Below are 144,179 nucleotides of genomic sequence, written 5' to 3'. Positions count from 1 at the left end.
ATCTTTTATTTATTTCAACAAAGTCAGCATAGTTCTTTTAATGTTGCCTCTGAAGCCTTATTGTTTCTGCTGGTTCTTACTCAAGTCTTCCTTATATTTCTGGTTTTCTTTGTGTGCCAGACATTGTGAAAATCATTCATGGAAATAATTTGAGATCCACAGATGAAACTATAACCCCCAGAGAGAATTTTTGTTTGCTTCTGCTATGTTTCTGAGCACTTTCACCTTAAACCAAGTTTATGTCTTAAAATAATAATTAAGTTACAGGCTTTCATTTTCTTCTGGACTGGTTCAGGCTTACCGTGAATGTGCAGCCTTTGGGGGGAGGCCTCCCAGCTTATTGAAAAGAGGGTCTTCTACTGGATTCTCCACTTTAGGCCATCTCCCTTATCCAACAAGGTCATCAAAACAAAGCTTCTGATTTACCCAGATTGGGTATAGCCTTTAAAGCAAAAACATTTCTATGCCCACTTCCCTTCCAGAATTTTGTTTTCTTTTCACTTTTGGCCTTTTAAAAAGCTGTCCTATTTCTTTGATGATTTGAAGAAGATGTGTCTTTTAAATATTTTGGTTATTTCTAGTAAGACAATTGATTCGAAGAGTATAGCCCACCATTACACAAGAAATTGCTTCACTTCAACTCCTAACTCTGTTACGTTATAGTTGTGTGACTTTATACAAGTTACTTAACCTCCACATGCCTCAGTTTCTTTGTCTGTAAAATGGGGATAATAATAGTATTTACATTACAGGATTATATACAAAGAACATAATGTGCCAGCCCATGGTAAGTATCCAGTACACCATAACTACTATTAGTATCTATTTGCATACCATCTTATTTATTCCTTTCAGGGCACTTGTCATTTTCAAAAATTGCTTTATTAATCTGTTGTGGTCATTTATCTTCCATTAGAATGTAGACCTCACATTTTCATGCTTACTGCTCTAAGTTGAACAATATCATTTTAGATGGATTAATGAATTTATTCAAGTTTTTCACTATAAAAACATCAACCTTGACTCAATCCCATTAACTCACAAATGAGAATAGGTCACTTTTTGTGAACAAATGTTATAGCAAATTCTGTTTTTAAAAGAGTACATTAAAAACTCATCTTGGGATGCCTGGGTGGCTCAGTCAGTTAAGTAGATGCCTTTGGCTCAGGTGATGATCCAGGGTCCTGGGATCAAGTCCTACATCGGGGTCCTTGCTCAGGGGAGAGACTATTTCTCCCTCTGCCTGCTCTGCCTGCTGCTCCCCCTGCTTGTGCTCTCTCTCTCTGACAAATTAATAAATAAAATCTTTAAAAAACAGACAAATGAACAATGAAAGAATAATCTTAACCCACAAACAATGAAAGAGTAATTAGACCAGATTTTGCAATTTAATTGCCCAAATAAGTTGGATATACAGCATATTATTTCTGTTTGGACAAACAATGCCTCTCTTCAAATGTTAAACAAAATACCTTAGTTCAAGTATCTTTTAAAATTTACATATGTGCTCATTTGTTGAATATCTCAATCTTTCACTATTTATTTTAATTCTAGGGACTCTTTTCTTCCATGAAGCCACGGAAGAAAAGGAGTTCAGGGATATTCAGCATGTAATTTCTTACATTACAATCTTTTGAGAAAGCCACTGCATTATCCACTCTAATCTATGCCAGTGAAAGGACAGGAATGAAGAATAAACATGTCTGATTATTTGAGGGCCTCTTTGTGGATGGAAATGCCATTTGGTTTGTAATTAGGTGGCTGCAAACTTCACTACCATATCTGTCTTCTTCCAATTCAGAGTCTCAGAAGGAGGTGGATCATATTAGACAGGGTACTGGGTTTGTCGTAAAAAATGCTCCTCACCATCTGGCTCAGACACAGTCATCTGTGCTCTATTGTCTGTGAGGAGATCTGGCACTGACTTCTGCACAGAGACCAGGAACCTCCTCTTCAAGGATGTCCTCCTCTAGCTCTCTTTAGCAGCTGTCCAATAGGCAAACACTTTATTGCCTTTAATTTTTTTTCAGTTAGGATAGAGGGTTAAACTTAACATAAAACTTTTATAATTTTTCTTCTTACAGAATATATAGGCTTTTGCAAAGAGAAATCTAAATATTAATACATATTTGTATAGTATACTCAACTTTATGTGAATATTCCTCCTGCCAAATTTATGTGCATGTTAGATTTTTATAAATTAAATAATGGTCACATACACTAAGAGGTCTTTGTATTAAAAAATATGAGGTGAATTATTTTAGAAAGCATTGAGTGGCAGGGAGGAATAGGAAGAGATAAAGTTCTACAGGCACTTACAAGGGCCTTCAGACACTCCCTTACTCACTCTACTCTGCTCTTCATGTTGTCGGAGGTAGGTTCTTGAACACTAAAGTTTAGGGGCGGGATATTCTCATCAAAGCAGAAAAAGAACTGTGTGTCTAGGGGAGGTAGTGGAGGGAAGGAAATCAGGTTATAGTCATTTAAGTAAGGCCAGATGTCACCCCCAATCTGGAAGGTGAGTTCCAAGGGCTTACAGACCAAAGGTGTGACACTGGGAAGATAGGGTTGGAAGAGAAGTTTTGACCCAAGGAGAGAAGCTGGGGACCTTGGAGAGCTCCAGTGGGGCTGTCCTCATTCTCATTTATGGTCTGGTGGTGGATGGGGCTGGCCAAAAGTAGGGCAGTAAAGTGATGAAATGGTGACTGTAAGTATAGAGCAAGTCCTTTGGAGGAATTTGTCTATCAACAAAATAGAAAAAAATGAGGGGTTTTATCCTGGATTTTAGTAAAGCAATTCAATTTATATATCTTAGTAATCAAAGAAATTATTACATAAAAGTAAGTTCTTACACAAAAACAAGAACAGAAAAAATAGACAGAAATGTAAATCGTGGGGCAGCACAGGAGGACAGGCTTCTCGAAGGCATTTTTCCCCATTGAAGAGGCCATCTCATACTGTCCATTCCCCCTCTCTCTTGTAAGATGGCAAAGCGTTTAGATTTCTAGTTTAAAAATAAGAAACAAAGTAACAAAACAAAGGAAATGCAAACCCAGACCTCAGAAATAGTTTGAATAATACAAACTTTGAATTTATAAAGATTTCCTGAGGATAACATGTGAATTAAAGCTACCAATCCAGAAGCAGAAATAAAAAATCCTTGAATGTGCTTTTTTGGGTCACCTTGGAAATTAAGTGACTTATATCTAGCTTCAAGAACTTACTTATTGGCAAAACAGAGATAAACTAAAGGGAAATCTTTTTTGAGATGCTGCCAAGTAAATATGTCCTGAAGCTATTTGTTATAGTCAGGACTCTGTCTATTGTAAGTAATAGGAAATCTAACTCAAGCTGACTTGAGCTTACATAATCAGGGATTCCAAAGTGGACTGGATTGTGGCCCAGCTGGATCCAGACTCAAATAATTAAGGTTCTTTCTTTCTCCCTCTCTTGGCTCTGCCCATCCTTGAGAGATACAGTGCTCTGACTGGGCAGGTCTCCTGACTTGCTCTGCACTGGTGCCAAAAGGAGGAGTTGGCCTACCTCAGTCATCTAGACTGACAGTGAAGGAGGGATGGTTTCTGAAGGAGAAAATGGGTTTCGTTTGAGAAGATGGGGGTAAGGGGGTGCCTGGGTGGCTCAGTCGGTTAAGCCTCTGCCCTTGGCTCAGGTCATGATCTCTGGGTCCTGGGATCAGGTCTTGGGATGGAGCGCTGCATTGAGCTCCCTGCTCGGTGGGGAGACTCCTTCTCCCTCTCCCTCTGCCTGTCACTCCCCCTGCTTGTTCTCTCTCTCTGTCTCTCAAATAAACAAATAAATAATCTTAACAAAAAAGAAGATGGGGAAAGGATTCTGGGTAGGAAAGCAAGTTTTTTTTTAACTGTTTTGCATTGAATTAGTGTTGGAATTTTAGTTTATCAATAGCAAGTTTTGCAGGGAAAGACAAATGTTATTCAGAAGTCAAAATAAAGAATTCAAACTCCAACACTCATGTATCTTGAACTTAAGATTTTTTTAATATACCAGTTAAGTTTTGAGAATTGGGTTACAATCTTAGTCTTCTTTTTTTTTTTTCCCCCAAGGATATTATTTATTTATTTGATAGAGAGAGGTGGGGGGTACGCAAGCATTAGGAGTGGCAGGCAGAGGGAGAAGGAGAAGCAGGCTCCCCAATAAGCAGGGAGCCCGATGCAGGGCTCGATCCCAGGACCCCGAGATCACGAGGTGAGTGGAAGGCAGACACTCAACTGGCTGAGCTACCCAGGTGCCCCAATATTTTAGTCTTCCGTTCAATCATTCCAAAAGTTAATTCTATTTCTAAATTGGAGGGGACTTGTGAATTCACATATGTCTAATCATCAAATGTAAATTGAAAAAGGAATGAAATTTAAACCAGAGACATTATGTATATTGTCAAATCAAAATGATGACAGAGTAAAGATAACAAAGCAAAATTCTTGAGTGAAACTCTCTATTGTGCTCCATCAAAATGGCAGTTCAAAAGTCCAGATGTAGAATACATGACTTAATTGGGTTCATACAACATTTCTAACTGCTTGTCAGAAAAGACAATTTAGTTATGGAATTGACTTCATGTATTAGAAAGCCATAGAGTGTTTTATTCCCTTTCCTTAAGACATTTGTATTGAAATCTTCTAGTCATAAGATAGTGCACTGAGTTACTGGAAAAATTTCAAGAAGGAGTTCCTATGAAGTAAAAGGCATACTTCTCATTTCTATTTCTAATCCCAGAACTTTTTATTTACTGTAAGTTCAGGGATTCACCTTTTTAAGATCTGCATGAATTTGAGATTGACTCATTTTCATTGGCACAAAGACAAAGACATTAGTTTCTCGTCCCAGAAAAACAAGACATCCATTATTTCAAATAGAGGTTACTTGAAAACATGGCAGTAATTTATGGATACTATGTAATTGTAAGACACTGTGTTATTCCAAAGGCTGAAGAAAAATTAGCTATTTAAGAGGTGGTTTATCTGAGTCAAAATTATGGCATTGCTTTGTGAGGAATTTTCTTGCATCTCATGAAAACCCAACTCCTTTTTAAGTTATCACCTGAGGAGCTGTGCAATGTTACAGTCAGTACAGATGGCAAATCCTAGGATGGGAGTGAAGGCATTGACAAAATGAAGAGATATTTTTTTAAAAACCCAATTCATTCAAGATCATCTATTAAGCAGGCAGCATTCATCACCACAATGCATAATAATAATATATTACTAAAAAATGCATCTAAAATGAAAACTGACTGTGGCTGGTTCTCTCTTATAAGGAAGAGGTGGCATAAATCATTTCAGTGGAGAAATCAGTCTCTCCGTGGCTGCTTTCTCCTCACAGATGATAGATGAGATGAGGTGGAGTGTGAGACATGGGGAACCCACCCTCAGTCTTTGGCCATTTGAGAGGGGCTTGATACTGAGTTGGGGAATAGAGGTTAGATAGCAGTTAGGTTAGATCCCATCAACAATAAGAAGAACCATTGTCATTGTGAATGTTTTCATTGTTTGTGGCAGCAGAAGAGGGAGGCAGAGCCAGAAGCAGACAATTCAGTGGGAAGCTAGAGTTGGTGAAATAGCCAAGGATCTTCAGAAAAACAAAGTCTAGCATTCCATTTTAAATCGTCTGTGGGATGTAACACTAACTGGTCTAGTACCTAACTCCTAACCTTGTGAGAGTTCTAATGAAGTTGAATAGATATGGTAAGTCTTAAAAAGAGACTTGACATTCCAAGCTAAAAAGCAAATGGCTCAGCTAATGTAAAATTGTGGAATGAGAAAGATTTTATGGGATTCCTGGGCCAGCTCTTCAGAAGCCATATAGGTTCGGACAAGTCACTTACCCTCCCTCAGTCACAACTGCCTGTGGCCATATGCGCCTGGTGGGAGCACTTGCTTTACCTACCAGAACACTGGTAGGAAGAAGGCTGTGGAGAGGTGGCCTGATTGCATCAAGTCTGGAAGGATGGGTGAAAAGAAAGATCATCAGAAAACAAGGAGGGAGGGGCAAATGCAAAGATGCGGCTTATGTGGGGAGCGCTGACTGTGGGGGCTCTGCTGAGACCAAACGCTACACTTTATCCAGGTATCAGGTGTCTTAAGTGAGATGACAAATGGAAAATTGCTTTGTAAACTACACAGAGTTACATCAATTCCAGTTATTATTCTAGAATTCTAGTGCAAACATGACTGTCCCCCGGATACTTAAAAACAGCCCATCTTCTGCATCAAAAGTCAAATGCCAGAAGGTGAGATTATAACTGGTGCATTCAAACAAGGCATCACTCCTGTCTTGTCACTGTCCCTTATCTACTCATGTGGGGAGAATTATTGGCAGGAGAGTAAGCAGCAATTGTAACAAGGAGTATGGGTGGCAGCAAGGAAAGAAAAAAGAGCAAACACAGTCCACCCAAACCCTGTCCTGGCTCTCACAGTGCTGGTTATGGAACCAGACTGTTTTGCACCCCGGGTATTTCTCACAAGTACCTTTTCTATTCCATCGCCTGCCTTCCTTCAGGTGCTTGTCGCCTCTTGACTGGGCATTGCACCCGCACATCGACCATTTCCCACACCACCACGGCCCCTTTGGTGCCTGAATGCAAACGTGATCATGTTGCTCCCCAGCTTAAATCCTAAGACTGCCTGATAGCTGGATCAAGTGTAGCGTTTGGTCTCAGCAGAACCCCCACAGTCAGCGCTCCCCACATAAGCCGCATCTTTGCACTTGCCCCTCCCTCCTTGTTTTCTGATGATCTTTCTTTTCACCCATCCTTCCAGACTTGATGCAATCAGGCCACCTCTCCACAGCCTTCTTCCTAATCTGCTCCCAGCCCGGTCATCGCACCCCACACACCCAGAGGTGGTTAGGGATTTTCTCTGACCCATTAGTGCATTATGCACACTCCTCTTGTGGCATTTTCCAGAGGGAGTATCGATACTTATTTTTCTGTCTCTTCCACTAGACTGTGAACTCCCTGAGGGTAGGGAATTCCTCAACTTTGAATCCCTAGCACGTAGCACATAACAAACAGCTCCTTAGTAGACAATGGGGAAAAAAAAAAAAGATGTATTAAGAATGACTTAAAAATTCCCCATATTAGCTCAGTTTTAAAAAATGACTGCATTAACAATATATTCCAGAATCACAGCTTGCTTGTAATTTTCTGTCTTATGTACTCAGCATGGAAATTTTTTTCAATCAGAAAAACTGAAGTTGTAATCATTTAAAAGAGGTGTCACTAGCTAAATGGATTCTTGTGCTTAGAAAAATGTAAGAGTGCAGTGATTAACAGAAAATTTCCAAGACATTTCTTTATACTCATTTTCATGTCAAATCTCCTTTTTTTGGAACCTGGAAGAAAAGTGTTGACTCCATTCATTATGACATTATTGGCTGCTGCTATCAGTCTAACAGCAATGTCAAGAATGCTGACCTGTGAAAACCAGCAAGGGTGAAGGAGCATGGAATTGGGAATATTTCAGTATGAGAAACTCTCTAAAGGAAGAAATCAGTGCCCAGAAACCATTCTCTGGTAAAGACATTTGTCTGATGGTGAGTATAAGCCAAAAACATTTCACTTGCAGTGGGTAGGGTAGAGGAGGTCGGTATGGGACATAACTACTTCAGCTGCTTTATCTGCATAATGGCAACTATCACAGAATTCTATAGAAAAAGTAAGTGAAATGCATTAACCAGTGACTCATCCTCTGGGAAACAACAATTGACACTAGACTAGGCGGTAGCACTGAGGGGCATGACCTTCAAATTGGTCAAATTGCTTTCTTAGTGGAAGTTTTTAAAGGGAAATTGGGAGCCTTTTCCCCTCTCTCCAGTTTTTTAGAGGCTTCCTTAAGTAGCACATATCCATTAGAGTCCCTAAATAAAACCTTGCTTTCATGGGAAGGCTGGGATCGCTGCTCTTTTGAAAGGACAGAGGAGACGTGCAGATAAAAGGTCAGGGCGGCAGGACTTCTTTGCCTTTTCATCCACTTTGTCCCTACTCTCGCCTGTGCCCTCATCATCCTGTGACTGGAACACCGCAGCTGCCTCCAACACTACCCATCACCCCAGTCTACCTTTAGCTCTGGCCTCTGCTGGGCCACGCAGCTCCATGTGGGGTCACCTTGCTGCTCGCAAGCACAAGGTTCTTGGTGCATCTCTCTATTCACGAGCTGGCCTTCCCCGATGCCTCAGCGTGCAATGCCTTTGGGGCCTGCTGGGCCCCTTACCTGCAGCCTGACAGTGTGTATGGACCGGAGCCACACTCCTCCATCCCTTGGGTGGACAGATCCGAGGCTCGCTTTATATGGTTCCCCAGAGGGTGTCATTGGTTTCAAGCCCCCTTTGCCCACAGGGATGGCTGAGTAGACGACGCACCATTGTATTGGCTCTCTTCCCTCCCTGTTTCGTGCTACCCAGTTCCCCATCCTTGTCACTTCTCAAAATGGCCTACCTGCCTGCATGCAACCCTTGTCTCAGGGCTCTGCTTCCTGGGGACATGCAGGCTCTCCTAATAGGTCTGTAACAGATGCACTTTTCCATTACTGACTGTAATGGATGGAAGTATGCTTTTTAGTATTCGCAATAATGATGTTTCCACTTCTACTTTGTAATGAGGTAGGGGGCATTTATTTAGACCAAGGTAACTCAGCACCTTTTGGTTAAAAAAAGTCTCTTGGGATTATTACAGTGTCAGTCCTTTAGCATTTAAGCTGGGCCAGTTGTAGATTCATTCCCTCCGCTTCTCCTGTACTTCTTCCCAGAGAGCATTTTAGTTCTTAGATACTTAAATATCATCCTGGCATCTCTTGCTTTTTCTGGTATTTGCCTTCCTCTTTCCTAGGGCAATAACCCAGAATCTCATGGTCTAGTAATAGTAAGAGTTTGTAGGGGGGAAAAAATTACAAATAAGAAAAATATTATTGGACACCTGGGTGGCTCAGTTGGCTGAGTGTCTCCTATTGGCTCAAGTCACGATCTTGGGGTCCTGGGATCAAGCTCCACGTTAGGCTCCCTGCTTAGTAGGGAATCTACTTCTCCCTCACACTCTCCCTCTGTGCTCCCCTTCTCTCTCTCTCTCTCTCTCAAATGGATATATAAATAATCTCCCCCCCCAAAAAAACAAAATATAATTAATAATATTATAAATATATTAATTTTTTTCAGGTCTCTCCCCTGTTTTTCATGTCATTTCATACTATTGTCGACTAGTGCCATTTTTTTCCATGTCAGTTATCTACAAAGGAACCAAGAATGGCATTCAATTCGCTCCCTCTGATATCTAGTTTAAACTTGTCTTCTCCTCCTGCAGTTGTGCTTATTAAGTTAGCACTCGTATCCCTTGAAGTGAAGGAGGTGCATGGGTAACAAAACTTGGGGTAGTATAAGGAAGAGAAAATGGGGACTAAGGAGGTGACCCGCAATAGCTATTAAGTTGCCACTGTGATATGCTCTTCTTACTGTCTTTCATGTAACCTCCTGCAACAAAAACAATGCATAAGTTTTACTCTTGAGTACGTAGATGAACTACACTTCCCAGTTTCCTTGCAGTTAGGTTGGAGCCATCCGACTGTGTTCTAGACGGTAGAATGCGAGCAGAAGTGACTTACACCACCGCAGGGCTTGGCCTCTGAAAATCTCCCATGCACAGTCCTCCATCTAATCGTCTCTCCTGCAGTAATCTTGGGAACCACACATGGAGGATGATAACATCAAGAGTTGGAATGCGTCTGGGGCTCTGCATGACTGAGAAGAGCTGAACCCCTTATTCTCTCCCCACTCTTGCCCCCACCACATTAGATTGGGATGTAAGTGAATAATTAAGGTTGACTGTGTTAAGTCACTGACATTTGGAGACTGTCTGGTATAGCAGTTAGTATTATTTAGCCAAGGGCAGCCCTCGGTATTGTGCGTAGGAGTTCTGTCTAAAATGGATACTGCCTGCCCTCTTTTTTTTCTAATCAAAATCCTACCAATGTGTAAAAACTCAGCTAAAGATCCTACATGATCTACAAACTTTTCGGTGATCACGATAGCTCACGGTGACAGTTCTCTTCTAATTTCTAGGGTCTTACTTAGAGCTGACATATGTCCTGCTTTGCTTTTTTTTTTTTAGCTTCTCATGTGTGTGTGTTTACTTGCCCAACTGGAGGATCAATTCCCAACTGGAAAAAACTATCATGATTTTATTACTGTTATTATTATTACTTGACCCCCAAAGCAATTATCACCAATCCCTGTACGTGGTACCTGAGGAATAAAAAGTCAGAAGTCATATATAAGACTTATAATGTCCTATAAATATCATCGTGCAATTCTAGCATGGGCTAAATATAAGAATACGACCCTAGTAATTCTGGCTTACAGGTACGACAACAAATTCTCTGAGGATAAAATTAATTCCCATATATAAATAAACTGTCCAGAAATACATTTAATTTGCTTTTTCCGCAAGGGCTAATTAATGTGAGCATTTCCTCTGCATCTCCCCACAACACATACTCAACAATATTCCAGATTGTGAAAGGAAGGATTAGAACGTGAGATCTCTTTGAAATCCCCCACACTACCGGTTTCCTGTCACCCGTATTTAGCTTCTCATTTAAAACGAAAGTCAGCAGGTTTAGTACAATCTGTGCTGGATTTTATGAGTCTACTCTTTCAACAACAACAATAATAAATACTTCTTTACATTCTCAAATCTCCTCTTTCTGACCCCAATGGCTACACAGTCATATTCATCTCTTTCCTAATTTTGACGGAAGAACGAACTGTTAATGTTTATCATTCAGGTGGCCGGAATTGATTCTGTAATTAAGCAAAAGGGGTTGGGGAACCACTGTCTTAAACATAAAGATTAAGAACTCAAACAAGCACATACTCAAAAATTTTATACAAGTTGCTGTTTGAAGATGCTGGAAACCGTTTTAAACTGGGGAATAAAAAGTTGCCTATAAATTCTGATGCTCTAGAAATGTGTCAGTTTCAATAGTGCAGATTTCTCTGAACTCCCCTATTCATTCAGCGGGGCTTGGTGCTAGCAACTTGCTTTTCTACCCACTCAGTGCACTTTCACTTTGAGCTAGAGAGAATACCTCAGCAATTGGAGAGTTCATGCCCTGCAGGTTTTGGTTTATTCTCCACTGAAGCTACTTGTACAGAGACCGGCTCTGCTGATAGCACCCGCGGCTCTAACAATCGCGCAGCATCTCGTCTCTTCCTTTTCACGTACCAGGTGCAACATATTAATGATGAAGAGTACGTTTTCTAGCCTTTTAAGGAATAACTTGAAATGGCACAGGAACCTGGAACAAATACCGAAAAAGCAAAGAAACTTTTTTTATGGGCAGTCTATCATTCTTGCATTTTAATTTCTTAGAAGCCATAATTGAACTTCCAGTTCACAGGAAGGAAGGACCAGAACTAGGATATAAATACATTGGTTCATACACTTTCTTCCTCTAAAAATTCTAATGTCGGTATTGCCTTTTAATACGTGGTCAAAGTTTTTTGTTTTTTTCTTTTTTTTCTTTTTAAGTAGCCGCCATTAATGACTTTAAGTAGAAGTTTTTGAAAACTGCGTTTCTCAAAGCTCCAGGTTTTCCATGGTGGGACCGCAGGACTGTCCAAAGTGGGGCTGAGTGTGGGGACTTTTCTTCCCCTTCCTACTGCAGTAGTTTTGCTTTTTATCTGCTTTACATTTGGATTTCTACATATCACCTACATTTACAAAAAACAGCTTTGGGGAAGAAAAAATTCTAAAATCCCTGAATGTTGGAACCATGGAAATGTTTGTTTTCCTTTCATCAGTGCAACTTATTTCTCCGTATTGAAATAACCAGAAGTGTCATGTTGCAGGGGTGTATAGAGTATATTTGGACCCCATCTCCTAGCAGCACCCTGATCTCCTTTGGGCAATTACCTGTCTTCCACTGACTGTGATGCTGGCGGATGCTGGATCCAGGGCCTTCCCTCCATAACAGCTGATGCGACCCGATCGCTTTCTCTCAAAGCCCCAGGCCAGCCAGGGGCTGTGCTTCCCAAATCAGAGGCTCTCTCCTGCTGTTGGAATCTGTCGTGAGGGACACAACAAGGCAACATAGGTACTTAACACATTTCTTGGTGGTACCCTTACCTATCAGGAGACCTTGCTAGGGTCCCTCCTTCTTGGTCTTCCAGAGCTGCTGTGGTGCCTGTTCCTTTCCAAGATGGACTGTCCAGCCTCCTGACAATTTAATGAGCCCCTGATAATCCTGCCGCCTGCACGTTTTTCACACTGTGTGTCTTCATTTCCCTTGCCTTGCTCTTTCTTATTTCCTTCTGGATCGGACCACAAACTGCCTTCTGGCTACCCTCCACTAAAACGTAGCTACGCACTGTCCTTTGGGATGTAGCTTTCTCTTCATATAAGGACTTTGGGCCACTTACATGCTATCTCCATGTACCCAGTACATACACTCATCCTCTCCCTGTTTTTTGTTTGTTCTTCCTGGGTTGGTGCTGCTATCCCCATATGTCCCTGATTCCCTGTTCAGTAAAACATTACTCCAGCAGTGGTACGGAAGTACGTGGGCCTCAGTTGTCTGCGAGGGCCAGAATGCCTGCCAGGAAGGTGAAGAAGGTGAAGAAAGTTGGGATCAAAAGCAGAGAGAATCAGGCGTGCAGAGTGTCAAAACACAGACGGTGAGTTAGGCAAGTATCCGAGAAGGGGCAGAGAAAAGGCATAAGATCCAGACACGCAAGGAATTTAGGACCAGATGCCACAATAAATTGAGAAAATTATTGAGGTAAATTCTAGTTTGTACAGAGGTTTCCGTGTATTTTGTGCCAAAACAGGAACGATTCTGGCAAAGATGCCTAAGCCTCCCTTCCCCCACCACCATCCAGATAAGGCAATATGGATTTTCTTCTGAATTATATTTGATCTTCATGAAAACAGTCCACCATTTTATTAACACAATGAGGATGATAAGATCTTCTCTGTATGTTTTTGGATAATGAGAGCTGTCATTAATTGAGTGCTTACTAGGCTCATTGGTGAAGTGCTTTGAGCATATGGAGAATTGAGGCTGAGAGAGGTTAAATAACCTGCCCAAGTAAATGGGAAAGCTAAGATTGAAACTCACATTTGTTAACTCACAGCCCAAGCTCTTAATCATTGAGCCCCCATGCCATTACATTGGACTGGACTCTGGAATACACCCATAACTGTGTCTTCCAGCTCCATGCTTCCTAGCTGGCGTAAGTTGGCGTTCAGTAAATACGCGTCGAACAAACACATACAAAGAAGCCTGTTAACTCTCATGTGGTGTGAGAAGGGGCATAGTGGCCCTTGTTCGCCCATAACCACACAGCTTTCTTCTGGAAATGCTCCTTCCTCTACTCTAACCATATGCAAGTAGGAGCTGCCCTTCCCTTAGATATCCCACTCTCGTGCCTCTCTGATTGGTACCAGTGGCCCTGCTTGGAGCTGATTCCAGGGGGTTTGGGCTCAGCTGGGAGAACACAAGGCAGGCCAGAGTCCTCCCCGCCAATCTTTTACGGGGACCAGAGTCTTAGTCTCCCTCTGGTGGTAAAGTTGGGAGATGTCTGGCCTAAGAGCAGCTGGTGGTTACATATCCATGAGGAAATAAGTCTAAGAATAAGAAGCTGACCTATAGACAGAGACCAAGGGATTGAAGGACAAAGATCATGAGGAGAGATGGAGAGAAAGTAAGAATGGCAGAAGTTGTTCTCAAGTCCCAACTTCCCCCTTGCCCTTACCCAACACTAGTTGCGTTTAATTCCATCCATGCAAAAATAGTTCTGACCAAAATGGTGGGTTTGTAAAGATTTCTAACATATTAAGCCCATGTTACACTGAGAGAAAGGGGGAAATATTTCCTTCTCTGTCTCTGCATATGGCATATGCTTCTCTGTCTCTTAACCTAGACTATGCAGTACTAGAAAGGAGGATAGTGGGGGGATTGACAGCAGAGAAACAAATTTCTGAAATAATTCACCAGAAACACTCCAGTTTTCTGGCTCCCTCACCAACTGCCAAATATTTACATTGCAAGGGAGCTTTTCTGACCATTAGGCAGTGAGAAATAAATTTGCTGTAGTGTCATGTATTTCTACCAAATAACTGGTAATAAAGTTTTTTTGTTTTGTTTTATTTTTGTTTTTACTCTGAAGAACTCTGGGGCATATAGATAAGGTTCTTTGCCACCTTGGGCATGAAGAAGTAAGCTGAGCTTAACTTAATTCACCATTAAATTATACTATAACAATTAAATTATTACTGTAATATTACTATTAACTATTGATTTGTATAATAGGTAAATTAGGAGATACTTCTGACAAAAAAACCATCATGGAATTGCTACAGAGTATAATATAAGATATTGCTCTTCTGATTTATAAGATCTCCTCTTACAGGAAAACCAAAGATTACAGTGAGTCCACACATATTTAATTTGCATATTTAATTTAATTCACTTACTAAAAATATATTAATTACATGAAGCTAGCCTACCAAATACAGCTGTGCAGGTTGTGCACTGCCCAATGACACCAGTTTGGGCACAAATGGGAGCCAAAATCCATCCCTCACTTCTCACCATTAGCCATGTGCTCCTGAGGTTGCCTCCACCCCTTCCAAAGCACCTATAGACCAGCTCTGGCCCCACCAAAAGCCAAGCAAACCTGTCTGGGACCTAGAACTCTGAAAGAGAGAGGCATTCTTCTGAAACAGAAAATGGGGAAAAAAATGATAGAAGTAATGCTTTCCCTATAAAAGTTAAGCACATAAAAGCCCAAAAAGTACTTAATGAACTAAATTCTTATAGAATAAGAAAGGTAAAAAATTTTCTCAATAAAGCCAAAGGAGAAGTGATCGCAAATGCCTTAAAGTACGTGCTTGTATTTCTTTTCGTGACTTATGTCTTCCTTATAGTTGGTTTTCGTCCACCTGACCTAACAGTGTTAGGATTGATGACAACCTTCTCATATCCCTTCTCTTGTCAAATAGGGACACCAGAAAAGTAAGATGCTTATTTTAACTTTAAAAAGTTTTCTTATTTACCATCAGTGCTTCCCTCCTCCATCTTTCTCCTCACAGCTGTCCTGATCCTCATGGAACACGTGACAGATGGGGAAATAGCACCAGTGAGTCACATAATCACATCCTCATCACTGGGGTTTCGATTTATCGACATTGACAATGTATTCCTCTCCGTGGCTCACCACGGTTTGCTTTTTTATATCACAGAAAGGTCCTGGACATGCTTACGGTGCTTTCTATAAATATCAGCCACACATTCCAGCTTTCGAAGGAGCACATTCTGCTAAACATAGACTGTGAGACAAGTAATCCCTGTTTTTCTTGCTGTATATTATGGATGCTAATTCAGGCTGAGTTTTCCTTATCCCATCTCAACTTGACCTTGGTTATTTTGGGTCTCTCCACAAAGGTCACCAGATTACTTCTAGTGCTTTACAGTTCATACGCAGGCTGGGAGTATCTGCAGGCCTGGGATTCTGGAGGCTCACAGCTGTAATCACCATTAACGGGACGGGTCACGGGGTTGTTAAATAGTCTCATGGATAGTCTAATCCCAAATCAGAGGCTTGGGAGTCTCTTGACAATTGCAAGAACCGTAAGCCATTTGGAAGTTAAGGTCTTGGTATTACTGCCCCAGGACTTCCCCAGCTGAGACAGAAAGACAATTTGGAGTGATTAGCTGGTTAGGCCAAGGGGTCTATGGAACATATGACTTATACAAGAGGCTTAAAGTATGACTTCTTGGTCCTTCCAGTCAATGCCAGCGTACAGGATAATTTGGAGTGTACAGGATGTGATTTGGTTAAATCTTTTCTTTTTGTTTGTTCCTTTTGTTTTGACTTCTTATCCTTTCAAAAATGCATGACATTCAGCACTCAAAATGTCAAATAGAAGACTTTTGGAGTTGCTCGTTATTGGCTCTTTATTTTGAATAAATGTTTTCTTTAAGACCCGTGCCCCTTTCTGTCCATATGCTTCTGCTTAGCTATAAAATGCCATTAGGCTCTTCAGTCACATCACATTTATCACTAGAGTGTCATGGTCTGTGCAGTGCTTTTCAGTTTCCAAAAATGTGACTATGCATCTATTCTATCACTGATCCCCAGAACAACCCTACGGACAGGAATTGTTACTTCCATTTTAGGCTTGAAGACACTGAGATCAGGCTGAGTATGTGACAGGTCCACAGAGGACAGCCTGACCCAAATCCTAGGCGAGTGATTTCTCCATTGTAACTGGTGTTTTTTTGTCTTTACAAGTAACTTGCATGCTGGACAGCATGCTGGATGGGAGGCCCAACCCGTCTAGCAAGTCACTCACCACCAGCCAGAGGAAATTGCAATGGTTGCTTAAGCTCTCTGAGCCTCAATTTCCTCTTCTATAAAATGAACCCACGTTTTGCTCACTCACTTTATTATTCAATGATAGGTGACAGGGGCATCAGGAATCTCTCTTCCCTCCATGTGCAATACAAGTGTGAGATGTGCATTACATGCAGAGGAAAATAGAAAAGTTGGATTTTTTTCCCTTCTTCTCTGCCTTCATTTTTCTTTTACCATTCCTTAGTTTGCTGCCTTTAGTGGATGATTTACTGCCATTCAATTCCCCAGATTGGCAGCTGCTAAGTAAAGAAAATAGTGCTCCTCTCACATGATTTTCTTGAACATTATTATCTTCTGTCTTCATCAAGTAAATCCTTGTACAGCATGTCCAGATAGCATACTAAAATCTTATGGAAAGTTAGATTGGTGTTTTTTTGCTTTGATTTGGGGTCCATCTTCTAGAATTTTGTTGGCTTCTATATTTGTGTTGGAAATAGAGATGCCAATTTTTTTTTTTTCATTTTTTAAACCTCGATTCTAACCTTGTGATGCATGTGAAGCTGGTTGTTGCTGGAAACATAAATGGAGAAAAGACAACTTTCCTGGTTGACTCTCATCTAAGGCAGCAGTTGTGCCCATATGGTTAAATCAGACATTATCAAAGTGTCCCTTCTAGACCAATAGTGTCAGCATCAGCTGGGGATGAGTTGGAGATGCAAATTCTTAGACCTTACGCAAGAAAGGCTGAGTCAGAAACTCTGGGGTTGGGGCCCTGAAATCTTTTTTTTTTTTTTTAATGCTCTCTTCCCATATGATTTGAAGCACTTTGAAGTTAAGGACTACAGAGTTGGATTTTCCTCCTATTAGGATATTTTTTTTCACTCCTGAAGTCCTCAGGATGGCTCTGTGGAATTGAAACCACTGAGAGTATCTATTAGTGGAATGGAAGAAACTCTGTCTAAGCTCACTGTTATTAGAGAATAACAATTAACTACATTGTTAACACTCCATTACCTTTTAAATTTTCTTATTGCTGCCTTAGATGGATGGACACTATTGATGTCCTTTCCTGTATTTTAAAGGGATATTAAACTTTAGTCTATCAATTAGCATAAGTACAGAACATAATGTTTATAAACCTAAATCTTAAGATACATGTAGCTAACAATGTTCAAACCCTAGGTCAATTCCACTAAACTAAGACTGGTCATTTTTCCAAGATGTTATTGGGATGTTAACTACGTGGTAAATCCAATTTGTCTCTTAGTTCTATAGGCTTTGTCGTGTCAAATATTCCTCTACATTGCCAATTGCTATTCTACGCAATATTATAAGAGACTAAGCCTGATTACCCTGAGGAAAAAGAACCCTCCTGAGGCACTCAATTTCATTTATTAATTCAATTAATAGCAGAGTCCTTTTCTGGGAAAGACATTTTCTGTTTTGATGAGCACTTTAATTTCTAAGATTAATACTCACGAGCTTCCCAAATGTGGAGGTTTAGCCTTAATTCATGAAAACATATTATTCATATTAAGAAAGCAAGAATTTGGGTTGGGTTGTGCTACTTGATACATGTGGGTCTTTTTTTTTTTTAAGGACTTTTTATTTATTTATTTGATGGACAGAGATCACAAGTAGGCAGAGAAACAGGCAGAGAGAGAGGAGGGTGGGGGGAAGCTGGCTCCCGCTGAACAAAGAACACAATGTGGGGCTCGATCCCAGGACCCTGAGATCATGACCCAAGTAGAAGGCAGAGGCTTTAACTGACTGAGCCACCCAGGTGCCCACATGTGGGTCTTTGAGCAAACTACTTTACCTCCAAACCTTGGCTCTTCATCTGCAAAATGGAGGTCTCACAGCCAGAGTTCAAAATCTGGAGTGGAATTCCTTTTTTTTTTTTTAAATAACTAACTTCTTTCTCCATCCCTTAATTTTTCAGCCTTTGAGAGAAGGAGACTCAAGGGCTTTCTTTTCCCATTCGTCCTGGGCAGACAATGGAGCTTTGGTGTCTATTAGATACTTGAATGTGATTCCTAAACTTAACACTCACCAGCTCTGTGACTTTCGGCAATTTGCTTAATCTTTTTAAGCTTTAGTTTCCTGATGTATAGAATGAGGTAATAATACTACCTATTCTATAGTGTTGGAGAGATATGTAATATGCTTAGTCTGGCACATGAGGAGTGGTGAGCGTTCAAATGTTCAAATGTAACTATAATGATAATTATAATTATTGGCTCTCTTTCTTACCATATGTCAAGCTTGGTACTGTCCCCTCCTTGCACACTGCAATGGTCCAAAGATCATTTGTCATTTTTTTTTTATCATAATGAGACAAATTACCTGGTGATTCACAGACCTGTACCCCTGGGGCTAATAATAAATTATATGTTAAAAAAATAAAAATTATATTAAAAATGAGAAAAATTATAAGATTTGACTTCCTTTTGTTTTTTGTTTTTGTTTTTGTTTTCGTCTTAATAAACTCAAAGACAACCTCTATCTGGCTATTGGCCATTCTGTTAGAAGCTCACTTTTTGAAGTTAAAGATGGGACTTCTCAACTGATGATTAGTTTTGACCCCTAGAACTAGATGGTTCATATATGGACAGATTATAAGGGCTTTTTCTTATCGCTGTAGCCTATACCCAAACCCATGCCAATAGACCATGGGTGGTTTTTCCCAGAGCAGAAATTATGGACCACGGTGACAGCCAATCACAAAATTCTTTTGCCTTCACTGAGAGATTAATTCCTCTCTTCTCTACTTTTTGTGGGAAGAAAATCCAACAAACATAGTTCTGCTGCAGAAATTCAGTCTGGCTCTGAGAGGCAGTACACAGACCTTGCTTAAGCATAGTAGGCAATAGGGGTGCCTGTGTGGTTCAGTTGGTTAAGCTTCTGCCTATGGCTCAGGTCATGATCCCAGCTAGGATCCTGGAATTGAGCCTTGCATCGGGCACCTTGTTCAGCAGGGAGCTTGCTTCTTCCTCTGCCTGCCACTCCCCCTGCTTGTGCCTCCCCACTGACCAACAAACAAATAAATAAAACCTATCTTGAAAGAAAGATAGAAAGAAAGAAATAGAAAGAAAAGGAAAGAAAGAAAATGAACAAACAGTACGCAATATATATCTGGATCTGGAAGAGTCTTTACATGCCCATAACTAAAATTTTAGTTCCTTCATAGAGAATTTTGCTGATGGCCTCTCATCATGACTCCCACAAACTTATTCTGAAACTATACTGTGTTTGTGTATGTATATATATCCTTCTTAGGCAATGCTAATTCTCTCCTTTATATAACTCAGGATCCACACAGAATCCTCAAACAGGGTAATTGAAAGGAGTTTAATGGGAGTCTAATTACAAAAGTATAGGCTGAGTAAAGGGAGAACTACCAGGGATGCCCAAGTACCCTGGGGCTAGCAACAACAGTCCATTACCACCCTGAGCCAGAGAGGTAGGACAACGGAACAGTGAAAGGACCTGAACCAAGAGCTATAGTTTTCCATAGAGAAACTCCGAAGCTGCCAGCATAGCCCAGCACACTTTCCACCTTCCAATCTGTGGTGCCTTCTACAGCTACCTCAAACTGGCCAAAATCTGGTACTTGGAAAGCCTGCTGATGCCATCCATAAAGGTCTTTAAAAGTCCATGTTTCATTTCCTAGAACTTTTATAACAAAGTACCCAAAATTTAATGGCTTAGAACAACAGAAATTTATTGTCTCTCAGTTCTGGAAGCTGGAAATCTAAAATCAAGGTATTGACAGAACTATGAACTCTCTAAAAACTTTAGGGAAATCCTCTCTTTCCTCCTCCTAGATCCTGGTTGTTTGCCAGCCATCTTTGGCATTTCTTGGCTTTTCAGTGTAACTCTCCAACCCTGTGTCTTCACCTGGTGTTCCTTCTCCCTGTGTCTCTGTCCTCACGTGATCTTCTTCTCAGGGCACCAGGCATACTGGTAGAGAGGCCCGTCCTATTCCAGTATGACCACATCCCAACTAGTTACATCTGTAATGACCGCATTTCCAAATAAGGTCACATTTTGAGGTACTGGGGATGAGGAGTTCAACACTGTCTTTTTGGAGGGGCCCAGTTCTACCCACAATAGTCATCCTTCCGGATGGGGGTGGCTGGAGAGCTGGCACAGAGGAGTGGAAGGGAAGAGCTGGCACACTCTTTCATCAGGTCCTTTGTGGGCCACATTCCACAGTATCCCAAACATTCTCTTCTTAGGCTTCAAATCCTTTTTTCCTCTTTTAAAAAATTAATTAATTAATTATTTTTATTGCCATGTAACATTTATACAGAACAATTCACAAGTAATTAGTGCATAGCTTGAAGAATTTCTACAAAGCCAACATATGTTGTAAACAGCAGAAACCACGTTAGGAATGCCACAGAAACTCCCCTCAGGGCCCCTTCCATCTCTGCCTTCTCCTGAGGGCAACCATCATTCTGGTTTCTTTTTTTTTTTTTTTTTAAAGACTTTTATTTATTTATTTGACAGATCACAAGTAAGCAGAGAGGCAGGCAGAGAGAGAGAAGAGGAAGCAGGCTCCCCACTGAGCAGAGAGTCAGATGCGGGGCTCCATCCCAGGACCCTGGGATCATGACCTTAGCCGAAGGCAGAGGCTTTAACCCATTGAGCCACCAAGGTGCCCTCATTCTGGTTTCTAACACCATAGAATCACGTTGCCTGTTTTTGAATTTAATCTAAGTAAAATTATACTCTTTTATGTCTGGCTGGCTTTTCCCACACATTATGTCATCTGTGTTGTTGTGTATAGTTGTAATTTGTTCATTCTCACTCCATTATATGAATAGGCCACTCTTGATCCATTCTGCTGTTGACGAATGCTCACATAGATTCTCATTAGGGGATCTGATGAATAATGTTATTATGAACATTCTCGTAGATATCTGTTGGTGAAAGCATTTGGTTCATGTGTATGACTTTCTTGACAAACATCCTTTGGAAATTCTTGCTCACTTCCTAGTCAGAATTATTTGTACTGTCCTTAGTGTTCTCAAAGTGAGCACTTAACCACAATGTATAGCTTGAATTAAGAGCATGTGTATATCCCACGCTACCCAATAACTTCTGTGTGTGTGTGTGAGATTTTCAAGGACAAAGATTCTAATTTTATATATCTTCATATCATAGCATGTACCTGCTACTTATTAAGTATCTAGTCAGTTTTTGAGTAAGGGAATGAATGAAAGAATGAATTAGGGAGGGTAGAGACACCATAAATCAGAATTTTAGGATGGAAAAGGGTAGGATGACAGATTCAGCTCATCCTCAAGAGTCTGACATACTGGCATCATCTTGTGTTGTCACCTTCTCTCTTCCTCCTGCTTTTCTCAGGGTCTTGTCACCACTCCCTCCCCACTGACTCCTTTGAGGATTAGGTATCTCTGAAGACTTCATTTTCCCCTGTTCAGTAGTGTCTTCACTACACAGATTCTCCTGACCATGGATTTCAGGCATTATGGGAATTTTTCTAATACTTTAATCTCTAATACTTTAAGTATTTTTTTCCATGTCTCCTCTTTTGATATTTAGACATGATTCAATTTTTCTTTACCATGCAACATAGTCTTCTTTCTGTGTCAGTGATTTACATACTCTGCTTTCATTTCATCTGCTCTTCAATTCAGCAGCTCTTTCAAAATTGTCCATGAATGCCAAGGCCTCCACACTCTCCTGGGACCCCAGGCTCTTAACATTGGAGTGCGTCTTAGTTACTCCCTCTCTGTCCTGTTATCCCCTTTCCTCCTCTCTCAATCAGCTGCCAGATCATTCAGTATTTTCCCCCATTAATGCCTTTTTGGCATTAACCAATATCTTACCCGCCTCACACGTGTTCATAACTGCCTCTTAGCTGGGCTCCTGGTCTGCATTTTCTCCTCTTCCAGTTTATCCTTCACATACAGAATAGTTTTTATCCTCCGCTTATGAGAAGAGAGAGGCTCCCAATTACTAATTAGATCCAGCTCAGTGTGTCCAATCATTATTTCTCCTTACCTTGCCTCATCACTGTGCCCACCTGACAGAACCTGCCTCTCACATCTTTCCAACTACCATCATGGTGGCCCTGATCACTCTTCCTTTGACAAGAGAGCTAAACTTCCAGCATGAAATGGAACTGGATTCTTTTTTTTTTTTTTTAAAGATTTTATTTATTTACTTGACAGACAGAGATCACAAGTAGGCAGAGAGGCAGGCAGAGAGAGAGGAGGAAGCAGGCTCCCTGCTGAGCAGAGAGCCCGATGTGGGGCTGGATCCCAGGACCCTGGGATCATGACCTGAGCTGAAAGCAGAGGCTTTAACTCACTGAGCCACCCAGGCGCCCCAGAACTGGATTTTTAACTGGTTTACCAATCACCAAGTGGAGATAACCTCCAAACACAAGACAGGAAGGGTGCTTTGATAGCGTTTGCTATTTTGATAGCATTATTATCCTTAATTTGAAAAACTTTCAAACCTAGGGTTCAGCTGGTCAACACTGCAACCTCTATTTCACCTATGGTAGGCATAGTCCCACAATTAGGTCACAAATTCAGTTTTAATTTCATCAATGATTTATAAATTACCTGGGCTAAAATGTGACTAATATCCCTTTTTACTAAGTGAAGAAGTATACAAGAAGTTAAGTCATTTCACAGTGCCTATGCAGGTCATCATTTGGTAGTAAGATCTTAGCTAGCTTTAATATATAAAATATCAATTCTTTTTTTTTTTGGCAAAATAACTTCATTAAAAATCAAAGGTTAAAACTTAGAGTCTTCTCTTTTGTTATGGACACATTTTAATTTTATAGCAGAAACAAGATACTTATTTTATTATACTATTTATGGTAGCCAATTATCTCTTCATAAAAGAGGTTTTATATAACCTATTTTAGGAAAAGCGGTTAAGAGGCTATTTGGGTTTTCAGTGTCCAGAGATTTTTCATCTTCATTTTATAACATAGTTATATATTGTAATCAAAGTGGGTTTTTGTGCATGGTTTTATTCAGAGAAAGTTACTGTTATTCAAAGAGAATATTAATCCCTGCCAGTCACCAACATGAATATAGCTCAACATTGGTCAATGATTCCTTGTACTATATCCAGGGAAACATTAGAATAAAGCCTGGTCAGGGAAGGACTGGCCTGGAGCATCTCAGAGATAGTAGCTTTACTTTATGACTACTAAGAGAAAAATTTGATGTACATACATTTGCTACTATTTGGTTTTGTAGTCAAACATTTTTTCTTGGTTTTTTCATCTTACCAATGAAGTCAAAGATGTCCAGTTTCAATTGGTGCTCTCAGTTTGATTCCTGACTTTATTGAAAAGCTATTCTAATAGTGCTAGTGTTAGCCTCAGCTTAATAAATTCTTCTTGAGGGGCGCCTGGGTGGCCCAGTGGGTTAAAGCCTCTGCCTTCGGCTCAGGTCATGCATGATCCCAGGGTCCTAGGATCGAGCCCTACATCGGGCTCTCTGCTCTGCGGGGAGCCTGCTACTCTCTTTCTCTCTCTCTCTGCCTGCCTCTCTGCCTGCTTGTGATCTCTATCTCTCAAATAAATAAATAAAATCTTTGGAAAATAAAATAAATTATTGAATTTGTCATCTTCTGCCTTAGGAGAAGTTACATTAGAGTTGAAGCATATTAGTGATAAAGGCCTAGGTCCATGCTAAAGCAGTTTTGGGAAAAAGGAGCTTGGCTTTCTGAGTATTAAGTTGATTATTCACAGGTTCTTAATTGAAATCTCTACATGAGAATGTGCAATACATTGAAATTTTAGCTGAAGAATTGAGATATTTTTCTACATTACCATACAAAATTCTCCTTCCTTATAAAAAAAAATCCACTGCAATGGAACTAGCTCATTGCCTTATTTTTTTCCCCAAGTTTTCTTTAAATTCCAGTTAGTTAACATGTAGTGTAATATTAGTTTCAGGAGTAGATTTAGTGATTCCTCACTTACATACAACACTCAGTGCTCATCACAAGTGCCTTCCTTAATACCCATCACCTGTCTAGCCCGTCTCCTACCCACCTACCCTCCAGCAACACACAGTTTTTTTTCTGAGGTTAAGAGTCTGTTTTATGGTTTGTCTCTGTCTTTTTTCCCCCATGTTCATTTGTTTCATTTCTTAAATTCCACATATGAGTGAAATCATAAGGTATTTGTCTTTCTCTGTCTGACTTATTTTGCTGTGCCTAATATACTCTAATTCCATGCACATTTGTTGCAAATGGCAAGATTTCATTCTTTTTTATGGCTGAAGTAATATCCCATTATGTATAATATAGATGTGCATAATGGAATATTACTCAGCCATAAAAAAGAATGAAATCTTTTTTATCCATTCATCACTGGGCATTTGGTTATCTCACAATTTGGTTATTGTTGATAATGCTGCTATAAATATCAAGGTGCATGGATCCTTCCAAATCACTTTTTCTGTATATTTTGGGTAAATACCTAGTAGCACAATTGCTGGGTTGTAGAGTAGTTCTATTTTTAACTTTCTCAGTAAACTCTTACGGTTTTCCAGAGTGGCTGCTCCAGTTTGCATTCCCACCAACCAGGTAACTGGGTTCCCCTTTCCCCTTATCCTTACCAACATCTGTTGTGTCCCATGTTGTTAATTTTAGCTATTCTGAGAGGGGTAGGGTGGTATGTATCATGGTTTTGATTTGTATTTCCATGATAATCGGTGATATTGAGCATTTTTTCATGTATCTTTTAGTCATCTGTATGTCTTTTTCTGAAAAATGTCTTCATGTCTTCTGCCTATTTCTTAACTGGATTATTTGGTTTGGGGTGTTGAATTTGGCAAGTTCTTTATAGATTTTGGATACTAAGATATGTCATTTGCAAATATCTTCTCTAATTCCATAGGTTGCCTTTTAGTTCTACTGACTGTTTCCTTCACTGTGCAGAAGTTTTTATCTTGATGAGGTCCCAATAGTTCATTTTTGCTTTTATTTCCTCCAGAGACATGTCTGGTAAGAAGTTGCTGTGGCCCATGTCAAAAAGGGAGCTGCCTGTGTTCTCCTCTAGGAGGATTTTGATGGTTTCACATCTCACATTTAGATCTTTCATCCATTTTGAATTTACTTTTGTATATGGTATAAGAAAGTGGTCCAGTTTCATTCTTTTGCATATAGCTGTCCAGTTTTCCCAACATCATTTGTTGAAGAGACTGTCTTTTCCCCATTGGATAGTCTTCCTGCTTTGTCAAAGATTAGTTGACCATATAGTTTTGGGTTCATTTACAGGTTTTTTATTCTGTTTCTTTGATCTATGTTCATTGCCTTATTTTTTTTTTAAAGATTTTATTTACTTATTTGACAGAGAGAAAGATCACAAGCAGGCCGAGAGGCAGGCAGAGAGAGAGGGGGAAGCAGACTTCCTACTAAGCAGAGAGCCCAATGTGGGGCTTGATTCCAGGACCCTGAGACCATGACCAGAGCCTAAGGCAGAGGCTTAACCCACTGAGACACCCAGGCACCCCTGTTCATTGTCTTATTAATAGAAAGAGTGATATACACAATTTTTATAAGCAATATATTGCTATGCAAACAATGATTATTATTATAACTTCTAACATGTGGGACCCTCATGGTGAAGACAGTGAAACAAAAGTTCCTATAAGGTATCATGAATAGGTAAACAATCAAAAGACCCAGCAGTGTTTAGCAATGTTCCTAGATGAAGGACATGATATAACACCTTTAAACAGAATCCTGATCCTCTAGGTTATTTATAAACTCTTTTTGGGTTTGTAATAAAGACACTTCTCAACTTCTGGAGCCTAAATCTTTCAAGGGTTTGTCCTTTTATTAATCATTTACATCAAAGGCGGTGTGTTCTAATGTGTATGCTTTTCATCTAAGATACTATTGTAGCCAAAATACTTCAAAAATGTCAGTGTTTATTTATATTCTATAGAAGCTGTTCAGTGTAAGCATGGACATAGTTTAGTGCCTCCAGCTTTCAGGAGATCAAGTCACCAAAAGAGCAATACTTTGAAAAACAAGATTCAATGCATTGAGTGACCAATTGGCCAAAATTTATTCACTTATCAAAAATGGTTTTAATATTTGAATAAGAATGTTCAGCTTTAGTTACTGGTGATAAAACATACAAAAATTAATGATGATACATCATTTGAAGAATCAGCAAAAAGAAAAAAAAATAAAAAATACTCCGTTTGAAGAAATAGAAACTGTCACCCCCAAAAGTACTCAAAACAGTTCTTCCATACAGTCACCTGGGTGGCTCAGTCATTAAGTGTCTGCCTTCGGCTCAGGTCATGATCCCAGGGTACTGGGATCGAGTCCTGCCTCGTGTTCCTCAGTCAGTGGGGAGCCTGCTCTCCATCTCCCTCTGCCCTCCCTCACCACTCATGCTCTCTCTCTCTCTCTGCTCACTCTCTCAAATAAATAAATGAGATCTTCAAAAAAAAAGAATCCTTCCACGTATAAAATGTTTTAAAAATTGGTTTCAAATAAGGAACAATTGGCAGTTGTAGCCTTGGTGGCAATTTGTTGAAAAGTTTGATGTGAACACCCTTCAAAGCATGAGATTAGCCAGGAGGGTACCAGAGGCAGTATTACAGGTACCTGTATGGGTAGGGAAACAAATGAGCCAGAATGTGACAGGAGAAACCACATCACCTTTAATATTGTTACCAGTTATTAAAACAAGAAACAAAAACAAACAAACAAACAAAAAACATTTAAAGGTTGATATGCTACCCAAGAAACAGATAAAACATCCTTAAAATGTTCTATTAGGGAATTGTAAAATGACGGTAAATAAGATCCCTGATTACTTAATAGCTTTCCCAAGACTTTAAAAAGTTTTGCTCTGTATTGTAAACTATAGTGGGGATTTTTTTGTTATTCTTTCTCCTGTGCTTTGCTACAGGGTGACTCAATCTCAAGATACCTCATCCTTTGGCATCCTGTGTTGTGAGCTGCTGTACTCAGTAATCAGTGAAATACGTATAGACTGCTACTCCTTTGGAGGAAACTGGGAGTTGGAAGGATAGTGGTTTCTCATTGGCTCAGTTCTTGCTGTCTTTCACTGGCTGGACTATGGCAGGGGGAGGAGAACACCTTTCCTTCCACATATTGGGGTAGTAATGGTGGTATAGCCACCAATAATGTCTGTCTCTTTCTTTTGGATCTGCAATAGATAAGTGGGAGGGTGTGAGAGCTTCCTTTGCTGAACCTCCTAATTCCCTTCTAATGAGGTTTCCCTTGATTAATTTTCATAGTTCTAATGTGGATACTTCTGTCACAGTGGTGGCTATCTTCAGACCTCCACTGCTCACGTCTCTGGCTTCTTGTGGCTGTCCTTTAATTCCTGTAGGCTTGTGTGACTGGGTGATGCCAGCAGCCAGGATGGCCATTGCTACTTTTCTTAGTTATTAGTAGTAATATTTGTTATTGTTATGTAGTATTGTTGCTAGCAGTTCTTTGTGTCGTAGGCAAACAATAGTGGAAACATTGGCAGTATTCTGGAAGCCAGGCCACTTAGCCTAGAAATAGTTCAGAGGCAGTCAGGCTTTGTCTAGCAGGATGTGACTGTCCCAGGGAGCAGCAGAAGTTGCTATGACCTAAGCACCAAAATGGATGCCAGCCCTGGAGGCATGTATCACAGCCTCAGGAAAGAGGCCTGGACATATTTTCAGATGCAGGAAAGTGGGAATTGGTGAGTAGTTTTGAAGTTTCCATCCTTGCACTAGTGCCCCAGAATCTGCTAAGTTTCTCTAATGCATTGAACTCTGGCTACAAAGACTAAATTCTCTCATGTTTATGCCCAGAATCTTATAAAAGGAAATTCCTGTCTTCAGCCAGTTTGTTTGTCTCATCAAAAATTAGGACAGTAAACACAGCAATGAATAAGTTTAGCTATGTGTAAGTATTTTTTTTTCAGCTTTACTGATGTATAGTTGGCATATAGAATTTAAGATACGTATTGTTCATCATTGTGATTTAGTATACATACAGATTGTGAGAGGATTCCTCCCAGCTAGTTAATAAATACATTCCTCACTTTGTATATTTATTTTTCCTTCTTTTTTTAAAAATGTTGTGAGAACATTTAAGTTCTGCTGTTAGCAAATTTCAGTTATAAATATAGTGTTATTAACTATAGTCACCATGTTTTACATTAGGTCCTCAGACCTTATCTTATAGCTGAAAGATTTTATAGGTCTTCTTTATATCTGTGGTTTTTTTTACGTGGTTCTTTACATATTCACCATCCTAGAAATTTTTAAGCATCATATCAATATGCTCCTAAAGCCCCACAGAGATCCAATGTCCAGCTGTTACCTGGTTTCTTGATAGTTTCCATTTTATGCCTTCATTTAACATTAGCAATATAGCTTGAGTGGTCTGTGCTTACCACTGCTCTTACAGTTTTGCCCTCTGGGACCACAGGTACCTGGAGATGCTAACCCGGCATTACTCAGTTCTCTTTATATCTCTTTTCCATCATACAATATTCCTGTGGTGAAAGACCCCAGAAGTGGAAACTGACATAGATGAATTCCAATGACATAGCTTTGCAATCTTACCAGCATCACAGTAACTGCCACATCGTTTTAGGGTTTATCCTGACAGTCGAAGTCATATGGGTCAAATTTTAGGTAGGGCAAAAACTTAAGGTTCATGAGTTCTCACTTAACTTCAAACCCATCAGTGTTTTCATTCTACATTCAGAGTGTTTGGGTCCTCGGTTAGGGATATAATGGCAAATGGATGGGCTAGCACAGTTATACACAACACATAGGATTATAAAGAATATGATAATTTGTTTAATGCCTTCAGGGATTTGGCACATCTAATCAAGCATCCCCAAAACGATGGGAAGTTATCACTGTCAGGTAATCATAACAAATGGAATACCACATTTTTGTTGAAGTAATAGCATTTTATATGAGAATTATTAGGTTACATTGACAATTTTTCTTTTGAAATATGTTAATATATTTAGGATTTTATACCATTATCTTGGGTAGCATCAATTAATATTTAAAAAGTAACCCAACTTGAATATATTAGTAATCAAAATTAGTAATTTCTCTAAAGGTGCTCAGGCTATTAAAATCGTAATTGTAAAATTGTCCTGACTGCATAGGGCCCGTCTTCTTATTTTCTGTACCCACACAGATGACAAAGCACACAAAATTAAGGTTGACGCTTAGTGCAGGCTCTGGTATATAGTAGGCATCCCATAAAGACTTACTGAATTAAGTATTGAAATAAATGTTGTTTGGGTCCTGAAGATGGGTCTAGCTTATCTTGCAAATCTCTTTTCTCCCTTATTGGGAGTTTTCATGAATCTGGTTTCCATTGTTCTCATCTTTCAGACATGTCCAGATTCCAGCTCTAGAAAAGCGTCAGGTTTTTTCCTAAGAGGCTCCTCAGACCTTGTGTAAATCAGTGGTTCAATAAGATGAATACTGCTTACTTTCTCTGTTCCAGAACAACCAGAAAGCTTGTTACAGGCTGATCAGTGAGGTGATGATAAAATTTAGTCACTCTGTAACTGATAAGAAACGTGTAAGGCCTGCCAAGGATTGTGATTTATGGAGTCAGGAGATCAGCATGGAAATGTGGTGGCAGGAGATTGAGATGTGGTCTAATGTCCTGTCATCACAGAAGCCGAGGTTGGAAAGTGATTGGACCCTCCAGCTGGTGAAGCTGACGATAGGCACCGTGGTCACAGTAGGTAGGTGTGGAGTGGGAGGGATGTGTTTCCTTATCTGCCCTTAACACAGAGAAAGAAGTGACCTCTGCAAAGCCTTTTCTTTTCCAAGTGAGAATTTTAAAGCTTTTGACAAAGGATGTCTAGGTGGCTCAGTCAGTTAAGTGTGTGCCTTGGGCTCAGGTCATGATCCCAGGGTCCTGGGATCAAGTCCCTCATCCGGCTCCCTGCTCAGCAGGGAGTCTGCTCTCCCTCAGCCTGCCTCTCCCCCTGCTTATGCTCTCATTCTCTGTAAAAAATAAAATAAAAAAAAAGAAAAAAGAAAAAAAAGCATTTGAGAGCAAAATAGGAAAACCAGTCAATTGCCTTTGCTTCCTCCTCCAGGATTAAGGATTTATTAAAGGCTGCTGGAAAGGGGAGGAGATTGGGACAATGAGTTTGAAGGAGGCTCTTCAGCTTGAAAGTCAGCCAGATAGTCTGTATGTTGGGAATTCTGGCAAGGTGGGAAAAGGAAGAGGGTGCTGTTTCATTTACTCACAGAAAACACACCTGGGTAAACAGTCCTATCACTAAGCATAAAGCATTCTCTATCTCTTGTCCACCTACTGCCATAAATATGATTGAAGGAAAAGGCCAATATGTAACTTTCTTTACATTCTCAAGGTACAGGATATAACCATAATCTACTCTCTTAATCTTGCTAGAATTAGGGAAATAACATTTTCCCAAAATGAACAAAGTGATTGAACACTAGGGTGGTTTTACTGAAGAAGAAGTCCAGACAAAAAAATTCAGGTATGTTTGGTCTCTTAAAGGACCTGTGAAGTAGGAAAGACAGTAGATTCTCTGCAGACATACCCCAGGTCTGTGAGAATCTCTATCTTTGTGTAAGAATTATAAGGAGCACTGATTGCGGTCTGCAAATCTGAGAACCGCAGAGCATCAGTCTCTCTGGCGAGCTTCGCCATCTCACTAGAGGGATAAGAAATGAAGACATAAAAAGGTCAGGACTCAGAAACTTGAAAGTGACTGTCAATGCTTGCATCTGACTTCATTTCACGCTGATATATCCTGTGGTCCCTGCTAAGGACCCCTTGCCCATCCAGAAGCACATGCCTCACACCTTCCCCTCCCTTTCTCAAGATTTTTAATAACTGACTAGCATCAAGCCAGGCCTCTGAAAGAGACCCGCTGGGTGAGACGGAACATGCAGAATACAACTGAGCCACAGACGGAGCGGGTGGCTTGTGTCCTAGAGCACAGCCTTGCCACAGGGTACTTGGGACCAGAGAGACTATCATTTACTGGAATCTATCTTTCTGGGCGGCAAGTACTTGATATTTTGATGTTTATGAAATTACCTCACAGGGAGAGGGAAAGCAATTAGCTATCAGAGTAATTTCAAATAACAGCATCTTAAAATTCACTGTAACAAAAACAGGGCAAAGTGGGTGTCATTATGAATCACTATGGCAAGATGAGAACTGAACACACTCTTTTAAAATGCTCACAAAATGATAAGAAAATGCCTCCTGTTTGCCCAGCTCTTTGGAGATGAAGGATGTCCTATAAAATGTGATCCCATCTTCAAAGAGATTATAGGACTCATAGTTAAGACTTCTTTACAAAAACATTGCAAGTGTACAAGACAGATATGTTATACGTGTGTACACACAGTGTGTGCTGGTAAATGAGCTCTCCTGAAAACAAAAAACTCTGATTTGTCGTGTTTGCTCATTTCTACCCTCACTGAATGCAGAGCCGGAAAGAGATGGCCGCAATGGTCTCTCATGATCAAGTACAAGCCAGCTCCAGCACACACCACTCATCTGTCTACATGCACAATATCTTAAATGCTGTTTTTAGATCCTAGATGTCCTAGATGTCTGGAGAAGGAAGATCAGCCAGTCAGACTCCTATTAGGAAGACCTTAATGGGGGAAGGGAGGATTTAAACGGGGGAAGGTGTTTGTATGGTGAACTCTTTTCTTTTTTTTTAAAAGATTTATTTATTTCAGTGATAGAGAGAGAGAAGTGGAGAGAGGCAGAGAGAGAGAGAGAGAAACTCAAGAAGACTCTGCGCTGAGCAGGGAGCCCCACGTGGGGCTCAATCTCGTGACCCTGAGATCATACCTGAGTCAGACACTTAACCAACAGCATTGCCCAGGCTCTCCTGTAGAGTGAACTCAAAAGACTTGGTTCCTTCTCCCTACCTCTCTACACCAGACACCTCTAGATGTACTCAACGTTTGTTTGTTTGTTTGTTTGTTGAATAACAAAAACAAACGGTTAAACTGAAAGGAATGAAAAAGCTTTTCTGAACAGATTTTTTTTCTTAAAAAAAAAAAAACCAGCAAAAAACAAAGCTAGTAAGATCAAAGCAGATATGACCAACAAATGTCTTTTAAAGCTGTTAGTAGATGCATACATATGGTCGTTCTGTACTTTATTTTCTGCTTTCTTCTGTATATTGGAACTACATCATAATAAAAAATTACTAACATTTTTTGAAAAGCTCAGAGGAAAGGGAAATTATGTGTCAAAAGCACAGAAGTGGATGCCGAGTAGACACTTTCATCAGAGTACGGCAGGGAACAGCAGACATTGAGGTCGAGGACATGGAATAATGGGAATTTCACCTCACACTTCTTAAAGGATGCAAAAGAACTCAGTCCTTTCTTTCTCCTTAGAATTATAGTTCATTTGTTAAATTTTGAATTCCTGTATTGGTGGGGAAAATTATTAACATTAATCAAAATTAGGTGGGGAGGGAAAGATTTATATTTATTTCTTCGGAAAATAAGAACACATAAATAAAAACATTTGTTACTGTGAAATGAAATCGGTGGTATCAGGTGGTGTTTATTAAGGCAGCTGCCTCCATATTGAATAAAATCCAAGTGTCTAATCCCCTTTCCTTGCCCTAAACACACTCTGAAGCAAACCTAAAATGGTGTCCAGCTGGACAAATGTATAGAATGGTATTGGGTCATCTGAATTAGAGTTCAGTATTTGTATAAAACAAAGAATAAATCTTACGTAAATTTACACTCTGTTGGAAGTCCATTGCTGATCAAATGAAAGGAACGAAAGTAATAATCACAGCAAGCTGGCATTCAAGGCCCTGGAAAAAGTGTAGAGGAGGGCATTCTCCACTTGGCTTTATAAATTTCACAGCACTGTATTAGCATCTGGTAGTATTAAATAGCACCTTAGAAAATAACTCAGAGCACAAAAGCTTTCGGAAAACATTTGCTGTTCTCTTCAATGCACTCTGCATAATGCACTCAGCACCCTGCAGACATGCCGTCAAATTGCAGCCATAGGAAAACAACAAATGCTTGCCTGCGACACAAGGTTTCTGGAACTGAGGGTGGGGCTTACTTTCTTCATTCAGATCCTTATTGTATAAAGCTTGCTTAGACTGGCTCTATTAGAATTGTGCTAAACGGAAGTCCGCAATGGTGGCTGGCTATCTATGGGCAAATGGGGTTCCAAACCAGTCAGCAGAAACAAACTTCAAAAAGTGGGATTCATAGTAAGTTTAGCAAATGACACACAGACAGTATGCCTCTGCTACACATTTTACTGACATGTGGTCATTTGGAGCACGCTGTGGCATTCTGTGTTTTCCTTACAGACCTCTGAATCCAAGCCGAGCCCCATTAAAATGTTCTCACATTCTCATGTTTTTTCATACACAGTCATTCTCCTCTTTGTTAGACTTGAACTTGTCTTCGTGAAGTCTTCAGAAAATCTCAAGGAATAAAACTGCTACCAGTGACCATGGAGTTTCCAGGTCAGATAGTTTTCCTCCTACCAAAACTTAAATAATGAAAATACACACAAAAAATTTCTATCCTCTTATTCTATTCTACCGTGCATACCAGATCCTGATATTTTCCACCCACTACTTACTTTCTTTCTTCTTTACTTTCAGAGAGATTTATGAATCCCTAATAAGCCCCCAGTAATTGGGTCCCTAAGAAGTTTTTCTCAGCTGATGGGTTTAGTTCTTTACATTTCATCACATTATTTACACCTAAAATCCTTTGTACTTTGCCTATGTTTTTCTCTGAACTTTTTTTTTCTTTCTAACATTCTGGCACCTGTGTTTAATATTGTGACAAAAAAACAATAGAACATATATTTAAGAAGAGTTTGGGGTTGAATGCTTAAATGTAGCTTCCAGAAGTATAGATTTAAGTGCGGTATTCCAGAGGTGGTCTAATAGGTCATATGGCATGACAAGACTGCTTTCCTGAATGCTGATGTGATATTCTGATATTCAACAAAGTAGAGCACCAAAATTTTCCCAGTTATCTTTCCTTCTTCCACCCCAGGCTCTCTTTGACCTGGTCTGTGGCCACATTTCCGCACATTAAGCTCTCATTTCTTAAACATACAGTCTGCATTTTCAATGCTTGCCTTTCATTGATACTTTTCTACTGTTCATGCACATTTTATTCAGCTCTCTTTATTAGGTCCCTAAGACCTTTTTTTTTTTTTAATTAAAAATACTGTATTTCTTAAGGTTTAATCAGATATTTTATTTATATTGTCATTGCTAAGATTCAGATTTTGATGCATTCTCTGAGCTTCAGATAGCATATAATCTAGAAATTACATGTACATTTAAACAAAAATAACATACCTAAATTAAGATGTAGTATTTGGAATTTCGTATTAGAACATGCTTTCCAGTCTGTCTTCAGCTCAGATCATGATCCCAGGGTCCTAGGTTTGAGCCCCTCCTCACCAGGGATTGTGCTTCTTCCTCTCCCTCTGCCCCTCTGCCTGCTCATGCTCTCTCTGTCTCTGTCTCTCTCTCAAATAAGTAAAATAAAAATCTTAAAGAAAAAAGGACATGCTTTCCATCTTTGTATCTTTGCTTCTTGATGTTCCCATCTTTCAAACAAAGGGATTATATCTGAGTTTTGTGGTTTTCAGGTGTGAAAATAATCAATCTCTTTTCAAAAAGACAGAAGCCCCTAAATTTGGGCTCCTCAGAAATCTGGCATATTTGCCATCCAATTAAAAAATATGTTATCTTTAAATTAAATGATGCTGTAATAAATGTATTTTGCATAAGGTAGGTGGAGAAGCATCCATTAAGCCATCTAGTTATGAGTCTGTATTATGCCAAATTAGAAAATCTAGTTTCCTGGGTGGCTCAGTCAGTTAAGGGTCTGACTTCAGCTCAGGTCATGAATCCAGGGTTCGGGGTTGAAGTCCCACATTGGGCTCCCTGCTCAGTGAGGAACCTACTTCTCCCTCTTTCTCTGCCTGCAGCTCCCCCAGCTTGTGCTCTCACTCTGTCAAATAAAGAAATAAAATCTTTAAAAAAAGAGAGAGGGGCTTGAGATGGTACATTTTTGATATTAAAGAAATTAAGAATAATTTTAATATTGCCATATAAAGTGACATGTTCATGATAAAATTTTGTTCTTGTTCTTATACTCAAGTTGTATGACTTACATAGTACAAAAATCACAGGAAAAACACTCAGAAAAGCCAGTTAAGGAACTTCCATTAAAGTTCTGTAGTGAGATCCCTCTGACTTCATTGTGGTCTATGTCCTCAATAACCTACCAGAGTATTTGCCTAATTCCCTAATTTATATTTCTGGCCCAGAGTCGTCCTCAGGGCTGCAGGCTGTATGTGTATTTGACAATGCCAAGTGGATGTCTCAAGAATACATCACATTCCACGTGTTTAAAATTGAACTTAAGATCATCCTCCCTAGATCTGGTCCTCCAGTGCTCTCCATCCCAGTGGATGCACCACTAGTCACTCAGTTGTAGAGTCAGAAGCCTGGGAGTTCTTGTCATCTTCCTTCTCTCCCCACATCTATTTACTCCATCACTTAGTTCTGTTGAGTTGTATCTCCTAAATATCTTTCAAATCTTTCCACATCTCTTCATTGTCACTGTCATCCACTCAAGCCAAACCACCATCATTCCTCCATTATTCGTAGAGTACCTAACTATCCAGGTTTGCTCAGCACTAAGAGCATTCCCAGAAAGTGGGTTTTTCTTTTTTCTTTTTTTCTTTCTTTTTTTTTTTAAGAGGCAGACAGAGAGAGAGAGAGAGAGAGAGGGAAACAGGCTCCCTGCCGAGCAAAGAGCCCGATGTGGGGCTCAATCCCAGGACCATGAGATCATGACCTGAGCTGAAGGCAGAGGTTTAACCCACTGAGCCACCTAGGTGCCCCGAAAGTGGGTTTTTCAATTTTAAATTGGGATAGTCTATGCCAGGCTGCCATGAGTTGATCATCCTAATTATTGCTCTCTCTCTGCTTCCACTTTTGGCTCCTTCCAGTCCTTCTCTACCCTGAGGTCAGTATGATTTATTTCAAATGAGAATTTAAAACATGAGCTATCAGTTTATACCTGTTAGAAGGTTTAAGTGACCATCCTAAGGGTCAGTTAGGATATGGAGGAACTAGAACTCTCATACACTGTTTATAGGAATGTAAAATGTACTTTGAAGTAAAAAAAAAAAAAAAAAATTGTTTTGGACCATAAAACCACTTTGGGGAAGCATTGGGCAGCTTCTTACAAAGTTAAACATCTACTTGACACCTGCTCTTACATTTATCCAAGGAAACACAGGTCCACAAAAAAGATTTTTATAGGGGCACCTGGCACCTGGCAGAAGCCTCTACCTTCAGCTCAGGTCATGATCCCAGGGTCCTGGGACTGGGATCAAGCCCCACATCAGGTTCTCCGCTCAGTGCGGGGCCTGCTTCCTCCTCTCTCTCTGCCTGCCTCTGCCTACTTGTGATCTCTGTCTGTCAAATAAATAACTAAAATATTTTTTAAAAAGATTTTTATATTCATGGAAGCTTTATTCACGATAGCTCAAAAGTGAAATCAACACAAATGTCCATCAGCAGATTAATGGATAAACGAATTGAGACAGATCCAAAGAATGGAGTACTACTCGGTGAGAAAAAGCATTACAGATACATGCAACAATAAGGGTGAATCTCAAAAACATGCTGAGTGAAGGAACCCAGACATATAAGAGTCCATGTTGTAAAATTGCATTCACATGAAACAGTAGGAGAGGCCAAAGTAATACATAGGGTGACAGAGAACAGATCAGTGGCTCTCTAGGGCTAGGGAGTTATCACGGAGACTGGAAAGGGGTATGAGAGAACTTTCTGGGGCAAAAGAAATATTTATATCTCAATTTTTATGGTGATTATAAGCATGCATTTATTTATCAGAGCTCATTGACTGTATAGTTAAAGTGGAAACATTTTGTTGTATGTAAAGTATACTTAGGAATTTTTTAAAAAAGTAATTTTTAAAAACCTGCAAATCTAATCATGTCACCTTTCTATTTAAAATACTTTGCATTATTTTTACCAATAAACACCCCAATCCTGACATCTGGTCCTGTCTGCTTCTCTGATCCCATCTTGGGCCATTTCCCCACACTTTTTGTGATCCAAGCCCACAGGCAGGCCTTTTCTTTCTTTTTTCAGCTACTCAATACTTCCTACTACAGGGCCCTTGAATATGCTTCTCTTGCTTCCTGGACTGCTCCTCCCATTCTCTTCATGGTTATTTAACACTTATTCATCCTTCAAATAGAAATTCAAATGCCACTTCCTCTGGAAAACCTTCCCTGACACGTATTACATCTGGTCTACCTATGATACACTCTCATTGTATCTTCTATGCAATGGAAGTGCCTTTTAGACATGTATTGCTGTTTGTAATTATGTATTTGTGGAATATGTTCATTAATGTCTCCCTTCCCGATAGACTTCAAGCACCACAAGTTTAAGACTGTTTTACTCGTTATTATGTCCCCACACATTACACAGTGCCGGCCTTAGAGTAGGACTCAATAAATATTTGTTAAATGAATGAATACTGAATTACAAAGGGTGACTAACTATTACTCCTACATTACAATAGAACAGAATCTCATTAAATAGGTCTGTGCAGTCTTATTTTTTACATTCGGATTAATTAGTAAAGAATTTAAATTTCCAAACCTTTTTATACCTATGAAGACTCACATAAACACTTTTTTCACCAAAGCCAAACAAATCATTTGACTAGCCAATTGTTCTATAGGTCTCTAGAAAATTGAAAATTTATGAAAATAGCCATAGACTAGAATTCACAAAATTACATTACTATTACATTATGAATTATTTTTGGATCTTGGATTGTTAAATAAAACATCTGTTTCTACTAGCATAATCCACTGATGTTTGTCTTTGCCAATATAATTTAAGTTTACTTGATAGCAATTGAAATGTGTTCTTAAAAATACATAGCACACTTTAGAATAAAAAGGAAATATCAAAGACATTGTTTAACTGCCTCAACAGAACCATTATATCCTACTAGGAAATTATCTGATAAAAGCTTTTAAAGACACCAAACCTGGATAACCTTTTGCGTACATTAGACTTAATAGTCATAAAGCATTTCCTCATGAATCTTTCTTTATGTTTTACTGTTAGCTATTATTTTCAGAAGAATGGACTACTTTACTTTTTGGATGTGTACACTACTGGGATAATGAAAACTAAGATATATTGAGCTGATAAACAAAAATATGTTTTCGTTATATTTTTTGGACACGTCTTTTGAACAGGTGAATGACCCTGCTATTCATTCTTACAGAATAAAAATCACCATTTCTGCTGCATATGATGTGGAAACTTTTGTCAACTATATGGGGAAAGTGGAACCTGTCTTTGCTGTGTTAAGTTATTCATGATTTGTAGGATTCACTTCCAGGAAAAATGTTGCCATTGCAGAGAAACAAAATGCCACCTTCTTCTTAGAAAACACAACAAACATAACAAAAAATGATCCATGTTTCCCTTTTCATCTTAGCTGCCAGAAAACTAGAGCCAAATTCAAGTGCCAACTTTTCTGTTCTTTCCAGGGCCCCAGGAGCTTTTATTCTTCTGGGTCACTTTTATTTTCTTATGCTATAGCCCAGGTTAAAAATCTATTTGTCAATTCTTAGATAGATAAGATAAGCTTTTATAAAAGATCTAATCCGTTATTGCCTTAGCAAAAATATTAAACTATTATATATACTTTTGAATATTTGCAAGTCATTAATGGACTGATCTCCTAAGGTCACATGGAAGCCAGGACTGCCTTCCTGGCTATTGTATCTGTACACAGCAGAAGGCCAACCAAGCACATCCTTTGCTTGGGCTTAATAACTGTTGGCCCCAATATGATTGAAATTATATTAAACAATTCTGAATTAATTTTATAATCTTTCTGTCTTCTAGTTGGAGCCCAAATAAGCCATCATCTGTATTATAGTCACACTTTCTGATTTAGCTAATAAATCTTTGTGGAACCTGAATTTTATAAACAACAAGGTAATTGATCTCAACAGAAGGAAAACAAAAATGATTTTCAGAACCTGCAAATTAACTGCTTTCCTATGATTGAGTTTGGAATCAAGATCTTGAAGAGACCAGTTGTAGTGAATGGAAATGTGTTATACATTTTGAAATCTAAACTACATTATCCTACTAGCTGAACTTCAAAATCAAACAACCACAACAAAGCAACAACATTTACCTGAGTTTTATTCAGTGACCTGTTTGAAGTGCCTTTAATACAAATTGTAGATAATCCCCACAAAATCAGCATACAGAATCTTTACTTGATGTCTCTTGAAACTCTGTAACTTGGGACCATATTAAAATGGATTCTAACTAGGTAGGAGTCATAACTGGTCAAACTTATCTTTCTCAGTTTTACTGGAAATTGTCAATAATTGCCTGCTTTTACTAATTTCTTATAATTACTTTTAATTTCATGTCACTGTAGTTTATGGAATCATTAATACATGTACTTGACCCACCCATCAGCCATAGATTCCCACTCCCCACTACCACGCTACCCCCATTTTTAGTTCTGAACTAAGAACCAAGACCTTTCTTCCAATTATACACACAGAACAAAACCCTTTCCATCAAACCTGGAAAATCTTAGATGTTAGACATGGATTTTGACCTTGGTACTTACAGACAGTTTAGTCATATGGATTAGTAGCCAGGCATGAGTTACAGAAAGCAAGAACATGTTCTTTCATTTTTTAGACATTTCCAGGGAGAGATGAATTTTCAGGTTCCAAATTTATATGACAGCGAAGTCAAGATGACGACTCTCTCTCCCTGTGTGAGTGTTAATTATTCATTGAAAAGCTTTTTAGAGATATGTTCAGTATTTCCTTACTGATGCACTGTTAATAAAATTACAAGTAGTAAGTAGAATCCTATATTCTTTAAATGGCACTTAACATTTGTTGTATTTCTAAATTACTTTTAAAGTGATATAAGCAATTTTCTGGAAATGTGAAATGCACTATTCCTCGTGCATTAAGCTACCATCACCACCACCAACCATTAGCAGGACTAGGCCAGTCATTATCCTATACTTGTACCCAGTTGATGTTGTTCTACCCACTTTTTCTTTTTCTCTTTTTATTGTGGTAAGAGCACTTAACATGAGATGTATCCTTAACAGTTTAAGTGTACAATGCAATACTGTAAACTACAGACACTGTGCTGTGCAACAGATCTCTGGAACTCACTTATTTTGTACAACTGAAACTTGATGCCCTTTGATTAGCCACTCCTCATTATCCCCTTCCTATCAGCATCTGGCAACCATCATTCTATTTACTTCTACACATTTGACTATTGTAGATACTTCCTTACTTCAAAATCCACATGGGTTTAGGCCAAGGATAGCTCAGAGAATTACTTTTAAAAACAGGGAATATCTTGTCTGGAATTCGAAGCTGATATGTGTCCTGTATTGCCCTGGTTTTCCCACGTGTTGAGCTAGTTTACCTGAGAGAAACTGTATAGAGAAGAGCCAAGTTTGATGACAGAGGAGCCCTCACGTATAGCAAGTCTAAAATTTCATTAAGTGTTGTTTGGGATGCTGTTAATGCTATTACTGTAATACAAACATCAAAGAAAATCAGATCACACACTCAGGGCAATCATTCCCTGCTGGAAATCCTGTTAGCTGACTTCAATTATGCTGTACTTTTCCTAGTTCAGAAGGCTGTGTCAGCCCCATTATCTGCTCTCTAAATCACCTGCTTAATCAAAGTGCACACATTTGAAACTCATCAAATTAAGTAAAATAAAATTTGGATCTTCTGCTTGTCGGGGTCCAGATTGTAACAACACTAAAATTATTGATTGCTGGAAGTGTGTCTATGGACAGTCGTTAGGAAGATAGATCTTCTCGCCTATTGAATTCTGAATCAGAATTAGAGAGAAAACCTTTCTGATAGGAAGTATATATACTCTAAAGTAGACCTTTCTTTGAGGATTATAATCTGTTTTTTAAAGTACAATTTAAGATTTATTGAATTCTTTCTATCACGTTCCCTGAAAGGAAAATGCAACCATATGATACATTTATCCTTTTTCTTCATATTTATTATGAAAAACATATCAACAAGTAGAGAGACTAGCATAATAAATACTTCATCATCATCTCTAAAAAGTAATTGTAACCATAAATTTAGAATATTTTAAAACAAACTATGGACATCATGACATTTTACCCTTTTAAATGCTTCAATGTACATCCCTGAAAAATCTGAGTATTTCCTAAAATCCACAATTTCTTGATCACACTTTAAAAAAGTAATAGTCTTTCCTTAAAAACATTTAATTTTCAGATAATATTCAAATTCCCTCAATTGTCCCAAACAAGTCCTTCAGAGCTGGTCTATTCAAACCAGGAGATGCACTTACTCTCCTCATATGTCACAGCCCAATTTTAATATAAATGTATTTGTGGATATCCTTGCAAATTTTAAGGTTACATTTATAACTTACAAATATACTTAAAATGGGCCAAAGAAAGAAATTTACTTCATCATATTTTAGGCCTTCTTAGGTTGGCTTTACCAAAATATCCCTTAGCATTTAACTGAAAATGTTTTTGCCTTGTTTTACTTTCTATAAAATTACTACAAGAAGCCAGAGATGAGCAAAGTGTTTTCCACTGCCAAACAGGGGAGAAATTTTTCTATTTCAAAAATTATGACATGTTCAGGAAAAAATGTGAGGAGTAAAATGGCTTGAATGATAAAACATAATCAATCCATATCACTCTGGTATATGTTAGTTGGTCATGAAAATAACTTGAATAATCTGTAAGTTTTATGTAGAGGCCCTACTAATTCCATTGGAAGATATAGAAAGGAGCTGTTTATGATGCATTTCTGTATAGTTCTCTGAGCACTTATCAGTGATGCCCAGAGACTGGATGGCGCCTCAGACCCATAGCACCCATATATGTGCCCCTTGCCAGCCAGGGTTGGGCAGTGAGAAATTAGATGTGTCACCCAACAGGCCCTATCCTAGCAGGGATGACCTCTTTGGGAGAAGAATCTAGAAGACAGTTTGTTCTCCAGCTCACTGAAGCATGCCTGTCACTGGTGTGGAACATTTCAAGGCAAGCCAAAGACCTTATTATGCAAGTGAGAATGTTTCCCACCCTCAGCAATACTCCATTTTTGATCCATGAATTGCGTCCATTGTTGTGTATCCCCTAAGTATGTGGAGAACTGAATTTTGCAGATGACATCAACAAGAATATCCAAATTGTGGTTTTTGATAGTGAGAACTTTTATCTATTTGTGATATTCATTAATAATACAGACTACAATTCAGAAAAGGAAGGGCTTGCTGTTAGTTTATTCAGGATAAATCTTTCTTAAGAAAAGTTATTCAAATCTTAAAAATAAGGATATCTTATTTTGGAACTGTCCTAGGAAATGGTAGAGCAGTGATTTCCAAGTATGACTTCTTTTTTTTTTTTTTTTTTTTTTAAGATTTTATTTTATTTGACAGAGAGAGAGATCACAAGAAGTAGGCAGAGAGGCAGGCAGAGAGAGGAGGAAGCAGGCTCCCTGCTGAGCAGAGAGCCCGACGTGGGACTCGATCCCAGGACCCTGAGATCATGACCCGAGCCGAGGGCAGCGGCTTAATCCACTGAGTCACCCAGGGGCCCCAAGTATGACTTCTTAATGATATTTCAGTAAGTACAATAAAAAAATGAGAAAGCTAAGGGAATACTGTGAATTTTTTATGAAGTTAAAGTTGCTAAATTTAAAGAGCTAGCCTCTAGTCTGCGATTATTTTCTCTCTGTGTTTGTGTGTGTGTTAAAGTTTTGTGTTCAAGTTTTTTGGTCTTGTGAGATGATAATAATCATGAGTTGGGAATACCATTTTCATGCTCCAAATTTAAAGTTCATAACCCTGTGTAATTTTCATATTAAAAAAGTATATGTTTATGTTTTGGTTATCTGTCACTGTATAAAAAACCACCCCGGGGCACCTGGGTGTCTCAGTGGGTTAAAGCCTCTGCCTTCAGCTTGGGTCATGATCCCAGGGTCCTGGGTCCCAGCTCCGTGTGTCTGGTTCTTTGCTCAGTGGAGAACCTGCTTCCCCCTCTCTCTCTGCCTGCCTCTCTGCCTACTTGTGATCTCTGTCTGTCAGATAAATCTTAAAAAAGAAAAAGTAAAAGAAGAGAAAAATAAAAATAAAACCCACCCCAAGATTCAGAGTCCTTAAACATCAACAATCATTTATTTGCTCATAATTTTGTGATTTGGGTAGAGCTTGGTGGGAAGAGAATGTCTTTGCTTCACATAGCAGCTAAGTGGCTTACCTGGGCCAGGAGAATTCACTCCAATGACACTATTTGTTGGAATCTCTCTCATATTTCATTCCAAATGAATTTTCCAAGCTAGATTAGCTCTGAATATGACATTCCAATGTAACAACTGCACTTCCACATCTGTAACCTTATTATGGTTCTTACTGTATCATTCCCTCTCTGGACTTTGATGCTTCTACAACGAACAATTGGAGTGTCACGCTCTTGCTTGGACGTTTTTTTTTTTTTTTTTTAATCAGCTCTGAGGTTTTTCCCTTGCCCCATACTTCCATTCTTCACCCAGTTCAAACATTTATGAATTCGAGAACTTTATTTATTCTGATCCCTTAAAAGAAAAGTGTCTCTCTGCTCTCTCTAACTCTCCCCACCAAAAGTACTGTCCATTCTTCAAAGACCAGCTCAGAAGTCAGTTTCTCCATGAAGACTTCCCAAATCTTATAGCAGTAAAAATTAATCTCTTCTACCATACCATTCCATACCATGCTAATAAAAGCATGTTTCAAGAAGCTCCTTAAGAATGAGTTTGTCTCAATTATCTTTATCTTATCAGTAAGTAGCTAAAATTATTTGTTAAATTGCATTTAACCAGAATCAAATTATACTTTAAATTAGTCTGAAATAATCTGGTAATAATTTTTATTTTAAAATGCTATTTTGTCATTTTTGCAACAATGTCTACTCCTCTATATGTTTCATTTTCTCCAAAACTGGGTGAAAGAATCTCAGTTGTGAAAGAATCTTGATGCATTATATCACAATAACAGGACATTATTGTAAATATCCAAGGGTGAACTTATTCCATTTTTAGGAGACATTCAGAATATGTTATCTATCTTCTTTAAAAATCCAATCCAATTTTTTCCATCCTTTATTCACAGGAATTTTTTCCTGACATTGAACCTAAACCACTCCAAGCTTCAGTTTAATTTGTTTCTTATCTTTCTAGCCTCACAGACTCCATAAGAAACAGCTGGTCACCATCCATTTCATATGCTCCCATCACAATAAAAAATCAGCAGGTCTAAATATCCTTTGGAAAGTGTACACAGATTTTCCTTTTTAGTCAGTAGGCATGTCATACTAGCAGAATATGTTATGTTTTGTTTTTGTTTGTTTGTCCATTTGTTTTTAATGATGAACTCCTTTAAACAGAGAGTTCCTAAAATTACCATTGAGAGGGTAGGATTTCTCAGAGGAGAAATTTGAAAAAAGACTCTATTGTACTGTATTTGAAGAAGAAAATGATCAGCTTGTGGGAAAAAAAATGTGCCAAATGAATGAGTTCAAAGGAATAGTCACAGGTCACCAATATGATGTGGAAAGAACAGATGTTGAAGGAGAAATTGCAAAAAGTTTATATTCTCGTGACCCCAGAAGTGAGGTGACCCACGTACTCAGCTGAAGTCTGGCCAAAGGAGAAAAGGGTCCAATGAATCTTAACTGAGAGCATGCATCATTTCTGGTCACCCTGCCCTCAGTAATGACATTACGGTGAGGAAAAAAAAAATGCATGTAAATTTATAAATAGTTATAGAGATGGAGCCATACATAGTTTGCTTTGGAGAAAGATTTAGGGAGGAGTTGGGAGGGAGTGAGAGGAAGTGAAGTATGAGGTAAATAGAGAAGGAATCCGAGTTGTATACAAGATGATTGAATTGCAGATACGCTCTGAGAAGCTGGGAAAACACATCTCTTATTGCACTAATTGGTTGAAACCAGTGTAGATAATAAAGGATATGGTTGCATATCCATCTTCTCTTTTTTTTTAAATTTTTTATTTTTTATACACATATATTTTTATCCCCAGGGGTACAGGTCTGTGAATCGCCAGGTTTACACACTTCACAGCACTCACCATAGCACATACCCTGCCAAATGTCCATAACCCCACCCCCCTCTCCTGACCCCCCTCCCCCCAGCAACCCTCAGTTTGTTTTGTGAGATTAAGAGTCACTTATGGTTTGTCTCCCTCCCAATCCCATCTAGTTTCATTTATTCTTCTCCTACCCCCTTAACCCCCCATGTTGCATCTCCACTTCCTCATATCAGGGAGATCATATGATAGTTGTCTTTCTCTGATTGACTTATTTCGCTAAGCATGATACCCTCTAGTTCCATCCACGTCATCTCTTTTTTTTTTTTCTAAAGAATTTTTATTTATTTATTTGACAGACAGAGATCACAAGTAGGCAGAAAGGCAGGCAGAGAGAGGAAGGGAAGCAGGCTCCCCGCTGAGGAGAGAGCCGGATGCGGGGCTCTATCCCAGGACCCTGAGATCATGACCTGAGCCTAAGGCAGCTGCTTAACCCACTGAGCTACCCAGGCGCCCCCACGTCATTTCTTTTAACCACAGTCGTCACGAGTAGTCTGAATTTAGAAAGTAGGGAAGCCCAGTCTACTGGTGACCCTTGTAATCTTATTTGGGTTTAATGCAATTGAAACAGCTTGAAGTTTAGATCCCTGCCTGCCCAGGAAATTTGGTACCTTCCAGAGAGTGCAGAGAGGATAGGAATGAAAGTCAAAACATTCTTTTTATTCTTTATTGAAATTCAATTTAGTTAATATATAGTGTATTATTAGCTTCAAGGGTAGAATTCAGTGATTCATCATTTGCATATAACATCCAGTGCTCATTACATCAAGTGTCTTCCTTAATGGTTATCACCCAATTATACCTATTGCTGCCCTCCAGCAACCCTCAGTTTGTTTCCTAGAGTTCAGCATCTCTTATGGTTTGCCTCCCTCTCAATTTTCATCTTATTGCATTTTTCCTTCCCTTCCCCTATGTTCATCTGTTTTAGAGTCAAAATATATTACCAATAAAAAAGTACATTGATAATGATGCAGGCTGGTTGAATTTGAGAGCCCAGGGGAAGGTCCCATAGGACCAGCCAAGGGGGTCCTTGGTTTCACACAGGACAGAAATCAAATGTGAGCCAAAGAAAGTGAAAATCGAGTTTACTGAATAGTGAAAATGACAGGTAGAGATTAGCATACAGGGTGTTTGGGAGACTGGAAAGGAGAATGAGTTTTGTTGCTTGAGGCTACAGGTTTATATTAGGAAAGGGTCTAGGGTACTTGTTCCTCTAAGAGTCCAAGGCAGGGTTCAATCAAAGGTGAGTGTCAAGTGAACAATAGGTGTTATTCTATAAATTACCAAAGGTAGGGGTACTTGATGCCTGCATCAGCTAAAGTTCATTTGAAGGTAATATCCTGGAACATGTTTGGGATCTGGTTCTCCTTAGGTGTTATCAGGTGTCTGGGGCCTAGGACAAATCTCAGAATGATTAACTTTCTTGCTTCCCCACTGAAGTGGGAACGTGGAGCTTCTTTGGCTTATTCAGAGGCAAAATACGGGGAGTAAATGGGGCCTAATGGAAAAATAGCAGAGATGGAGACTTTCTAAAATAGAGTCCCTTCAGCTTTCCAGAGAGGAAATAAGAATGTGATCTAGCATTTGTTGCTTGACAAATTTATTTATAGAGTTGCACAGGCTTCAAAAATTCATTGAACTGATTTTTCTCTCTTGCTTCAGATTTTACCTAAACATTGTAGATAAACACTATTCTATATTTATTCAGTATCCTAAGATATTTATCAAGTACCTCTTATTAGAAGAATCAGTAGATTAAAGTTCTTAGAATAGTGCCTAGCACACAGATTTGGATAAGGTTAGACATTAGTCTTTCTGGCTCTCACTAGATATAATGCATTGGGCTAGTTACTGAGAGATATAGATAGAGGGCAAAGACATGGACTCCTGGAGATTTAAATCTAAGGGCTCCATGGAGGGCAATTCTATAACTTCTCTAGTCAGACACTGTGGTAATAAGCGTTGAGTCTGACATATGCCCATTTTGTCTCCATTATCCATCCCCCTGAAGGTTCAAAGTCTTTCCTAAGAGGGAGGAGATCTTGAGCTGCAACTATTCTCTTCTTCTTCCTCAACAATTTTATATCCACCTTCTCCCAACACACAGGATTTTTTGTCTAGAATAGTATAAGTTTTTAGTACAATACTCAAATGGTATGTTAGGGGAAAAAAATACTTAAATTTGTTAGGCAGGGCTTTAAAGACAGCCTGATTTTCACATACACTTTTTTTTAATTAACATATAATGTATTATTAACCCCAGGGGTACAGGTATGTGAATCGCCAGGTTTACACACTTCACAGCACTCACCATAGCACAACTCTCCCCAATGTCCATAACCCAACCACCCTCTCCCTACCGCCACCACCCCCATCCCCCGCAACCCTCAGTTTGTTTGTGAGATTAAGAGTCTCTTGTGGTTTGTGTCCCTCCAATCCCATCTTCACATATACTTTTATTCTCAAGGGATATCATGGAAGTCACTTTCCTCACTAGGTGGACACCAGTTTTTGCAGAATGATTAACAGTAATAATCTGAGAGGCCATTCCAAACAATACACCTTAATAAAAGTACTAAAATTCTCAACTTCTCTGGGTTAAAGGATTTAGGAATGGACTTAGTTTATCCTTAAAGCTTATTGAATATCAAGAGATTACTTTTGAATGTGTAGCATACCCAGACAGAAATTTTGTTAGTTACAGTCTTGACTAGATACTGTGCACTAACCCATAACAATATCTTTAATTGAGGCATACGTAGAGTAACAAAATGACTATTATAAATGAATGAACCCAAACTCAGGGATGAGAATGAAATGCCTTCCATTTAGTTCATTAGGATTCAAATACTTGCAATGAATATGAATACCATACAGTGGGCTCTGTAGTTTGGGTTTCTTGGGAAGCAGAACTGAGACAAGAGCTCCGGTTTGGGTGTTTTATTTGGAAGGTGATGCCAGGAAACAGGAGTGAGGAGCAAGGGTAAAAGGAAAACCCAATATAAATAGAACATTGTAGAGGTCACTGCTGTGAACAGTTAGAGCCTTGATTTCACTGGGAAGCCCACAGAATGTTTTCAGGAATTTTCCACTTGGAGACAGGAGGCTGGAATATTGATCCATTGCCTGTGTTTCCTATTCTTTGAGGATTGCCTCTAGAGTCTAGTGCCCCAACCCTCCTGGGGCTTATACTTGGATGAGGGGAGAGGAAATCATTTCTTATAGGCAAAGCCCCATGAGAGAATGCGGCAGGGAGAGTGAGCTGTCCACCGAAGCTGTCACTTAACATCAAAAGTGAGCCAAAGGAATGTGACTTGATCACCAGAAAAGTCTGCTACAGGGGTTCTGCTAGCAATTGGGGGCACCTCTTTACCAAGCCAGTAGAATGGGGGATAGCCATAAGTCACCATAGCTAAGAGTAAAGTCTTCTCATCTGATATTTTCTTCTTCAGACATTCTACAGTATCTGCAATGTGGTATTTGCTATTTACTTCAGGCCACTGCTCTCAATCTCCGCTTACGTTCTTCTCAAAATGAAGTCTTTGAATTCTAATGTCAACAGAAATGAACTAATGTCAACAGAAGTCTTCAGTTTCCTTCAGAGTACTCTGTGAAATGCTTGTTTCCTACTTCAATAATGGCTAAGTCATGTGCAGGACTTTAATATCTAGCTCTCTAATCTGAGACTATCCCCTTACAGTGTTCTAGCTGGTTTCTTTCTGCTGCAACCAACACACTCCATGCCCTAAAAGGACAGCTATATAGAGATGGACTTCAAAATCCTGTTAGGCTACAAGCTTCCTTTCTTGTGGGGAATCCAAACTGAGAATGGATTTACTTCCTTGGGAAGCACCAGAACAATGCTTTATGCCCTAATAAGATACTAAGATCACTGCTTCATGTCCGTCACTGTAGACTTCAGTTGGGTAAAAGCTACTATGAACAAGTTTTCAATAGTGAAGAATTCTGTGACCATTATAAAACTTACATAATTAACAGTGGCCTTAGCCTCCTAAGATATCTTGGAGTAAGGCCCAGAATTTTCCTTTTTAGACAATGAGAAATCCAGTGGTTCTTACTGGGGACAATTTTGTATCCCACCTCCAAGGGTATTTGACACTATCTGGGGACACTTTTGATTGTCACAACTTTGATATGAGGCTACCAGCATCTAGTGGGTATAGCCAGGGATGCTGCTCAAGAGGAGGAAAAAACCATTTTCCTTTTATCTTTCTAGGTCATCTCTCGGGCTTCTATAACAAAAGATGAATTAACAAGAGAAAAACTTTATTAAAATGAAAGGTGAGTAAGTCATGAGGTAGCTTCATTTCAGGCTCGAATGTCATCTTCAGTTAAAAATAAGAGAGGGGGAGGCTGGCGGTAGAGAAATGAAAAGCACAGTAAGTAAGAGGAGGGTCATTATGTAGATTTAAGTCTGTGCCTTCATTGATGAGTTTCTTGTGATTTAGTCAATGGTCTCCCCTGTTAGGGAGGGGGAGACACCCTCAGAAAAGGAGATTTCTTCACAATGGATACATTTTCTTTACAAAAGAGTAACTTCTACTCTGTTCTCAACATCTCTTCTGGATCCATTGTTTCTCAAAATAATCCGCTCAAACCACTCCTTATGCCAAAGAGGCATATTTGAGAGTGACCTATTCTGTTAACTTCTGCTGCTAAACATTTTATAATTCACAGGACAACACCCACAACAGAGAATTATCAGGTTTCCAATGTCAATATTGCCAAGGCCGAGAAACCTCAGTCTAGAAACATTGAAGTTTTCCTTCCATTGATTTTTGGAAGATTAACACAAACATCCTTTGTGACCTTCATAAGTCACTTCACCTTTTCTGGCCTCAACTTTGTGTGTTGATGAGGACGTTGTACCAGAAGGTCTCTCAGGTCATGTCCATATTATATGATTTTATGACATTCTGTATTATGTGATTCTATGATTCTGCGATTCTGCTCCTTCCGTTGCTACCTTATTCTCCTTAAGTTTTGGCATTTTCAGATTTTTCTGCTATTGGAAAAGTTGAATGTAAGTAAGAATTGATTCTTTAGGGGCGCTTGTATGTGATCTCAGTCTGTCAAATAAATAAATAAAATCTTAAAAAAGAAAGAAAGAAAGAAAGAAAGAATTGATTCTTTAGCATTTACTCTCAGCTGTAGAAAATCAATTATTGAGTTGCTGTTGAGATAGCAGTATTACTGATTTAGCTCTGCTATTTGGTGAATTTTAATATATGTAAAAGATTAAAGTCACGGCACATTTAAGATGAAAAAGAGACCACTTTTCCCTTCATTACTCTTCCGCTATGAGCATCAGTGGGTGGCAGCGTGGAGAGAAACAGATTTGGGAGAGCAAGCCTCCTGGAGTCTCAGTGTTACAGGATTTCTTCTCTGTTTGTGCGCACGGTTCTCCTCACACCACTTTGTGAAGAACTAAGAGGTAGACAGGACAAAGAGTGGTGGGCAGCAAAGCAAAGTTTATTGAGCAATAAAAAACTTGATTGAATGATAGAGTACAAAGCTCCCAAAGAAAGAGGCAACCTGAGAGGGTTGCCCCAGGAGCTTCTAACTCTAGGGGCTTTTTACTAGCTTGATGGTGAGCTGTTTAATCTGATTACCCCCCCCCCCCCCCCAGCGCCTGTCATCTGTCATCTGGTCAGGTTTTTGTCATCTATCTCTCACGTGGAAAAGGGTACAGGGCTCCTTTCTGGGTGGTGTAAAATCCTATTAAGGGTGGTTTCCTCTTAGGGTGGGGCCGTTGTCCCTGCCTGCCTTTCTTCCAACTGTCCTTCATCGTCAGCATTGGTGTTTTCACAATCTGTGTACACATGTTGTGGGGCATTCATGAGAAGGGACTCTGATAGAGCCAAGCAGATCCTTTTCTGTCCGTTTCAAGATAAGGCAGGTTCCTCAAAAGGAAAAAGAAAACCTGCCCCCAGGAAGTGCCATTCAATTACTGTAACTTCACACTACCAATAGAAATACAGAGATCAATCATTTCCTTCTGTCAGAAGGAAGGATGAAAAGATGGTCTCAGAGGGGTCTTTGTTTTAATTGAGAAGATCTAAAACAGAAGACCCAGAAATAAGCCTCTCTACCAATAGAAATACAGAGATCAATCATTTCCTTCTGTCAGAAGGAAGGATGAAAAGATGGTCTCAGAGGGGTCTTTGTTTTAATTGAGAAGATCTAAAACAGAAGACCCAGAAATAAGCCTCTCTAAATTTGGAAATGAGTCCAATATAAGAAAGAAGTAAGAAGTATGATAAATGGCAAATTGTTTAATAACCAGTGTCTGCAAGCAAGAATTCCTGTCGCCGTTGCGGGTCCTGCTAGCTGGACTAATAATCAAGAAAACAAGATTTAATAGCATATATAGAGAGAGTCTACACAGACATGAAAATCCCAAAGACAGGCAAAATGAGGTATATAAGTCATCCTGAACTAAGGAGAAGGGGATGGGGTCTGGGAGTTCAGAGGAAAGGATTGCACTTTACAGGGTGATAAGAGCTGGTGTTTGGCGATTAGATGTTTGCCCGGCAGTACAGATGGGTCACTCGGATAAAATTTATCTATGCTAATAGCTCTTGTTCTGGGAAAGACCTCCAATTTAGATTATTCTCTGTAGTTAAGAGAGGGGCAAAAGTTTCTCTTGAGCGGGTAGGGTCTTGATTGCCTTGAGCTCAGAATAATGGGCTTGCTGAAGTGGTTCATTTTGGGGCAGCCTGCCCATGGGCCATCAATAGACATGTTTGGAAGAAAAACAGTACTTTCTATTCTCCAAGACATCACTGTCCCTGTTTCCATTAGGGCTCTTGGAAGTAATGAATACTCTTGCATTTGCAGTTACAATCTAGACTCTTCCCACAGTCCCAGCTTGCACCCTTACAAAAGAAAATACCTCTACTGGATTAACCCTCCCCCTGGAGACACTTCATCTTTGCTAACCCCTCCCTGACCATAAGGCTCATAAATAAACCTTAAAATTTTAATTCTGCAGTGGTAAGAAATTCCATTGAAGTTCTAAAACTCAAAAAAGTTTTTTTTTTCTTTTTTAAAGATTTATTTATTTGACAGAGAGAAAGAGATCACAAGAGATCTCTCACAGAGAGGCTGAGCAGAGAGTCCAAATATGGGACTCAATCCCAGGATGCTGAGATCATGACCTGAGCGAAAGGCAGAGGCTTAACCCACTGAGCCACACAGGAGCCCCTCAAAAAAGTTTTGACAAGCTTAATGCCAAGCCAAAACCTTAAGATAAATTTTAACATTTTGCATTTGTGACTAAAAAATAAAATTCTGACCACATAGAAATCAGTTTCATGGTAATTAGTATGAGAAAGGCCTGGAGGTATTAGCTGACTTAAATTTTAATGTGACCAAAAAATACGACAAAACTGATTAAAATCCATGATTAGTTTGTGTAAATAGAGAAGTAGTACCCAGCTGAATGGAGATCATGGTCCTCCTGGTCAGATTCACATTCTGTTCAAGGATTCTCATTTTAAGAGGGAGACTATAAAGGGGCAAAAGTTCTTAATATGCATAAAGAAGAATTGTGAGGACACTGGGGATATTTGCCCTATGACGTAGGGGACCACAGGGAGATATGACAACTATGCCCCATTAGTAGATCCTTCCAGGCTGATACTGGGAAGGGGAGCAGCCTATTTGGTTTTGTTTCAGATAACAAAACTCTGGACATTAGAAAGATTTAGGGAGGTAGAAGACTTTTGTCTTAAAGAATTTTCCAATTTAAAACTTCCTGATTATATAATTAATTACTACATGGCATAGAAATTCCATTAGTAGAACAGAATAAACGGAGGCTATTTAATTACAAGTCAAGGATCATATACACAAGGTTTATATGGACTAGATTAATCCTAAAGTCCATTCCAATGCTAAGAAGTGCAGTTATTATTAATGCTACCTGTAATTAGGACTGCTTGGCTCTGAGAGCTAGTCATAGAAGGAGATAGACAGACTGTGGAGCCAAACTATGTGGGTTCCACTTCTACCAGCCCCCCTCCCTGTTTAACAACTGGATGACCCTGAGAAAGTTACTTTACCTCTCTAAACTTCAGTTTCCTCGTAAGTAAAATGAAGACACTCAAAGTACTTATCTCGTTGGGTGGCTTGAAGATTGATTTAGTTAATATCTGTTAAGTGCATAGAGCCATGCCTGGTGCATAAGAATGCTATATAAGAGTAATTACTGGAAGGAACATATGACTAAATGCTCTAAGACAAGAAGACAGATGGGTTAACTACTTGGAGTGTCCCTCACCAGTTTTCAGACTGATTGAAGGCACTCCACCTGCATCTTTATCTGTTTTTCCACAAAATGACAGATGGCATTCAGATGAATTCCATTTTCTCTGGGCCAAACTGTAGAGAGCGTACTCGCTGTTTTCTTGTCCAGCTGAGTTAAACACAAAGTTACTACTATCTTGACAGTCAAATCCCTGAGGAGTAAGAGAGTTACTTGAAGGCATGTATGTTTTTAGTTTGATTACCACCAGGTCACGGGACCCTTGGGCACTTGTCAGCAGTTCCTTCTGTTCTGAAGGCTAATTCAGTCCAGAATACTGTCCCTGACTTGGCAGATCTACGTGTTCTTTCAAAAGTAGCTAAAACCGTATGAACCACATAAGGATAGAGCCCCAGTTTTGCTGTTTGTTAATTAAAAGTGATTGAGATACGTCACCTGTGTGGCTTGGTTGGGCAGCTGCCTTTGACTCAGGTCATAATCCTGGAGTCCCAGGATCAAGTCCCACATCAGGCTCCCTGCTCGGCAAGGAGACTGCTTCTCCCTCTGATCTTATCCCCGTTTCATGTTCTCTTTCTCTCTCACTCTCATTCTGTCTCTCAAATAAACAAAATCTTTAAAAAAAAATTTTTAAAAAGTGATTGAGATCATAAAATAGTTAGATACGGCTAAAGATAACCTTGTAACTCCTGTAAGAGCCAGTGAAGCTGTGTTTTTAACTTTTAGGGACCCTAGTGACATTTCTATTCACTTAAGTCTTCTATGTGTTGGGCAGCTGTTATCTTCTTAGGTATGGATTTTCTTTTTATTTATTTATTTATTTATTTGCCAGAGAGAGAGCACAAACAGAGGAAATGACAGGCAGAGGGAGAGAAAGAAGCAGGCTCCCGTTGAGCAGAGAGCCTGATGTGGGACTCGATCCCAGGACCCTGGGACCATGACCTGAGCTAAAGGCAGAGGCTTAACCCTCTGAGCCACCCAGGTGCCCCAGGTATGGATTTTCATGGGAGTTATTCTACTCCGTTATTCCACTAAATCAGTAATATCTAAAAGCTTCATATGTCCCACAGTATCTACCTCCTCTATTCTAAGGTATCAAAGCACAAAGACTCTGATGTAGCTCTTTCATCATCTCTCCAAAGGAGGCTATGATACTGACACTTCATTTGGGCCTTGTTAGCAAATGTCCCCACAGCACGACCGGATGAATAGAAGCTGCCGAATCAAGAGGCTGCTACAGGCCAAGCTGCCAGGAGTGTCAGATCTTATTGGCAGTTGGTACTAATAGAAGCAAGAGGGAAGGTGGTGAAGGTGAACGGGACCAGGTGTAAGCTTTCTAACACTATTCGTGAACACACTAATCAGTGTAATCTCCTGAACCTCCTTAAAACTTTATGAGTTCAAAGTGATCCTGAAGCCAAAAAAACAGAAAAACAAAGAAAACCACCAGAGGGTATACACTGGCACAATACTTTCTCAATATTAACCATTAACTTCTTCACTTGGGATTTTAGGATCATTTTTACAAAAGAAGAATACATATTAAATTGAGACAAAAATGGGTGTAGATCTAGTAGTGTGCTACTGAATGTTTAACAGCTAGCTCTCTGAGGAGAAAAAAAAAAAAACAACTTTTTTTTTTTTTTTTTTTTTTTGAGAAACCTTAGTTTCTAGCATTTGCTGATCGCTGGTGTAAATACTCCCACCATAGCAGATTTCAAACTACTGCCATGATTCCACTGTATACAGAGCTGGGAAGACATATGTACAATCAGCCCCCAGTTTGTTATATTGCCATAAAAAGTGAAACCTCTATATTTAAGCATGTGTCTCATCAAGAAAATCCAATGCCGAGAATTAAATTAAATAAATCTGAGACTGATTTTTTTTATAAATTGTATTTATTTTAATGAAACTGTCTCTTCAAGCAATGACTTCATTCATTGTTATCAACTGTTGAACACTGTTCTATATCAGACACTATTCTTGTGCTAGGAAAAGTGTAGAATGAAAAAAGAAAACGTTTCCTGCCATCATGGAATATACAATCTAAACTTTATGTGCATTTATTTTTTAAAAAGATTTTATTTATTTGACAGAGAGAGAGATCACAAGTAGGCAGAGAGGCAGGCGGGGAGTGGGGGGAAGCAGACTCCCCCTGAGCGGAGAGCCCGATGCGGGGCTCGATCCCAGGACCCTGACATCATGACCTGAGCTGAAGGCAGAGGCTTAACACACTGAGCCACCCAGGCACTCCCTTTATGTGCATTTAAAATAGAACTCACTTAAAAAGAAATTGTCTCAAGGATATATTTATTGAAAAAATAAAAAAAATACATAACACAGTGAGTATAAACCTCAAGCCACAAATTTAATTTTCAGAATTTTAACTATATTCAGTTTAAGTTATTCAACTAACTTTCTATTTTAACTTCTAATTCACAGTTGGATAGCAACTCCCCAACACTGTCAATTCATTGTTCCCTACCCCCAAACCCTCATGGCAGGGAGGGGCGGGTGGGGGGACAGGGGTGATCTCAGTTTGGGGACCTTCCAAATGCCAAGACATGGAAGATGGCACAATCTAGGACATACAGGTCACCACTGAAATGCTTTCTTCATGTCTGCATTTCTCTATTTTTTGTACCCCCAGGAAAAAAAGTACAGCAATATTTTTAGGACCACCAGAAGCAAGGTCACAGTCTGACGATACAGAAATATTTCTACTGCTATGTTACCATGTAAATTATGGTAATTTCTGTAAAGCTGTCCATGGGCCATCTACCTAGAAGCTCATATATTCATTTCCTGTCTGGGTCTTACTGCTGCCATCGTGGGACTCTCCCCTAAAAGAAAAAATATGTATATATGGGCCAGTGTTCTATCCTATTCTACGGTACTTCTCTCTCTCTCCTTACACTTCTTCTGGAACATACACATAGTCACACACTTAGCAATGCAGATTTGATCTTCATGAAAAGGAGGAAATATATCACAGGGACAAAAATTCAGCTAATATCATAAAACTATCTCAAACATATCATCCATACATATACGGTGCCCACGATAAACTTTTTGTGAAGCAAATGCTTCTATTACATGACTTTGAAAAATGAGCTGCGTAAGCTGAATTGCATAAAAAGAAATGTGCAGTAAGTAAACATTTCTATAACTCTTCTTTACTGCCTTTCTGCTTTCCTAATAATACCATAATATGTCATCATGAAGAACTACATTCTTAAAGAACTAGTATAAGGTATACTTCAAACAAGCAAGACATCAAAACAAAATGAAATAGTCCCTCCTCTCCTCTAATAAAAAGGTAGAAAACAACATATAAAAATATAAGTATTAAAAACAAAGCACAAAAGGAAAAAAAAGACAAAACCATTTAAAATACTGCTTTATGCGAGTGTGAATTATCAATGCCATCTTTTCCCATGGGCTGGCACCAGTGATTTTTTTTTTTAATGCAACTAGAGGATCTGTGTAAGGCCTTCATGTGATTCTAAATATATTCAAAACTCAGAAGCAAAATCTTTCTAAAAATGGTTTCAACCCCAGAAAAAAGGTACAGCGGAGTTTTTTTTAAAGCTCTCTAGCCTTATTGCAATAATAGACTGTGATCCCGGCCAGTGTCTGCACAGAGGATCAGAGGACCAGAGTCTAAGGCCAGAGGCCACTCTCAGCGGTCTCGAGCGCTCTGTGTGAGATCAGAGTCTGACCCATTTTATCTTGGACCCTGAGTTCTCAGTCACTGCCTCTTACATTTCTCATCGCTCACGCTGTCACCACCAGACTACTCCAATCCAGCAATTTACAATTAACTACACATTCTCTTCAGGACCAGATTTAATAAGCCAAGAGTAAATACGACACTATTGCTACAGGTGGTAGACAGCTCCACGGCCTTCCTGGGACTGGGTGAACCCTGATCACTGATGCCAGCTTCAAACTAGACACTGTTGCTTTTTGTCTAATGAAATGAAAAATTAAACATCATATGTAAATATCCACTTTGTAATCATTAAGGAACTCTTAATGATTTTACATCTGCTCCTTGCTTATTCTGACCTCTTGGCAAACAGACTCTGGGACAAAATGGCTGGAAAATTGCCTCCTCAAGCGCCCTGGGTTTAAGTAAGACCTGGGTTAAAGCAAAACCAAGGGACTCCTTGGTTTGAGGAAGGAGTTCTTTGGGGGATGTGATCCTCCATCACTTTTGGGGTAGTCATGACAGGGGTAATCTGTGGGCAAATACCTTCACACCAGGCTCACAGGTTCTAAGTATCTAATTAATAATAGGGGGCACCTGGGTGGCTTAATCCATTAAGTGTCTGCCAGCTCAGGTCATGATCCCAGGGTACTGGAATCTACTCCCTCACTGGGCTCCCTACTCATCAGGAAGCCTGCTTCTCCCTTTCCCTGCTGCGCCTCCCTGCTTGTGTGTGCTTTCTGTCAAATAAATAAATAAAATCTTTAAAAAAATAAATAATAATATGAAAGGCTGTGGTTGGGATGGGGAAGTAAGCATGCGTTGGTGACATTTATTCATCTCCTTCCTTTTGTCTTTTATTATTTAAGTTCACTGAGCTCTGTGTGAGACTCTATGAGAGACTGTTGAAGTAAACAAATGATAATATCTGTATATGAATATGAAAAGCTTTAGTGTTCCCTTTTAACAATTTGCTGAAATGACATGTAAAAAGATTAGTATAGAGTAATAAGCCATTAAATAATAGAAACTTAGGACCTAATTACAGACTAAAAAAGCCAAAAAAATCAAAATTATTTCCTTAGGACCATCATTACTCTAATTTTTAAAATTTGATTTATTGAAGAATGACATATATAAAGTCAATTACACAAATATTAATTGCAACTTTGATGCATTTTAACAAATTGCTATATCTACCACGAGTGTTTTTTAATATAAAATAAAATGTAAAAGGCATATAATTTAGAATGCCCTCATTAAAGAATTCTTCCATCTAATAAATATTTGTTGAGTGCCTACTGTGTGCCAGGCACTCAAGGGGAGAAAACAGGAATAAGATTGATAGCCATTGCCATTATAGCACTGACATCTTAATTGCATTTTAAGTAATAAAAAAAAAATAGGCAAAGTCAAAATATGTCAAGAGCTGGTAAGCACAGCAAAGAAAAATGAAGGGAATAGAGTGTGATAGGGTCAGGGGAAGGTTGTGCTATTTTTGATAGGCTACTCAGGAAAGGCCTCCTGACAAGGAGATAATCTGAGCAAAGGCTTTGAAGCCAGGAGGCATGCAGATGGCTGGGGGGTGAGAGTGTCAGCAGAGAAAAGAGCCAGTACAAAGGGTCTGCATTTCATGCTTGGTATGTGTAAGGTCCTGCAAAAAGGCCCTGTGGCTTACAGAGAGTATAAGAGCTAAGGGGCAGTTCACAGCTGGATCCTATACCGCCTTGTAAGCCCAAACAAGGGAAGTGGAGTTTGATTCCAAATGAGATAGGAAGGTCTGAAAGGTATTGAGGAGACATGTGATATAATCCGACTTAATTTTTTAAAAGATTTTTAAAAGATTTTTTAAAATTTTTATTTATTTATTTATTTGATAGAGAAAGCGAGAGAGCACAAGCAGAGGAAATAGAAGAGGGAGAGGGAGATGCAGGCTCCCTGCTGAGCAGGGAGCCCAGTGCTAGGCTCCATCCCAAGACCCTGGGATCATGACCTGAGCTGAAGGGAGACGCTTAACTGACTGAGCCACCGAGGTGTCCCTAATCTGATTTATTTTTTACAAGGATCACTCATTCTATTTTGTGGTGAACTGACTGAAGGGGATGAGGGAAGAATGCAGGAGGAAACTATTGAAATAATCTTTGCAAGAGAGGATGGTTGCTGGGACCAGAATGGCACAAAGTGATGAGAGTAGTTGGATTTGGGGTATTTTTTTTTTTTTTTTGGCTTTTCCCAGCTTTATTGACAAAGAAATTTGCATATACTTAAGACATATAGAGTGATGATTTGAGATACGTATACATTGTGAAATGATGACCACAATCACGTTAATGAATATATCCATCACCTCACTTAGTTACAATTTTTTGTGTTAGGAAGACATTTAAGATCTACTGTCTTAGCAAATTTCAAGTATATAATAAAGTATTACTAACTGTCATTACCATATCGTACATTACATCCCCAGAATTTATCATCTTATAATGGAAACTTTGTACCCTTTGACCAACATCTCCTTATTCCTCCACCTTTCAGCCCCCGGTGACCACCATTCTACTCTCTTTGAGTTAGACTTCTTTAGATTCCACATATAAGTGAGACCGTGCACTGTTTGTCTTTCTGAGTCTGGCTTATTTCACTTAGCATAACGTCCTCAGCTTCATCCATGTTGCACACTTGGCAGGATTTCTTTCTTTCTAATATTCCATTGTGTGTTTGTGTATTTATGCTTGATATCTAAAGTATAGGTACCTAGGTATATCTGGTACATATGTAGATATCTGTATTTTTATATATTTATGTATAGATCTATATTTATATATCAATATCTAGGTAGATAGATACCACATTTGCTTTATCCATTCACCTGTTGATGGACACTGAGGTCATTTCCATACCTTGACTATTGTGACTAATGCTGCAACACACACAGGCATACAGATATTTCTTTGAGATACTGGTTTCATTTCCTTTGGGTATATGCCCAGGGATTGTTGGGCCATATGGTAATTCCATATTTAACTTTTTGTGGAAGCTCCATACTGTTTTTCATAATGGCTGTGCCAATTTACATTCTTTTTTTTTTTTAATTTTTTATTTTTTATAAACATATATTTTTATCCCCAGGGGTACAGGTCTGTGAATCACCAGGTTTACACACTTCACAGCACTCACCAAAGCACATACCCTCCCCAATGTCCATAATCCCACCCCCTTCTCCCAAACCCCCTCCCCCCAGCAACCCTCAGTTTGTTTTGTGAGATTAAGAGTCACTTATGGTTTGTCTCCCTCCCAATCCCATCTTGTTTCATTGATTCTTCTCCTACCCACTTAAGCCCCCATGTTGCATCACCACTTCCTCATATCAGGGAGATCATATGATAGTTGTCTTTCTCTGCTTGACTTATTTCGCTAAGCATGATACGCTTTAGTTCCATCCATATTGTCGCAAATGGCAAGATTTCATTTCTTTTGATGGCTGCATAGTATTCCATTGTGTATATATACCACATCTTCTTGATCCATTCATCTGTTGATGGACATTTAGGTTCTTTCCATAGTTTGGCTATTGTGGACATTGCTGCTATAAACATTCGGGTGCACGTGCCCCTCTGGATCACTACGTTTGGGGTATATTTTTTAAAGACTCTGTCAATATGATTTGTTAATAACTGAGATGTGGCATAAGAAAGAGGGCCTCGGTCACAAAATGGGCAGAAGACATGAACAGACATGAACAGACATTTGTATGTCTTCTTTCTCCAAAGAAGACATACAAATGGCCAACAGACACATAAAAAGAAAAAACACTCAACCTCATTTGGGATCAGGGAAGTACAAATGAAAACCATAATGAGATACCACCTCATTCCAGTCAGAATGGGTAGTAAAATGAACAACTCAAGAAAAAACAGATTTTGGTGAGAATGCAGAGAAAGGCAAACCCTCCTACACTGTTGGTGGGAATGGAAACACGTGCAGCCATTCTGGAAAACAGTATGGGGGTTCCTCAGAAAGTTGAAAATAGATACCCTTTTGCAATTGTACTACTTGGTATTTATCCAAAGGATACAAACATAGTGGTTGGAAGTGGCAGCTGCACCCCAGTGTTTGCAGCAGCAATGCTCACAGTAGCCAAAATATGAGAAGAGCTCGGATGTCCATCAGAAGATGAAAGATAAGAAGATGTGGTATACATGTAATGGCATATTATTCAATATATAATATTTTATATATAATGGAAAAGAATGAAATCTTGCCATTTGCAACAACAGGGATGGAACTATAGTGTATTATGCTAAGCAAAATAGTCAGAGAAAGACAAATACCATATGATTTCACTCTTTTTTGGAATTTAAGAAATAAAACAGATGAACATTGGGGAAGGGAAGGGAAAATAAAGTAAGATGAAAACTGAGAGGGAGGCAAACCATAAGAGATTCTGAACTCTAGGAAGCAAACTGAGGGTTGCTGGAGGGGAGGTGGAGGAAGGCGTACTTGGGCAATGGCATTAAGGAGGGCACTTGATATAAACAGCACAGGGTGTTATATGCAACTGGTGAATCACTAAATTCTACCTCTGAAACTAATAAAAAATGGCTTAAACTATTAGACTATTCATTACCTTAGTTAAGGTAGTAGAGCCCTTTCTTTTCATTTTTCTTCTCAGCTGTCCTCATGTCTACTCACTTCTTTTATGATCAGAGAGGGACAAATAGGTCTAGGTACTCTATCTTCACCCACCGGAGGCACAAGGAAAAAAAAAAAAAAAAAAGCCTTCTTCACCCCTATGACATCAATCGGTAAAGAAGCCTTTCCCAAAAGGAATCTGCATTAGATTATTTTCACATTTCATTTGCCAGAACTGGGTCACATTCCACCTTAAATCAATCATTGGCAAAGGAATAGAACCCATGATAATTGGCTTAATCTTAAGTATTATTTACGCAAACCATATGGGAAAGACATCACCAGAAAAAAGTTCTGTCAATATGAAGGAAGGAAGAAATGGCTGTTGTTTAGAAACCCAACAGAATCTAATACAGAATAGTAATAATTCTACTCATACCTGCACTTGTGGTGACCACAGCATAGTGTACAAACTTATCAAATCACTAGGTCGTACAATTAAACTCATGTAAGTGTGTAAACTATACTCAAATAATTTTTAAGATAATCATAATAATTCTAATCAATCCAGTACTTAACTCCATTTGCAGTCCGTCGTAACCGTAAAGGAAAGAGCACTAGATGGCCGGAGGTCTGTTTACCACCGACTAGTGGAGATGGAGAAATCACTGATGTTTCCTGTTTTCATGTCCTCAACTGTAAAATGAGGGGGTTATAGCCAGAAAGCTCTTCAAAACCCCATTCTACGCATTTAGCCTGCCTCTCTAGATCATGACAAACAGCGAACAGAGTGGTTTACAAATGCAGAAGCATTTAGAGAAGGGAAAAGTAGCAGGAGCTGGTGAAAGTGCAGGGAGAAGGTGCACGTTTACAGGGCAGGTGTGGGAGGGGTGGAAGATGAGCTGAAACCAAACGCAGCGATCACAGGAGATGACTGCTGGGGAAGAGCGCCAAATAATAGCGGGTGTGGTGGCAGTTTTTGAAGGCTTTTGAAAAGCAGGCTGCTGTGGTATGAGATGCTGAGAGAGGTGGCATAATATGTTTAAAAAGATTAATCCAACAGTGAGCATTAGATACACCAGGTGCTTTATAAAGAAGAAAAACTAGAGACTGGAAAAGCAACAGAAGGAAGAGTGCGTAATACAAGTATGAGGTAATGAATTGATGGTATCTCAGAAGGGAAGAGACTAGAATACCTCAAGTCTGATTTTTAGTTGAAAGTTAAAATGACACATAGTAAAGGGTTAAAAATCCGAGCTTGGGAATCAAACAGTCCAGGATTAGAGCCCTTGCCTATCACTTCCTAGCTGTGTGAACGTCAGAGAATAATTTGAACTCGGTGCTCTGGTTTCTCATCTGAGAAATAGTAATACTAATATAATCTAGCCCATGGGCTTATTGGAAGTGTTAACTTAAAAAAAAAAAAAAGACTACATACCTATATACCCCTATTTATGACAATGTCTCACAACAATATATGCTCAGTAAATAACTATTATATTCAGCAATAACATTATATTGGTGTTATTATTTTTGTTCAGCAGCAAAATTCTGCATGTATCCATCCAGACGGATTGTAGCTCTTAGAAAAAGATCTCTGTAAGCCAGTGTGGGTTTCCCATTCCTGCCTTTTGTCAGACTGCATTTCCTTTGTTTTGTTTTTTTTTTTTTTCCCCCTCTAGTAGCTTAAAACGTTGTAGGTCCTGTTCTATTCATTGTATTTTCCACCTTAAGTTTTCAACACACATGGAATTAACACTGACATTGACATCTTCTCTCACCCATCCCCCAAAAAACCCAAGCTCAGGATTGACATATTTTGTTCCCTCACTCCTCATCTATTATATTGATCACATCTGAAATTTTTTTCCAGATCATTAACTTTCTGTATCCCTTTTATTTACACTTTGATAATGGCCTTTTTCTAATGTCTTTGTTCACATTGCTTATAGTATCTCAATTATTCTTTCTCCTCATTTCACTTTTCTTCTTCCCGGAGAACATATTCCGGCAATTCTCCCAGGGAGATTCCGTGAATATTTACGTGATTGTTTTGGGTATAGAAGTCCGTGTTCAATGTCAGTTGCCCTCAGAACCATTAAAAAGTATTTTTATTTATGCTCCATGTATTTACATATTTTTTGTACATATGTATTTTATATAGCAATTGTAGTAAAATGATGACGAGTGTGAAGAGCAAAGTATGAAATTCTTAACAAAGCAAACACTCCTAAACCAGCAGGCAACCTAAGACTGAAGAAGCTTTGCATGTGTGGACCTTCGCATCACCCCATCTCATTCCCTCCCATTTTCCTCTGCGGTTTTACCATAGATGTATACATCTCTAAGCAACACATTATTTAATTTTGCTAGTTTATGGACTTTATAAAATTAAGGCTGTGCCATAAGTAGTTTTCTGTGACTTATTGTTTTTTTATAGTTATGTTTCTGCAAAGACTTGCAGTCTATTAATTTTTTCCCTCTACAATATACCCTATTCTGTGGATATGCCTTGCTTTATTTATATATTTTTCTATTGATGGATATTTGGGTTTGGTTGTCCCTCCCCCACCTTCCCTCCTCCTCCTCCTCCTCCTCCTCCTCCTCCTCCTCCTCCTCCTCCTCCTCTTCTTCTTCTTCTTCTTCTTCTTCTTCTTCTTCTTCTTCTTCTTCTTTGCTATAAGTAACAGTGGTGCTATGAACATTTTTGTATATATCTACTTGGGCTTATGTACAAGAGATTCCCCTTAAGGTAAATACCTGCTCCTGGCATTCTTGGCTCATGACCTATACATATCTGCAACCTTAGATAATGCTAATTTCTTCCTCAGGGATTGTACCAATTCAAACTCCTATAGCAGTATATAAAAGTTTTCATTATTCCACATTTTCTCCAACCTTGGTGTTACCAGACCCTAATTTTTCCCTAGTCTATGGGTTATAAAATATATTTCTTTTGTTATAAATTTGCATTTTTCTTTATTACTCAAGAAATTAAACATCTTTTCATATACAAGTAGTTTTCATGTTTTTTTTCCTCTTTTGAAATTCCTCTTTGAAATGCCTGTTCATTCTTACCCCCATTCTACTTGTGTGGTTTTTTTCATAGTGATTTGTAAACAAGTGTTCGGATATCAGTCCCTTGTTGGTTATATGTGTTACAAATACCATTTAGGGCTTCTAAAAAACTTCACGATTTTTATTTGAGAGAGACAAATTCTTAATGTTACTGTAGTCAAATTTATCAATCTCACCTTTTATAATTAATGCTTTTCTTGGTTTTATTTTTTAAAAAATCCACTCTAAAGAACATAATGATATCTTGTTATATTTTCTTCTAAAATTCTCTTTTGTATCTTTGATCTCATGTTGATTGTGTGTAATACAGAAAATTCTATTTCACTTTTTCCATATGGATTACTCATTGTCTCAGGATTTATTAAATAGCCCTTCCTTTTCTCAATGGCATGCAATGTTACCTCTATCACATTATCAATTCTGTGTCAGTGTGACTCTATTTCTGGGTTTTCTCTGCTGACTCAATGGTCAAAGGGCTCCCCCTGCACCTACCCACACATTCTGTTATTATTGCTCCATAATATATCTGGGTATCCAGTATCCCTCTACTTTTCTTATTCAGGAGTTTCTTGGCTATTTTTTTAGGCCTGTGTGGTTTCCCTCTAAGATTATTTGGTTCCTCAAAAACCAAACCAAACCACACCAAAATACAACAACAAAAAAACAACTTATTGGGGTCTTGAATGAAATATCATTGTAATTATGGATTTAACTGGAATCAATCAACAATTTTGCAATATTATGTTTCCTTTCCAAATTCTTCCCTAATATATTTCAACAAAGTTTAAATTTTTTCTCTATAAAAGAAATTGCATATCTTTTTTTTTTTTAAGATTTTATCCATTTATTTGACAGAGTAAGAGAGAGAGCAAGCACAAGCAGAGGGAGAGGGATGGAGGGAAAAGCAGACTCCCACTGAGCAGGGAGTCCGATGGAGGACTCAATCCCAAGACCCTGAGACCATGACCTGAGCTGAAGGCTGACACTTAACCAACTGGGCCATCCAGGAATTCCATCTATTCTTATATATATTTTTAGAGACCTTATTTTTGTTGATGCTATTATAAATTATGTGTTTTTATAAATTATTATTATATTTTCTGTATATTAGTGGTACCTAGAAATCGAATTAATTTTTGTATATTTGATCTTATATTCAGCTGCTATTTATTTATTTATTTATTTTTAAAAATTTTATTTATTTATTAGACAGAGATCACAAGCAGACAGTGAGACAGGCAGAGAGAGGAGGAAGCAGGCTCCCTGCTCAGCAGAGAGCCCAGTGTGGGGCTCAATCCCAGGACCCTGAGATCATGACCTGAGCTGAAGGCAGAGGCTTAACACACTGAGCCACCCAGGTATCCTCAGCTGCCTTTTTAAACTCTATTAGTAGGGATGCCTGGGTGGCTCAGTGGGTTAAAGCCTCTGCCTTCCACTCAGGTCATGATCCCAGGGTCCCGGGAGTGAGTCCCACATCTGCCTCTCTGCTCAGCAGGGAGCCTGCTTCTCCGTCTCTCTCTGCCTGCCTCTCTGCCTACTTGTGATCTGTCTGTCAAATAAATAAATAAAAATCTTTAAAAAAAATAAATAAACTCTATTAATAATTTGAAGACATAAATTTCTCCCTATTCTTACTCCTTTCTAGTATCTTCCACTTTTCTTTCTTTTTTCTTTTTTTGTCCTTCTAACCGAAAATACAATGTTGAGAAGAAGCAGGTCATGATGGTCTTGTTTCTTATTTTAGAAGGGATAGGCCTAACATTTTATAATTCAGTTTAATATTTCTGAGAAGTTTTTGTTTTATACTTTTTTCTGATTAAAGAAATTCCTTTTTAGGGTCACCTGGGTGATGCATTCAGTTAAGTGTCTGCCTTAGGCTAAGGTCCTGATCCCAGGGTCCTGGGATGGAGTCTGTGTTACTTCATGCTTAGCAGGTAGCCTGCTCCTTCCTCTGCCTGCTGCTCCCCCTGGTGTGTGCTCTCTCTCTCTTTCTCTGACAAATGATTAAATAGAATCTTAAAAAAAAAAAAAAGTTCCCTTTTATTGCTATTTTTTTTTTATTTTTTTTATTTTTTATAAACATATATTTTTATCCCCAGGGGTACAGGTCTGTGAATCACCAGGTTTACACACTTCATAGCACTCACCAAATCACATACCCTCCCCAATGTCCATAATCCCACCCCCTTCTCCCAAACCCCCTCCCCCCGGCAACCCTCAGTTTGTTTTGTGAGATTAAGAGTCACTTATGGTTTGTCTCCCTCATTGCTATTTTGATAACAATTTCAAACATTAATTATTTTTAATTTGTTAAGAATGTTTCTTATCTAGTAAACCAATTAAGGAAAATTTCCTTTACTACTCTGGTGAATTACATTTGATTTTTTAAAAAAATATTTTATTTATTTGACAGAGTTCACAAGTAGGTAGAGAGGCAGGCAGAGAGAGAGAGAGGAGGAAGCAGGCTCCCCACTGAGCAGAGAGAGCCCAATAAGGGGCTCCATCCCAGGATGCTGAGATCATGACCTGAGTCGAAGGCAGAGACTTTAACCCACTGAGCCACCCAGGCGCTCCTACATTTGATTTTTTGAATGCCAAATAATTCCTGCATTCCTGGGATAAATTCAACTTGGCTGTGATGTATTATTTTAATTTGATTTGGGGATATTTTGCTTGCAGATTTTTGCATCTGTGTTCAAATGTAATTTGTCTTTGTCTTTTTCATGCTGTTTTTATCTGGTTTTTATATCAAGACTATAATAGTCTCACAATATATTTCATTGTCATATTCCATTTAATGTTGCTGATGGGAAATCTGATACCAGTCTTCTTCTACTCCCTCTTTAAGACATCCTCTCAAAGTTGTTAGGATTTTCTTTCATCTGTTGATGCTCTAAAATTTCAATATAGCATGTCTAGATATAAAGATTTTGTTTTTGGTGGTGGTGATGTTTTGTGTTATTTTTGGAATTAAAAAATATTTATTTGGCACTTCATGGACTCGTAGCAGAAGGAATAGAAATTTTCTCCTGCTGATTCTTTGACTATTGCCTCCCTCTTCTGTCCTAGAATGCCAACTGGACCAAAACTTGGAATATTTGGATCTTGACTATAATATACAAGGTGCCCTTCCCTGTGCACCCTCACACATAACTGTATCAGAGAGATCTCAACTTTCTCTTTTTGTTCAGATTTACCATTTTTTTTAGCCTTTTGCTGCATTCTGGGAGCATTGTTTGTCTTGATCATTAATTTGTTATGAATTAATTCTCATTAATTTGTTCTTCAGTTATATTTATTCTGATACACAAGTCATCTATTCTTTTCTATTAATAATCAGACTTTAAAAATATGTGATCTCTGAGACGCCTGGGTGACTCAGTTGGTTGGACGACTGCCTTCAGCTCAGGTCATGATCCTGGAGTCCCGGGATCGAGTCCTGTATCGGGCTCCCAGCTCCACAGGGAGTCTGCTTCTCTCTCTGACCTTCTCCTCGCTCATGCTCTCTCTCACTGTCTCTCTCTCAAATAAATAAATAAAATCTTAAAAAATATATGTGATCTCTATTTGTGAGTATAATATAGTTTCAGATCATTTTGACAATTTCAAACACATGGAAAAAGAGTTGGAAATTAAATCAATGCAATGAGAGGCAAGAAGGTGGGGAGGGTAGGAAAGAACCAACTAGAAATTGTGGCAAGTAGAAAGCACAGAAAAAATTGGCAAAATAATTTTCAACATAATCAGCCAATCACAATATGAATGTTAATAACTTATTAGAAGAGTCTCTAAGACTGTATGAAATAGATCCAACTATAAGCTGTTTATAAGAGAGATAAAAATAATTCAGGAAGTTTGAAAATAAAGGTATAAAATAGGTATCACAAGCTGTGGAAGTAGACAATGGTAATTACCATTTATTTTTATTTCTTTCTTGATTAAATGGCAATTTAGTGAAGAACCTTGAAAGTCAAGGAGATGCTATGAAAATGAATGCAAATTGCTGAACTAGCCATTACCTCCTATAATAAGAGTAAGTGTAAAAATTGAAAATAATTTCAAAACATTTACCTTAAGGGCATTAAAACAAACATTAGTCAAGTTAAGGTGAGGATCCTTTCCTGTCAGATTTATGCTTATTGTATATCTTGCCAACATTAAACTGAGTTTCTGTTTCAGTCTACTTACAACAAGGGTCAGGGAACTTTTTGATAATATTGAACAGTTTGTTTTAACCATCCCAGAGATAGTTGAGCCATGACCTAGAGACCATGAGAACCAGTGTAGTTTGCTATAGAACAGACTTGTTAGAATGCTTGTCATAGAAAACCATACTTGCTCACTAAATACTATAATACTAATACTGTATCTCTGGTTTAGGAATAAATTTTATTTAGTTACTAATCTTGTGATAAATAGCCTACTACTGGTGTGTCACTGTTGCTTTTAGGGCTAACTCAGTCATTATATTATAGACTGTACAGATATTTTCAGGATTGAGAATATAGATTAAAGGCAATACTTTTTTTTTTTTACAGGTAAAGTAATAAGTCACTTTTAAAAAAAAACAAGTGAAAATATTTTCTCAATTTAAAAACATTTGATAGGTAATACACAAAGTTTCACTTTTATTAGTTTATATGAGGATGTGCCAGGGTTTAGTTCAGGCCCAGTATTTAGCCAAGTTTTACCTTTTGGCTTTTGCTTGGACCTCAGTATTGTGGTGGCAGAGAAACCAAATATCTATTTCAATGCCCTTTATCATTCTACCCCAGAGAGGTTTCTGAAACTGATGTGCATAAAGTAAAGAAGATGAAATGAACACTCAGAGGCAATTTTATGATCTTGAAAGCCAACTTTGTTGTTCTAATGCTACATTTCTAAATTGAACATTTAATGATTATTTTTTCTCAAGAGAATACATTAAGAATAAAAAATGTTAATAAGGATAACAACCTGAAGTCTGTATATGGACTTTGTGGGACTGCTTTATTAAGGGCGCACAATTATCACTGGCCAAATCTCCAAGTCCAGGAGCTGAAGAGAGGATATCTTCATTTTAGTTGCTATCAAGGAAGAAAGCAGAATTAATAGTACAGTGCCAATAGCACCATTAGCAGACCTTATATTGCCAGAGCTGGCCAAAAAGGTCTCTTGCTCCTACTCTAGCTTCAATTGGAAGAATGAAACTATTCTAGGCTAAAATATTAACTATATATTACTATATATTATATATTACTACATATATACACTATATGTAAGCTATAACTAAGACTCTTCTAGACTATTAAAAATGTCTACTATTAAAAATGTCTAGTATAATTTCCCATATTATGACAGAGCTAAAAAAGAATTACTGTCTCTGTAATATAATGTCAAATATGTAAAATGTAACTAATAAATTTTAGTAATAAAATATTAATTATAACAATATTCAAATACATTTTCATATACATATATTCCCAAAGGGCATTTTGTAATAGTGATATTTGGCTTCAGCATTGAGCCCAGACACCTATTGTTCAGAATTTGGCCAAAATGTGTAGTCAGTAAGTACATCCTGAGTTTCTGGTGTACTCTTCTAATATCTTTTAAAGCAAATTCTTGTGTATATTCTTAGTTTTTCTCTTTCTAACATGCACACCACTCTGCACTTAATATATATCAGCTTCAAAATATAATCCAGATTCTTAATTTTCTGTGATGAAAATTAACCAATAAGAAAATAACCATGAATTTTTTTATTAACATATAATGTATTATTAGCCCCAGGGGTACTGGTCTATGAATCGCCAGGTTTACACACTTCACAGCATTCACCATAGCACATACCCTCCCCAATGTCCATAACCCCACCACCCTCTGCCTACCCCCCCCACAACTCTGTTTTGTGAAATTAAGAGTCTCTTATTGTTTGTCTCCCTCCCAATCCCATCTTGTTTCATTTATTCTTCTCCAACCTCTCAAACCCCCCACGTTGTGTCTCCACTTCCTCATATCAGGGAGATCATATGATAGTTGTCTTTCTCCGATTGACTTATTTCACTAAGCATAATACTCTCTAGTTCAACCATCCATGTCGTCGCAAATATAGCCATGAATTTTTATTCTTCTCTAACAACATGGCTTCAAATATGTTAAGTAAAAGTTGACAAAGCCACAAATCCACAATTCTACCATGAGATGCTCATGAATCCTTCTCAGAAAAGAACAGATAATGTAAACAAAATATAAATAAGAGCATAGAGAATTTGGATGAACCAATTACCAAAATTACTCCAATAGAGTATGAGAAAGCACTGTACCCAACAAAGAAAGAATACACGTTCTTTTCAAACCTCTTGAAGCTTTCCCTAAATTGCTTGTGTACTGACAAAGGAAATACTGCAGATCCCAAGGTTTATACTACACAGACTACATCATTTACTGACCACAATGCAATAAAATTAGAAATCAGTAACAAAATATATTCAGAAAATCCACATCTGTCATTTCTAAATAAGAATTAGCTGAGAAAAAGGAAATCAAAATGAAAAATTCAAATAACTCAGAACGAATAAAACTAGAAGCTCAAAATATAAAAAGTAATACATAAAATAAATGAACTAAGCTTTCAGCTCAAGACACAAATACATGCAAAAGGTAAGATGAATTTGAGTGATAGAAATCAGAATGATAGTTTCCTTCCCCCTGCCCTCCCAACGATGGCTCCAGGCCCAGGCAATTTTGTAGGTCGTCCCTAGCAGGCCTCTAAGGACTAGACAGTTCTTTTCTTATACAACTGTTTTAGAGCATAGGAAAATGTGGTAAGCCACATAATTCATTTCATGAGGTAAAGCCCTCAGTAAACAAACAAAGAAACAAACAAAAACACCCTCAAAGAAACAGAAGCAAATATCCTATATGGATATAAATATAAAAGTAAGTAAAAATGTTAATAAACTAAATCATATAAGGTACAAAAAAATGGGACAGTGTCTCTTAAAAATAGGACAAGTAGAGTTTTCTCAGGAATGGTAGTAAGGTTCAGTATAAGACAAGATTTGAAACAGTGTAAGTCATTTCAGAATAGATTAGAAAAGCCAAAAAAGCTTTTGATTAAATCCAATGCCCATTTATAAAATAAACTCATAAAAGTACCTAGTTGGTGCAGTCAGTTAAGCATCTGCCTTTGACTCAGGTCATGATCCCGGGGTCCTGGGAGAGAGCCTTGTGTCAAAAAAAGTAGGAAACACCCATAACTTGATAACATTTAGCTGCTAAAACCCAAGAGTAAATTAATCAAAAATTAATTTTAAATTGAACTATATTTAAAATAAGTTTCAGTAAGTTAACTGAAGCTGGGCCTGGATTAGGGTGAAGCAGGTAAGGCAGCCATCTCAGGCCCAGGATTTAGGGGGACACCAAAAAACTCAGTAACCAAAATAAATAATATTTGAATGCAATATTTTAAAAAATCAGTATGAATAAAAAAAAAACCATGATGGTTTTAGAATATCAAAACTTTTAAATTTATTTTAATTTTTATTTATTTATTGTTTTAGAGAGAGGGCGGGCACACACACAAGTGGGGGGTGGCGAGGAAGAGAGAGAGAGAAAGAATCTAACACATGTTCCATGCTCAGTAGGAGCTGGCCTGGGGCTTGAGCTCAAGACTCTGAGATCATGACCTGTACTGAAATCAGGAGTTGGCAGCATAATTGACTGAGCCACCCAGATGCCCAGAATATCAAACCTTTTTTAAAAGACCAGGGCAGTAGCAAGCCATATTGGAGCCTGAAGCAAGAGGAAAATTATGTACCTCAATATGATTTTTTTACATGTTTTTTAAAAATGGTTATTTTCCCAGAAGTAGTTGAAAAATTATTGAAAATTGTGTTTAAAAATATTGTGAGTGCCTGTATACCCTTCCAGAAATGTTCTAAGCATGTAAACCTGTATATTATATTTTTAAAACTTGGGATCCCATTATATATTTCCCACTTATTCTATTTTGTATACTTTTCCATATCCATAGAGATCACCCACATTCTTTTTCATGTACATTATAAGTATCATTTTTCATGCTGTGTATGTAGTCACAGAGTCCTAAGGGCAGAGACCATAAAAACCATATTCCCAAAGCAAGAATCCCTTCCTGGATATACCTTGAGAAATAAACCTTGCTGTTCCATTTGAAAATTCAGTCTCATAATCTCATTCCAAAACAAAATACAAAACAGAACAAAATAACTTCACATTATTATTAACTTTAAATATCTTTTTGAGATAAAATTGATGTATAACGTTGTATTAGTTTCAGGTATAGGAGATGATTTAATAATTATGTATATTGTGAAATTATGACCACAATTAAGTCTAGTTAACATCCATCACCACACATAGTTACAGTTTTTTTCTTGTGATGAGAACTTTTAAGATCTACTCTTTTAGCAATATTCTTTTTTTATTTTAAGATTTTATTTATTTATTTATTTGTCAGAGAGAGAGAGAGAGCACAAGAAGACAGAGTGGCAGGCAGAGGCATAGAGAGAAGCAGGCTCCCCACTGAGCAAGGAGCCGAATGCGGGACTGGATCCCAGGACACTGGGACCATGACCTGAGCCAAAGGCAGCCGCTTAACTGACTGAGCCACTCAGGGGTCCCACTTATAGCAATTTTCAAATATGCAATAGAGTATTATTATGTGTAATCACTTGCTGTACATCACATCCCTGTGATTTATTTATTTTATAACTAGATATCTGTAACTTTTGACAATCTTTACCTATGTCATGTTCCCTCTACCTCCACTAAATATTTTATTCACATCAAAAATAGGATTTTACAGGGTTGCCTGGGTGGCTCAGTCATTAAGTATCTGCCTTCAGCTCAGGTCATGATTCCAGGGTACTGGGATCTAACCCCACACTGGGCTCCCTGCTTAGTGGGAAGGCTGCTTCTCCCTCTCCCATTCCCCCTGCTTGTGTTCCCTCTCTGCTGTCTCTCTCTCTGTCAAATAAATAAATAAAACCTCTAAAAAAAAATAGGATTTTACATTTTCCTAGGTTTAATGGAAACAAATTTATCAATAACACTTCCAAACCCCATTCCTTTGCTTCTCTCATTTTCAATTGAGAGTATTGCCATTTTGACAATTTTTTTGGCCAAGCAATGATCTTAAATAACCACTGTTAGAATAAAAAATAAGATCCAGAGTTTCTTTTAAAAAGAAAGAAAGAAAGAAAGAAAGAAAGAAAGAAAGAAAGAAAGAAAGAAAAAAGATGCAGAATTTCTAAATTAATGGAAAGTTTAAAAAAATACCAAGAAAAAAATTCAGTCATTAAATAAATTCAGAAAGGATGGAAAAAAACAGAAAATGCATAGAAAGTCATCAAAGAAGATGACAAAAGTCAGATGAAACATGTTAATTATATAACTGTAAAATGGCTAATTTATTTAATTTTTAAATATTTTATTTATTTATTTGAGAAAGAGAGTGAGTGAGGAAAAGAGAATGAGAGCACAAGTTCTGGGAGAGGCAGAGGGAGAGGAACTCCCCACAGAGCAGGGAGCCCACTGCAGGACTCCCTCCCAGGATCCTGGAATCATGACCTGAGTGGAAGAGAGATGCTTAACTGACTGAGCCACCCAGGCATCACAATGGCCAATTTCTTGATTAACAGCAATCATCAGATTGAATAAAAAAGACAACCTGTATGTATGCTTATAACCAAAAGACCCCAAAACATTGTCAATTGATTGACAAAGAATATTAATAAATGTAAACAAAAAGAGAGCAGAATGACAATATTAAAATTAGACATGTAGAATTCAAAGGAAGATGCATTAAATGGGACAAAGGTATGAAATCTAAAAGGAAACTGCAGTAGCAATTAGCTTTTATTCAGTTAACATAGGAATAAAACATAAAGCAAAAACTTTTTAAAATGGAGCCAAAGAGAATTCACACAAATTGCAATTATAGTGGGAGACTGACACTTCTTTCAGAATTTGATAGATCAAGTAAACCAAAAATTTTTAAATACAGAAGTATTGAATAATATTATTAAGAAGCTTGATTAACTAATATATTTAAGCTCTACAGAAAAGAAATATTCTTAATATTTATACAAGCTGAATTCACTTTACGAAGCTAACGTAACCCTACCACTAAACCTGACCGGGGTAAGCAGACACACACACTTATACATTCACAATTAGAGCTCATTCTCACCTATGAATAGAAATAATCACACACATACACAGTACTTACTATGTGCAGACTACTCTAAGCAATTTGCATGTATTAATCATCTAAACTTCACAACAACCCTATTATTGTCCTTTTATAAAAGAGGAAACACAGAATGGTTAAGTAAATTACTTGCCCAAAGTCACACTGTGAGTTAGTAGTAGGTAGTTTATAGGAAAGCTGGAATATGAACCTGGGAAAACAGAGCTGATTCAACCCTAGGAAACATACTAATTCTACTCATTACATTAATAGAATAAAGGAGAAAAACCATACCATCATATTCATTAATTCTGAAAAGACACTTGACAAAATTCAAAGTTTCTAGTTAACAAACAAAGAAAACATTCATGATGAACTAGAAATAGAAGAACTTTTTTTGTTTGTTAGTGAATACATCAAACCAAACTAACAGCAAAAACACAAGATGACTTCCCACTAAAATAAGGAACATTACTAACAAATACTTTAGTAAATAAAATGGCAAGCTATACATTTATGGAGAGATAAAAAGAGCTTTGTAAACAATTCACACATATCACCTACTTATGTTTTGAAAATGAGCAATTAGATTCCTGAGTTATTAATCTCTCTATTTTGTGGGGCTACAGTTCTGCTAATGGTTTAGCTATTACTTCTTTTTGGGAAAGTTTTGATATTTTTTAGGCCTTTTTGTCTATTCAGATAAGGGAAGCAAGCAAAAGCATGTAATAGTCCAAATTAAAACTTCCAGGATTTCATATTTCACTCCTCATACTAACCAACCTGCATCTTCTCCCGCCCTCCTTCAGCGCCAGCTCCAACTCAGATAGCAGTGTTTGGGGCAGGGAATGATTAGGGTTTCCAGATAAGAAGTTACTATCTAAAATATATAATGAACTTACCCAACTCAACACCAAACCCCACAAATAATGAAATCAAAAAATGGGCAGAGGAACTGAGTAGACATTTTTCCAAAGAAGACATACAAATGGCCAACAGACATATGAAAAGATGCTCAACATCACTAAGAAAATCAAAATCAAAATCATGATGCGATATCACCCTATACTTGTCAGAGTGGCTATTACATAAAAGACAAGTAATAGCAAGCACTGGTGAGAATATGGAGAGAAAGAAATCCTTGTGCACTGTTGGTAGGAATGTAAATTGATACACTTACTATGGAAAATAGTAGATTCCTCAAAAAATTTTAAGTAGAATTACCATATGACTCAGTAATTCTAGTGTGTTTTTTTAAATATTTTTATTTATTTGAGAGAGAAAGAAAGAGAGGGAGAGCATGAGAAGGGGGAGGGTCAGAGAGAGAAGCAGAATTCCTAATGAGCAGAGAGCCCAACACAGGACTCAATGCTGGGACTCCCGGATCATGACCTGAGCTGAAGGCAGTCACATAACCAGCTGAGCCACCCAGATGCCTCGACTCAGTAATTCTAATACTGGGCTTTTACCAAGAGAAAACTAAAACAATAATTCAAAAAGATATATGCATTCCTATATTTATAGCAGCATTATTTACAATAGCCAAGATATAGAAGTGTCAGATAAGTAAATAGATAAAGAAGAGGGGATTATCCCCATATTTTCTCTCCCCCCCCTCTCTCCCTGCCCCACACAGACAGACAGACAGACACACACACACACACACACATGGGAATATTACTCAGTCATTAAAAAGGATGAGATCTTGACATTTGAGATAACATGGATGAACCTAGAGGGTATTATGCTGAGTGAAAGAAGTCAGACAGAAAAAGACCAATACCATATGATTTTGCTTATATGTGGGATTTTAAAAACAAATGAATAAACTGACAAAAAGCAAATTCAGACACATAAATGCAGAGAACAAACTGATGGTTAGCAGAGAGGGGGGGTAAGAGGATGGGCAAAATGAGTGAAGGGGTAGGTGGGAGATGCAATATCCTAGCTGTGGAATGACTGGGTCTCAGGGATGGGGGGTACAGCGTGGGGAGTGTGATTAGTTCCATTGTGATAGCATTGCATGGTGACAGACAGCAGCTACACATGGTGAACATAGCATAATATATAGACTTGTTGAATCACTATGTTGTAACTAATGTAACATCATGAATCAACTATACCCAAATAAAAAAATAGCACAAGATTATCTTATTATTATTTTCCACTCACCATGTTCCCCATGCTATGCCTTTCATCCCTATGACTTGTTCATTCCATGGTTAGAAGCCCATATCTCCCACTCCCCCTAGGAAATGGAGACACAACATTAACCACAAGAATTGTGTGTGTGTGTGTGTATGTGAAATATATATATAGTGAATTCCCGATTAGATTTGTATTTCAGAAAAACAACAAGTTTTTTTAGTGTAAGCAATATCTGGGACATACTTATGTTAAAAAGTATTCCCTATCAGAAAGTCCAATTCTGGGCATCCATTCTATATTTTATCTGGTAGACCTAAGTCTGATTGTACATTTTGATTTTGTACTATGTCTGTCTGAAGCCGTTACTAGCAACTAGACTGAAGACTTTTCGGTGCCATTTTTTCCTATCTTACTCAAATTTCATTTATAAATTCCATTTCCATGGTGAATCTAAGATACTTCTTTTTCAGCACTCTTTATGTATCGATATATTTTTAAATATGGATATGGATATAACTAAATTTTATTTTATTCCTATCCATCAACCAGTGGACAAATCTGTGTGTGTTTAGCTGGAACAAGTAGACCAATGGGTGTTTTCTAGCTAATAAGAAAGACAGAATTGCTGCAGATACATTCTCAGTACATACCCAAATAACAGGGCCCCAAAGAGCGGTTAGTGCTTTTTTAAAAAGCACCTATTAAATATAAAATTAGGAAATGTATCCTTAGGTGGCAAAAAAGGTTTACTTCCTAACAATCTTATTTTAAAGGCTTGAGCTTCCTAGGGCTCATATTTAGAAATTCCAATAATCACTAACTTAAAAAAAAATACCTTTATTTGTCAAGCAGAGAAAGACAACTATCATATGATCTCCCTGATATGAGGAAGTGGTGATGCAACATGGAGGCTTAAGTGGGTAGAAGAATAAATGAAACAAGATGGGATTGGGAGGGAGACAAACCATAAGTGACTCTTAATCTCACAAAACAAACTGAGGGTTGCCGGGGGGAGGGGGTTGGGGAGAAGGGGGTGGGATTATGGACATTGGGAAGGGTATGTGATTTGGTGAGTGCTGTGAAGTGTGTAAACCTGGTGATTCACAGACCTGGGGATAAAAATATATGTATATAAAAAATATATGTTTATAAAAAATAAAAAAAAAAAAAAAAAAAAAAAAAAAAACAACTAGAATTTCTCACTTCCAGTATTAGGCTTTTCCATTGTACCACAGGGCTCTCTTCTCTCCTTCCCCCTCCTGTCTCTGTCTCTCTCTCACTCTCTTTCTCTCTCACACACACACAAACACACACACACACACAGACTCACACCCTTAGGTGTTTGGTTTTTTTGGAGGTTTTTATGTAGTTTTTATATAAATTAGCCCTCTTTTACTGCAAGAATACACCAAACTAATAGTGTGTATGGACTTCACATTTGTAAATCTGCCATGATCTGGTTCATAGGCTGGCGATGACTGTGGTGTTAAGCAGTGGGAAATCAGCTTGCACAGGAGTGATCCTTCCGCATTGGTACAGCAAGACCGCTGGTGATTCAAGTTCCTGGTCCTGGAAATGAGATGAGCTGTGGTGCCAATGAAGAGGAAATGGTGGAAAATGAAAAGAGTAAACAGCTTCTCTGATGGATGAAACTGATTATGACAGGCATCTTTCAGTCCACTGAATCATTGATTCTGTTGTTCATTTTTACTTTTCCAAAGTGTGAGGTCTGTTTGTAAGCAGAGGCGGTAAGCCAGCATTCACTGTGTGAAGAGCAATATGGGGGTTGGGGGGGAGTAAAGGTTTCCATGAAGAACAGTCCAGCTGCAGAGGGAGAAAGTGAAAAACAAAATAACAAGCATTTCTACAAAGCAATACAGCAAGTGCAAATAATACACAGTTATGTCCTATCAAGCCATTACTTATCTAATGATCTTAACTCTGGGATACAGCCTTAAATCCTGAACAGGTAAAACAGTTTCTGGATAAATGAAAACACAAGTTAGACAATGCATGCCCTTCATCAGAACCATCTTACATAGCCACAGTTCAGAATACTGTCAGGACTTTGGCTTTTATTCTTGAGAGCGAGGAAGGCTTTGCAAGGCTTTGAGAAGGGGAGTGATATGAACTAACCAACTCCCTGTGTTCCTTTTTTTTTTTTTTAATTGAAATAGTTGACATATAATATTAGGTTAGTTTCAGGTATACAACATAGTGAATCAACATTTATATACATTATGAAGTGATCCCCAACAGTAAGTATAGCTACCATCTGACCATGAACTCACTCCTTTTGACAAAATCACTTTGCCTGCCATATTGAGAGCTGACTGTGAATAGGAAGGGTCTAGGGTAGAATCATGGAAGTTATTGCAACCATCCAGGTAAGAGATGAGATGATGGAGACTTGGACCTGGATAGAAAGAGTAGGGTCTGTAAGAAGAGTTCAGATTCTGGTTTTATGTTGGAGGTGGTGCCAAAAGAATTTACTATTAGGATGGATGTGGGATGTGAGAGACGGAGCAGTGAAGGATGACTTCACATTTTTTATTGGGCAACTCTAAGTACAGGATTGCCAATAAATGAAATGGGAAAGACTATGGGAGGAGCAGGTTAGACAGAAAGATTAATGCTTTTTAATGACAGTGTCTTGGCATCAAGAACAAGTTAACTTACATTCAGTAGAATTGGTGACAAAGGGCAGAACAAATAGGTAATATATCAGTATACAAAATTTACCTTTGAAAAACAATTTGGAGGAAAAAAGCAATTTAGGTGATTAACCATTGGCAGTTAAAGAAATGAGTTTAGGTCTTCAAAATTGTTCCTGGTATAGAACAGATCATTTCCTTGAAAAGCCAGAAAAATGAAAATACTTTCATTATGAAGAACTGAGAGGACACGAAATACAGGAATAATCAGATTTAATCGGGCTTATTCAGGGAAGTCTTCTGGAGTAGGGATGATTTAACTCAGAAGAAAGGTTTTCCAGAAGAAAACAAGGCAGAAGGAATCCTAGAGAAGAGTGACACTCCAGCCTGGAGGAATTCAAAGGTCCTCCAGCTGAAAGCCAAGGCCATTGATTCAGGGAAATGGGAGAGAAAATGGACCTGGGAGAGACTCTGAGAGGAGGTGGTTTGAGCCACTCAAGTCCCAAAGTAAGAAAAAGAACAAATGTTTAGGCACTAGGATTTCTGGGGCCACCACTGACTAGATGGGCAAGTGCCCACTTCCTCTCCAGAGGGGTTGACTAAATTATGGCACCTTTATGCCTCAGTTCATATTCTATAATTTTAAATGAAACTGCCTCTTCAAGCCTGGGAAGGGGTTATTTTCAGAAGGTATTAACCAACTGCTCATCACCTCCAATAAGGACCGGATGTGAGGAAAAAGAAGGATAGGTTAATTCTAACAGAATCTCTTGCCTGTTATTAAATCTCAGAATGAGGTCTTGAAACAATCTGCCACAAGATTAATCTTCTTAAGCACCACTTTGTGTTACTGGCCTTTGCCAAACTCCCATGGTTTCTCATTGCTACCAACTCCAGTCTCACCTGCTCAGACTTCTGTGATCTGGCTCCAAAGTGTTTGGGCAGACGATGCCCACCCCTCTTGTCCACATGCCTAAAGGTCTAGTCATTCTGGCTGCCCATCATTCTTCCCATAGACATAATGTCAGGACCCTTTGTTCATGGTGGTACTGCCTCTCCCGAAATGTTTCCATCCCTGCTTCCCTTTCTCCCAGCTACTTTCAAGAGTTAGTAATGCCTTTCTGGGCAGCAGTGACCTATCTCTATACATACACAAGTTTCCAGTCTAGTATATATGTTCATGCTTCTTGTTGACTATCCAAGGACAGGTTTTACAGTGTGATATGTGCTGGTTAACTCCAGATATTGACTTCGATAAAGTAAGTTTTTGTTAGAGTATACAAAATCAACAAAATGAAAAAAAAAAGTCAGAAGTACAAACACACATTCTTTCATGTTATCAAATGGTACATTTGATATATACCAAACAGGGATGCCTGCATGGTTCAGTCCGTTAAGCATCTAACTTTGGCTCAGGTCATGATCTCAGGGTCACGGGATTGAGCCCCAAGTCAGGCTCTACACTCAGCATGGAGTCTGTTTCTCCCTTTCCCTTTCTCTTTGCCCTTCCTCCCACCCATATTCTCTCAAACAAATAAATAAAATCTTTAAACCAAACAAAAAACACAATATACTAAACAAATGGGAATCAGATGTCTTAATAAACCAGTTGAAATTAGGAATTGAGGAGGATAGGAGGGTTGAGTAGAGGAAGGAGGAGAGAGCAATCGGAAGCCCGTGGAACACTTACGAGAAATGACCTAGTGCCAGATGATGAACTGAATTAGAGATTTCCTATTCTATTTTTGAAGATTTTATTTATTTATTTGAGAGAGTGAGTGAGTGACCAAGAGAGAGAATATAAGCCAGGGGAGGGGCAGTGGGAGAGGGAGTAGCAAACTTCCTGCTGAGCAGGGAGCCCGATGCGGGAATCCATCCCAGGACCCTGATATCGTGACCTGAGCTGAAGACAGATGCTTAACCAACTGAGCCACCCACTTGCCCCTAGAAATTTCCTATTTTATAAACAGGGATTTCAAACATAAATATATTTCTCAAACTGCGAGAAATGTTTGATTAAAATTTGAGAAATGCCCTTATTTCACTCTGGGGAGTAAAAAAGAAAGAAAGAGATGATCTCAGTCGTGATGGCAACAAAGCTGTTTCTCATTAGTGAATGTAACATAATATGAAGACACCGACTTTCAAGCCTGTCCCTCAGGCAACACTTTGCAGTTTATTGATTGTAGCAATATATGCTTAACTCTGCATGGCAGTAAAGTATATTAAATTAAATTCCATTAGCCTATGGCTTGAGATGCCTACATCAAAAGATTGCCAGTCTAACCACTTGAGCATTTCGCATTTCCCCAGCATTGGATGTTTTATGGGTGTCTGTGTTTATAGCAGTCATTTGCACCTATGTTTTATTTATGATAACTCACTCAGGATGGATGGTCACTTGGTAAGCTTATCTCATTGAAAAAAACACTGATATTAATAACCTGATGCAATGCAGAGGGAAACAGTGTCATTGTAAACAAATATTGGCATTCCTTTTTGTCACTGAGTTTTGAATTCCTAACTCTCTATATGGCTCGGACCCCAGATTTAAAAAGGAGAAAAACTCTCACGTATGACAGTTTTTTTCAAAAACTGAATTTCCAGCATTTCTTTCTTCAAATCAGCCTAAAATATTTTCATCATTTTGAAGAAGATTTAAATTCCCACTTACATAGAAAATTCTATACTCTGTTCTTCTTCTTCCCAGAGGTTTGACCTCTTATATTAACAAAATGACAAAATGCAATATTTTGTCATAGGAAAATAATGATAGCAGTAGTAATGGAATAAGGGAAAAATCTGAAATGTTCAATTTCAAATAACTGACTCTAATATTCTCTATGACAGTTTTTCTTACAAGAATTTCGTTACCCCTAAGACAGAGAGAGTGTGTGTGTGTGTGTCTGTGTATGTTTAGATTAATTTTGAGTTTTTGATGTTTAATCTGCAGCTTTGATCTTTTTTTTTTAATCTGACAGGGTAATAATAGAACTGTTTGATGTCCACAGTATAAATTCAGACCATAAACATTATGCTAATCTATGAATGATTAAATAAACATACTGTTTGTATTAGATTTTACCCTAATTAAAATAATTGAGTGTTAGATCAAAATTAACTTTTCCCTTGTTTAAATTCCTGCAGCATTTAGATGTCCGTCTAGAATATATGACAGATGGTATCATTTCCTGGTAACCTGGAGAGTCATGGGAAAGGTGGGGAACTTCGCTGGTAAGTAAGCCAACTTGAACAACCTCTCAGACCAGACAGAGCTATGCTGGATGGAGGTTTGATGAGAACTAGGTTAAAATCTGTTTTAATAAAGAAAAGGAGAAGACATAGTGGAGAGAAATTTTAACCCAGCCCCAGTAGCTGACAGGGACTGTGCCAACCAGATCATGTAAGTAAAGGGAAAGACCAGAGGAGGGGCGCCAATGCTCACCAGAAAGTTCAGTGAAGATATTACGAAGAGAATGGGTAGAAGACAGACAATGAGAAGAGGACCCAGAGAAGGCTGTTCTTTGCACTTATGTGCAAAGGGTGTGCATTAACTTAGCCAGGGCCAAATGATACATGAATCAACTCATGTCAGTTTTATCAATAAGATGCAAATGATTAAAGAATGAAAAAAGAATTCCTGGGCAGTTATGAGTACCTTTTATGAGTACATTTAGATCTTTTTAATTTTGTGTGATTTTAAACTTCCATGTAGGCATACATTTGTAGTCTTAGGAGAACCAAATAAGAAAACTCCTGTGTTTAACCCATGTAAAACCTGATCTTTATGGTCCTGGTTGAGTGCAGCTGAGAACCCTTAATTCATAAGATTGTTATTTGATGTCCTCAGTGGAAAGTATTGTTGTGGAAGTATTCACTACAGTCTGGGGTGAATCTGCTGTTAAGTATCAAGGTTTTCGATCTTCTAAATTACTATGCCTGGGTTTCATCTATTTTGTCTACTTAGGGAGAGTCCCACAGGGCCCCCATTACTGATCTTTGTTCTCCCCACCTAAACTTAATTAATAGAGCGAACATCTTCTGCCTAGTAAACTCTATATTCCTCATAGTAAAAACCTAATTCAGTTTCTCCTAATGAAAGTTTCATGTATATTCTGCTACATCCTGTGACCCAATGGGGACAGAAAAACTAAGAGTAGCAGATGGGATAGAATGAGAGATACTACAAGATGGAAATTCAGGAGTCAAGCTGCAAAAAGGGAAGCAGATCCAACTTCAAGTGGCAGGAAACTCAGCCATGTGCCAGGGCACTGTAGCCAGAGAATAGAGTCCTGGCAGGCACTAGTTATCATCAGGAAAAAGAAGAAATGGGGAAGAAAGAGGGGGAGGTCATCAACTGAATCTAGAACATTTCATTTCTTACTAAAAAAAGGAGAGAGAGGGAGATCTAAAGCAAACACAGCAAAATAAGAACATTTGTTAAATCTGGGTGTTGGATGCCTGTGTATATAATAAACCAGTGGTTCTTAAAGTATGGTCCCCAGACCAGCAGCTTTGACATCACCTGGAAATGTATTAGAAATGCAAATTCTTAGGCTCCACCCAAGACCTACTGAACCAGAACCTCTAGAAACAAAACTCAACAATATATGTTTCAATAAGTCCTCAGGTGATCCTGGGTGATCACTAAGGTCTGAGAACCATTGTGTTAAGAGTATTCTCTGTGCTTGTCTGTATGTTGTTTTAAAATGTCACAGAGGTGACAGGGAAGCCCTGACAAGAGCATTGGTGGAGGGCAGCTCTGGGGAAAGGTCGAATTATTCTGGTCTTACAACAGAGTTTTAGGACTAGGCCCCTAGGGCCCTGCAGGGTAAGGGATGGGGTAGGCACGGGCTTGTTTAGAGCAGAAGTGAACGGAAAATTAAGCAAGACAAAGTCCTAGGTGCAGGACAAAAAGACTAGAACCATTGTTAGCAGAGAACATGAATGGAGACTTAGACTAAGAACACGGCAGGCCTGCCGTGGCTAAGCAAGGCTCACTTCAGTACTGGACTGCTTAGCTACAACGGGGCTGACTTGGGACTGAAATGCCTGGGTTACTGAATGCCCTTTCCTCTCACCCCTCCTTTGTTGCTGCTCACCTTCCTACCAAGGGCAGACCACAGGCAGTCCTGCTGGGCGAGGCTGGCTAAGAGTAGGGCCGGTTGATGCCTTTGGACCCAACTTCTCCCTGGTAACGAAACTCCTTGCCTGTTCCAGATCTGAGCAAAAGGAGCAAAGTTCATTGAAAACAATTTTTAAACTATATTCTCAACTCTATAAAAGGTAACACATTTTAAAATATACAAAATACAAGTCCGCCAACAATCATGACCCGGAATGAAATATTCACAAGGCTCCAAGTCTTCAGATTTGGCCTGAATTGACCTAGATGTTTTTCTCATCTTTTTCGTTTCTCTTATGTTGCTCCACTCCTACGTACTTTCTCTTTCATCTCAGAAAGTTCTTAAGGCCCCTGGAGTTTAAATGTGCTGACCCGAAGCTCCCTGCCAAGATATTAGTACTAATGGGCCAGTCTGAAGAGGCTGCTGTATTAAGACATCAGTGCTTCACGCTTTGGTCACACTTAACCTTGGTGAAGGACCCCTCATCATTTTACCTCATACAGTGGATGCTGAGAAGGAAAAAAATGCAAGGAGCCTCAATTCTAAACTTTTTTTTTTTTAATATAATTTTTTATTTTTTATAAACATATATTTTTATCCCCAGGGGTACAGGTCTGTGAATTCTAAACTTTTTAATATTGCTTTTGAATTTAGTATAAATGGCACATCATAGATAACCCATTATTTCAGTACCCACACATACACACTGGAGTTTATAGAAATATGTGTTGAATTCCTTTGCAGAGTTTTATTTAGCACACTTTGGAAATGTTTGTGTTGAGTTCTGTCACTTATCAAAGGGGGTGAATAACATCCTGTTTCCTCACAGGGATATCTAAAGCTACAAGATCTCCTACAGGCAAACTGCTATCATTATCCTGTTTCAGTTAGAATCAAGAACTGGTATTCATTTCAGCGTCTTTCCTTCCATTCAGTAGTAAAAATTTCCAGGAAGCATGTCACATGAGCTTAGAAGATCCAAAGGAAGTAAAAACTTTCCAAAATGAAAATTCCGATTTTGTAGTAATAAAAGTTTTTCTGAACATGAAATAAATGTTCATAGGTGTAGCAGGCAGAATGCCCGGTAAAGACGTCCACATTCTAAATCCCTAGAACTTATGAATATGTTAGTTTGCATGAAAGGGGGAATGAAGGGTCGCCTGGATGGCTCTGTTGTTAAGTGTCTGCCTTCAGCTCGGGTCAAGATCTCAGGGTTCTGGGATTGAGCCAGGCATTGGTCTCCCTGCTCTGCTCCCACTCCCCCTGCTGGTGTTCCTGCTCTCACTGTGTCTCTCTCTGTCAAATAAATAATAAATAATAAAATCTTAAAAAAAAAAAAAAAGAAAGAAAGAAAGAAAGAGAAAGGGGAAATGAAGGACTTTAAATGGACTTTAAAATAGGGAAAGTACCATAGGTTATCCAGGTGATCCTAATGTAATCACAAGAGTCCTTAAAAGGGGGAAATAGGAGTAGGGAGAGGAAGTGGAGAACCACAGCCAGTGACAGAGCAGCTTGAGGACTTAGACTGAGGTTGCTGGCTTCGAAGTCAGAAAAGAGCCACAAGCCAACAAAAGCAAGTAGTCTCTAGAAGCTAGAAGAGGCAGGGATATGGATCCTCCCTTGAGCTTCCAGAAGGAGCAGTCTTATGAATACCTTGATTTTAGCCCAGTGAGATGTACTTCAGACTTCTGACCTACAGAACTATGAGGTAATAAACTTGTGTTGTTTTAAGCCAGTGAGTTTATGGGAGTTGGTTATAGCAGCAATAGTTGGTTTCTGGGAGATATGGTGGAAAAGTCAGAATCCCTATTTTCCAGGACTTACTTGGGAATCTCACACTGCTGACGTGGAGCAGGAGCGGGAAGGTGAGGAGGAGGGAGGAGGTTTCCTGAGGCAGGTTCTCCTCTCCAGTCTCTCTCATCACAAATCTTCTTTTTCAAGAGAATTCTACGAAAGACTAGAGCTGCTTTGTTAGTGGAAGTCTGAATCCTGACTTCTTAATTTGTAGGTGAGGAGATTAGATTGGATCATTTCAAGTCCATCTTAGAGATGCCCTAATTCTGTCAATGAGGAGATAGGAATATGTACTACATGTGTAGAACTATTTCATCACTTCAAGTATTAAAACGACTCAGAACTTAAAATTCATGTGTGGTTTGACTATAAAGAATGAGGATTTGGGGTAATCTGCTTTATTTTATTACATTTTAAAAGACCCATCTTTTCCATTATTAGAAAACACCTTCTGAGGCGCCTGGGTGGCTCAGTGGGTTAAAGCCTCTACCTTCAGCTCAGGTCATGGTCCGAGGGTCCTGGGATCGAGCCCCACATCGGGCTCTCTGCTCAGCGGGAAGCCCGCTTCCCTCTCTCTCCACCTGCCTCTCTGCCTACTTGTGGTCTCTGTCTGTCAAATAAATAGATAAAATCTTAAAAAAGAAATAAAGAAAGAAAAGAAAAGAAAGAAAGAAAGAAAGAAAGAAAGAAAGAAAGAAAGAAAGAAAGAAAGAAAAGAAACACCTTCTGAGTTTGGTTTGTAATTCCTCAAGCGTGGGGTTCAGCTACAACCAAAGAGAAGCTCAGCAGGTTGAGATTGTGTGACTATATCATGTGCCAGGGATGAGATAGTTCTCTGCAGATGGAGTACTGCTCTCTAGCTGCCACTCAAGGGATTCTGCATCTGCAAATGTCCCAATGTCACAGCTACTGTTCTTACTGAAAAAAAAAAAAAAATGAATGAATATGCGTGCATGAATGAGTATGCCGGCTCCTTGCAGTTTGTCTTCATTTATGCTACTTTTTATACAACCCAGCTGGGAAATGAGAAAATACAGTAGCTGCCTCTGGCCCAGGACACACCTGATTTGCATTCCTCCAACCATACTTTTCCTGTCATATAAAGAAGATCAAGTTGTTATTTTGGAAAAACTTGAATATTGCTTTAACAGGAATCTTTCTCATACTAATGAGATGAAGTAGAAAGAATATATATTCCTTCAGAGTCTTACATCCAAAATACATTGACATTTCTAAGAAATAATAAGGGTTAACAAATATCAACCAACCAAAAGAAATTGAATTGTTGCCACAGACTGAGTTGTAACAGCATGAAGAACTGGCTTAAATAATCTGCATGCCTCGTCCTTGCATTGTCTCTCTTCTCTCACTAACTCATTTTCCACTTAATCTTCTGTTCATACAATTATCGACATTCTCTATATTGACTTCTGTGTCATGAGTTTTTTACAGTGGTCTTTTGTTTGAATGAATTAGGATTGGCTGTCTAAACAGCACTAACTCCGTAAAGCATGAGTTAATTAATCTGTTTGATTTTATTTTTCCCCCACTACGTGAAATCAGTGTTACATCAGAGGTTGACCTTGATAGGTAATCAGAAATAGTGAGAGAAGAAAGCAGAGAATTGATTTTCAGATATTTATTACTGTTTAATTTTTCCCCCAACAGAAAAAGGAATCTTAAATTTTCATATAAAGCATTTCTTAAACGGAATGTAAGGTATTCGCGGAATATCCCTGACAATATATAGTATAAAAATAATACTTCTTAAGCCAGTTGAAGTTCACTTGACTATCTTACCAAAGTGGCATATAGGCTTAGGAAGAACTTATTCTTTATTTTCCTGTTCTGAAAGTTATAACCACATTGAACAAAGTCCTACATTTCCTCCTTCCCATTTCCCAAGATGCTGGAATATTACCCAGGAAATAAACATGATTGAATCTGTTTGTTTCCTAAAACCATGAGAAAAATGTGAACTGCTTGAAAAGTTACACCCAAGGGAAAAGACTCATGCTGAGATCATTGACGTTGTGAACGTGTTTGGTTACTTTTCTCAAGAGTCCACTTCTCATCACTGGATTGGGAAGCTTGCAGCCCTGGAGAAATAGCCTCTTGTCCAAGGTCAACAGAGTTGGGGAAAAGGACTAAGCTAAATGGACCTCTTGAATGTTCAGTGATGTTGATGGTGGCAGAAATATTGCACTCAGCCTTCCACCTCTGTCAGCATCTTGGCAGGGCATGCATTTGATATTTTAAGTATAATTTACTAGATGCCTTCAAAGTGAATCAAAGATTTGGATTCAATTTCTTATACTCTCTGAGCTGCCCTTTTTTACATCTGTGGCCTCAGCTCTTGTAGAGTTAATTCTTTGTTTAGCTTGCTTGCAGTCAAATGTATAAATACAGTGGCAGGCTGTAAAGGATTTTTTGGACAACTGCCATTGTGAGAATAGGGAATTGACAAAGAGAAAGAGAGGAGTAAGCAGCTCTGCTGTGTACTGGGCAGAACAGGAAGATATAAGGGGGGAGGAGAAAGGAAACAGGAGAGCTCTGTGTTTGAGATGTGTCACGAGAGAGCACACGAGAGCATAGAAGGCATGAGATGGGTAAAGGAAATCAACAACCAGAACAGTCAAATATAGAACTCTTGCAAGGCAAAGCAGAAGAGGAGAACATCTAGTTGGATTATTTTGTTAAAACAAAACAAAACGAAAAAAACCTTTCGTAAATAAAGGTTGGGAATTAGCTGAAAAGTTAACTGGCTGAGAGGCAGAATCTATGGAGGATAATGAATATTTAAATGAGACCTTTTTTAGCCTATAATTCAGCCTGGAGGCCACATATTTTGAAATAAAAAAATTAGTGACAGTAAGAAAGGGCTAAACAGAATACTTGAAATGTTGTCTCGAAAAGAGAACTCTCAAATCTTTTTCCTTCTCTTGAGAAAACTTTCCTGGCTCCTTCATTGCAGTTTCCTTGTTACTGCTTTCTGAGTTTGGTTTTACTTATTAATAGCTTTCTACCTTGTGGCTGATACGGTTTTATTCTCTGGAGTCCATGTCCCTTTCTCTTGGACATTAATAACTCTTCTTCTGTCTCTCTGTCTTCTTGATCAGGCATATACTGCCTATCATGGCATGGCTTTTTTATCAATGGAAACTTACATAGAATAAAGGCAGAATCATGGCATGACATGTTCACTTAGCCACTAGTATTGTTGCAACAGCTCTAGAATACAATTTAGAGATCATCTAGTGACTAGTTAACTTTTCATATTAACTGCTGAAAATGTTAAAGCCCTTAGTTTTCTTTTTTTATCATTATCCAGAGGTTTTTTTTAAAAACTGTTTTCTTTTTCTTTTTTTTTTTCAAAGATTTTATTTATTTATTTGACAGACAGAGATCACAAGTAGGCAGAGAGGCTGGCAGAGACAGAGAGAGGAGGAAACAGACCCCGCACTGAGCAGAGAGCCCCATGCGGGGTTTGATCCCGGGACCCTGGGATCATGACCTAAGCCCAAGGCAGAGGCTTTAATCCACTGAGCCACCCAGGCGCCCCTAAAAAATGTTTTCTTCATAAAATGTAAGTGAAGTGGTCTAGAATATGTCATTGTGACATAAAAATTATTTTGTGCAGAAGGTACTTGAAATAGGCTTTTTTTTTTCTGAATTTCTTTACCTGCCTAAAAGCAGAGTTTCCCAAAGGAACACAATTGTTCTAAATCCCCTTCCTAGGAGCTTCCCAGGCTAAGGGAAAACTGACTCTTTAAACTAGAGAGAAGTCACACACCACATCTAAATACACATTACCTTAAAACTATTACTATCTCCTATCTATTCTTCTAATGGTCCATTCATTATTCCTAAATATCATTTGGTTTCTCTTATCTCTTCTTTCTTCTTACTTGGCCCAACCCTCACTCCTCCCCTCTGACAAGCATCAGTTTGTTCTCTGTATTTATGGATCTATTTTTGCTTTTTGTTTATTTTTTAGATTCTAGGTATAAATCAAATCATGTAGTATTTATCTTTCTCTATCTGACCATTTTACTTAACATTATATACTCTAGTTCTATCCAGGTTATTGCAAATGGCAACAGGTCATGATGACCTTTAAGCCCCCAAATTCTAATCATCCCCTTGATACACATTTTTCTATGAATCTGTGAACTTCCATACATAGGTGATTAAATTTTGTCTTTCATTAATTATTTGTCAGTTTAGTTTACATCCCCCCAATATAAACCAAAGAGGGTAAAATAAAATATTTTTCCTCATTGACATGGGTCATTCAATATGAGCTTTTCAATATCCTACCACCATATGAACTCTGATAACCCTGCCTGTTTGCCTACCCACTTCTCCATTCTGCATGGATCCTAGCCTCCTCCTTGCCACTTCTTTTTTATTTTTTTTGAAGATTTTATTAATTTATTTGCCAGAGAGAGAAAGAGAGAAAGATAGCATGAGAATACAAGCAAGGAGAGCAGTAGGCAGAGGGAGAAGCATGCTGAGTATGAGGCAGGACTTGATCCAGGACCCTGTGATTATGACCTAGGCTGATGGCAGATGCTTAACTGACTGAGCCACCCATGTGTCCCCTCCTTGCCATTTCTGATGAACCTCTCTGTCTGTTTGTCAACCTCTATTTAAGAAATACCTTGTCAAAAAAAATAACAAGTCTTGGTGAGAATGTGGAGAAAAAGGAACCCTTGTACACTGTTGGTGGGAAAGTAAATTGGTGCAGCAACTGTGGAAAACAGTATGGAGTTTCCTCATATGGAGTTATCATATGATCCAATAATTCCACTATTGAGTATTTACCCAAAGAAAAAAAGACACTGATTTGAAAAGATATATGCACCACTATGTTTCTTGTAGTATTAATTATTATAGTCGAGATATGGAAGCAACCAGATGAATGGATAAAGAAGTGGTGTGTGTGTGAGTGTGTGTGTGTGTGTGTGTGATAGAATATTATCCAGCTATAAAAAGAACAAGACCTTCCCATCAAGCATAATAACATCCACATTATAGGGTTGTCAGAAGAAGAAGAAAGAAATAAGTGGGCAGAAAATGTATTTGAAGAAATAATAGTTGAAACTTCCCTAATCTGGGGCAGGAAACAGATATCCAGATCCAGGCTGCAGAAGTCCCACCAAAATCTCAACCCAAGGAGATCCAAATCAAGATGCATTTTAATTAAAATGGCAAAAGTTACTGATAAAGAAAAAATTTTAAAAGTAGCTAAAGAAGATAGTTACATATAAGGGAAAACGCATAAAGCTATCAGTGGATTTTTCAGCAGAAACTTTGCAGGCCAGAAGAGAGTACATGACATATTCAAAGTACAGAAAGGGAAAAAATCTGCAGCCAAGAATACTCTATCCAGCAAGCTTATCATTCAGAATAGAAGGAGATACAAGGATTTTCTCAGACAAACAAAATCTGAAGGAGTTCATGATCACTAAACCAGTCCTACAAGAAATGTTAAAGGGTATTCTGTGAGTGGAAAGGAAGGCCAAAAGTGAGAGTATGAAAAGGGAAAAGAAAAACCACACAAGCAGTAAAAATATTTCTGTAAAAATCATTCAAGGAATTTATAAGATGAAAGAATATGCCTAAAACATGGGAGGGAGAAACTTAAATCATCAACTTAATGTGTACTGTTACATGCAGAAGATGTTCTATACAAACCTAATGGGAGCCACAAATACAAAACAGATATGCAAAAAATAAAGAGAAAGGGATCCAAGTAAAGGAGGCCAACAATCCATGAAAGAGAGCAAACAAAGCAAGCAAAAGAAAAAGAGAGAGACACCAAGAAACAGACTCTTAACTATAGAAAACAAACTGATGGTTTTTAGAAAGGGAACTTTCTAGAAAGGGATAGGTCAGAGGATGGGAAAAATAGGAGATGGAGATTAAAGAGCACACTTATCATAATAAAAATAAAATAAAATATGAAAAAAAATGAGATCTTATCATTTGCAACAACATGGATAGACCTAAAGGATATAATGCTAAGTAAAATGATCCGATAGAGAAAGATAAATACTACATGATTTCATTTATATCTAGAATCTAAAAAATAAACAAAAAGCAAAAATAGATCCATAAATACAGAGAACAAACTGATGCTTTTCAGAGGGGAGGGGTGAGGGTTGGGCCAAATGGGTGAAGGAGAGTGGGAGGTACAGGCTTCCAATTATGGAATGAATAAATCATGGTGATAAATGGTACATAGGGAATATAGTAAACAAGAAAAAAAAATCCAAGATTCCCTTCCTTGATTTGTGGAACAAACTTTAAAAGTAAGAATAGCTAATATCTCATTGAGCACTTACTATGAGCCAGGCAAGTGTTCCTAGTACCTTCCCTTAGAAGTTAAATAACGGGGCACCTGGCTGGCTCAGTTAGTAGAGCATGCTACTCTTGATCTCAGAGTCATGAGTTCAAGCTCCACTTTGGGCATGGAGCCTACTTTTAAAATAGGTTAAATAACTTACAGGAGGTCATACTGTTCCTGATGACTGGGTAGAGATTCCAGGGCACATAATCTGGGGCCAGAGCTCACTCTCTTAACCAATACACTTGATTATACTTTCTCCCTTGTTTTCAGAAACCAGTGTTTTAATAGAACCAGGTATAAGATAACAGGAAGTTATGTGGCCTGGGACCTACAAAAACCATTAAAATTCAAAATTCAAAAACACTTTTTAATTTTTTTAAGATTTTATTTATTTATTTGACATACAGAGACCACAAGTAGGCAGAGAGGCAGGCAAAGAGAGAGAGGTAGAAGAGGCTCCCTGCTGAGCAGAGAGCCCAATTCGGGGCTTTATCCCATGACCCTGGGATCATGACCTTTGCCAAAGGTAGAGGCTTTAACCCACTGAGTAACCCAGGCACCCCTATTTTTTAAATTTTTAATTTAATTTGATGTTTTTTGCCAAAAAACCCTCCACTGTCCTTTGAATTAAGACTACTGGGGCAAGCTGCTAGTTTGCAGTCTTTGCCCCATAATCAACTACCACCTTAGTAAATAGCGAAGCTTCATACTCCATTTCTCTCTAGAGACCAAATACCAAAAATGGATGGATGTTCCACTGGCATTTCAAACTCATAATGGTTAAATAAAACTGAAATCCTGCACTACCTCCTCACAATGAATTGTCTTTTTGGTGTTTCTGATTCTGTTATTCTGTAGTTATCTGTGTTCAAATCACTAACAAATCATTGACTCCTTTCTTTCTATGTATCCAAATCCCAGTATGTGTGAAACCAAATTTCTTTTTAGCATATCTAATCATTTCCTCTCTAAGTCATAATAGGTAAAGACCTAGTTTAGGTCTCAGTCTTCACACCTAAGCTAAACTTTTAAATGGTGTCTACACTTCCAGTCTCTCTGTTATCCAACTCATTCAGTTGGGTATAATGAGTTAATGATAATATAATGATTAATCCCACAAACAACTACTTGTGCCGCTTTGAAGCTTCAGTTGTTCCTCTGCTAAATAATGTACCAATATTTTGGTAACAAAGGCTAAAAGGAATGTGCATATAGGAATCTGGAAAGAGTCCATGAGCTAAGATTCTTAGAAGTGAGTTAAGGCATCTCTCAAATTGAGCTGCTCTCCTATTTTTCTCTCCCTCCTGGTTTCCCTCCTTGTCTTTATGCATCAGCCACAGTGTCTCCCAAACCGCCCCCACCACCTGGTTTCCTTTGCTTATTCTATTGCTTGTAACTGTACCATGCCAGGACCAATTCTGCCTGACTTCCCAAGTTCAGGGAACCCCACTGTCTGCAACAGAGTCTCAGTTCCACAATTTCAAAGTCCTTGAAAAAAAAAAAAAAAGATTACACAACCTATTCATCATTTGTCACTAACTTTTAGAAAGAATATTTTCCTAAATTTCCCCTTCTTGCATTCTTTAGGATAGGTCTCTATTTGTCTCCAGAGGTGGGAGAGTATAGGAATCAAGACTTCTAGTTTTCTCTATTCTTTAGCTGTCTTTTGTTGTTGGGTGGGTGTCCAAAGATGTATGACATCAGTGAGACTATGAAGCACTTGGCTTCTTTGGGCCATCTTATCAGTAGGAAGGATCATTTGCTCCCCAAACACTCTGCACCTTGATTCTTTCTCTCCCATCCCTCTTCGTCCCCTCCACATCCACTGTCTTTTCTCTAACCCTCCCCTCTTCTGCCTCTTCTTTCCTCTTCTCCTCCCTTTGTCCTCCCCTACCTTCTTGCCTCTCTTCTCCTCCTTCTCTCCCAACTGCACTTAAGAATCCCGGCTACCTTATATAGACAATATCCGTGAAGTAGGTGTAGGGGAGGAAAATACCTTTTTCATTTTCCTTTCTAAGATCTTGGGTGGGACTCTTGTAACAAAAGACACCATTCACAAGAGAAAAAACATACAAATTTAATATAAGTTTTATATGACACAGTAGTCTTCATAAGAAAATGAAGACACAGGATGCCTGGGTGGCTATTGGTTACGTGTCTGACTTTGGGTCAGGTCATGATCTCATGGTTCTGGAATCAAGCCCCATGTCTGTCTCCCTGCTCAGTGGGGATTCTGCTTCTCCCTCTCTTTCAACACCATCCCCCACCCCTGGCTTGTACTTTCTCTGTCTCTATCTCAAATAAGTAAGTAAAATATGTAAGAAAATAAAGATTTAAAAAAAGAAAATGAAGACCCAAGGAAGTGGTGGAATCTCAGTATTTTTGTGCTGGGTATGATGGAAAGTGAAAAGTTGTAGAAAGATGTGATAGAACAAGGGTTTGAACAAAGTGTCATTAACTGGGGAAAGCAGCAAGCCCTGTTCATTTAGATTCTTCTCTGTGTCCCTCTGTGTCTTCAAATATAAAGATGCCCTTTTTTTCTGGGTATAGGAGGGCACCTCTTACACAAAGTTTTTATGACCCACTTTGGGAGAAGGTCAGAAAGTCCTTCCTATATGTGTTATTTCTCAAATTCATTCAGTTTTAAAAATATTCAATATTCCAAGGTGCCATATTTCAGGGTAATATGTCCTGAACCTCGTCACAAGCAAACCAATGCACCTGGCTAGACCTACACTTTTTCGTTCCAGTTTTTTGCCTGAATCTGAGATAATCAGACCTATCCTTCCTAAGCAGTTAATCATCTTCAATCTAGGGGAAAGCTCAGTTTTAGCTTCAGATCCAAGGGAGTACCTAATCTGGTTTTACTAGGGAGCCTTGCACTTTCATAATTACTGGACTTCCACAGTAAAACTTGATCTCCATTATATCTCTTCTTAATTTGTTAGAATACACACACACACACACATATGAATATAAAATATATATATAATAGAATGAATATATATATGAATGTATATATATATACATTCATATATATAAATGTATACATTCATATATATGAATATATATGGATGTATTCATATATATGGATATATATGAATATATGAATATATATATGGATGCCTAGGTGGCTCAGTTGCTTAAGCTTCTATGTATATATATATGTGGGTATATATATATATATTTTAAATATATACATAATACATATATGGATTTTCATTTCATGTATATATACAATTTTCATATGATTTTTCTCCTTTGACCCTCAAACAGAGACCCCAGAACTGCTTATATTTGAGATGGGAGTCAAGTATAGCCAGAGACTGGGTCATGTAGTCTCATTCCTGAGGTAACCCTACCTCCTGGTTTGCCAGGGACAGCCCCAGTTTACAGTTCAAGATCCCTCTGACTTATTACTATAGCACTCTCTCTCTTAAAACTTGGTTCTAGTAAGGATAAGTGATAAGAGACAACTCTATCTGTTGTCCACCTAACAAGGGCTATTCATCTGAAGATTCCTACAGGAGAGGGCATATGTTTAGCTATCACTATAAAATATGTCTTTATCAGCTACAAACTTCTTAATTTGACATTTGAGGCCCTCCATAACTCCTTCCTCTATTGACATTTTTAGCTAATGTGTCTGTTATTTTTTGTGGTCACACTATTTGGTTTTCTACCTCTATCCTGCTTTTGTTTTACTCCAGAAATGTCTATCTCTTCTGTTTTTCTTTCTGTTCCTTATAAAGCCCTAGCTTTCTTTCCTTCTTTCCAAAGCTAGCTGAAGTGCTATTTTCACCATGAAATGTATCATAAGAGTTCAGCTAGAAATAACATGGTATTTGAATGTTGATCAAGGACTTAAGCTTATTTTCCATTAAGCTTAATTGTCTTCAGATCCAGTTTTGTCATAAATCTAATGGGGAAAACGCCTACCTAATGGGGTTGTTATAAGATTAAATTAGATAATTGCTTATGTAAAAACATCTGACATAGAATAGTTGGTAACTAAACACGGGTTAATTTCCTTTTATTCTTCTGAATTCATATAGCACTTTTGGTATACTGCTTTATATTATAGATATTTATATATTGGTTTTACTACTTACCTAGATTTCTTAAAGTCAAGGCTTATGATGTTTATGTGTGTGCATACACATATATACACAAAAATATACATATATATGTATGTATGTGTGTATTTTTTGTGTATATATATATGCATGCCTGGGTTTATACACATATGTATATGTACATATATGATATACACAGAAAGCATTCCATAAATATCCAGACTTAGACCTGGAGACATTGTGACTCACACCCAGCTAATTCGGTGATGAAGGTTGGCTCCTTTTGTTTCACCCAAGTTTTTATAAAAGGCAGGTATGTATCTGTATATGGACCTACACCTGGGAGAAGTACATATACTGTGTTGATTGAACACCAAAGCCTAGAGGCGGTGCCTTACTGGCCCAAACACTCTCTTCATGTATATGGATACACCATCAAGCACATGCTATGATCTGCCTGTTGACTGCAGATGGGCTGGCTCCATGCCTTTACTGCCCTGAGTCAAATTCAGTGATGTGGACACCAGAGCAGGCATCCAGGTTAAACTGGGAAACTTCCATAGTGGTAAACCGGGTTTGAATACTGGTTCTCCTGTTTCCCAGATTAAGACCTTGACAAGACTATTTAACTCTTCTGTGCTTCAGTTTTGTCATCTGAAAAACAGTATCTATTTCATAGGGTTATTTTGAGGGTTAAATGGATGAGCACTTTAAAGAACTTAACCTGGCATATAATTAGTATTTAGCATTAGCTCTCCTCCTCCTCTAATAGGTGATTCTACTTGAGAAGTGGAAAGTTTGTGGGAGCTCCCCTCTACTTGCTAAATGGGATGCTGCCTGCTTAATAAAGCCCATTCGACCTCTAAAAAAGTGGAGAGAGGGAAAATATTTCATAGGAAATGTTATATGACATGTGAAAATGATATGAAATTCAAATTTCAGTGTTTGTTACCAAAGTTTTATTGGAAGACAGCCATGCTTATTTATTATTAAATATTGTCCTGTGGCCGCTTTGATACCACAACAGCACAGTTGAGTATTTGCATCAGAATGTGCATCCTACAAAGCTGAAAAGATTTACTAACTGGTTTTTTACAGAAATATTTGTTGATCTCTTCTCTAAAAGGTTAAATGACTTGCCCAAAATTACCGAGCTTATAGGGCCAATATTTTGCATCTTGAATCCAGATCCTTTTACTATCTCAAAAAAGAAAAAAGAAAGAAAGAAAGAGAAAAGAGGCTTACTGATTAGGTATTTCTTTAATTTTCAGACACAAAAAGTATATATATTTGTGTGTTTTAAATCTTTTGGGGACTCCCAGGCTTCTTAGCTTCAATTCAATTGTAAAAAGCTTTAATTATGGAAGCATGATAAGTGCAAAATCCACAGATGCATCCTCTCGAACACAGCTGACATGAGCACCTCCTCCTCACCACTAATCAGACAGCTTCCACTTCGCTGTCTGAAGCTCTCCTCAAAGCTGAAGTGTGTCACCTGCAGGATACTTGTCTCTTCCAACAGCACCATGAAGAGACTTATTCTTAGCCTGAGTCCAGCCATAATACTTACCAAAAGTATTATACCCCTTAGTGCTCTTGAGACTAAGGAAAATCAAAACAACATCAGCTGGAGAAAAACACCACCCTCCTATTATACCCCTTATAGGTGGTTTCTCCTTAAAATTTTTTTTGAATATTTACTGACAGTATCTGCTCTAATTACCATCTATATAGAGAAAGCTTTAGAAACTCATATGCTAACCTCTTCTGTTTCAGAATAGGTTTGTTAATGGTAGGTAAACTTAAAATAGCCTGGAAGAGAATCCTCTATTCTCAGCGGGAGATAAGTTACCCAGAAGATTTAATCAGGAGCAAGATGGCCAATTTGGGCAGTTTCCCAAATATTATTGGGTTGGCCCATGGTATTCATTATTTTCTGTTTTTGTATTAATTATAAAAATTAATCATATCTGTATCCAAATATAAATATATAGTCATATTCCAAAATCCAGTTAATTTTTGAAACAGCCTAAATTTTGGTGTAAGGCCCATTCTCCCTTCTTTGTGTTAATGCTGAGAGCCAAGAATTAAACTCTTTCAGCAGTTGTAAATAGGGCATTAATTCCTTTCCCAAATATTACATTGAGTGCTAAGATAAGTTAGTTATTAGGCTGTGATTTCTTATGTATATTATAGTTATTAACAAATTTATCAAGAGAAAAGGCAAAACACACATTTATACTACAATAAGGAAGTCTTTAAGGTATAGATATAAGGTGACTTATTTCATCATCATCATGACGATCATTACTACACCTACTGGAAATACATTAGGACTGAATCTCTATTAAGCTATCAGTCAGAGAAACCTCTTCCAAGGCAGTAATTACTTAAAAGTAGAGAATATGGGTACAGCAGAGATTGTTTAACTTGTCTTTATTAAAATTTGCACCAGGTCATGGAGACTTCCTAATGCTAACACAAAGCATTTTGTAATTTATCCTGCCCCTGAAGGTTTTAAGTTTTCATTTGAAAGGATTTAAGATTTACAGAAGAGTTGTAATAATACTATAAAAACAAATTTCCCTATATTCTTCCCCCAGATTCTTCACAAGTTAACATTTTACATGTGTTTTATCCATTTTTGTACAAATAGATAAATGAATAGATATAATTGTGTTTTTTGAACCACTTGAGAATAAGTTGTAGACATGATGCTCCTTTATCAATAAATACTTCAGTGTCTATTTCCTAAAACCAAGGGCATTCTCCACATAACCACAGCACAGTCATCAAAATCAGGAAATTAACTTTGATACAGTTAAGCCAGGAAATTAACTTTGATTTATGGAGCTCATTCAAATCTACCAGTTGCCTTACAAATACCCTTTATAGGAAAAGAAAAATAAATCTGATTTAAGATTCACTCTAGGAGCATAAATTATCATTTGTTTTTTCTCTCTTTAGTCTCCTTAATCTGGAATCTCCAGTCTAATCACCTTGACACTTTGGAAGAGTCCATGCCATTTATTTTGAAGAACATCAGTTTGTAGATTCTGATTTTCCTCATGATTAGATTCACACTATGTTTTTGGGGGGCAGGAATATTACAGAGTGATGCCTGGCCCTTTCTCAGTGCATTATATCAGGAGATACATGATGTCTACTTATTTGATTGTGGGTAATGCTAACGTTCAACTCTTGGTAAGGTAGTATCTACTGGGTTTTTCCACTATCAATTTTCCCATTGTTGATACATATCTTATCTGGAGACCATGTAATATCCTCTTTCTCATCAAACTCTCACCAGTAATTTCTCACCTGAAATAGTTATTACTATGAGAGGTGCCATATGGTGAGTTTTCAATTTTATTACTTCTTCTACATTTATTACTGTATGGAAGAGATTTTTTCTTCCTTGCACATTTATCTACCTATTTATATTAGAATAAATATGAACTCATTCAATGAATTATAAGTCGTTCATATCATTATTTATTTTGACATATAAATTGTTCCCGTTTTGGCTAGTGGGAGACCCAGTGCAAATTTCTGTGGTGAGCAGTAAGGTTACCTGAACAGTGTTTATGATTCTGGCAGCACTATAAAGAGCGCTTTAGAAATGTGAGATAGGAGGTAGAGAAAAGAGAAGTGAGAGTTTTGGGTATGGGAAGGATAGAATGGGTCTTAAAGTCCCTGGGAGGAAGAATCACTAGGATTGAGAAATTGAGTGTAGAGTTAAAGGAACAGAGGTTTGAGGGGGCACCTGGGTGTCTCAATTGGTTAAGTGGCTGCCTTTGGCTCAGGTCACCAGGGTCCTGGGATTGAGCCCCGCATCGGGCCCCTGCTCAGCGGAGAGCCTGTTTCCCTCTCTCCCTCTGCCTGCCACTCTGCTTACTGTGCTTTCTATCTCTCCGTCAAATGAATAAATAAAATCTTAAAAAGGGGGGGAGATGATCCCAGGGTCCTGGGATCAAGCCCCGCATCATGCTCCCTGCTCGGCCGGGAGCCTGCTTCCTCCTCTCTCCCTACCTACTTGTGATCTCTGTCTGTCAGATAAATAAAAATTAAATCTTTAAAAAAAAGTGGGGGGGACAGAGGTTTGGGTCTGGGTAACTAAGAAGATATTGGTACTTCAGGCAGAAGCAGAGATGAGGTTGCAAATGAAGATAAGTTTAGGTTTAGACTCTCTGAGCTCAAGTTTCCCAGAAAATATCCAAGAAAAAGAAATAGAAAATTTTCTGCCATTTTTTTGTCCCCAACCAGGAGTTCTGCATCCTGGGACAATTATATTCTACTACAATAGGCCAGGAAGGAAAGAAAGAGTGAAAGGATGGAATTTCCCGACACTCCTTCCTCCTCCCCTTTCCCCTAGCAGCATTCAGATCAGATGTGCACGGAGACACTTCTTCTCTGAGGTAGGAGAATGTGTGGTGACTGAGTGGTCTGTGTTCTTATTGCTAGTAGGGTGATGGAGTGGCCTGAAAACCATGCACTCTGGAATTTGTTGTCTATTTTCACTCAGTAAAGCATTTTTTTTTTTCTTAAGAAAAAAATAGAGACATAGAGTTCAGGGAAGAAACAATTGTAAAGGAATAGACTGGGGAATTGTCAAAGACTGAGGCTTTACAAATAAATGAGCTCGTTTAGCAGGAGTGCAAAACCAAAATAGACGTGGACCAGTTTTAGGGTATGCCTATAATTAAAATGTCAGTGGTAGACCAAGGAAAAGACCCTACAGAAAGTGAGAATATCAAAGACGGCTTTTTGATCCATCATCAAAACCTAGATAAAAGACATTTCAAAAAAGAAGCAGTAGTAAATGGAGTCAAATTCTGAGACTGAATAATATGAAAGATGAGATGAGGCCATAAACTTGACAGTTAGGAAGTGAGTGTCATCTTTAAGAGAATGATCTTAAGAGATCAGTGTGGATAGTATCAGGCTCTCTCAGAGAGCCTGCTTTTCCCTCTGCCCCTCCCTCCTACTCATGCACTCTCTCAATCTCTCTCAGTCTCTCTCTCACTCTCAATTAAATTAAAAAAAAAAAAACTTTAAAAAAAAAGAAGAGATCAGTGTGGATAGGAACCAATATATAGGGAGTAAGATGAGGTAAGAAAGGGACAACAGCGAATATAGTCTGCACTTAGAATATCTGGAAGTATAAGGAAGATAGCAAGTACTTTGGATGAAGCAGGAGCAAGAGGATTTTCTTAGGATGGAGGACCTGACAATTGCTTTGCTCTAAGGTACATTAAAGAGGGTAAGATCAAGAATGTAAGAGGTCATCTTTGGAAAGCAGAATACTGGAACCTGGAATATAGAAGAGAGTAATGGATATAATTCTAGAGAAGTCTTGAAGTCAAGAGGAGGCTGATGTCAAGCTAAATTGCCTGATTCTGTCTGTGTAGTCAGAGTAAAGGGAAGAGAAGGATTCAGAGATTTTTTGAGGAGTGGAAATGATTTTAGACAATGGCCATAAGGAATAAAATATGCCCAAGGATAACATAGAAGCATTGTTGCAGATAGGAGAATCGAATTGTGCATATTCCATGTTAATGATGATTGAACATGTTAACACCTCAAGTCCTTTACAGATCAGAATAAACAAATGGATGGGTATGTTATGAGTGTGTTAGGCTTTTCAGAAAACAGATGTTGAGTCAGGATTAGATATGCAAGAAGCTTATTCGGAGGAAATGCCTGTGAAAGATAGAAGGGAGGGAGTTGCAGAAGGTGGAGAGAGCCTTCAGATTGTGCAGGTCTGATCTCCATGAAGTAGAGGGAGGAGAAGGGATTAGCTAGGAAGAGTCTCAAACTTCGGTGCATTTCTCAGAAGTTTTTCCCAAGCCAAGGGGAAATCCTCAAGCAAAGTCCCCTGTTAAAGGAGTTTCTCATCTTGCAAGAATGGGCTGGCTTCAGTTTGCCATGGTCAGTCCCTGACTGGGAGCAGTCTGGAAGCAGGGAGTGGGCCTTGGGGTTGATCCAGGGAGAAGGCACCTCAATTTTTTTCTGCAACAGGGGATTTGAGGTTGACATACTGATGGCTGCCACAGTGAACACGTGATGAATATATATTTTTCAAGATCAATTGTCTGAGGGAGAAAGAATCACCTGAAAGAGTTCCCAGCAAAAGCTCCAAAGATGGGCCAGGATCGAAACCTTAGCCTGAGAGGACCTGTCAATCTGTTGTGACATAGGGCTGGAAATTGAACCTAAGTGGATGGATTTAGGAGGCTGTGGAAGGTTTGAACTGCCAGAGCCAAAGTGAGAGGAGTAGAACCTAGATAAAAGTTAGACAGAGCACCTGATAGCCACTCTGAGGACCTTGCATCACCAAATTTGGATAGGTGAGAAGTCAGGATAGAGGGAAGCCATACAAAAAACAAAACAAAACAAAAAAACAAAAACAAAAAAACTATCCAAAAAGTTGTGGTGATTTAACAGTAGTAAGGGTGGTATTAAGGAAGAAACCAGAGGTGCCTGGGTGGCTCAGTCATTAAGCATCTGCCTTTAGCTCAGTTCATGGTTCCAGGGTCCTGGGATCAAGTCCTGCACACACTCCTTGCTTGGTGAACCTGCTTCTCCCTCTCCCTCTGCCTGCTGCTCCCCCCACTAGTGCTCTGTCTCTGTCAAATAAGTAAATAAAATCTTAAAAAAGAAGAAGAAGAAGAAGAAGAAGAAGAAGAAGAAGAAGAAGAAGAAGAAGAAACCATTGGGGATATAAACACTTGGGAGAAGAAACAAAGATCTCATTTTTAATGCTTCCCTGATCAAACTTTGGATGGCTTTGTGCTCTCTATTAATGAGAGAAACTGTTTTCTAGTAGGTGAATTTAAAAAAAAGATTAGGACCAGCTCAGAATGGATAAATTGAATTTTTTATAACCTTAAATAGCATAAGTATAGGAATCTTGGCAGAAAGTTAAAGACTAGCAAGTGCTATGCAGAAAAACCAGTGTGGGTGGGTGGGGATAATCTAGGATGTTGGTCATAGCCAATATCCATCCAACCCTTTTGTTGTTCTGTATAGCCCCTGCTCATCCTTAGCCTAGGACTGGTGTAAAAAAAAAAAAAAAATTTTCTCATGTGCTCCTGAAGAATTCTGACCCAGATATATATATATATATATACTGGTGCCTAGAACATTGCCTGGAACATAGTAAGCATGCTCTAAGTATTTGTTGAATGAATGAAGGCAAGTTTACTGCAATTTTATATGGGACATCAAAGGTCATTCTGGAGGACAAACCAGAAAACAAGGAAGTCAGAACTTTTTCTCCCGGCTATCCCAGCCCAGCTAAAGAAAGTCATCAGTTCATTTTCATTATTTCATCACCTCTAGTATGTATCTTTCTTACCTCCAAGTATCCTGTTGCTTCTATTATAGATAATACTTAATAAATGTCTCTACTTCAAAAGTTGCTATATTAGTCTGGGTCCTCCAGAGAAATAGGATCAATAGGAGGTGAGTAAATAGGTAGGTACGTAGAGAGAGAAAGAGAGAGATAGATAAAATGGATTTATTTTAAGGAATTGGCTCACATGATTATGGAGACTGAGAAATCAAAGATTTGTAGTCAACAAACTAGAGACCAAAAATAGTTTATGGTATAAGTTCTAGTCCAAGTCCAAAAGCAAAAGAAGATGGATCTCCCAGCTTGAAGAGAGGAAGAAAGAAAGAATTCTTTCTTTTTCAGCATTTTATTCTGTTCTGTCCTTCTACAGATTGTCCTTCTACACATTGGAGAGGGCAATCTACTTTACCAGGTCTACTGATTCAAATGTGAATCTCATTCAGAAACACCCTCACTTACACACAGAAATAAAGTTTAACCAAGTATCTGAGCATTCCACAGCACATTCAAGCTGACATAAAATTAACCATCATGGTTGCTAATAGAGGGGGAGATGAACCATGAGAGATTGTGGACTCTGAAAAACAATCTGAGGGTTTTGGAGGGTCGGGGGGTGGGAAGTTGGGTGAGCCTGGTGGTGGGTATTATGGAGGGCACGTATTGCATGGAACACTGGGTGTGTTGCATAAACAATGAATTCTGGAACACTAAAAAGAAGTTTAAAAAATAAATAAAATTTTTTTTAAAAAAGAAAATCTAAAAACAAAATTCTGTGAATAATTATTTAAATAAGTAACTCCTCCTTAGACTATTCCAAGGAAGTTAACGTCCCCTGGGGTGGATTCAATGCAGATGGAAATAAAAACTAGACTTGGCTAATTCCCAAGTTTTTAGAATCACAAGTGTGCCTAAATGAGACCATTAATAAAGGCAATATGTGAAAAAAGAGAGCGCTTTCCATTTTAATACTAACTGTCCTTAATGTATGTAAAAGACATAAAGACATAAAGAGTTCAGGGGTGGACAGCAATCTCCTGGGTCAGGAGAACAATCTCAGTTCTGATTATGTGTCATCATCCTTCATGGTATGAGGGCAGAGCCAAGAAACCTCCATTTTTAGCTAAAGGGTTATGTCATTTTAGAATAAATTTAATTATTTTTCTAACTCAGTGTCAAACTTTTAAACTTAACTGCTCTGAAATCAGTTCTCTTTTGCAATGTTTATGTGTTCAACAGCTTTTGAGTAATAGACAAGTAGAAACTATAGCTTGTCCACACCCTATAGGGGGGGTCAGGTTCAAAGAAACTCAATTTTTGGGTTTGTGTGTGTATGTGTTTGTTTTTAAGTAAGTTCTATGCCCAAAATGGGGCTTAAACTCATGACCCCAAGATCAAGAGTTCCATGCTCCATAAACTGAGCCAGCCCCGAAGTAGCTCAGTTTTAATAATCCTTCCTCTGATCATTTCCCAGCTTTCCAATTTTTATGTCTTTAAGCAGTAGTACAAAACTCATTGAAAAACTATTCATTTGGAAAATATTTAAGCTTCACTTAGAAGGTTTTGTTTTCAAGTTTTTTAAGTGGTCAGTTATAAGATTTTTAAGGAGGAGACACAGTCATAACATTTTTGGTTATAAAGATGATATAACAATGACAACACTTCTTCATATGTTTTCAAAATTCTCACTTGAAAAGAATCATTTTCTCATTCAGTCTTTTCAAACATCACCTTTTGTTTGCAAGACGGATAAAAAAATTTTTAAGTAAATGGTAGTCAGGTATGATTAGATGTAATAATTTAACCTCTTAAAGTGGCCCAAGAAAGCTTGTGCTATGAATAAAAGATTTATCTGTGCCATTTTCCTTTCATTTAGTTGTATTAGTGTATTGTTTCTACCTTTGCTCTGAGATTTTTTTACAGGAATATTCTTGAGGACACCTGTCTGTTTTATAAAGACAAGTTAAAGCTAGATGATACAATCTATAAAGCCATTTCATTTGTGCACACACAAACTGAACTTTGCACATGCTGAAAGCATGTGAACACAAAGTTAACATGACTTCCTACCAACCCCCTAATAATCCTACCCTCTCCTCAGGATCCATCCTGTTCCAGACCTGACATGTGACTATCTGACAGGCAGACAAAATCAGAATGTTAGAGCCAATCTCCATATTTAATAGTAGCGTCACTTACTGCTTTCACCCTCCTCCCCCCAGAATCCATCTTCATCCTGAAGTCATTTGATCTCTCCCGCTGATATTCCTTGATTCTATGAGTCTGTCCTGGATGAGAACTGCCTACACTGGTTGACAGAGCTGTTACTGAGTGACGTGCACAGGTCTGAGTCCTCACTTGCCCTCATGTCTCACTCCATTTTTGCCAGAATGCAACAAGGGCTTCAAAAGATGGGACTGAAAATGGATATTCCTGAGAATTAGAAACAAATCACAGCAGGGAACTAACAACATAAAAATACTTCAAACTGTGAGGAATTGAAGCAACAGTTCCTGTTGTGATGTACACAATGGACACAGCATGTGAACGGCTATTAAAAACTGGAAGAAAAAAGGATGTCTTTGAGAAACAACTTTTTAAAAACCACAGAGAACGCAAACGTCTCATGAGCAGAGCGCTTAACTGCCACGGAAAAACCTCTGGGGCTGAAATAGTGAACCCATGGAAGAAGTTTGAAGTTTGAATCCCGAAGTAAGTTTTGCCACAACTTGCCCCATCTCCTGGTGCTCACAAATCCCTCTCAGTGCAACCAAAAGTCCTCCTACTTCTATCAGTCCCCAAGAACTACTCGGCCAAGGTTACCAAGTCCACCTCAAAATCACTTAAGTATGTAAAACTGGATAAGGAAGGTGAGTAATCCTAATTCAGTCCCCAATCTAAAAATAAGGCATTTATTTCTAGACTAACATTTTAAATTCAGAGTAATTTGTGACTTGGTATGTCTATGGGTGATTAACAAATCATATTATATCATCATTATATTACTTTTCAAGTGTAGAGCCACTAAGGCAAGATTACTCTGAATTGAACAAAGAATGAAAATAAAAAGTGTAAGCCTATAAGTAGCACTTAATATTATGTATGCTCAAAAGAGACTATTTTACATAAGGATCAGATTCCTCTGGGGGGAAATTTTTTTTAAAGTCATATTTAACAAATTCAATAGTGACCCAGAACTCCCTTTTGATATTGAAGGAATAACTTCTAATTGAGTAACTAATGAGTAATTTATTACACTCAATCTGTTTTATAATCATAATGTCTAGATTGTAAAGTCCTAGAGGGCAATGACTACACATTTTGTTCACTGACTTAAAGACCTTCTCCAGCTGGTAACATATTAAATAATCAGAAAATTTTTGTATCATTTGGGATGCTTTCAGCTGGAATTAATGGGAAACTCATTTCAACCTGCTCAAGCCTTAGAGATATGTATTATCTTATACAACCAATAGTCCAGAGTTAAGGGAAGTTATCAAATGGTTCAATCATGGGGTTCTTGGGTGGCTCAGTCATCTGGGTATCTGACTTTTAGTTTTGGCTCAGGTCATGATCTCAGCATCGTGATCTCAGGGTTGTGAGACTGAGCCCCGTGGTAGGCTCTGTACTCAGTGGGGAGTCTTCTCCAGATTCTCTCTCTCCCTCTCCCTCTGTCCCTCCCCTGCTCATGCTCTCTCTCTTTCTCTAAAATAAATAAATATTTTTAAAAAGTGGCTCAATCACATTATCAAAGACCCCAAATCTTTCCATTATACTATCCTCAGAATATCAGCTTTTGCTTAGAAGCCAGCTCCCCTCAAGTTTGTAAGATGGCTACCATGTCCCAGGAATCATGAGTAGATATGTCAAACTCTGCTGGATAATGTGGCCATCTCTTTCCATGCATCTCTTTCTAAGAGGAGGAAACATTTCCCAGGAGCCCCCTACATTCCTTTCTTTAGGAACTGGGTCATATGACTACTGTTAAACCAATCACTGGCAAGACAAATATAACCCAATGATTAATTTAGAACTAATCATAATTTATGATTATGGCATGACTTTGGCTCATGCTGGAAAGATGGACAACTATATCAGTTAATAATAGGTTTGGTTGTATGGAGATCCCAAATAACTGAGAATTAAATAAGAAAGGAAATCACTCCCATATAAACTGAAAGGTGAGCAATCCTAGACTAGGTACAAAATATTTATTCCCACACTGTGTCGTAAAACAAAAAACATTTGGCAATGATTCTGAGGGTCATCTGATTTTTTCTGTGGTCTCAGCTGGACTTTAGGATCTCCTAAAGTGGGTATGCAGCCACAGGTAGGATTTGTTGTTGGCAGGATGATTTCCCCATATGTCTGGGACCTCAGCTGTGCCAATTAGGCTGCCTCAGATCTGTTTCACATTGTCTCTCAGCCTGAAGTAAAGTAGTCCAGGACTGTTCCCATGCACAGGCAAGAGCAACCAGAAATATGTGTATCTTCCTAGAATAGCATAAGCTCCCCAGAATGTAATGGTTTAAAACAGCCATTTCTTTAGTTTAAGAGCCTGCAAACAGCACTTCAGGCTGGTTTCACCTTGGCTCCTTCATCTGTTTACATGCAGCTGTGTGATGGCTAGGTCACTCGGCTTCTGGAGTTTGGAAGGCTATTGGCTAGACCCCCTCAGCTTTCCTCCTCGTAGTCTCCCTTCTCCAGCAGGCTAGCCTGAGTTTGTGCTCATGGTGGAAGCAGGGGCCCAAGGGAGAAAGTAGAAGCATGCAAGGGTGTTTGAGATTCAGGCATGAAACTGGCATGGAGTCACTTCTGCATTCTATTGACCAGAGCTACTCAGAAGGCCAGCCCAGATATAAGGTATGTGGAAAATATACTCCACTTCTTTTTTTTTTTTAATTTAATTTTACTTCAAATTCCAGTATAGTTAACATACAGTGTTATATTAGTTTCAGATGCACAGTAGCGACTCAACAATTTTATACATTACCCAGTGCTCATCACAAGTGCACTCCTAACCCCATCGCCTATTGTGCCCATCTCCCCACCCACCTCCCTTCTGGTAAACATCTGTTTCTTCTCTGTATTTAAGAGTCTGTTTCTTGGTTTACCTATTTTCTCTTGGTCTTTTGTTTGTTTGTTTCTTAAATTCCACATTAGAAAATCACAAGGTATTTGTCTTTCTCTGCTGGCTGATTTCATTTAGAATTACATATACTCTCTAGCTCTATCCATGTCATTGCAAATAGCAACATTTCATTCTTTTTAATGGCTGAGTAAAATTCTATTACATATATAATTATTATCATAATATTTAATAATTATATATTATTATATAAGGATTATGTAATCTTTATCCACACGTCTCTCGATGGATACTTGGGATGCTTCTATACTTTGGCTATTGTAGATAATGTTGCTATAAACAAAGGGGTGCACATATCCCTTTGAATTCATGTTTTTGTATTCTTTGGGTAAATACCCAGTAGTGCAATTATTGGATCATATGATAATTCTATTTCTAACTCTTTGAGGAACCTCCATACTGTTTCCCCCACTGGCTGCACCAATTTGCATTCCCATCAACCATGTAACAGGGTTCCCCTTTCTCTACATTCTCATCAGCACTTACTGTTTCTTGTGTTGCTGATTTTACCCATTCCAACATGTGTGAGTTTCTATCATTTTAGGGGTTTTTTAATGTTTTATTTACTTATTTTACAGAGAGCAGCGGGCAGAGGGAAAGGGAGAAGCAGGCTCTCAGAGCCCAACATGGGGCTCCACCTGAGGAACCCAAGTTCCTGACCTGACCAAAGGCAGATGCTTAATGACAGGGCCACCCAAGGCGCTTTCTTCTGCCCATTTTTAATTGGATTATTTATTTGGGGGGAGTTGAGTTTTATAAGTTATTTATATATTTTGGATACTAACCCTTTGTTGGATATGTCATTTGTAATTATCTTCTCCCATTCCATCAGTGGCTTTTTAGTTTTGTTGATTGTTTCCTTCACTGAGCAGAAGCTTTTTATTTTGATGTCCCAATAGCTTATTTTTGCTTTTATTTCCCTTGCCTCAGGAGGCAGATCTAGAAAAATGTTGCTATGGCCAATGTTAGATAAATTACTGCTTGTGTTCTGTTCTAGGATTTTTATGGTTTTAGGTCTCACATTTAGGTCTTTAATCCATTTTAAATTTGTTTTTGTGTATGGTGAAAGAAAATGGCTCAGTTCCATTTTTTGCATGTTGCTGTCCAGTTTTCCCAGCACCATTTGTTGAAGAGACATTTTCCCATTAGATACTCTTTCCCGCTTTGTCAAAGAGTGACTGACCATATAAATGTGGGTTTATTTCTGGTTTTCCTATTTCTGTTCTATTGATCTATGTGTCGATTTTTGTGCTAGTACCATACTGTTTTGATTACTACAGCTTTGTAATATAACATGAAGTCTGGAATTGTGGTGCCTTGAGGTTTTTCTTTTTCAAGATTGCTTTGGTCATTCGAGATCTTTTGTGGTTCCATATAAATTTTAGGATTTTTTTTTGTTCTAGTTCTGTGAAAAATGCTATTGGTATTTTGATAGGAATTGTATTAATCTATAGGTAGCGTTAGGAAAATAGACATTTTAACAATATCTGTTTTTCTAATCTGTAAACATGAAATTCTTTGTATTTCTTTGAGTCATCTTCAATATCTTTCATCAGTGTTTTATAGTTTTCAGAGTATAGGTCTTTCATTTCTTTGGTTAGATTTATTACTAGGTATCTTACCCTGTTCAGTACAATTGTAAAAGGGATTGTTTTCTTTTTTTAAATCTTTATCTATTTTTATTTTTTTATAAACATATAATGTATTTTTATCCCCAGGGGTACAGGTCTGTGAATCGCCAGGTTTACACACTTCACAGCACTCTCCATAGCACATACCCTCCCCAATGTCCATAACCCCACCCTCCTCTCCCGACTCCCCTCCCCCCAGCAACCCTCAGTTTGTTTTGTGAGATTAAGAGTCACTTATGGTTTATCTCCCTCCCGATCCCATCTTGTTTCATTTATTCTTCTCCTACCCTCCTAACCCCCCACATTGCATCTCCACTTCCTCATATCCAGGAGATCATATGATAGTTGTCTTTCTCCGATTGACTTATTTCACTAAGCATGATACCCTCTAGTTTCATCCTCGTCGTCGCAAATGGCAAGATTTCATTTCTTTTGATGGCTGCATAGTATTCCATTGTGTATATATACCACATCTTCTTTATCCATTCATCTGTTGTTGGACATCTAGGTTCTTTCCATAGTTTGGCTATTGTAGACATTGCTGCTATAAACATTCGGGTGCATGTGCCCTAAAAGGGATTGTTTTCTTAATTTCTCTTTCTGATGCTTCATTATTAGTGTGTAGAAATGCAGCAGATTACTGCACATTGATTTTGTATCCTGTGATTTTACTGAATTCATTCACCAGTTCTAGTAGTTTTTTGGTGGAGTCTTTCAGGTTTTCTATATAGAGAGTATCATGTCACCTGCAAATAGTGAAAGTTTTACTTCTTTCTTACCAATTTGGATGCCTATTATTTCTTTCTTGTCTGATTGCTGCAGCTATGACTTCCAGTACTCTTTTGAATAAAAGTGGTGAGAGTGAACATCCTTGTCCTCTTCCTGACCTTAGGGGAAAAGCTTTCAGTTTTCCTCTTTGAATATGATGTTCACGTGGGTTTTTCATATATGGCTTTATTATGTTGAGTCATGTTCCATTTAAGCCTACTTTGTTGAGGGTTTTTGTCATGAATTGATGTTGTACTTTGTCAAATGATTTGCATCTATCAAGATGATCATACAGTTTTTTTCCTTTCTCTTATTGATGCGATATGATGTGTCATGTTGATTTACCTACAAATATTGAACCACCCTTGCATCCTGGGAATAAGTCCCACTTGATTGTGGTAAATAATTTTTTTAACATATAGTTGGATTCTGTTTGCTAGTATTTTGTTGAAGATTTTTACATCTATGTTCATCAGAGATATTGGCCTATAGTTCTCGTTTTCACTGGTGTCTTTATCTGGTTTTGCTATCAGGGTAATGCTGACCTCATAGAATGAATTTGGAGGGTTTCCTTCTATTTTTTGAAATAGTTTAGTAGAATGGGTATTAACTCTTCTTTAAATGATTGGTAGAATTTCCCTGTGCAGCCATCTGGTTCTGGACTTTTGTTTGTTGGAAGTTTTTTAATTACCAATTCAATATCATTGTTGGTAATTGGCTGGTTCAAATTTACCATTTCTTCCTGCCTCAGTTTGGGAAGTTATATGTTTCTAGGAATTTATCCATTTCTTCTAGGTTGTCTAATTTGTTGGCATATAATTTTCATAAAATTTTCTTACAATTGCTTATATTTTTGTGGTGTTGGTTATTCTCTTTCATTGGTGATTTTGTTTATTTGAGTCTTTTCTCTCTCTCTCTCTCTCTTATAAGCCTGGTTAGAGGTTTATCAATTTTGTCAATCTTTTCTTTTTCTTTTATTTGTTCATTTTTTGGGGGGGGGACTAACACACCCTTTTAATATGTTTTTAAATATTTTTAAGGTTTAAAAAGTGTTTAAAGTTTGTAGTTCCTAGTAGGAAAACATTATCTGAATGAATACCCTAATGGCAAACCATTGTAGAATGTTTATATTGCATGGGGAGCAGAGGGGTAGGGATTCTCTTCACAGCACCCCAGCTTTCTTCATGAGAAGGTCGGAGGTACACTGGTTTGTATTATTGCGACATCCATTAGGTGATCGAAGTTGCTTTTCCTTCAGCAAGGGCTTTATTTGTCAGAAGGGCATTATGCTTGACCTCCAAATTTGGCTGACAATTTACTGATGAGATTCATAACCTTTGGGTTGCTCTGATATTTTGACATATTCGCTGGGTTCTGGGCCACATCCTGGAAGGCCACCATAACTTCTGGATCCTGCATGGCTGCAAGAACTTCCGGATCACTAAGAATTTCATTGAGCCCAGGCATTCCTGCCATTCCAGGCATCCCCCCTGCCATTCCTGGCATTCCTTCAGGAAAATTACCGGGCATTCCCCCAGGAAAGCCACCTGGGAAAGAGCCATACTGAGCTCCTGATTGTCGTCTGGCTTCTTCCTCCCTCAGGGCTCTCTCGTGTTCTTCCCGAGCCTTCTTAACCCTTTCTATTCTTTCTTTGATCTCTCTTCACGTTTTCGCTCGTATTTTCTCCGATGTTCAGCAATTTTCTGGGCCCTCGGTTGAACTTCTTTCAGCATCGCACTAGCATCTTCATCATAATCCAGTTTGCAAGCAAGGGCAAGATCATGTGCTGCTTCTTCCCAATGGCCCAGAAGTCTATGTGCTTTCCCGCGCCACTTATAAGGCTGAACTGAATCAGGATTTATTTCAATAGCTCTGTCACAGTCTCGAATGGCAGCATTTGGCTTCTGTAATTTGATGAAGACATTGGCTCTCTTGGCATACAGAATGGCCAAGCGAGGATTTAGTTTGATGGCATCTGTGAACAAGTCAATGGCTTTCTGTAGTTCACCATCATTTAGGGCATCAATGGCAGCCACTTTTTTATCATTTGCCTGATCCATCATTTCCTCGGTTATCTCTGCATTTTCATCTCCCATTTCTTGAGGGGCATCGGTATCTGGTTCAATCACACCTTCATTGTCAATTTCTAGATCACTCTCCTCACTTGATGGTTCATCTGTCTTTATGTTTTCCTCCGCCTTCTTACTATCTGGTTTTTCTTCCTTGATACTGTCTTCTGATTTAGTTTTATGAGTGGCAGGTGGTATTTTACCCCCCATGCTCTCCACCCACTCCCGCAGGAAACGCATTTCCTCGGTGTGCAGAACGCTCAGATCCTGCTTACACATTTTCACGAAAGCCCGAAGCTCGCTCACTTTGCGGGGGTCCATGGTCCAGAGGCAGTGGCAGGCGGCAGGCGCAGCTGGGGTTGCGACCCGATTCCAGGCGCGGGTACTAGCTCAGCGTGATCGTGTAGAAGGGGGATTTGTTCATTTTTTTTTAAACAGGGGACTTACATTCACCACCCAGAGATCAAGACCTGCGCTGAGATCAACAGTCGGATGTTTAACTGACTGAGCCACCAGGTGCCCCCAATTTTGTTATCTTTTCAAAGAACCAGCATCTGTGTCATTGGCATGGTCTCTTGTTTGTGTTTTGTTTTATTTTGTTCATATATCATCAATTTCTGTTCTAATCTTTACTATTTCCTTTCTTCTGCTGGTTTTACATTTTGTTTGTTGTTTTTTTTCTAACTCCTTTAGGTAATACACTCCACTTATTGATGAGTATATCTGCAGTCACATTTCAAGGCTAATAGATTCAAGGAGAGAATAGTAGGGTTCACTTTTGCAGACCAATCTACCACAGCAGTGGTTCTGTTCCTTTCAGCTGACCAGGATGCTATTTTCAGGGTATGATCCTTGTCCTCCTGGTCCAAGATGTCAACCACCACATCTACATTCCAGGCTACAGACTGAAAAAAGAAATAAAGAAGTTGAGGTGAACAGCAGGCCAGCTGTCCTTTAAGGAACATTCTTGGAAGATTCTAAGTAACTCTTTGTTTATATCCAGTTGGCCAGAACCTAGTCACATGGCCATACAGGGGAGTCTGGGAAATGCAGTCTTTATTCTGGGTGGCCAAGGGCACTGATGAATTCTATCCATTTGGAAGGAGGAAATAAACATTATTGTAGGATAACTGTTAATCAGCCACAACACCCAAAATATATCAATCAAAGAAGAAGTTGTTATATAGATAGATAGATATCCCAACCAAAGGTATGTGAGACAATATTTCATGTTTGCAATATATAAAAGTCATTTCAGGGGCCACCTGGGTGGCTCAGTTGGTTAAGCAACTGCCTTCAGCTCAGGTCATGATCCCAGAGTCCCAGAATCGAGTCTCACATCGGGCTCCCAGCTCCCTGGGGAGTCTGCTTCTCCCTCTGACCTTCTCCCCTCTCATGCTCTCTCTCTCTCTCTCTCAAATAAATAAGTAAAATCTTTTAAAAAATCATTTCAATCCAGTTTTTATTTTAACAAACTACCACTATGATTAGGGAAAAAAAAAAATCCACATTAATTTTATAACTTTATTTTCCTTTTTCTCCAGAAGTGGGAGCTGCCGTGCACTAACACAGTAAAGATTCTCTTTCTATTCTGATGCCAGTTTAGTTTGCACCTGGATGGACTGCAGAATGTCCCAGATATCACTTGTATCTTAGGAGAAGAGTTTTGTTACATTATTTCTACACCAGTGTGATAGAAATCTTGTCAAGAATCCTACCGTCAGAATATCTTCTTGCACTCAATTATTCTTCACAGGCTTTTGAACCACAATATCTCTGTGGGGATTGAGAGAAGTTCTAAAATTAGAAACATACTTAAAATTTTCATTGCATCAGAAATGAACTCCAGTTAACTTAAACAGTAAAAATAAATTATTGAAACAGGTAAGAGATGCTAATAGTGTCATGAGAAAGCTGAACAACAGGATCGGACTGGTCCTAAACATGGTAAGACAAGGCCAAGATCAGCTTCAGTCATGGCTACTTGGGACTTCACCTCTGACACCACTGCCTCTCAGTACCTTCCACCAGACACTGGCTTCTAGACTCCACAACAGCCACCTGGAACTCTTTTACTGACCCTCAACCTTCAGGTCAATTCTTTGAGATCCAGAGTTCTAGACAGAAGCATCCAATTAGACACTTTCAAGTCAGCTGTCCAGGCTCTGGCTGCCAGGATAATGAAGAGAGAAATATCTACCCCTCCTTTGGGTAGATTTTTTATAAAAAGAAATTATAAACATTCTCCGCTTTTTTATAAAAAGAAATTTTTTATAAAAAAAGTTTTTATAGAAAGTTTTTATAAAAAGAAATTAGGCAGTTTCTCACCGGCCATTGGATTCCTTCTAAATAAGAATGATTTTAGGAAGCTGGTCAACCAAAACAACAAAACTACAGAGGCCATGGGTGGGTGCTACAGAGGAATAGGGTCACTTCACTCAGCTAAACAGGACATTAAGATGAAGGGGTTAGAGAATCAGTGAGTTTACATGGGGTAGGGAAAATGAAATTTATGTGTATTGGAATATATTCTCCTTATCAGAATTCCAGGAGGGAATACATGATTTAGTTCAAATAATTTAATTTTTAAAATTTTTAATATTGGAAACAAACATTCAGTTAAATGAACAATGTGAACATAACATAAAATCTCATGAAATATAGCATCTGGAAACCCTGTATTTGGAAATATTATCTATATTAAGGAGAAGTAAGAGAAACTTTAGATTGAATTAATTTAAAAATTTAATTAAAAAAATTAAATCTTGCCAATAGAAAAAAGTAACTATGAAATTAAAATGGCAATTTTCAGAAATGTGCAATCTCAAAAAGTATTCACTTGTTATACCTTTTTAAGGAAGACTCTATGGCATATACTATACTATACTATACTATACCAAAAAAGAAAATAAACCAAGCACGTGGAAAGCATAGGGATTAGAAAACAATGTATCCGGTATAGGAGAACACTGGGATGAATTCCCAGGATAAGGATAAAAGAAGATCCCAGGATAAAGCCATGCAGCAGACCTAGACAGCCATCAGCTCATGGAGAATAGGGTAGGAGGATGGAGGATTCCAGGAGTGAGGACTCCAAAGAGTGGAGAATGTTTATACATATGGATATATGTATAGAGATTTGGGGGGATAAATTGGTGATAGACACATAAAAAAGCAAGTGGAAATTAAGTTAATTATTAACCAGGTAACATAAAATTATATAAGGTGGCTGGGTGGCTCAGTCGGTTAAGCATCAGCATTCAGCTCAGGTCATGATCTCAGAGTCCTGGGATCAAGTCCTATATCAGACCCCCCACTAAGTGGGGAGTCTGCTTCTTCCTCTCTCTCTGCCTCTCCCCCCTCATACTTCCCTCTCTCTTGCTCTCTCAAATAAATAAATAAGTAAATTAAAATATTTTAAAAAGATATAAAATTACAAAAGAAAGGTAATCATAGTCTACCATATAGTTCAATTGCAAATATCATGGTTAAAATAATTTTAACACTGGGGGCACCTCGGTGTTTCACTGGGTTAAAGCCTCTGCCTTCAGTTCAGGTCATGATCTCGGGGTCCTGGGATGGAGCCCCGTGTTGGGCTCTCTGCTCAGCAGGGAGCCTGCCTCCCCATCTCTCTCTGCCTACTTGTGATCTCTGTCAAATAAATAAATAAAATCTTTAAAAAAAATAATGTTAACACTGTATATTGATCTAGTAAGAAACAGTGATAAAACTAGATCCTTGGATTTGCTTCAAAATAGTATGAGATTGTGGGGGAAGTAGGTGGTGAATGGATGAAGCAGGACTAGCCATAGGTTAATGGTTGGTGGTGGGTCATGGGTACACCAGGGTTCATTTAGTAATATCCTTTTTGTGGATATGTTTGAAATTTGCCATAATAAAATGCTTTTTTAAATGATGTAACTATATTAGAAAGATAGTAGTGGGGGGCATAGATATAAGAGAACTGATCCTCATTTCCATAATCAGAAGCCCATAGACAGTATCTAAAACTAAAAACTCACATAGCAGCTGAATATGCATGTTATTTAGAAATATGGGCACAAACTGGGACGCCTGGGTGGCTCAGTGGGTTAAGCCGCTGCCTTCGGCTCAGGTCATGATCTCAGGGTCCTGGGATCGAGTCCCGCATCGGGCTCTCTGCTCAGCCAGGAGCCTGCTTCCCTCTCTCTCTGCCTGCCTCTCCGACTACTTGTGATTTCTCTCTGTCAAATAAATAAATAAAATCTTTAAAAAAAAAAAAAAGAAAGAAATATGGGCACAAACAACCAGATACTATAGCTAAGACACAAAATCAAGTACACTGAGGAGAAGGAATCAAGATTAAGGAGAGTGATGCTGCTATTTTCCATTTTTGGCCTTATAAGGAAACTTGACTTTTAAAGTCATGTGTCTATAAATCTTTTAAACAGAATTAAATTATTGGAGTGCCTGGTCACTCAGTTGCTTAAGCATCTGACTTTGGCTCAGGTCACGATCTCAGGGTTCTGGGATCGAGCCCCACGTCTCAGCCCCTGCTCAGTGGAGTCTGCTTCTCTCTCTCCCTCTGACCCTCTCCCTGCTCATGCTTTCTCCCTCTCTCTCTAATAAAATCTTTAAAAAATCAACTTAACATTCAAATAAAATAACTTTTTAAAAGAGAAAGAAAGCTGAGGAACTAGCCTGAAAAGGTTACACTTGACATAAACCACTGAAAAATCTTCTCTGGACTGAATAACCAGGACTCCTGTATGAGTAGAGCGCAAGGATGAAATCAGGCATGAGCTAGACTCCATCTGCAGGTGAGTTTCCCAGTGGCTACCCAAAGTGTCCCTTAAAGTTATCAACAAGAAAGGCAATTAAGTAATTACAAATATACCCTCAATATGCCAATTACTTAATATCTCATACTGGTCAGCTACTTACAAGCTAAATTTCTAGCTCTGAGAAGATGAGAGCCTCTAAATACTCCTGAGGTCCTCTTGATGCTTTTTCTCCTGACCAGAAGGAGGTTCACAGCAAAGCTGTCATTCCTTCAACACATTTTTGGACTTTAGCCTATCCTTTTCCCTGTGGCCTCCATTGACATATAATTTTGTTTTGAGGTGATATTAAATATATTTGATGGTTAATATGGCATACAACTTGATCAGTTAGCAGGGACTCCAGCCCAACGCAGAAGTGGGGGCATCTAGGCTGCCTGAAAAACCAGGTATTAATCATTTGGTCACTGGACTGTGGGGAGACCCTGAGGATTGCAGGAGGCTCAGGACATTAGCTAGCTATTTACCAACTTTTTATGAACATTTTTCAACATATTTAACAATCCTTCACCACACGAGTACAAACCAACCAGTATCAGCTCTATCTCAGGATTCTCCGCACTTAGCAGTTGGGCCAAGATGGGAATAGCCTTATTTAGGGCGGGTCTGAATCACCGACAGTTCATAACGGCTTCAGACCAGCACCATGGATTGTAGTACTTTTATCGGAGCATAGCCTGGGAGATAAGAGCAATGAATACTCTTTGTGTATCACAGATGTTCACTAGTCTGCAGAGTGCCATAGTATCCTTTTGGTTTTCACTAGTTTGCTGGTTTTCACCATTCTGCTTATCTCCTTAATGCCTACCTTCCACCTGTTACCAGAGGCATTTTTGGTTGTTCAGTGATGAATCCCTATTGTCTAGAATTGTTCCAGGCACGTAGGAGGCACTCAGTGAATGAATCACTGTGGCTTCTAGGTAACAGGAAAGGTATCTTGTGCAGAGAAAAGATGTGAAGGGAAATCTAGAGAGAGTTCCTGGAATTCTGATACTATTTGGAGGGAGGGCACTCCGTGTATGGAAATTGTAGCTGGATGATGGCACTCTGGGGTTCCAGTCTCTTCTCAAATGGCAAGACTGTGCAAATCCAAGAGAATCTTAGATACCCTGGTGTGTTAAGAAAAGGGCAGTGTGTGATTAATGCATTCTCTTCAGTCTGATCTGCCAAAACAGTAGGTTTATTTGGAAAGAGAAAGGACATTGCTCTGTTCTTAGATAAGCCTGACTGCCTTCCTCCCACTTCCAACTTCTTCCTGATCCTTATGCAATCCGAATGAGAACCTGTCCCATAGGACCCTAACATGTATTCTTATTCCATCCTCCTAAAAGACACCTATCTTTGGATGGATGACTTACTGATTCATGCATTGCTTTAATGACCTTATTCTGTTCTATGTCCATGTCCAACTGTCTTACGTTCTAAATTCCAGGAAATCAGGGACTGAGTCTATGTAACTGTCACATCAGTCATGCAAAACACTAGATACAATTAGGTACTTCATAAATTAAAAAAAAATAATGATGGTGAGGGACCCCAAAATCTGAAGCATAAACTCATAATAATGATTGTTTTGCAAACTGGGATTCTTAATTTGGGATTCATCTACATGGATGGGAAAATACATTTTATTTTAGTATCTCTAACTGGAACTATTAATTTCTTTAGTTATTAATATAGACAACAAGCCAGAAAAGCATCAGCTGTGCATATGAATTTATCTCCAATAGAAATCACAGATATGAGTGTCTGGTTAGCTCACTTGGTTAAGTGTCTGCCTTTGGTTCAGGTCATGATCCCAGGGTCCTGGGATCGAGTCCTGTATCAGGTTCTCTGCTTAGTGCAGAGTCTACTTCTCCCTCTCCCTCTACTTCCTCCCCAGTGCTCATGCTCTCTCCCTCTCACTCTCTCTCTCAAATAAATAAGTAAAATCTTAAAGAAGTCACAGGTACTTTTATATTTTATTATAGTTGCTGTAGATAACTCAAAATAATGCTTACCCATCACTACTTCAAAATTACAATAGAAAAAAAAACAAAATATTCCAAGAACTGACAATGTACTTTGTGGTAAGGCTATGTGAAAACAAGGACTTACAAATATCTCTGGTGCTTGATCAAGCAGCCCCAATTCAAGGAATTTACTCCAAAGTTGTACCTTTATAAATATGAAAAACACAAAGAATTTTCCTTTGTAGCATTATTTGTAATAGGAAAATGTTAGAAAAAAAAAAAAAAAAAGCTTATCCATAGGATAAGTTAGGACACTCCAGTACATGCACACAGTAGAGTTCTGAGCAGCTTTTTTTTTTTTTTTAAGGAAGATTTCCTTATACTGATATGGAATGATTTATAGGATATTTTGTTAAATGAAAAGCAAGGGGAAAATAATATAAATAAACTGCTAATTTCTAAGTAAGAAGGAAAGGGAAATAAGAGTGTGTTTGTGTGTATGTGAATGAGCGAGCACACACACATTTGCTTGTTTTTGCAAAAAAAATGCAGGCAAAAAAATAGCAGGAACTAGAAAAATGTTTTCCTATGGAGTGGAAGAGATTGCGATAGGATTGAGATAGGATTGAGATAGGAATGAGACTTCCTTTCATATAGCTTGTCACATAACTTTGACACTTATGCTATTTAAATATTTTTCAATAATTCCAAACATAAAATTAAAACAATGGGATAGATATTGAAATCTGCTACACAGATCCTCTGTTAAGGGCTGCCCTGCACTGAGAAATGCAGACAGTAGCCAGACTGCCACGGTCAGCTCCCTGAGGGCTTGCCTCAGCTGCAGATGAACCTCCTCAGGCAAAGTCACACCCTTCCTGGGCCAACCACATCCTGTGACTGAGCAAAGCAGGGGCAGAAAGGTGCAATGCTGGATAATATTCCAGAACTCCTGCCAGGTTGGCTGAAGCTTTGTTTGGCCTATATCACAGTTTGTCTTCTCCCTTTTCCCAAACCCTGTTTCTCTTCTCTTGCAGATATTGATCTCTAACAAACACCTTGCACCCCAAACTCCAGCTCGGCATGTTTCTAAAGAACCCTGCCTGCCATAGCTGCAGCCAAGAGCTGGATTACTCATAACCTGGCTGCTAATAAGGACCCCTTCACTGGTGGCAGATGGAGCACAGCAGCCGCTGGCACAAGGTGATGGTCCAATTGCTCATTGGTGGTGAGTTGTAAGGGTAAACCAGTGGAGGGAAATGCACTAATTGGTGCTCTGTAACTCCTGTCTGAGAAGTACACAGGAAATGACAGCATTGCCAAACTGCACTGATGCCTTGCAAAAAGACAGTGAGCAGCTGAGGGCCAGTAAGTAGACAATTAAAAAGGCGTCTTGGGGTGCCTCGGTGGCTCAGTGGGTTAGGCATTGGACTCTTGGTTTCAGCTCATGTCATGATCTCATGGGTGGTAGGATCAAGCCTCACATGGGGCCCTGAGCTGAGTATGGAGCCTGCTAGAGATTCTCTCCCTCTGCCCCCATCCTTTCATTCCCTTGCTGGGGTAAATAAATAAATCTTTTTAAAAGGGGGGGGGGTCTGGAAATCAAAAGGCCTCTCTCTTTGTTTATATACAAATAAGCTCATCCCCTTTACTAGGAGGCAGAGGAAGTTGAGGATCAAGTTAAAGTGCAACAATATCAGGTCAGTTATGCTAAGCTCAGTACGCTGGGGGAGAAAAACTGGGCAGCTGATTCAGGGATGGAAATGCTGGATGGATGCATCTGAAGATTTTGACTCCCCAGAGTCTCCTGAACCTTCTGAGCCTGTAGAAGTGCTCCACTCCTCCCTACTGAAAGTGAGTACTCCAGCCAGTCTAGACGGTAATCACAGAGGCCTCTTTCCTATAAGGCAACAAATGCCTGCCTCAAAATTTGCCTCCATATTTCCCTTCTCCTTTCTTCCCTTCTATTTGGGTTAAATAGTCAGAGTTCCAGAAAAAAACAAACAAATAAAACCAAAAACCAAAACCCAAACACACAGCTAGGAAGGAGCTGGGCCTAATAAGGGAGAAAAGAAACCATATCCTAGAGCAACCTCAAGATTGTGCTAACAGGTATTGGGAGCTGAGGAAGTCTGCGCTGACGGGGTCAAGGGAAGAGTTTACTGACTGTATAAAGTTACAATATTTATTAGCCTTGCATAGACTCCAGAAGATGGTGTGACCTTCTTCCTGGAATGAATCCTCGATCATTGGAAATGGACATGATACCCACATCATGGCACTCACTGAGCAAAATTAGAATGCTGATGTTGCTGGGGTAGACAGCAGAGCAAGGGATTAAAAAGCTCAGGAAAGGGAGTATGCTTGAATGGATATACTACTACAATGAGAAGATCCCACAGAAGATTATGTTCCACAGGGAGGCCCAGAAGATGTACCATTTACAGGCTATGAGAACAAACTGGTAAGAGGAACACCAGCATCAATAAAAATTTCTAATGGGGTCAGGGCTGATAGAGGAGAGTCTGTTACAGAACTTGGCTTACTGAGAGAAAGGGGGATGATAGAATCCCAAAATAATAGAAGGTTTGGGGTGGCGTGTAAGTGCCAGAAGCCAGGAGATAGTAATTATTATAATGACCCCCAAGGTCAGAGGGGAAGCCAGTGGAGTCAGAACCACACAAAGTTACAGAGATTATTAGTGATATACAACTTCCCCAGGGGTAAAGTGGATTGGCAGCCAACATGGGAACTATTTAGCTTATACTGGCAGAAGGAATGAGATAGATGACCGAGGGGTGAGTGGTGTGATCTCTTACCCAGTTCTGTACCTGAGACAACTTTCAAAGGAAAAATTCTTTGACTTAAAAAGTGGCAGGATCCCTGAAAGGAAGAACTCTGCAACACCATGATAAGTAAACAGGGTTGGTGATTTTCCTAGTCCTTCCACAAGAAGACTTATGGCCGTTTATATGGGTAATTATGCACCGAGGTAAAGGAAATATCTAGACATTTAAGTAGTGATGGATCCAGTGTCTAGGTGAGTCAAGACCGGGCTTACACTGGGTTGTCTAAGTCCATGTTAATACCCATTGTTCATATCTCCCATCCCTGAACTGAGATTGATATCTTCGTGGTTGGTATAACCTTCACATTGGCTTCTTGGTCAGTAAAGTAACAGTAGACAAGACCAAATGGAAGCCTCTAGACTACCTCCCCAGAAGCCCCTACCAAGATAATGGGTATACAATACAGAAATGCCTCCTCAGGGCAGCAGAAATTAGTGCTGCTCTTAAGACTCTAAAAGATGAGGCAGTGGTAGGCTCCAGCCATTTAATTCACTAGTCTGGCACCTGAAGAAACTGGGTGAATCCTAAAGAATAACAATTAACTCAACCAACTAGTACCCCTGCTCACAGCCACCAGGTCAGATGCACTATCTTTGCTAGAAAGATTAATATGGCCTCATATATGTGGGATGCAGTCACTGAGTTAATGAATATATTCCTTTCTATGCCAGTCAGGAAAAAGAATGGCATGGAGCAATTTTGTCCCAGATCTCTGTTAGCTTTCTTATCCTCTGTCATAATATAGCCTGAAGCCATCCAGACCATCTAGACAGTCCACAGAATATCACACTAATTCATTACATTGATTACCTTATATTGATAAAGCCACATAAACAAGAACTGGTTTGTGTGTTGGAGGCCTTAGTAAGACACCTGTGTGTTGCAGAGGGTGGAAGATAAACCCTATAGAACAGGGTTTATGAACATGTTACATGTTCAGGAACATGTTACATCTGTAAAATATTTGAAGTTTCAGTAGTCAGGGTTGTGTTGGGATAGCCCTTCCAAAGGAAAAGACAAATTACTGTATCTTATATGCCCTATTATGAGAAAGGAAGTATATTTCATGAGAACTCACAGACTTCTTATAAGATTGAATAGCCAGCAATAATCTCTCATAAGACAGAAGTGGTACATCCAGGTTTGGGCACGATGAGGGCCAGAGGGCACAAAGCAAGCTGCAGGTACAGGTAACTCCCATGATACACACTCCTGTTACACTCATGCCCTCTCTTAGGTGAAGGAGGAGGAAAAAGTCTGACCTTGGTTTGTAGATGAGTCAGCTCTATATTGTGGGAGCAAGGTGACAAGTAAGTCAGCTGCACTATAGCCTCATTCAGGAGTGGCCTTGGCAGTAATCAGGAAAAGCTTATCTCAATGGGGAAAGGTCTCATGGGCAATGGCTTGGCCAAGATCAGTGACAAGGAGGTCTGGGATAGAGGCATGTGGATGGACCTATGGAGGTGCACACAGGTGTGAGGATTTTCATATCATATCTTAATCCCAACAGAGAGCTCCCACTATGTCCTCCATAGGAGTCTGCATGTTCCTGGCAGAGGGGTCGCATTCCCACTGGAGTTACAGGGGCCTCATCAAACTCAGCACTTGTCCCTAGTCAGTCTAGTGACCTCTGTGCATATTTACATTCTGCTGTATTGCTGACTTTTACCTTGATTTCAGTATTGTGATTTTTAGTGGTAAAATAATAGGAAAAATAATATCATTTTGAGGACAACCAAGTAGACCAAATGATTTCACCATTTAATGTCTACCAGTCTTTGTCAGTGCCCACCTAAGTACTGGCACAACAGGCACGAGTGTCAGTATGATATGTTAATTTCCAATCGCTAGCCACTGCACTGACCTGGAAGCAATAGTACTTCAGTAGCAATGAGTACATCTCGTTCCTAAATCTTGGTTTTTAAAATACCGAACTCCATTAAAAGAAAGCAGGGCTCCTTAGGGAGATGGATTCCAGATCTGGGACAGGAAAAGTACAAGGCAAGCCTAGAATATATTTTCATTACTAGCAAAGCAAAAAAGTGCTCAAAAGCTCACAGGATCCCACTTAAAGGAGTTCCCACCAAAAACTTGGGATTCTCTGGGCATCAAGTTAAATAATGATGTTAATGAATTATGACACATCAAATAAAAAGACAGTTATAAGTCTGTAAAGTTCTTTTTTAAAAAAAAGTAGGAGGGAGGAGAGATAAGGGATATCCCTTATCTACAAGAGAATAAGAGATGCAGTAGAAATGATAAGAAAATCACCATTTGCAACCATTTGACACATAGGTGGAGATCATTCATGAATGCAACAACCTATAGAGAACAGGATATTCACTGAGTTTTCAAATGTCATACCACAGATTAATTATTCATTACAAGGAGAAAAGATAGAGTTTTATAATGGACAAATGTGGTGGACATTATATAACCAAGAGATGAAACTTGGCTTCATAACAAATGCAACAGGTATTTTTTTGCTTCTATTTGTGATGTACTTAGAAAGATATGACAGTACCTAGGCTAGGCTCTTGCATAGCTTGCATAGATTCTTGTTGAAACTAAACCCAAGGAGGGACTCCTGAGTGGCTCAGTCTGTTAACCGTCTGCCATCTTCTCAAGTCATGACCCCAGGGCTGTGGGATTGAGCCCTGCATCAGTCTCCTTGCTCAGCCGGGAGACTGCTTCTCCTCCCTCTGTCTCTCAGCTTGTGTTCTCACTCTTGGTCAAATAAATAAATAAAATGTAAAACAAAAACAAAAACAAAAAGCCCACAAGGAAATAGATAAAACAATCTTTCCAAAATGCCAGTCATTGAAAGCAAACTAAAAAGTCAGGGAGCTCTTCTATATTAAAGATGTTTGAAGAGTTATGACAACCAAGTGCAATATGTAACCCTTGATTGGACATTGGATCAAAAACAAAAGCAAAAACAAAACAAAAAACAAGTAGAAGGCACATTTTGGGGACAATTGGAGAAAAGTGAGTATTGGATGGCATACTAGATAAAAATACTATGTTAGTGTTATGCCTCTTAGGTATAATAATGGTATTGTGATTATGTAGCAGAATGTACTTATTCATTACGACTTACTGAAGTATTTACGAATGAAGTATCTTGTGAGAAAAAGGGCCATAATGTTAATGATGGGTAAATCAGGTTGCAAGATAAAGGAGTACTAATTTTACTATTCAACTTCTCTATAAGTTTGAATTTATTTAAAAATAGACCTTTTGGGGGGGCACAAAGTTTTCAAAAGTAATGTGGTATATTCAAACACACTGCAAAACTGATTTTTTTGCAAAACTGATTGTTACTGATACACAAAATAAAGTGATTTTAAAAGACAGAAAAAAAATTAGGAACAGCAGTGCATAATATAGACAAGGCCGCAAAACATATGTTTGACACGGAGGAAAAGCTTATGACTGTCCCAGTGAATGCTGGGAAGATAAAGAGATAGACTTGGAGAAGCTGCATATGTGGTACAATAGAACTTTCCATAGCTAGAAGGAAAGTGTTGTGCAGAAATGATTTTATGAAGACTCTCCCCCAAACTTAAACCATCTTCTCAGGCAGAATGTGAAGTTTAGGTCAGGAGAATGGGGATAATGGAGGGAAGAGGGAAAGAAAAGAGAGTGAAGAAGTTTTATGCTGTCATCGCTGTTAGTATTTTCTGCTCTGCTACCTGTTTATGTGATTGCAGGGAAATGATACACAGACACTTTCAAACATATAAACCTGCTGCATGTCCCTGGGAAAGAGCCCTGAACTGAGGTCACCTTGGGACTTCAGTTTGCCTCTTGGCTTTTCTCTAAGAAAGTCACAGTTCCAATCATAATGCCACCAGAAGATCTGGTAGCAAGTTCTTTCTCTCATGAACCCCAAAGATAAGCCCTGATGATGTGGGAAACAAAACCAGAAGAAAAGTTATTAAATTTCCTTACTACCTAGAGCCCACTGACAAGTCCTTGAGACAGGCAGAGTGACATTCCTCTAGGGACTCGACTGTCCACCTTAATTCTTTGCGAAGGGCAAAAGGCAATCCTAGCCTGACCCCCTTCCCCCACCCCCCAACCAGGATCCTGTAAGTCTACTTTGACATACAAAAATTCCTTTGGAAACTTCCTTTATCTCTGAACCCTCCAAGATTCATGCTGGCAATCATCCCCAAGCATATGCCCCACCGATATACATCTGAAGAGTCTCCTGACTAAGGCTTTATTAGATCATAATAAATGACCTTTTTCCCAACAACAGCTAGCCCCTCAAGGTCCTGGAAACCTTGCTTCCAAAATTCCTTAGAGACTTAACGCTATCCCTGACCTCCTCCCAACTTGCAAGTATATAATGGACCACTCCTCACAACCCCAGAGCAGCAGCTCTTTCTACCCACGGGTCCTGTCCTCATGCTTTAATAAACCACCATTTTGTTCTTTGGGTGTTGAGTTTGCTAAGTTCTTTATAGATTTTGGACACTAGTCCTTTATCTGATATGTCGTTTGCAAATATCTTCTCCCATTCTATCAGTTGTCTTTTGATTTTGTTAACTGTTTCCTTTGCTGTGCAAAAGCTTTTGATCTTGATAAAATCCCAGTAGTTCATTTTTGCCCTTGCTTCCCTTGCCTTTGGCGATGTTCCTAGGAAGATGTTGCTGCGGCTGAGGTCGAAGAGGTTGCTGCCTGTGTTCTCCTCAAGGATTTTGATGGATTCCTTTCGCACATTGAGGTCCTTCATCCATTTTGAGTCTATTTTCATGTGTGGTGTAAGGAAGTGGTCCAATTTCATTTTTCTGCATGTGGCTATCCAGTTTTCCCAACACCATTTATTGAAGAGGCTGTCTTTTTTCCATTAAAAAAAAAAAGAAGAAGAAATAGAAATAAACCACCATTTTGCACCAAAGACGTCTCAAGAATTATTTCTTGGTTGTCAGCTTGGGACTTCACCCCACTGAATCTCACTTACATTCTAAAACTTCATCACTGAGATATGGGCAGTGCATGAACTGGATATTGGAGATAAGTTATTGAAAAGCCAGCATTTACTAAGCCTTTGTTAACTATAGAACTAAGTTTTGTAAACATGTAAAGCTTTCTCCAAACAGGAAAGAAAGTATGGAACATTTAGCATCTATATTACTTTCTTCCTGTTGAATCAACATTTTCTCATTATCAACATCTCTTTCTCAGCAAACCATTGTGCAGTCAACAAGGTAAGCCTCTGTGTTTGCCTATTCTGGGGACAGCCATGGACTCCACTCTTTGTATTGCTGTCATCGCTGTTAGTATTTTCTGCTCCCGGTTTATGAAGAGACAGACTCCTTTTTAGGAAAATGAAAAACTCACCCCAGCAACTATCTCATTTGTTTTCTGCGCTTTTCTTGGGAGAAATATTCTTACATATTTACACACTGGCTCTGTTAAGACCAACCGTATTCCTTTGGTGTTGTACGGAATAACTTTCCATACCAATGCAGAGAAAAAAGATCTATCAGCCAGGTCTTTGGGATACACATAGCACATACCAATAGCTCAGCGTTCCTTGTTCTTGATGAGTTTCCTTTCAAATTTGAGCTGGGACCCTATCTTGAGATACTTTTCCTAACGTTTATATTTATAGGTGAGATGACAAAGGATGCCAGAGTTCTCCTCGTTGAAATGAGAAAAGAGATCCACCGGTCTTCTGCGCTCTGGGTTGCAGAGTTCTAACATCATATGCTCTTCCTCTTTTTCTTTTGCTTTACTGTTTCTGCTTCCTCTCCTTTCACCTCTGGCATCACATTGCTAATCAGAGATGAGGCAGACCTTTGCAAGGCAAATGTTTCCACATTGTATATTATAGTTCTCTATGTAATCGTTCTTGAAACACATGGTTCTAAGTGGAATCATAGTTTGTCGTGCTAGTGAAGGTATTAAAAATAAAACGAGAGGGATAAAAGTTGTATTTTTTTCTTTAACAAGAATAGGCCACCATTAGGCAGGAGGAGATTTTGAAAATAAGAGCTCCACTTGTTCTCAGGACTGAAAAAATTCATCACTTTTGTCTCACACCCATGTATCTTAATTATGGTTTTTGCAAACTCTTTCACTGCTGTCTAAAGAATGTCTGATTTAAATAATTTTAGTTTTATTCAGAGGAAAACATCCAATTGAGTTGTTTCTTTTAATTTATTATTTTTCTCACTGGAGCATAAATCAATACAGTAGAGTCAGAAACTCACAGGAGGAAGAACAAAACCGTGGGATGGTTAGAGTTGGAAGGAGCCTTGCAGGTCATTCAGTACAATCCTTATCTAGCTCATGTAACCCACATACAATACCCTCAGCTAGGTCAAGAACTGGATTTAGATTCCCTCTACCAAACATGGTACTAGAGCAGCTTGTTTTTCAGAGATCTTGAGCAAAAAACTGGGGATTCTCTTTTGAAAACTGTGCAACTCAGTGTGAGAAGAATCACCCAGGATAGTATTTACAAAAATGGTACTAGGAAGCCAAGTTGCATTTTTTTAAACAAAGTAATTTTCTTACGTGGTTGTCCATATAGGCCTGCTGGAGCTCACAGAACAACCCAAAAGCATTTTTATTAGATGAGCAGTATAACTCTTATACATAAGAATGAACTATGCCTGGGGCACCTGGGTGGCTCAGTGGGTTAAAGCCTCTGCCATTGCACTCCTGGGTATTTACCCCAAAGATACAGATGTAGTGAAAAGAAGGGCCATCTCTACCCCAATGTTTATAGCAGCACAGTTGCCAAACTGTGGAAAGAACCAAGATGCCCTTCAACGGACAAATGGATAAGGAAGATGTGGTCCATATACACTATGGAGTATTACACCTCCATCAGAAAGGATGAATACCCAACTTTTGTAGCAACATGGACGGGACTGGAAGAGATTATGCTGAGTGAAATAAGTCAAGCAGAGAGAGTCAATTATCATATGGTTTCACTTATTTGTGGAGCATAACAAATAGCATGGAGGACATGGGGAGTTAGAGAGGAGAAGGGAATTGGGGGAAATTGGGAGGGGGGTGAATCATAAGAGACTATGGACTCTGAAAAACAATCTGAGGGGTTTGAAGTGGCAGGGGTGGTGGGAGGTTGGGGTACCAGGTGGTGGGTATTATAGAGGGCATGGATTGCATGGAGCACTGGGTGTGGTGAAAAAATAATGAATACTGTTATGCTGAAAATAAATAAATTTAATTAAAAAAAAAAAAAAAAAAGCCTCTGCCTTCGGCTCAGGTTGGGATCCCAGGATGCTGGGATGGAGCCCAGCATCAGGCTCTCTGCTCAGCAGGGAGCCTGCTTCCTCCTCTCTCTCTCTCTGCCTGCTTCTCTGCCTATTTGTGATCTCCGCCTGTCAAATAAATAAATAAATAAACCTTAAAAAATAAAAATAAAAAAAGAATGAACTATGCCTGATGCGCCTGGGTAGCTCAGTAGGTTGAGCCTCTGCCTTCAGCGCAGGTCTTGGTCTCAGGGTCCCTGCTCAGCAGGGAGCCTTCTTCCCCCTCTCTCTGTCTGCCTCTCTGCCTATTTGTGCTCTCTCTCTCTGTCATAGAAAAAAAAAATCTTTAAAAAGAAAAAAAAAAAACAGAAAGAATGAACTATCCCTATGTCTACTTGTGCTTTTGTAGTATTTATTGAATTTTCTTCCCTTTTCAGGTGCCAAGAGGAGAGTTGGTTTAGTCTTACTCCTCAGCTCTTAGTGCATTATCAATATCTGTCCATATCCTTACTCATACTCTTCTCTTACCTTAGGTTCCCTTTCTAGTTAAAAACAAATACAAGGATAAATGTTCCTAACTATGCATTTATCATTGTAAAGTATGTGGTACTAGATGCAGTGTTATGCATTTGGTATAAATCCCCTTCTTTCCTTAACTTTTTCTTATTTTTGATACCTATCAAGTTACTGTACATAAACGTAACCTCTATTTGGTGTGAATTAGTACAAGGTACGCATCATATTTTATACACCCGTTTCTCTAGCCTCCAGCTCCCCCTGATCCCTGACAATGTCATTGTATCTTCCAAAATAGCTCATCAAGAACTGTAAAAAGATTTCTCTGGGATATATCAGGATAGGGTCAGTGGGTCTTAGTGGTCTAAGCGATCTAAATCTAACTATTTTGAGCATGCTCATAGTTTCCAGAATGGAACCCCCACCAGCAATATACCATTACTTACCAAACTTTGGATTTATTCATTTTTATAATTTAAGTAACATGAGAGATTAACATGACATTGTTAAAATTTCTACTTCTCTGGTTGCTAGTGAATTTGGGAAACTTTTAGTATGTATTGGGTTTTTTTCTTCTGAGAATGCTTATTTGTGTCCTATGCCCATTTTTCAATTATGTCCCCCCCCTTATTAAAAGATTTTTTATTTATTTGACACACACACACACACACACACACACACACACAGAGCACAAGTAGGGGGAGCAGCAGGCAGAGGGAGAGAGGGAAAAGCAGGCTTACCACTGAGTAGGGAGCCCAAAGTGGGGCTCGATCCCAGGACCCTGGGATCATGACCTGAGCCGAAGGCAGATGCTTAACCAACAGAGCCACTTGGGTGCCCTCCTATCCCCCATTTCAGTTATACCTTCACTTTGTTTTTTCATCCCTTTGTTTTGTTTTTGGTATTAATGTTTCATTGGTTTTAAATAAGCAAATACTTTTCTTAGTCACCTGTCTACTAATACTACTTGTTGTGTCTTACCGTAAATGTTAATTTTTTCTTTAATTTTAATGCAGTCAACATCTATTTTTCACCTTACTGTTTGCCTCTAGGATCCTGTTTAGGAAGATTGTCTGCAACCGTATACCACAAATATATTCCCCTATATTTTCTTCCATTAGTGCTATTGCTTACTTATAGTCCATTATTTATAAGGATAAGGTAAGGATACAGTTGTATATTTCTTTATCTACTAAATTAATTATTCTAATGCCCCTGATAATAAGTGCTTTCACTTTTCCATTGTTTTGGGGTTTTGATATGAGTTTCACATATCAATTTACACACACACACACACACACACACACACAATCTGTTCTGTTTCACTGGCTTATTTGTTCCTGCTCTGCCTCATACTGTTTTTACTAGTAAAGCTTTAATTTAGTCTTAATAGCTAGTAAGACATGCTCCAGTGCTTTCCTTTTGTTTATTTAAATTGATTTAGGTATTTAGGCTTCTAGCATCAGTATGAAATTTATGAGTTTGTCCAGTTATTTATATTTGAAATTAATTTATTGGGAGGGATTGCACTGAATATTTATGTATTCACTAAAATTCATATGGCTAAACTGAATTATGAGCATAGCTATCTCTTCACTTACTCAGATCATTTATATTCTTAAATTTTTTTTTCATTAAGGTTCATACATTCTTTACTTATTTCCTAGTTCTTGCTGGTTTTGTTAATGGTGTCCTATTTTCTGTTACAGTTCTAGCTGAAATTGGTTACTGAAGGTATAGAATAGCATTTACACACTGTAAAAAAAAAAAAAAAAAGAAATATACATCACTAATTTTTATAGTAGGTTCCTGTTTGTAAAACACTTTAAAACCACTGTGTGTGGAGTGCCTGGGTGGCTCAGTCTATAGGGTTGCCTTCGGCTCAGGTCATGATCCCAGGGTCCTGGGATCTTACCGTAAATGTTAAGGCCCACATCGGGCTCCCTGCTCATCAGAGAGCCTGCTTCTCCCTCTCACTCTTCCTGCTGCTCTGCTTACTTGTGCTCTCTATCTCTCTGTCAAATAAATAAATAAAATCTTAAAAAAAAAAAAAAAACAGTGTGTGTGGGGGTGCCTGGGTGACTTAGTTGGTTGAGCCTCTGACTCTTGGTTTCTGCTCAGATCATGATCTCACAGTTGTGGGATGGAGCCCTGTGTAGGGCTCTAAGCTGAGTGTGGAGCCTGCTTTTCTCCTCCCTCAGCTCCTCTCCCCTCCCATTTGTGTGCTTCACCGCCCCCCCCCCCATCCCCAGTGTCTCAAATAAATAAATAAATAAAGTCTTTAAAAAAAAAATACAACCACACCAACTGTGTGTGTCTGTTCCATGGGAAATTCCATACCCAATTCTGTTCTTCATGTCTACACTGTTCGGGGTCACCACTCTAGCTTTCTTTTTCTGAATATTAAAAACATGCTCTTCAAAGACACTAAAATCATGTATAACCTCCATATTTACATACTTTTAAAGTTTTTCTTTCATTCAAATTCTTCTCAAATCTGATACCTTTCTTAACACAAAAGAGAGGGACTTTCAAGGCATTTTTGGACCTGAGAGCACATAACCTGATTTCAGTATCAACCAATATTTGTGTCCGCTGCTAGGGACACAATTAGCTTATATAATCTGAGATGAGTCATGTTATAATTGGTGTTTTTTTTATAAGAATTACCATTATAGCTTGGAGAAAAAAGTAGCAGTGGGCTGCTTGTAACAGCTTTGTGAATGGGGAATAATTCAGTTACATGTTATTGAAGTGGGAATTTGTGGAAAAGAAAATATGATTATAGTTTAACAAAAGTGTTTATATTGGAGAATTATATCCTTGGCATAAAGTAATAGGTAAATAAATTACAATATTTTGTCCTAATGAAAATGCTGATACTTTGATTTGTGACCTTGACATTATTAAGGAGGTATCATAAAAATTGCTATTGAGTATTATACTTACTGCTGAGAAATTTAAGCAATTTTAGAACAGTAATTCAAAGGCAGGATGTCCAACATTTAAACTTGATTGGAACAGAGAAAAATTTTGGCCCCAGTATAATAACATTGACTATATGTACATTAACTGAAATATATTTTTCCTATGACATTTAAGTGAAGAGGTTGGGCATCTTTTACTGTTGCTCACCTTTATGGTCAGTCAGAATTTGAATTCTTATAAAAAGAAATCATAGAAGGGGCGCCTGGGTGGCTCAGTGGGTTAAGCCTCTGCCTTCGGCTCAGGTCATGGTCCCAGGGGCCTGGGATCGAGTCCTGCATGGGGCTCTCTGCTCAGCAGGGAGCCTGCTTCTTCTCATCTCTCTCTCTGTCTGTCTCTCTGCCTATTTGTGATCTCTCTCTCTGTCAAATAAATAAAATCTTTAAAAAAAAAAAAGAAATCATAGAAAACTTATGTCAAATTTAGGAGATTTATAATTTTAGTTTGCATATTTACTCACCAAAAATGAGTCTGTTTCTGTTTTGGGGTTTTTTGTTTGTTCCTTTTGTTTTTTAGATTCCATATATGAGTGAAATCATATAGTATTTGTCTTTCTCTGTCAGATTTATTTCACTTAGCATAGTACCCTCTAGCTCCAACCATATTGTTGCAAGATTTGATTCTTTTTTATGGCTGAGTAATATATGTGTATATACATATATATGTACACACACACATATTATATATATTTATTATATATTATATATTTTATATAATATATAAATAATATATATTTATATAATATTTTATTTATATTATTTATATTATACAAATATATTATTTATATATATTTGCATTGTTTATAATATAATATAATTTATATTGTAATATAAATTATAAATATAATTTTTAAAGTATAATTTTATATCTCTATATATTTATATTTATAAATATATTTAAATATTTATAAATTATAAATGTAAATATTTATAATATAATAAATTTATATTATTTATATATTATATAAATAATATAAATAAAATATAAATATATATTAAATATACATTTATTATATATACTACTCATAAATATATATTGTGTATATTTGTGTGTGTATATGTGTACATATATACACATGTTATATGTAATGTATAATATATTTCTGTGTGTGTGTATATATATATATATATATATATATATACACATATATCCCATATTTCACGGTTTCTGTATCCTGCCTTTCCTCCAGGATAGAACCCATGTGCCACTATACTAGATCTCTGGCAAGAAACTGCTCGTCCTTTACCCACTGCCAGTGGCTACTCACTGGGGTCAGGGCAGACCCTGGTCTTCTCAGCTTGCTTCTCCCAGCCTGGAACCTCCTCCCTTCCAGCTAGGTGGGGATGGGGATGGAACCTTAGTTTTTTCAGCTTGCCATACCTAAGGGTAGGGTTTCTGTCTTGAGGAGAAGCTGTGTATAAGAAGAGAGACCCCCATCTGCTACTATTTCAGTAATAGAGCTCCTGTAACATGGACCTGAAGAAGATGAAACACCACCAGCCTACCCTTCTTGTTGTTATCATAGCCCCAGACTGGGAGCTAGGTGGGGAGAGGAAGCTCATTCTTGGTTGCAAATTCCAACCAAGAGGTAGAACTTCCATAATGTGGAACTGAAGGAGTATGTAAAAGAGTGGATCATGGTTCAGGTGTCCCAGTTGCTCACTGTTCTTACCCATGATTTACCATAACTTCTTGAAAGAATATTTACTCATTTGGTCTGTGTCCTTAGTACAATTTCCAGACTTTGAATGATTGACTTTCATAATTTTCACCAATTAAAACATTGTTTGACTGAGGAGAGGGTCTGCTCAGCTCCTTACTTCATCACTTCACCATTCTGAAAATCCTGCCCCCAGGCACTTACTTACTTGTGGCAAACTGGAATTTAGAACCTGGAAGATCCACAATAAAATCTTAGTTTTCACTACCTGGCAAGAAAGAAAAATTATTCCCCATTTTTCCTCCAGATGGATGGTCCCTAAGAGCATTTCTTTCTTTCTTTTCTTCTTCCTTTTTTTTTTTTTTTCAAGTTTTTATTTAAATTCCAGTCAGGTAACATACTGTGTCCTATTAGTTTCAGGTGTAGAATTTAGTGATTCAACAATTACATACAACACTGGTGTTCATTACAAGTGCCCTCCTTAATCCCCATCACTTATTTCACTCATCCCCCAACCGACCTCCCCTCTGGTAACCATCAGTTTGTTCACTATAGGTAAGAGTCTGTTCCTTGGTTTTCCTCTCTTCTTTTCCTCCATGTTCATTTGTTTTGTTTCTTAAATTCCACATATGTGTGATATCATATGGTATTTGTGTTTCTCTGCTTGACTTTAGCTGCATCCACATCATTGTAAATGGCAAAATTTCATTATTTTTTATGGCTGAGTAATATTCCATTACATATTACATATACATATCACATCTTTATCCATTCAACAGTCAGTGGACATTTGGGTTTTATCCATATTTTGGTTATTGTAGATAATGCTGCTATAAACCCTAGGGGTCAAGGCACATTTCTTACAGCAACTGATCAGAGCTAGCGAACTTTTGTAACATCTTCATTTCCATCTCTGCTTTTCTTCTCCTTTATTTCCAGACCCAGCATTTGCTCTTAAGCCTCTGCCTTTGGTTCTGCTTTTTGGGAGCCCAGTATAGAACATATGCCATGTTTCTCTCTCTTTTTCTAATTTTGTTCCATGATTTATATAATATAAATAATTTATAATTTGGGTTAACCACTACGTTATATTATTCTAAGTTTAATATTGAAAGCTAGCATAAAACTTATTCCTTGGCTTTAGCTTATTATGAAAATGAAAAAAAAATTATATTAGACTATATGACTTTAATCTTAATGTCTTACTTTTTAATACTTTTTTAAAAAAATTTTTTAATTTATTTGACAGACAGAGATCACAAGTAGACAGAGAGGCAGACGGAGAGAGAGGAGGAAGCAGGCTCCCTGCTGAGCAGAGAGCCCGATGCGGGGCTCAATCCCATGACCCGAGCCGAAGCAGAGGCTTTCACTTACTGAGCCACCCAGGTGCCCCTACTTTTTAGTACTTCTTTATGGTTTATTTTTCAGTGGTGTTACCCCTCAATATGCATTTGAACACATTCATTTGAATTAAAAAAATGTAAGACTTGTTATTTCTTTAACAGAAAATCAATCTGATTTGGCTAACTTGGGGTAACAATGAAACATAACCTTGTAATCAGGTTCAAAGAGGACATTTTCTATAAGCAAGTTTAACCTGCAGCTCTAAGATTTTGATGAAACGTTCATTATTTTTTTCATTAATTTATTTACTATTATTATTTTTTAAATTTTTTATTTTTTATAAACATATATTTTTATCCCCAGGGGTACAGGTCTGTGAATCACCAGGTTTACACACTTCACAGCACTTACCAAAGCTCAAAATCAATAAGAATAGGCCCACACCCCGTCACCTAATAGTAAAATTTACAAGTCTCAGTGACAAAGAGAAAATCCTGAAAGCAGCCCGGGAAAAGAAGTCTGTAACATACAATGGTAAAAATATTAGATTGGCAGCTGACTTATCCACAGAGACCTGGCAGGCCAGAAAGAGCTGGCATGATATTTTCAGAGCACTAAACGAGAAAAACATGCAGCCAAGAATACTATATCCAGCTAGGCTATCGTTTATTATTTTTTTCAAAGATTTTATTTATTTGACAGACAGAGATGACAAGTAGGCAGAAAGGCAGGCAGAGAGAGAGAGGGGGAAGCAGGCTTCCTGCTGAGCAGAGAGCCGGATGTGGGGCTCGATCTCAGGACCCCAAGATCATGACCTGGGCATAAGGCAGAGGCTTATACTGAGCCACCCAGGTGCCCCTTGAAGAAACATTTAAAACAAGTGACATGACAAAACATTTTATCAAACATATTGTATAGAAAATATGCTAAAATTAGGAATATTTTAATTTTCCCTTTGTGACTGGAACAGGTGGCTTCAAGTGAAAAAATACATGGTTAATGCTTCCCCAAGATGGTGGCCACCAAGGATAGCCATGGCTCAGAAGTGGCGGCAGGGAACCGAAAGCAGCTCCACCTAGGGACTGCTGAGGCCATGTTTGTGGAAGATGTGGATTCCTTCATGAAACAGCCTGAGAATGAGACTGCAGAAGCAGTACAAAAGAAGCTGGATGAACAATACCAGAAGTATAAGTTTATGGAACTCAAACTTGCTCAAAAGAAAAGGAGGCTGAAAGGTCAGATTCCTGAAATTAAGCAGACTTTGAAATTCTAAAATATGTGTAGGAGGAAAAAAAAGAGCCCACCAGTGCACTGGAAACCAGATTCTTACTAGTGGATAACTTGTATTGCAAACCTCCTACTCATAAAATGTGTCTGTGGTTGGGGCTTAATGTAATGCTTGAATGTGATATTGTGATATTGATGAAGATGAGACATTGTTGGGAAAGAATTTATTGACTACCATGAAGAATCTTGATTCTCTTGAGGAAGACCTTGACTTTCTTCAATATCAATTAACTACCACAGAAGTAAGTATGGCCGGGGTTTATAATTGGGATATTAAAAGAAGAAACAAAGATGATTCTACAAAGAACAAAGCATAATGCTGGCAATTAAAAATGTTCAGTTTTCCAAACATTATTTTAAATAGCCCAAAGGTTATCCCTAAAGGTTGATATCACTTTGATTTTTTTTAACAGCAAGAATGATAATTAGAACTTTAAAAAAGGTAAACATCATTTAATTATGAAAACAAAATTAGTTTCAAATATTTTATAAAATTAGCAGATTTTAATTTTTTTTATTTCCAACAAAGTAAATGCTACTTTCATCATCTTTTTTGATTTGTCATTTAAAATGTCTTAGCTGAAATGGCTGAGGTATTCTATGGATGCTGAATTCTAGACACTTTTCTTTACTGGCTCATGTTACTCTCACTTGATGTGGTTAAACCAGAGTAGAGGTGGGAAAAACAGTTAGTTTAAATATTTCCAAACTTGCTTTCTTTAGCATATGTGGGGACTTACGGCTCTCTGTTGCTGTTATTTGTCTTATATAACTGGATTTTCATGAATGACAGTTTAGCCAATAACTATTAAAATATTCTGTACATTTCAAGAAATGGTAATTTGCCTTCTTAAACAGTAACAGAACCATTGAGACAATGCTTTTTCTTACCCCATTGAAGGGCACAGTGTCTTCGCAATGATGACGTAAGGGAGATTTTGGCCAACGTGAAATAACAACATACTTTAGCTACTCAGTTGGCTATGGCAATTTTGTATTTCTTAACAGTTTTCCAAAGCATCTGAACAAGAATATTAACAAATACAAATCTACAGTGGCTGAAAGGATTTGTGAGCTTTTTTTCTTCATGATAAAACCTTACAGGAAGAATAGAAAAATCCCTGTGGAAAGCTGTTGGTACAGTGGCTAGCACTGGGTGATACAGAGTTTGATAAAAACACAAATGTATTATTCCAACTTCATGTAATACAACACACACTCGTACAATGTTTTGTACTTGTATTTCATGACATTAAAACATTGAAGTTAAAAGAATATATAGCTAATATCACTTGAGAAGTTTTGGTAAATTTCCTCTAACAACAAATGAATAATAATTAGGTAATAAATTATTTTGTGACTCAGATTTCTGATTGGTTTCTAATTCTTAGTATTATAGGGACCTAATCAAAGAAATAATTTTTGATATAATAAATCATAATGTAAATTTTGGCATGTAACTCTAAAGGAATTAAAAGAATTAAGAGATACTGATGTAATAAAACTCCTTTCATCCCTATCTCCTTGTTTATTTGACCAAAGTTTAGTTTCTCAAAGTCTATGTCAATACACATGAACAAATAGAAATAGGCCCTTTTCAAGCAATCAGTAGGATTCATCCACAGATACATTATTAACTAATTGGTGAAAAAAGACCACATTTTTTTCACAATAAGAGATAGATTTCCAGTACGTTTTACTTATTACATGATAATTATCACATTTTATAAAATAAATATTTTGGTTAATTGATTTTCATTAATACCTGCAGTTGTAACTCAATGGGGGAATTCAAGAGAGGAGAAAGTTAATTATTAAAACTTTATGGTTACGTAAAATTTTAGGAATTAAATTTATATTTATTTATGTAATTTGTTGCAGGTAAGAAAGAGAAGCACTCCATAAAAGGCTTTTAAACATTAAATATAAAGTAACATTCTGCAGGGGAAATATGATGAAATTGCAAATTCAGAAAGAAAAATAAATCATAATTTGCAGCTATTAAAGAAAAATCTGTCCATTATTAATTTTATTATTTGTCCATTATTATTTTTATTTGTCCAGTATTAATTTATCCATTAATGATAGTGGATATAAGTAACTATAGTATTTAGGTCCCATTAGATACATTTAAAAGAGTGTTACTAAAGTTTTATTTAAAAAATATTTGTGATAGTATAGAAAATTGCATCCTTTACAATGATTTAAATTTATTATGAAAAATTTAAGATATTAATGTGTGTAGGGGTGTATTGCTTACAAAACCTTTTAGGAACACATGAGCAAGAGTCTTTGAAGGCCACTGACCTGGACCTGGCCTGACCTACCTAGTTCACTAACTGGATTTAAGCCCCAAAGAGAATAATACATAGAAGAAACCCGAAACGTGCAGGTGACTTGGAACTTTGAAACAGCCTTCTTACTAAATATCGGCTGTAGAGAGAGAAGAGCCTGAGCCAACAATATAATGAGTCTTATGGAAGTACAGTATAAAGAAAATTGGGTTATGTGTCGTTTAAAGTCCTTCAATGGCTTCCCACTGAATTTAGCATATATTCCAAACTCCTTATCACACTACAACCTAGATACCCAAGTCTGTTGCATGAAACAACAGCAGCAGCAGCAATATCATCTGGCATTTTGTTGAAAATGCAGAATCTCAGATCCTACCTCATACCCTGAATCGGAATCTTTTTTTTAAAAAAAGATTCCTAGGTACTTTGTATGTATGTTAAAGTATGTAGAGAACTGGTATATGTGATTATAAATGAATAATTTACGTAGTAGAATAGATAATGTAGTGATAGCCAAGGTATTTGTTTTAGCTTAGAATAAATATTTGTTCTAACAACATACATTGGTTGTATGGTAGATTTGAGGCTTGAAAATGAAAGAACAAAATCCAGCTAGTACAAAACACCCAAGGGCTTCTACTTCATCAACCATATTCTCCTGTCTCAGTCTCTCCCTTTTTTGCCATGCCTCCTTCCAACTGTATCTTCTATCAATTCCTTTCCCATGCCAACTTTTTCTTGCCTTGGGGCCTCTCTGCAGGCTATAGGAATTCTGCTGGAAATGCTACTCCTCTCCTTCTCTATAGACTATTCTGATGTTTCTGATCTCTGCTCAAAATCACCTCCTCAGCGCTATCTTTCATGATTACCCTTCCTAAAGTCTTAACTGTCACCTTTCTTTCCTTTATAGTTGTTTGCACAATGTGTAAGTTATTTATTAGTTTTAAATTTTTATATTGAAATAGTCCGACAGGCAAGAAGTTGCAAAAATAATACAGAGTTCTGTGTACCTCTTACCCAACTTCCCCATTAACAACATCTTACATGACCATATTATACTGTTAAAACCAGAAAATAGGTATTGATGCAGCGACCTGTAAGTTTTTGTTTGCTTAGTTCTTCTCTCTGATCACCCCATTTAAAGTTAAATCCAATCATTTTCTACCACATTCCCTTATTTGATTTCCTTCTTTGTACTCGTATCTTATATACACTATTTGAAACTAGTTTGTTTACTTGGATGTGGTTTGTCTCCACTTCCTGGATATAATTTCCCTGAAGGCAAACGATTTGTGCAGCATTGTATAACCAGCACTTACAATAGTGCTTTAATTGTTAAATAAAAATACAGTAATGCTTAATAAATATTAATTCGATAAATGAATGAATGTAGGTAGAGATCCAATTCCAAATATCACAGTTAATTTACATATTGTAGTTGGGGAGAATGTTGCAACAATTAATTAAGTGCAACTAGTAGTTAAATAAGTTCTCAATATCTAATGTAGATAGGGATTATAGTCAATGATATTGTATTATGTACTTCCAAATAGCTATGAGAACAGATCTTAAATGTTCTCACTACAAAAAAGAAATAATAAATCTATAACAGGATAGAGATCTGAGCTAAAGCTACAGGGGTAATCATGTTGCAATATGTATATGTATCAATAAGTTGTACACTTTAAATGTACAGAATGTTACGTGTCAATTGAAAATGCCAAAAAAAGTAACTGTAGAATTCAATATTTCTGATGACCACATTTTATTATTGTCATATGTTAAGTGGTGGGAAGGAAATGTGCAGCTTCCATTTCCTTGTCTATAAGAAAATACTCAGGAACTACAGTAATCCATACTTTGAGAATTCTTTTCTCTAATCCTTAGCATTATTTTTAGTTGGGCTATTGATTTAAATATGTGCAAAAGGTCGTTAGAATGAAAGTAGTATATACTATACTTCTGTAAGATAATTTTTTCAGGAAGATAATTTTTAGTTCAACTTCTTTTTAGTCAGATACAGGTAGCTACTTTTTGAAACCATATCAGAAAGTTACTTTGTTCAGACAAGAAGGAAATGACACTGAAAGGGAAGAAAAAACATTTCAAGGAAATGAAAGTAAATAGTTTGCATTGAAAATAGTGTGTCTCTTTGGTTTTGAGGTTTGTTTGTTTTAAGATTTATTTATTTGAGAGAGAGAGCATGAAAGGGCGGGCCAGAGGGAGGAAGAGAGAATATCTCAAGCGAACTCCATGCTGAACTGACCCTGAGATCAGGACCTGAGCCTAAACCAAGAGTCAAATGCTTACTTCACTGCATCACTCAGGTATCCCTCTGGCTTTGAGTTTTATTTCTACCAGTAGATTCCAAAGTCTCTGCAAAGATGGATATTTTCATTTCCATCTTCATTCTCATAAATTTTGATGCAATGTCAACACTTTGGATTTCTTAATAAATTTGTATCACTACAACATTT

At 38.3% G+C, this 144,179-nt stretch overlaps 1 long non-coding RNA gene and 2 pseudogenes across 2 annotated transcripts; 2 read left to right on the top strand and 1 right to left on the bottom strand.

The window, feature by feature from the left end:
* The first annotated feature begins 86,229 nt into the window (after positions 1 to 86,229).
* LOC131828486 (uncharacterized) lies at positions 86,230 to 129,470 on the top strand. Of its 2 annotated transcripts, none has more exons than XR_009352475.1 (4): positions 86,230 to 87,269; positions 107,363 to 108,010; positions 122,567 to 122,732; positions 129,030 to 129,470. It is a non-coding gene; the product is annotated as an uncharacterized LOC131828486 (long non-coding RNA). The 2 variants fall into 2 exon arrangements; XR_009352477.1 differs by having other exon boundaries at positions 86,233 to 87,269; positions 107,363 to 107,852; positions 129,030 to 129,469.
* Positions 113,932 to 115,093, bottom strand: LOC131828478 (hsc70-interacting protein-like; annotated as a pseudogene).
* A 9,663-nt stretch (positions 129,471 to 139,133) lies between the features above and the next one.
* Positions 139,134 to 139,873, top strand: LOC131819535 (prefoldin subunit 3-like; annotated as a pseudogene).
* The last annotated feature ends 4,306 nt before the right edge of the window (positions 139,874 to 144,179 follow it).

Source organism: Mustela lutreola, chromosome 1, assembly GCF_030435805.1.
Source record: "Mustela lutreola isolate mMusLut2 chromosome 1, mMusLut2.pri, whole genome shotgun sequence".
In the NCBI taxonomy this organism is placed as follows: Eukaryota; Metazoa; Chordata; class Mammalia; order Carnivora; family Mustelidae; genus Mustela; species Mustela lutreola.
The sequence above is the reverse complement of the archived record's forward strand: the minus strand, read 5'-3'. Positions and strand labels throughout refer to the sequence as shown.